A 132,227-nucleotide genomic window follows, 5' to 3' on the forward strand; every position below is an offset into this window, starting at 1 on the left:
ATGTTATGGTTCGAACACTGTGTCAGCTTATTCTTGAACCTCTCCCAAGTTTCATGTAAAGCCTCATTCGGGAATTGTCTAAAATAGTTGATCTCATCCCTCAACTGTACCTTCTTGGACGACAGAAAGAACCTTTCTAGGAAAGCTTCTCTCAACTTCCTCCAGTTTGTTATAGAGTCAGGCGTCAACTCATTTTGCCATAATGTTGCCTCTCCATATAGAGACAACAGGAATAACCTCAACTATATAGAGCTCTGTCTTACCCCCGAGATATCAAAGGATTTGTAAATGGTAACAAAATTTATCAGATACAGGTTGGGGTCATCCCCAGGAAGGTCTCCAAACAACCCCTTCATATTATGAAGTTGGATCATAGTACTTGTAATATCGAACTTTTCTCCAGGTGCCAATGGAGGGGGAATGATCGCACCCATCTCACCTGCTCCATCCACATCATCATCATCATCAACCTCATACTGTAGCGGTTGTTCTGCCATTCTGCTTATGCGGTTGGGTTTTGGATTGAGTATTGCTTGGATTAACCTATAAAGATCCTACAATAAACAAAAACAACAACCAAACATAAATCTGGAAAACTTAACTTTCAGAAAATTTTTGCACACAAACTTTTATTCCACAATCATATCCCCCGGTAATGGTGCCATTTTTCATAATGCTCAGACTACACTCTTGAATGGGTGTAAACGATCATTATCAATATAAAACCCAACTAAGTTGGGGTCGAACCCACAGAGAATAGGGTGTGAACTTTAATTTGTTTACAAAATACTTTACTGGTAGTTTACTATTTTCAAAAATAGAGATTTAAGTTTCACAGAGAGTCAATTGTCACTTTCAATATTTTAGTATTTGTAACCAAGATAAATGGGAGACCAGAGTTATGTCACCGTGGGTTTTGGGAATTGACAGATACTAGGTAATGCTTAAGACTCTTGAAGTAAGTAGAAACAGTAGAATATCCCTGACGATCATACTATCTGACTTATCTCTCGACCTCAATAGACAATTTATTATCTAATTCTCTCGAAATTATATAAATTATCTATTTCCAATAGGATTTTATCTCAGGTAGATTAATCCAGTTACGGCATCAATCATGAAACAGAAGATTGGTAGCTTCCGAGTCCCTGTTGATAATTCACATCCTCTAGTTTATTTCCCTGTTAAAAACAAATAAGCCTAAGGCATAACCTATTGTTTGTAACCAACCAATAGATTCAAGTTAAAGCAACAGAATTTCAAGATGTGCTACTACTCTTTGAATCCTTTAAATACCTAGCATCATATCAAACCTTAATCCATGGATACCATAACTTGGGCTAATAGAATTCGTTATTCATGATTTGATGAATGAAATAACAAGTTGAATTCATGGTAATATGGATAAACTTACTGATGGATGAAACCCAATAAGTATTTCTTCAATTTAATCACATGATGGAAGCCCACAATAGTTGGTAAGTGTTTGGAAAGAAAATAAGAAAACTATCTAATGAAAAAGATGAAGCAATTTTGCGTGCCACCCTCCGAGTTAATTGTTTGATCCCCCTACAGATCTTTAATTATTCAACCCTAAATAAGGAAATAAAATTAAAATTTTGATTTTCTTCAGAATAGGTAACGGCATTCTTGATGGCGCGTCATACGTATGACGGCGTGTGCAGGATGTCGTTAAAGTTTCCAGTGAATTACTATATTCTGATTTTTCTGTCGGCAAATCTAAAGGCATGTCAAATATATGACAGCTCATGAAAATGTCATCACTTCCTTATTGGAAATCAGTATAATCTGCCTCAGTTTGACGGCCACTTTGACCGCCTGTCCCATGTTTGACGGCATTGGCGAAACGTCATCATATTTCATCTCAACTCCTCAAGTTCTGTCTAAGATTGACGACTACTTTAACAACCTGTCATATGTCTGACGGCGCTTCAGAAATGGCACCAGCTATAATTTAGCTTATTTGCACTAGATTTCTTATAATTTATTTTTATTTTCTTTGGGTTCCACCCCGATCATTAGTATCTGCATTAAAAAAATAAAAACAATCAAAAAATCAACAAAAATTACTTAAGACTTCGCAATTATTCTAGGTTAAAGGACTTAAATGTGTTCGCAATTACGCACACATCTGGTTCCATTTAATACTGGTTTTAGTGTTTTAGGGTAAGGAGCTGACTGAAGGAAAAGACTAAGAAAATTATTAGTAAAATACTTCTGACGGTCAAAATGATGGACCATCAATTTTGCAATGGACCACCAACTCAATCGTCAGATAGAGGCAGAACTCATGAATTCTAAGACCCAGCGACGGACCATATGGTGGACCGTCAGTTTTACGATGGACCATCACTTGGGCAGTCATCACTCAATAGAACCAAGCATCTTGAAATTCTCAGTGATGGCCAACATGGTGGACCATCGATCTTGTGATGGATCACCACTCCAGCCATCAGGATTATCTAGAACCTAACTCTCCAGCACCATCAGCGATGGTCAAGATGGTGGACTGTTAGTCTTACGATGGACCACCATGTGGACCATCAGTCTTATCCAGAAATTGACCCTTCAGGATCAGCAGTGACGAACCAAATAGTGGACTGTCAGACTTGCAACGGACCACCACTTTGGCCATCATTTTGGATGCGGATTTTGTGTTATTTGAATTTTAACTTCTTTTTACCTGGGAACATATAAATACGTAGTTTTAGGTTTTATTAAGGATATTTTATCCATCTTTTATTTTTACTAGGTTTTCCATACTAAAAATACATTGTTACATAGTTTTTCTCTAAGATTCATTGGAGATTGGTGGATGTAGATTCCTTTATCATATTTTTTTATTAAAGATTGAAGAACAACAATTGTGAATTTTCTAAGTAAACTTTGAATTAATTTATGATTAATACAACGGTTTCATCTCTTTCTTGGGTGGAAATATTTGGCTAAGCTCCCATAACTAGGGTTATGGGAGCCTTGATGTGAATAGTTGATTGGGAGTTGTGAATCTATTAGATTTCTATGATTAATTGATATTGCATAAACCCTTGTTCACTTTAATGACTTTTATTAGTTGCAAACTTGAAAAGTGAGCCCAAGAACAACACTTGTTTGAATAGAAAGTGTTTGTTGGGAAAAGAAAGGATTACATAAATCTAAAGTCCTTAACCTTTGGATAGAGGGTAGATGCCTTAATCGGATCAACACATGTGTGAATATAGTTGAATTAATAATATGTTCCTAAAGTTTGAAAGAATTAAGGGATAAGCTACTCATTTAGGTTGAGAAACTAATGGGTAAACCATAGAATTCAATTAATCTTGCAATTAGAATTGTTCATTGGGAATTCAAAATAGTTCACAACCCTAGTTGCTTAAGCATCTTGGTAACCATAACTCTAGTTTAACTTCTCTCATTGAATTACTATTAGAAATATAACCTATAGTTGGATTACTTTATGTGACTAACATTTGAATATAATTGATAAATTAAAATACCCCTTTATTCTGGAACCTCCAATAAACAGTCTAGTAATAACCACAATACTTACTGAGCACAGTATTCCCTGTGGGATTCTACACCCAACCCAGTTGGATTCTATATTTGAAAGCAAACACTTACACTCTCTAATGAGAGTATTAATTTGGGCATATCAAATTTTGGCACCGTTGATGGGGAATACGATTTTCAATTAAGTTTGTGTTTTTTAATTGACTTGTGGTCAAGTTTCCCAAATTTTATTTTTGTTTGTTGTTTTTGTTCTGTGCAAGGTAGTTATTGTGTATTCCAAGTACATGGAGATTAGGTACACCATTATTACTAGTACATCTGGAACCACATTTAATTAGCAGAATGGAAAACCCCCAAGAGGCTGAAAGATTAGTCTCTCTGGCTAGAGCTCAAATAAATCAGCAAAATGACGACTAGCAGGCACGTCATCCTAATCCTGATTATGATGATTTGGGAGATGATGATTTTTAATACCCTGTGAACCTAAGGCGTGAATAGAATGTGGATGTACAAGTGAATCAGAATATAAACAGAAATCGCCCCTTTAGGGAAAGGCAACAGTGCCAAAATTTGATACGCATAAATTACAACTCTCGTTAGTTAGTGTAAGTGGTCGCTATCAAATATAGAACCTAACTAGTTTGGGTGTCGAACCCCACAGGGAATACTTTGCTCACTAAGTATTGTGGTTGTTACTAGACTGTTGATCGAATGTTCCAAAATAGACGGATATTTTAATTTATCAATTATATTCAACTGTTTGTCATAGAAATTAATCCAACTGTAGGTTATATTGCTAATAGTAATTCAATAAGAGAAGTTAAACTAGAGTTATGTTTATCGAGATGCTTAAGCAGCTAGGGCTGTAAACTATTTTGAATTCCCAATGAACAATTCTAATTGTAAGATTAATTGAATTCTATGGTTTACCCATTAGTTTCTCAACCTAAATGAGTAGCTTACCCCTTAATTCTTTCAAACATAAGGAACATATTATTAATTCAACTATATTCTTACATGGGTTGACCTGGTTAAGGAATCTACCCTTTATCCAAAGGTTAAGGCCTTTAGATTTATGTAAACCCTTTTTTTCCCAGAAGACACTTTTCTATTCGAGCAAGTGTTGTTCTTGGGCTCACTTTTCAAGTTTGAAACCAATAAAAGTCATTAAAGTGAATAAAGGTTTATGCAATATCAATTAATCATGGGAATCTAATAGATTCACAACCCCCAATCAACTATTCACATCAAGGCTTCCATAACCTTAGTTATGGGAGCTTAGCCGCACATTTCCATCCAAGAAAGAGGAGAAACCATTGTGTTAATCATAAATTAATTCAAAGTTTACCTAGAAAAGTCACAATTGTTGTTCTTCAATCTTCAATAGAAAATATGATAAAGGAATCTTGATCTACCAATCTCCAATAAATCTTAGAGAAAAGCTTTGTAACAATATATTTTCAGTATGAAAAACCTAATAAAAATAAAAGATGGATAAAATATCCCTAATAAAACCTAAAACTGGGTATTTATATGTTCCCAGGTAAAAAGAAGTTAAAATTCAAATAACACAAAATCCGCGTCCAAAATAACGGCCAAAGCAGTGGTCTGTCGCAAGTCTGATGGTCCACTATTTGGTCCATCGCTGCTGATCCTATAGGGTCACTTTCTGGACGAGACTGATGGTCCACATGGTGGTCCATCATAAAACTGGCGGTCCACCAGCTTGACTATAACTGATGGTGCTGGAGAGTCAGGTTCTGGATAATCTTGATGGCTGGAGTGGTGATCCATCGCAAGATCTATGGTCCACCATATTTGCCGTTGCTGAGCATTTCAAGATGCCTGGTTCTGTTGAGCGCTGATGGATAATGTGGTGGGCTGTCGAAAAATTGACAGTCCATAATATGGTCCATCGTTGGGTTTTCAGAATTCATGAGTTTTGCCTCGATCTGATGGCTGAGTTGGTAGTCCGTCGCAAAACTGACGGTCTACCATTTTGACAGTCAGAAGTATTTTCTGCTAATTTTTAGATTTTTTTCCTTCGGTCAGCTCCTTACACAGAAACACTAAATACCAGTAGTAAATGCAACCTTGGTTTCTTGAAAAATGCAATTAACCATGAAATAGATGAAAAATGTTTTGTCAAAAGTTGGGACATCAGTCAACGCAACACGAATGGTGCCAAAATGGATACGAGTATAACCATGGTTTCTCCACTCTTGTGGGAAATTCTTTGGCATCTGAAGAGTGATAAAATTGTCATTTAGAGTCGTAAGGACATACTGGTCAAGGGTTGTGGAAGCAAAGTATTCCTTAACTCCTTCTGACATATTCTAATACAGGGAATCAATCTGCATCCATCAATTATAAGCTTTTCTGATAAAGATAGAGTAAGGGTTAGGTAGAGGAATATATGTGGAGTATATATCTTGTTCAGGCTGTCCAATCCCAGAAAAAAGGCCAGATCCAGGTACACCGACAAGAAAAATAGTGGCGACCAGATTTCACACCTCACTCTCGATGACGTCAAGATTTTAGCCTGGCCCCAATAGATCAAGGACTTATACACATGGATGGCAATGAAGAATTTGACCGAGCGGGAGAAATACATGATATTCTCAGAGTTCACATCCAGATTCTCTGGCATACTTAGAGATTGGTGGAATGCTCTTAGGATTTCCTTCAAAAACATTTATCTGATATCCCAGGACTTTTTCTTCAACATCCGCATCTTGTATAAGGCTTTTTTAGAGATGCAGTCTAGAAACAAGAGAAGCTCCAGTGATAGCTCTTCGAGATGAAGTGCCTATCATTCAACAAAAGTGTTATCGATATACACTTTCAGAGAATGGAAAAGATCTACTTTGATTTAGGCGGGGATCCTAGCCTAAAGCAAGCCTTCATATCATCACTGTCGACCATGCTAACAAACCATACGATGACAATTGTGGAGGAGAAGTTCAAGTCTATAACCACCCCATAGATAGGCTACATCAGGCAGGCCATTTTCTAGGCTCTGGACAATATATGTATCAGGAGGACTATACTGAAGCAGATCATCAAGAATAATCTAGCCCTCGATCGAGCCTGTAGAAAAGATGACCTCATCATCAAGTCCAAATGATCCTGCTCTTTCTGCAAGATAAGATCGAAGAGATAGCTATTGTTCAGGAGGTTTAATCTTTCAAGGCCTCTCAAAGATAGGAGCAGGGTTACCCGGCGAACCAGGTATTTCAAAAAAAGGAGCCCATCTAACTACAAGAAGAAGAATAATGGCTGCTTCATTTGTAGAAAGCTTGTCCAGTTTGCCAAAAATTATCCTCAAGCCAAGAAGTTGAAGGACTCCACTCACCACTTTAAGGAGATAGGTCTATCTCAACATGGAGCACGACCTTGAATAGGTCTTCTTACTAGAAGAAGAACCGATGGAGGAAACCCTTTTCTCTATTGATATATATGAAGATTCAGGCAATATCTATGCCAATGATCTCTACCTGATATCCAACAATGGAGAAGACAACCAACACCAGGCTAGTCAAATCCTCATGCTTAATACGGCAGGAATACTATCTTTCGGGCTAGCAGATTACCCTTCAGATCTGTTCAACCAACATCTGGATCCCTTTGATCCATTATCCTTTGAGAAAAAAGAACCTTCTATGATCTTCAAGTGTTTAAAAATTATGGTAGATCTATCTTGAAGCCATTCGGAGTACACCCGGAATATCCTTTCTACCATGTGTTAATCGCGCTGGCCAACGAATTCCCACAAAAACTCCTATGGATATTCTGATATTTATGCCACCAGCACTACATTCTCATAGAGTTCAAGTATGATTCCTTTAGGCAATTGATCAAATCCAACCTGCTCTAAAGAGATTCATGTTGTAGTTCAATCCACAAGAATACTCTATTTGATACTTTAAGGATTCCTATGATGCAATGGTCTTCATGTTGCATCGTTCTATAGGAATATCAATCCACGACGTCAAAGATCAACCAAAAATTTCACTCCTCTAGAAATTTCTTATGTCTATACTCTCTCTAGAAAATGAATACAATGAAGCTCAATGCTTTATTTTCCAAAAAAATAGATACATTCCAAAAGAAATCTGGCCAAAGGAATGTGGAAAATGGAACTACGCAGAAGATGGTCATCCCCACTGTGATGAAGTCTGATGAGCAACAAAAGAATATCAGCCATAGTATGAGATCACAAGAGATGAAGTCACAGGCTCCATCAAAGCATACGGCTGAAAGTTCCCCAATAGGAATGCGAAGATTCATCGCTCTGAAGGAGTTACTTCACCTGATCGATGAAGAGAAGCTTGGAAGCCCAAGAATGCCTTAGGCAGAAGCACAGAGTAGATTGGTGGATGGAAGAAGGATACGTAAGCTTATCGCCACCGGCACCATCCAATACTACCTAAAATATAATGTCAAATGATATGTGCAAGAAAGTTACCCTCTTCAGTGGGTTACCCTTCCCAGCGAGTTACCCTCTCTAGTGGGTTACCCTTTCTAGTGGGTTACTCTTCTCTCTAAGGAAACCCTGTCGATGGGTTACCCTTTCCAGTGGGTTACCCTCATATCCAAGGAAAACCTTCTCAGTGGGTTACCCTTTCAAATAGTTTTTTAAAGATACTGACTTAGCTACTTCGAACCCAAGGAGTTGATCCACCTTCTTAAAAGATGCCTATAAAGTTGATGATGCACCTGCTTGTAAACTGCTGACTCGACTACTTGCACATGTTTTCACATGCCAACAACATAGTTTTTTTTGTTTTTATTTGGCTCCCCACATGTTAGTTGGACCCGGTGTGAATAAAGATAAGGCTTATCTTGTCATAACAGATAAAGCTTATCCCTTCCAAAAGGATAACACTTATCCAGTCACAACAGATAATGCTTATCCCTTAGCTTAGCTGTTAGGATAGGATTGTATTATTTTATTTCATGTTTATCTGTAGTGTAGGCTTATCTTGTAAGCTTTATTCTACTATAAAATAAAGCCTAGGCCTTTAGGTTAGAGGTATCATTTTCTCTACCTAAAAACATCTTGTATAGTTTCTCTGTTTTCAATAAAGATGTTTGTTGTTTAAACTCTCTTGCTCTTTCTTTCTCTCTTCCAAAGGGATGGTTAATTTGATCCTTTTGGTTGAAGTAGGAGGTAGGGAAATACTACGGCGAAGTGCTTGTTATGACAACAACCATGGCACCCCAAAGTTACTTTCCATATTTATGAAATGATGTTGGCTTTGTCCACGCAAAGTGGAAGCCTAAGTATCTTTTCCATGTATATGAAATGAAATTGGCTTAGTCTATGCCATAGCTTTATGAATTGATTCCATATCTGAGAAAGAACACGCAGATCTGAGGTCTGCCTTAGTACACCTTTTGTTCCACTGCCATTAGAAGGAAACAGGTCAGGGAAAGCCACCGTAAAATCCATTTTTAGGCATATACGGAACAGTCTTGTACTAAGGAGACAAGGAATTTCATGTGTTCTAAGACTAGAAAAGTCACTCCATCCCATTTTTGGGTTGTAAAGGCTTTGTCGCCAAGGAAAACTATCCTTGATCTGTAGCTTGATGTTTCAAAATCAAGCTATCCCATATTTGGGCTGAGAAGTCTTTGTAGCTAAAAAGCAAACCGTTTATACGGATGCGTAGCTCAGTCGTAGAAAAGTTATGGTGTGTCGATTAAAAGCTTTGATTTTGTATGGCAAGCCGTTTATATGGTAATGAATCTCCTGTTATGTTGGAAAGGTTAGGCTTTATGTTTGTGGTGTTGACGGAAGCATTGATTTCGTATGGCGTGCTGCCTACATGGTCAGGGTCTATTTCCTAGCCATCTGGCTGCTCTCACCTCCAGTCATCTGTGCCTCTCTGCCTCCCCATCTATTTTGTATCATAGCCATCCCCACTCCCGGTAGTCAGGAGAAAGCAGGAGTTTGCATCCACCTTTGCTGATTGCAAACACGTGAGCCAGCTTTACATTTTTATTTTCTTTTGTTTCTACCTTTCTCTATCCTACCTATTACTCTTAGATCCGTCCTTACTTTTCACTTCTAAGTTTTATAATTCAAGTGTTGTACATATTAAAGTAATAGTTTTAATTTTAATTATCAGAGTCAGTGTTTTCAATTTTTCATATTCTGCATCTTGTACATAAGTGAGTCATAGTTTCTTTCCTTAGATTTTAGAACAAATATTAGTTGTGTCTTGTTCTTAGATCCTAACACAAATATATAGAGTCAGTCTACAAAATACAAAATGATTTTCATTTTATTGAGTCTTGTCCATAGAACCTTAGAAAAACTACATCGAGTCTTTCTAGTCCAAAAAATAAAAAATCTGTCTTCTTCTCAGTCTTCTTTTTTAAGTAGGTCCAGTTCCTATAAATCTCTAGCTTGGGGAAATATGTCTCCTACCAAAAAACTATCATGTAAATATGACTACCTATATATGGTAGATGTGCTCCCACCAAAATAGAAGATATCCTCAACACATCTACCTCTCCTAAACCCTTCCTCTACCTTTGCAAAGAAGACATGTAACCCATGGATACAAATCAGTTCTTTGGTGTGGCAAAGACCGAAAGGAATTAAAGAATATGTTGTTACCTCAAAAGTAGACCAGCATCCTATTCTTGCAACTCAGGAGGAATATTTCATCACTGTACAATGCTAGGATATTTTCCAATATAGTGGAGAAACCAAGGCTTCACTCATAATGAAAAAAAATAATTCGAGTCGGTCTTGAAACACTTCATTGCATTTTCACCTAGACTTCCTAGGTAAATCCATGAGCCACTAGACACTATGTATCTGCTGTACATATTTAATGCATATATACCTATGTTTATAATATATGTACATATAGATATTTTATCCACATAGAGAATAATTCCAGAATTAAATAAAAAATGCCCTTTTAACTCAGTGGTAGAGTACCGCCATGGTAAGGCGTAAGTCATCGGTTCAAATCCGATAAGGGGCTTTTTAAAACTCCAATCTAGTATTCATATTTAAGGGGAGAATTGTATTTTGATTTGTAATAAAAAAAGTAACTAACTGGATAATACATTATCATTATACTTAGTTATAAAGTTGAACATTTGTTTAGTCAATTTTCATTATTATAAATTTTTGAATAATGAAAAGTCACTTCTTGAATCACCCACCGAATATTTCTATTTTTCACTATACCAACCAACTCCATTCGAAAGGTTAGAAATCAACAAAACAAAAAGAAAGTGGACCTGACCCATTGAATCATGACTATATCCGCTATTCTGATATTGAAATTCGATAGAGATAAAATTGAAGCAATTGATTTTTTTATTTCATTTTTTTTGTTTTGGACTGCACAAGAATTTGTTGATATTTTTGATTAAATCTTCTTGTATATTTCATTAATTAGATTGTAGATTTTAATGTATATCTATCAGATCGTGGCTTCATGTAATATATATTTCAATATCATTGCATTCGGTATTTTTGTTTTGTCCCAACAATGTGATGAAGAATAGATCCGAGAAGAGACTTTCATTTCTAGTCTCCTAGTTATTTTATTTATTTTATTTATTTTATTGAATTTTAGATTTGATTGAATTTTATATTCGCTTAAAGGAAAAATAGTAGATTATCTCTTTTTTCTAACAGACAAGAGAATCTAAAAATAAATATTTTCTTGAACTTTCTTTTTTCTTTCTATCCGTGGAAATATACACTCTGGGGTTTTAGATTTATTTATATGAAGTATGAAGAAAAGGGACTGTTTGGTCCTTGAAGAGTTCTTTCAAAACAAGGGATTGATTGAATTGTGTTAATAAGATAATTCATGGTTCATATGCTTAGTAAGAAGTAATAATCCAATGTAGTTCATGGATTTACCTAGGTCAGTTTATAGGCTAATCAATAAAGTTTTTTTATCTTTGAAACCAATTGGAAAAGGTCGTGCAAGAGAAATCATACAAAAATGATCGAATCTTTGGACGCCCAGAAAAAGATATGAGTTGCTCGAAAATGGTTGAAGTATTTGAATAGGAGGATCGCTATGACTATAGCCATTGGTAGGTTTACCAAAGACAAAAGTGATTTATTTGATATTATGGATGACTGGTTACAGAGGGACCGTTTCATTTTTGTAAGCTGGTCCAGTCTATTGCTCTCCTTGTGCCTATTTCACTGTAGGGGGTTGGTTCATAGGTACAACCTTTGTAACTTCATGGTATACCCATGGATTAGCTAGTTCTTATTTGGAAGGCTGCAATTTCTTAACTGTCGTAGTTTCTACTCCTGCTAATAGTTTAGCACATTCGTTGTTGTTAATATGGGGTCCTGAAGCACAAGGAGATTTTACTTGTTGGTGTCAATTGGGGGGTCTGTGGACTTTTGTTTTTCTCCATGGAGCTTTTGTCCTAATAGGTTTTATGTTACGTCAATTCAAGCTTGCTCGATCTATTCAATTTAGAACTTATAATGCAATCGCATTCTCTGGTCCAATTGCTATTTTTGTTTCTACATTTTTGATTTATCCACTAGGTTAGTCTAGTTGGTTCATTGCACCCAGTTCTGGTGTAGCAGTTATATTTTAATTCATCTTATTTTTCCAAGGGTTTCATAATTGGACCTTGAACCCCTTTTATATAATGGGAGTTGTCGTTGTATTAGGCGCTGCTTTGCTATTCTCCATTCATGGTGCTACCATAGAAAATAATTTATTTGTAGACGGTGATGGTGCTAATACATTCCGTGCTTTTAACCTAACTCAAGCTAAAGAAACTTATTCAATGGTCAACGCTAACCACTTTTGGTCCCAAATCTTTGGGGTTGCTTTTTCCAATAAACGTTGGTTACATTTCTTTATGTTATTTGTACTAGTAACTAGTTTATGGATGAGTGCTCTTGGCGTAGTGGGTCTAGACCTAAACCTACGTGCCTATGACTTCGTTTCTCAGGAAATTCGCATAGCGGAAGTTCCTAAATTTGAGACTTTCTACACCAAAAATATTCTCTTAAATGAAGGTATTCACGCTTAGATGGCGGGTCAAGATCATCTTCATGAAAACCTCATATTTCCTGAGGAGGTTCTACCATGTGGAAAAACTCATTAATGGAACTTTAGCCTTAGTTTTTCGTGACCAAGAAACCACGATTTTTCTTGGCAAGCCGGGAATGCCCGACTTATCAATTTATTCGGTAAACTACTAAGGGCTCATGTAGCCCATGCTGGATTAATCGTATTCTAGGCCAGAGAAATAAACCTATTTAAAGTAGCCCATTTCGTACCCGAGAATCCTATGTATAAACAAGGATTGATTTTACTTCCCCACCTAGCTACTCTAGGTTAGGGGTAGGCCCTGGGGGCGAAGTTGTAGACACCTTTCCAAACTTTGTATCTGGAGTGCTTCATTTAATTTCTTATATAGTATTGGGCTTTGGCGGCATTTATCATGCACTTCTGGGACCTGAGACACTTAAAGAATCTTTTCCCTTCTTTGGTTATGTCTGGAAAGATCGAAATAAAATGACCATAATTTTAGGTATTCACTTCATCATGTTAGGTCTAGGTGTTTTTCTTCTAGTATTCAAGGCTCTTTATTTTGGGAGCGTATATGATACCTGGGCTTCGGGAGGGAGAGATGTAAGAAAAATTACCTACTTGACCCTTAGCCAGAGTATCATATTTGGTTATTTACTAAAATCCCCTTTTGGAGGGAGAAGATGGATTGTTAATGGATTATTAGTGTGGACGATTTAGAAGATATAATCGGAGGACATGTATGGTTAGGTTCCACTTGTAAACTTGGTGGAATCTGGTGCATGGGCTCGATGCGCACTTGTATGGTCTGGAGAGGCTTACTTATCTTATAGTTTAGGGGGTTTAGCCGTCCTTGATTTTATTGCTTGTAGTTTTGTCTGGTTCAATAATACCACTTATCCTAGTGAATTTTACGGACCTACTGGACTAGAAGCTTCTCAATCTCAAGCATTTACTTTTATTGTTAGAAACTAATGCCTTGGGGATAACATGGGATCCGCTCAAGGACCTACTGGTTTAGGTAAATATCTAATATGTTCCCCAACCGGAGAAGTCATTTTTGGAGGAACAGCACTCCGCAGAATATATGACTCATATACCATATGTTCCCCAGCGTGCTCCATGGTTAGAGCCTCTAAGGGGTCAAAATGGGTTAGACGTGAGTAGGTTGAAAAAAGACATACGACCTTGGCAGGAACAGCATTCCGCAGAATATATGACTCATGCTGGTAGAGGGATCAAATGGTATATAGTTCATTTGTTGGTAGCTTGGAGGATTAAAACCATGACTCTGACTTTCCAATTGGCTGTTTTTGCATTAATTTCTACTTCATTAATCTTATTGATTAGCGTAACCATTGTATTTTCTCCTTCTGATGGCTGGTCAAGTGACAAAAATGTTGTATTTTCTGGTATATCCTTATGGATTGGATTAGTCTTTCTGGTGGGTATCCTTAATTCTCTCATCTCTTGAACATATTCGTCCTAGACCCAAAATGCCCCCCTAATTTTTCTCGGTTGTGGGACACATTAAATTTGAATCTAAGTCACCAAAGAAAATGAAAATCAAATAAAGAAAACACAAAAATTAGAGGGGGGTCAAACTTCTTGAATAAAAAGAATACAATTAAAAAAATAATTGGAATCGTTCCAAAGAGAATATGTGTCTAGGCACTACAAAAATAAGATCTGGTTATATATCATATATGTGGGTACATATTGTGTATCAAGAAAAAAAATGCAGATATGAACGAATAGTAAAATTTCTCATTGCCAAGGAGAAGATGCGGGTTCGATTCTCGCTATCCGCCCAAGATCCAAGATAAAGTAATTTTTTTACTATTTATTATTTAATTTCATAAATAGCATTAAAGATTTCCTTAAATTTAGGATTTGGTGTAGTTGGTTGTGATAGTGTAGTGATTTTATCCCTCACATACATTCTTTTTTGCCTTCCACCCCCAAAAAGCGAAAGGCATGAATTAATTACTAGTTATCAGAGTCAACCCTAAAATAGTTTGAAAAAACAAGATGTTATGGTGACAGGATTTAAAACCGTGACCTCAAGGTTATGAGCCTTGCGAGCTACCAAACTGCTCTACCCCGCACTGAAGATAAGAACTGAAAACTAATAGATGAAAAAAGATAAAATGTGCCCCTCCACCCTATCTATACTATTAGAATAGCCCATTTATACAGAATGGTAAAGGGACTTCTATGATCATCGACCATAGAAATAGAAATGAAGCATTAATCTATTCCAACTTGATCTTGTTTCTCATGGCAACAAACATGAATGAACCATTTCATGAAGTATGTATCCATATAGTCCAAAATCTCGATAGTTAGCTCTCGGCCTTCCAGTCAAAAAACAACGTCGATGAAAGCGTGTAGATGCACTATTTCGTGGTAGGGATTGTAACTTTCCATAAATCTCCCATTTGTCACTCAACGATGGAACCTTGCTTATTTCTTTTTTTGAGGATCGACGAATCGAATGATATTTCTGTTTCAATTTTTTCCTCTTTTTCTCCCTCTGAATCAAACTTTTTTTTTCATAATGGTTGAATTCCTATTAGTATCCATGATAAAAGTCAAATCATAGATGTAGAAATAGAAGAAGTTGGACCTCTCTCCATTAAAAGAAATGAGATTATCTTGGATTCACACATTAATTAACCAATTTTTCACGACGTAGAGGCAACCAAGAAAGTTGAATAAGTGAATATATAACCTACAGAAAAGTGAGCTAATCCAACCAATTTTGTTGTTACAATGGAAAGGGCCACTGTTTTATTTCTCCAGCGATTCAAATTGGCCAAAGGTGTGCGTTCATGAGCCCATGCTAAAGTTTCAATCAATTCTTGCCAATATCCACACCAAGAAATTAAGAACATAAATCCAATAGCCCAAACAAGATGTCCAAATAAGAACATCTATGCCCAAACTAATAAACTATTCATACCAAAATGGTTATATCCATTGATAAGTTGTGAAGAGTTTAACCATAAATAATCCCTTAACCAGCCCATCAAATAAGTTGAAGATTCATTAAACTGTGAAACGTTACCCTGCCATAATGTGATGTGCTTCCAATGCCAATAAAAAGTAACCCATCCAATAGTATTTAACATCCAAAAAACTACCAAATAAAATGCATCCCATGCAAAAATATCACAAGTACCACCTTTTCATGGGCCATCACACGAAAAACTATAACCAAAATTCTTTTTATCTGGCATTAACTTGGAACCACGTGCATCTAAAACACCTTTTACTATGATCAATGTAGTTGTATGTAAACCAAGAGAAATAGCATGATGAACTAAAAAGTCTCCAGGACCTATTGTTAAGAATAATGAATTACTATTTTCATTAACAACATTTAACCAACCCGGCAACCAGATGTTTCGACCCACATTGAATGTTGGGCCACTCGTTGAGGATAAAAGTACATCAAACCCATATGATGTTTTACCATTAGTGGATTGTATCCATTGAGAAAATATAGATTCAATCAAGATTTGCTTCTCCGGAATACCAAAGGTAAGCATGACATCATTATGAACATAAAGTCCCGGGGTATGGAATTCCAGAAAGAGGCTGGCCCAACTTAAATGAGATATGATAGCTTCTTTATGATCTAATATTCTTGCCAATAAATTATCTTCATTTTGATCTGGATTGTAATCTCTAATGAAAAATATAGCTCCACGAGCAAAAGCTCTTGTCATGATAAATACTGCTATATATTAGTGGTGGGTCTATAATGTAGCTTGAGAAGTGAAGTCTTGTGCTATGAATGCATAAATAGGTAAAGAGTACATGTGTTGAGATACCAAAGAAGCGATAACCTCTAAAGAAGCTAGAGCAAGGCCTAATTGAAAATGAAGCGAATTTTTAATTGTGTCATAAAGACCCTTATGTCCATGCCCCAATCTCACCCCGGAGGAATATGTGCATCTAAAAGATCTTTCATACTGTGGCCAATCCCGAAATTGGTTCTATACATATGACCAACAACGAGAAAAATAAATGCAATAGCTAAATGGTGATGGGAAATATTAGTCAACCATAAAATTTGCATTTGTGGATAGAATCCCTCGAAAAGAGTTACAATGGCAGTTCCCGCCCCTTGGGTGGTACCAAATAAATGACTACTTTAATTGGGGTTTTGAGCATAAAGATTCCATTGACCAGTAAAAAATAGGCGTAACCCTTGGGGATGCAGTAATACATCTAAGAAATTATTCCACCGAACGTACTCCCCTCTGGATGTAGGAATAGAAACATGGACTAATTGTCCTATCCAAGCCAAGGAACTTAAGCCAAAAAGTCCTGACAAATGATGATTCAGATGAGATTCAGCATTTTTTAACCAAGAAACGTTTGGTTTCCATTTCAGTTATAGGTGTAACCAACCTGCTATTAAGGATATGGCAAAAAAAATAGAAAAAGAGCGTCAGTATAAAGATCTTGATTAGTGCATAAACCGATTGCATACCACCATTGATAAACACCAGAATAAGCGATATTCACTGGGCTAAGAGCACCCCCCCCCCCCCCCCCCGAGTAAAAGCTTCCACGGCCGATTGACCAAAATGAAGATCCCAAATTGCATGAGCAATATGTCTTACATGTAAAGGATCCTATACCCAGGACTCAAAATTTCCTTTCCAAGCTACATGAAACAGATTTCTGGAAGTCCACAGAAAAATTATTGCTAATTGACCGAAGTGAGAAGCAAAAATATTTTGATAAAGACATTCCTCAGTAATATCATCATGACTCTCGAAGTCATGTGAGGTAGTAATACCAAACGAAATACGACGAGTAGTCGGGTCCTGAGCTAAGCCTTGGATAAACCTTGGAAATCGTAATGACATAATGCTTTTCAAATCCTCCTAGTCATTATCCTACTACAACAATTCTTGCTAAGAAGAATGCCCATGTTGTGGTAATTCCACCCAGAAGGTAATGGGTTACTGCTACAACATGTCCTTGTATAATGCACAAGGCTCTCGGCTGAGTAGCAGAAGCAACTTTTAATTTATTATGAGCCTAAACGATGGATTCAATAAGTTCTTGCCAATAACCATGTTCGCTGAATAGAAACATTAAACTAAAAGCCCAGACAAAATGAGTTCCTAGGAAAAAAAGGCCATACACAGATAATGAAGAACCATAAGACTGAATTACCTGGGATGCCTGTGCCAATAAGAAATCACGGATCCACCTATTAATTGTAATAGAACTCTGCACAAAGTTTCCTCCCGTGATATGAGTTACTACCCCTTGATCACTTACACTACGCCAAATATCTGACTGCATTTTCCAACTAAAATGGAATATTACTATCAAAATTAAATTGTACATCCAGAATAGTCCTAAGAAGACATGATCCCAGGCCGATACTTAACATGTACCCCCTCTTTCAGGTTCATCACAAGGAAAATGAAAACCAAGATTTGCCTTATCCGGTATCAAACAAGAACTAAAAAATAAAACACCTTTTTAGAGTATCAATACAGTCACATGAATCATAAATACATGAATGTGATGTACCAAGATATTGGCAGTTCCTAATGAAATAGGCAACAAAGCCACCTTGCCACCCACTGCCACTAACTCACCATCCCCCCAAGTTAAACTGGTGCTTGCTGTTGCACCAGGTGCTAAAGCATGGGTGTTTTGTATCCATTGAGCAAAAATAAGTTGTAATTATATAGCGGTATCTAAAAATATATCTTGAGGGTGCCCTAAAGCGCTCATGGTATCATTATGAATATACAAACTAAAATTGTGAAATCCTAGAAATATACATGCCCAGTTGAGATGGGATATGATTTCATCACAATGCCTAAGGATGCGATCTAATAGATCATTGTACCGAGTAGTTGGATCATAATCTCTTACCATAAAAATAGTTGCATGCGCGGTAGCACCAACTATGAGAAATCCACCAATCCACATGTGATGTGTAAACAATGACAGTTGTGTACCATAGTCAGTAGCTAGATATGGATAAGGGGGCCTAGAATATATATGATGAGCTACAACAATAGTTAAAGAGCCTAACATAGCTAAGTTAAGATATAATTGAGCATGCCATGACGTTGTTAGGATCTATATAGGCGTTTCTGGGCCTGACCTATAAATGGACCTTTATGGGCTTCTAAAATATCTTTTAATCCATTACCAATACCCCAATTGGTCTTATACCTGTGACCCGCTATCAGGAAAAGAATTACAATAGCTAAATAGTGATGGGAAATATCAGTCTGCCACAGACCCCCAGTTACTGGATCTAATCCTCCATGAAAAGTAAGAAAGTCTGCATATTTTGACCAATTCAAGGTGAAAAATGGGGTTGCTCCATTAGAAAAACTGGATAATGTTGAGCCAAAAGATCTCGATTAGTAAAGATATGTGTGCTTGATGCCCCACCCTAGAGAGAGACCCAAGTCCTAGAGCCTTGCCAAATGGTGATTTAACATATATTCTACATCTTGAAACCAAGCCAATTTTGGCACCGCTTTATGATAATGAAACCAACCAGCAAAAAGCATTAACGCTGCAAAGACCAATGCCCCAATTGTTGTACAATAGAGTTGTAATTCACTAGTTATTCTAGATGCTCGCCAAATCTGAAGAAAAAAAAATAGAGGTTATTTGTATTCCTCGAAAACCCCCGCCTATGTCACCATTTAATATTTCTTGGCCCACTATTGGCCAAACCACCTAGGTAATAGGCCCAATGTGAGTTGGATTACTTAGCCATGCTTCATAATTAGAAAAATGATCATTATGAAAATACATGCCACTCAGCCAAAGAAAGATGATGGAGAGTTGACTGAAATGTGCACTAAATACTTTTCAAGAGATCTCCTCAAAATCACTGGCATGGCTATCAAAATTGTGAGCATCAACATATAGGTTCCAGATCCAAGTGGTAGTATCTGGCCATTTAGCTATTTCTCTTTAGAAATTATTCTGTCTGGCCCATTCCTCAGAAGAAGTTTTTACAGTATCCCTATATACCGAATTTTAACTTCTGGTTCTGGCGAACGAATAATCATTAAGTCCTCCTCTTTCTGGAAAACACATAGAAAGAGACCTGCCAATAGTCAAATAATTAGTGAACCTTAGAGATAGAGAGATATTTCTATAGAGAGATATTTCTATAATTAGTTCATTTCTCTTCTATTTTTCTATCTCCTATCTATCTATTTTCTTTAGTTATTTACTAGAGCAATTATGATCTAGAAGTCGATCCGACGTAAGTTTTTAGATCTATTATGACATAGTCTTAAGGCGCTCAACGGACCTTTTAACCTTTTAAAAGCCTTTTTGGGCTTTGGATAGATCCAAAAATGACTTTTTTTGTGCAACTAGTGTATATTCATAGAAGTTCTTAGATGGAGCTCTTTAATTTTTTACCTAGAAGATTGTAATTTCTCTATTCCAAATCACGCTAGTAGCCATTAGACATTAATAAGAGACATCCCCGGTATATATATATTTAGTGATTCAAGGGTTTCTTTTATTAGTTTTAATACTAATAACTAATAAGAATTTTGTTTAGTTCAATTTTTTTATTTTAATATTTAATATAAATAAATAGAATAAAAAAATTCTATTTTGTCCTCTATCTGTATTTTTTATTCCTAAAAAATAGTAGATAAATATAGAAGTAAAATAGAAGGCTTAGAAGGGAGATAATGAAATTATGTGATTGGGTTTTCCAAAAGCAAAGAAATGATCCGTTTTTAGTTAAATAAATTGATGGGTCCAACAAATAATTAATTATAACAAATATCTAAATTCTAAATAAAGGATAATAAATAAACGGGATCTTTTTTTATTTGAAACATCTCGTGATCTTCAACCAATTATGCGCTATAGCCTGCTTCTAATACTCAGCGGCTTGGTCGAACCAAGCCTCTGCAACTTTAGAATCTCCCTATTGAATGTCCTGTTCTCCCCAGCCAGAATAGGTAGTTCAATTCCTTCCGTTAGAACTGTACTTGAGAATATCTTACCTCATACGGCTCAATAGTAAATTCTTTTGGTGTCCCATTTTGATCTATACCATATCTATCTAATCAGATTTCTCATGGATCTATCCCAGTTTTAGGGTTAACCAAAAGAAAACTAGGTTAATTACATGAGTTTCAAACTAAAATTTGGATGAATAATTCGTTTATTTAGTTTTATATTTTTTCCCACCTTCAGAAGAATAAAGCATAGACATTTCTACTACTGTTAGAATCTTCTGAAAGGTAACTATCTCGGTTTCATAGATAAATTTATATAGAATCTTTGAAAAAGACTTTCTTTCATAAGAAAGAAAATACTTAATATCTTTAGGATCTGATCCTACACCGCTGCTCAAGACTTTAGTGGATCGACTCTATTACATAAGTTAATTCCTAATTCTTATCTCACATTATGAGATAAGTACGCTGTTATTATAGTATCATCCCAAAACCTTACTAATTGATCTTTATGGTGCCTCCTCTCTCTCTATCAATTAAAGCCTTAAATCCATAGAAAAAGTTGCTAGCCATTTTTATTTTTTCCTATTTTGACCTCTATGAAGTTTCTTTCCTTACTACAGCTGATAAAAATCATTGTTTTAGATGATGCATATGTAGAAAGCCTATTTGGTTCTAGTAGTTACTTTACTAGATTTTTATTTTTTATCTTTATATAGTGGAGATAGTCGCACATAATAACAGATCGCTGCCATATTATTAAAAGCTTGTGGTCAGAATGGGTTTCGTTCTGGTGCTCGAAAATAATATTCCAAAGGTTTCATATGTTCTCCATTACTTGTGTGGATAAGCCCTATATTATAGAGTATATAACTTCGATCATAGGGATCAATTTCTAGTTGTATATCTTCATAATAATTCTACAAAGCTTTCGCATAATTTCCTTTGGATTGAGCTGACATCCGTTACGGTCGTCATTCAATTGAAAGAATCTCCGTTCCAGAATTATACATGAGAATTTCTCCTCATATGACTCCTCCATTATGTGCATAATGAGAATAATACATAGAATCAAAATAAAGATTTAATGATGACAATATTCTCATTATAAACTCAGCAGGGCTAGTATTTTTACAAGAAATCTCTAGCCAACCTTCCTATGAGAGATTCTTCATTAACATCAAGCTTATTGGGACTAGATAGAAATGATAAGATAACTTTAACAATTTCTTTATTTTTAACACCTCCTAATTTACAGGAATTAGTCACTTAAATAGCCTTCGATGGTTAAACGGGTATCCAAAGGATGAACGAGATGGATGTTTGTTGTCCCAATCATTCTTTTAGTCCCAAGCCCGCTAAGGGAAGGTCTAACTTAGAATAAAGTTTTCGTGTTGTTGATTCCTAGGTGTAGCACTTCTTCCACTATGTTGACGATTAGCGCTAGTAGAGTAGGATTGACCCATAATACAAAACCTCTAGGTGTAACCTTTCACTTAATACTAGAATCGAGAATTGAAACATAGCATCTGAAGTTGTATTAATAGAGGATACTCGACAAAAGGAATTGTTTGATTTCCAAACTTCACCATCAAAAAGAGTAGATCTTTTTTTTCAAAAATTTTCTTGAATCATGTGTTTTTCTCCTCGTAAGACTGAGAGAAATGAATAAATATGAAATTAAAAAAAAAGAATCAAATCGCACCATCTCTGTATTAGGTAAATGCCTCTTTTTCTCCTGAAGTTGTTTGAATTACTCGTAATAAGATATTGGCTACAATTAAAAAGGTCTTATCTATAAAATTTCCATTTATACGTAATCTAGGCATAGGTAGCAATCCATTCTAGAATTCTTCTCATTACCTCTCGTGGGAAAAATATCCCACAAGAAAAGAATTGTATAGTATGAAATAACATAAAACCTTTTTTTTTAAGAAAAACAAAATATATGAATCTTCTATTCCAATTGTTCATTTTTGATAGGAGTCGCTAAGAAATAAGAAATATTTCAACGTAATTCGATTTCATACTAATGTAGTAGTATAGTAACTATTCCAATTTCGGTGAGGTTACAAATTAGAAGAGCTCGAGAAATAACAAAGAAGAAAAGAGATCGAATAATCATTCTATGATGAAAATAGAATAACTGACAATTTTTTGTACATAACGGATATACACTATTCAATCAAATCTCAATTTTTTTATGAATTTATATTCTAATAGAGGGGTCGGTATTTGATGTTGAGAACTCCAAAATTGAAAAGGAATTTGAAAAAAAAAATTGGTATGGAATCATAGTCTATATATATATAATTAGAATTATAATTTAAGAGTAGCCATTAACTATAGTCTAAAAGATATAGACCATCAATCAGTTGATTCATTCTAATTCATTGAATTAATCCGTTATAAAAATATCAGAAAAAGAAAGGAACGTTGTTTTGCAAACATGAATTGAATTTTTTTAACAATTTTTACGAAAAATTGTATCTTTATCCCGGAGCCTCGAAGGAAAGAAAAATCATTCTTTGCTTTGACTTTGATTAAAAATTTTTAGTTAAAGTTAAAATTGATTGGTCGTACCTAGTCCAATAATGGAATATGGGTTATGACTGACTCGCTATTCATTCGGTTTTGGGTTTATAATCATTATGTAGGAGAGATGGCCGAGTGGTTCAAGGCGTAGTATTGGAACTGCTATGTAGGCTTTTGTTTACCGAGGGTTCGAATCCCTCTCTTTTCGTAACTTCATTTAATTCACCAATTTTACTAACAATAAGGGCTCAAATAGCAATGGATATCATTATTCCAATACTTAGACCCTTCTTTGATCAAAAGATATAGATTCCCTATTCCTAATTGCTTTGACGCATAAAATAGAATACTAAAAAATAATCATAATCAAAATACTGGAAAGAAAAGAGTAGATAAGGAATGAAAATAGATCCTTGGTCTATGATACAAAAATGGGGGAAATCTAGATCAAACTAGGATTTATCTTACTTAATCTCTGGTTAATTTACCTTGCCTAAAGGAAAGAAAAATTTACGAACCCTTGGTTTTAGTCTGAGGCTTAAATCTGACGAGAATAATATTCTATGACTAGCAATTCATTTATTTTCAAACCGACCTATTTACTATCTATTGGTTGATTGACTAATCCTTTATATTGGAATGGGTGAAGGGTCAAATGATTTGGTAATTCCTCATGAGGAGATGAATCTAGAGAAAATTTGAATCAGAGCTCTGGATTTTTGTTCATCCTTTGCCATAATACTCTCTTAGAGTTTGTAGCGATAACTCGGTATATCTACTATATGACCATTAACTAAAATATGTCGATGGTTAACTAATTGACGGGCTGCGGGAATAGTTGAAGCCATACCCAATCGAAAAAGGATGTTATACAAGCGCATTTCAAGTAATTGTAGTAAAACTTGACCTGTTGACCCCTTGGCTTTTCTAGAGATACGAATGTATTTAAGTAATTGTCGTTCTGTAAGACCATAATAAAAATGAAATTTTTGTTTTTCTTCTAGGCGAATATGATATTGAGATTTTTTTTCGGAACACGATTGGTTTCTAAGATCATTTTCGGTCCTAGGCTTTTTATTAGTTAGTCCTGATAAACCCCCAGGCGTCGTATTTTTTTGAAACGAGGTCCTCGGTAATGCGACATAAAGACTCCTTATTCTTATTTCTTATTTAGTATTTCGAATTAATTCTTATTTTTATTTATTTTTTATTGAATTTTATTTTACAGAATAAACCTAAACTAAAACTAAACTGAACTAAATGAAGCAAAGTTTACTGGAATAGTAAACTTGTACTATTACTATTTAATATAAATACTATAAAGAAAAGAAGAATGGGGTGAATTGGATAAATATACAAAACCCCTTCTATTATATATAATCCTTTCTTGATATAATTGGAAGTTCCTATAATAAATTTATAGCTTTTGGAAAAGGAGGAAGGCGTTATTTCCCTATTCTTTGAGTTCAAAGAAACATTATCAATCATCTAAAAAATAGAAATAAAAGAATAGGGAAAATCCAGCTATCGAAATCAAATTGATGACCATCGCATTACAAATGCGATGCTCTAACCTTTGAGCTAAGCGGGCCCACATGACAGAAATCTTATATGCATAGTAATTGCCTAAACTACTGGAATTGGAATTATTAACTATTCAATATTATATTGAATATTCTAGATTCTAGAGCATAAGGATTACTATAGCAATCTAGAATTTCGATTTATCACAATTCTAATATTAATATCATTAAATAGTGATTGCAAATATTGTTAATATTCTTTTTATTTTCATTTTCAATTTAAATGGTAAATATTCTTTTTCATTTCTTTTTTTGGCATTTGAAATCTTTTTATTACAGTTCTATATTTGATTCTATATCATATATATCTCTCATTCTATATTTATTTCAAAATTATTTAATGAAATGGTTAGTTATAATTAATGAGACATTACTCCACTTTCAGGAAAAAGTAAAGATAAAAAACAAGAATCAATCGTTCAAGTATTCCAAATTGAATGGCAAAATGATAGGAAGGGAGACATATAGATGGTGTATAGATCCATCTATATTGAATTGCGGATTCCGAAATGATAAAATCATTTTTGATTGGATTAAAAAAGGTCGCCTATAGAAGATAGTTAAGAAAATCAAAGAGGATAAAACACGTTTTTGAGATAGGAATCGGTATCTAATGAATTCAATGCTTCCAGTATAAATTAAAGAAAAAGAAAAGGGAATGATATCACAAAAAGATCCTAATCTCAAAACAAAAAGAAAGGGGGATATGGCAAAATCGGTAGACGCTACGGACTTAATTGGATTGAGCCTTGGTATGGAAACTTACTAAGTGTTAACTTTCATTCAGAGAAACCCTAGAATGAACAAAAATGGGCAATCCTGAGCCAAATCCTATTTTCTGAAAACAAATAAAGGTTCAGAAAAAAAGGATAGGTGCAGAGACTCAATGGAAGCTATTCTAACAAATGGAGTTAAATGTGTTGGTAGAGGAATCTTTACATCGAAACTTCAGAAAGAAAAAGAATGAAGTGAAGGATAAACGTATATACATACGTATGGAATACTATATCAAATGATTAATGACGACCTGAATCCCTATTTTTTCTATAAAAAAATAGAAGAATTGGTTAAATCGATTCTACATTGAAGAAAGAATCGAATATTTATTGATCAAATCATTCACTCTATAGTCGGATAGATCTTTTGAAGAACTGATTAATCATACGATAATAAAGATAAAGTCTCGTTCTACATGTCAATACCGGCAACAATGAAATTTATAGTAAGAGGAAAATCCATCAACTTTTAAAATCATGAGGGTTCAAGTCCCTCTATCCCCAAAAAGACTATTTCAATCCCCAACTATTTCTCCAACCCCCTTTCCTTAGTCGTTTCAAATTACTTATCTTTCTCATTTGCTCTATTCTTTTAGAAATGGATTTTAGCGTAAATGGCTTTTTCTTAAGCCTTATGATAGATATGATACACATAGAACTGAACATCTTTTAGAAAGGAATCCCTAATTGAATGATTACAAATATCATTACTCAATACTGAAACTTACAAAGTCATCTTTTTGAAGATCGATGAAACTCCACGGCTTTGATAAATTTTTTTAATTGACTTTTTTCCTTTTAATTGACAAAGACCCGTTTATGTGTTAAGATCAAATTTGTCAAGATAAAATTAGAGTAACAAGCAGAGAACTGAGTAACAAGCAGAGAACTAAAAATCCTCATGTTAACGAACGGTTCCAATTGGGAACACCAGAGGACTCTAAATCCTACTGTTAACAGGGACAGAAAATTCTCATGTTCGAGGTTCCAATTGGGATTGGTAGACCAAAGGATTGTAAATCCTCATCCTACCAATTCCAATTAGGAATATCGGGGAACTCTAAATCCTTATGTTCAAGGTTCAAATTAGGATTAGTGTAGCCCTGAAAATCCTCGGGTTACCAATCCCAACCTTGATAAAAAATCTGGATTGAGAATAGCCAAGATAGCTTAATTGGTAGAACAGAAGACTGAAAATCGTTGTGTCACCAGTTCAAATCTGGTTCCTGGCACATGATTAATTTGTATAGGTCTCTCTTCACTAGAATTAATTGATATGAATCGACATACATATTATTTTAGAGTCTAGATTAAAATAATAGCGTTATCCAGTTTGGTGAGATATACCTCATCTATGTTCTAGATGGGTAGAGTTTCTTAGATAAAGTATCGAAAAGAATTGGATTCTATCTTCTCTTTTTTCTCCTCTCATTCAAACGAATTTGAATATGTAATACATATTCGAAAGGTAAAATTGGTTAATTGTTGAAAGGCTCAAAAGTCAAATCTAGGGGGGTTGAAATAGATAAGATTCAACTCAGATCCAAAGAACCAGAATTCGATATTCTATTATTTCTTTGTCTTTTCTTTTATATTTGATTTCTTCATTCCGGATTTCTCCATCCTTTCCTATATGCTCTTCTAGAACCTATCTAAGTAATGTGCGCAGTACAAAGTTCATGATGTAGAAATCATTTGGTTCATCCTATTGGTATGACTCATCCGAAATAAGTATTTTCTATATGAATGTGAGAATTACAATGAATCCCTAATTGTCTTTTTTTGTTAGCCTATTGATAATTCCCTAAATTAAACCTACTTAATCTAGAACAAAATGTGCAATGCTTGAATATCTTAAATTGTCTAAGTGGAAATAGCTTTCTTATCATTCAATGAGCATCTTGTATTTCATAAACATTGGGGGCAATATAATCCTTACGTAAGGGCCATCTTATCCAACTTTCAAGCATTAAGATACATTTCAAGCATGGATAATTACCATAAGAGATTCCCAACATATCATATGATTCTCGTTCTTGAAAATCCACACTTTTTCAAACCCAAAAAATAGACGGAATTCTAGGATTCCTCCTGGAGGCAAAGGCTTTTATGCATACCTCTTCTAGTTGATCCACACCATCCTATATTCTCGAAAGATGATACACACTACCTAATAGCCCTCCAGACGCTACATCATAGGCCTATGGAGAGTAGAGATAATTGTACCCATATACATAAAAAATGACAGCAATGGAATGCCAATCCTCAAGCTTTATTTGTAAAGTCTCTATTCCTTGGTAATCAAAGCCCAAAGATCTATGAATTAGCCCATGCTTGACTAGCCAAACAAACAAACAACCCTGAATCTTTTTTATCTCTACCATATTTTTATTTGTATAAGTATTTCATATTTACAATTAAATTTAAGAAAATTGACCCACCGCTTATTATTCTAGACAAAGAAATCGTGTCTAATTCACTAATTCGGGGGAAGATACTGAATTTTTGTATCTGGAAAAGATTTTCATAGGGATCTCTGAAGTAGATGGTGGTTAATAAAGAACTCTGTGATTATAATTCATCGTATAAATACTACATTGAATATGAAACTTGTAATTGGTAGTAAAACACCGATTCACTCGTTGAGACCTAATTTGATCTTCATAGAGTTCTCGAGATATTTTCTTACGAAGTTTTGTTATAGCATCAATAACCGCTTCCAGTTTAAGTGGGCAACCTGGCAAATATACATCTACAGGAATTAGCTTATCAACTCCACGAACAGTACTATAAGAATCGGTACTGAGCATCCCGCCTATAATTGTACAGGCTCCCATAGCAATAACATATTTTGGTTCAGGCATTTGCTCATATAATCTCACTAAAGAGGGGTCCATTTTCATTGTTACTGTTCCAGCCATTAAAATCAGATCCGCTTGTCTAGGACTCGATCTTGGTACTAGTCCATAATGATCAAAGTCGAAGTGTGAGCCTATTAGTGAAGCAAATTTAATGAAGCAACAACTAGTACCATAGACAAGCGGCAATAAACTAGAGAGTCTTGACTAATTTGAAAGATCATTTAATGTAGTTGAAATAACTGAATTTATGGATGTTCGATCAAGTAAAGGAAACTGAATGGAATTCATAATTGTCTCAATCTTATTTTTTCCGTTTTTCTTTTTATTGTCTGAATATTCAGGAGCTAAGAACATTCCAATGCCCCCTTTCTTCATGCATAAACTAAACCAATAATTAAGATAAGCACAAAAATCAAAGCTTTTATAAATACAGATACACCCAATACATCGAAACTCATTACCCATGGATAAAGAAAAACCATTTCAACATCAAAAACAACAAAAACTAGAGCAAACATATAATAACGAATTTGAAACTGTAACCAAGCATCACCCATTAGTTCTATACCCGAATCATGAGTAGAAAGTTTCTCCGGCCCTTTGCTAATCGGGGATAACACTCCGGAAATAAAAAATGCCTAAATAGGAACAAGGATGGATATTATTAGAAATGACCAAAAAAATCATAGTCGTAAAACAGAAACTGAAACACACTCCTATGAACATGGAAAATATACTGGATTCGATTGATCGATTCGAATTGGAATTTTCAAGTCATCCATACCTATATTAGTCAAAACAAGAATTTATTTTGGTCGAACCACCTAGTTTATCTTTGTTTATTGGTTTATTGTAGGGCATATCTCATTGCAAGATTCATCGACTGGAATCTAATTTTATTTCCATTATACTTATTTCCATTTTATTTAGTCAGTAGAACCTTCTAACTATGTATTACTCTTATACAAATTCTTCTCTTTCTCTTGTTTTTTTCTCTGAACTAAAGACGTGGAATTTTAAATTAATTAATTATCTTAGTTCTTCTTTAATTAGAAATTTTTTAAATATTTTTATTTTTTCTATAAATAGAATCAGGAGGTCTTTATTTTAATTTTTTTCTTAGTGATTTAGTGATCTATTATGGAACAAGTAATCAAATAGAAGAGAATGCATAGGAACTTCCATCTCAAGATATAGAAGATCTTGTGTTGATATATTCTTTTTATTATTTTATTATTATTTAATAATATTATTAGGATTCGAATCCAGGTGGAGGGGTTTTTCTTAGTTGAATACAGAAAAAGAAGACTACCTTTTTTATGTTGTGATTCCCTAGGTCGAGGTAAGTAAGGTATACGAATGAAAGCCTATTTGATAATGAAAGTGACCAAAGATTTTCAAAAACTTTAGCTTGTACACAACTACAACAGTCCCTTCCTAAATCCATGTGAATTCCTCTTTGTAGTTTTTCATTTCACCAGGCTCGTGAAATGATTTAACTTTCAAAATTCAATAAGATTGGGGATATCAAAAGAAAGGAGGTCTCACTAATTCTTTTATTGTGGATATGAATATGTAATTCGCCTCCAAAGATTAATGATGAAAAGTTGGTTTGTTTATCTTCAATTGAAAAAATAAATATCGATTGGATCCATTGATATGCTTTTTTTATTTCATCTGCTTATACTTAAACGATTGTTGTGAGCAAACTTATAGGAATAGTTGAATTTCACTTAGTTACAAGAAAGAAATAATAATGAAGAAATCAAAATTATACAAAAAAAATTTTATTTTTATTTTATAGGGCTATGCGGACTTGAACGGTAGACATTCTAGGTAAAAAAGATCAAACTTATTATAATTAAAATGATCTGAACTATTTCAAATACCCAATGTCACGACCCAAACTAGGGCCTGGCCGTGACAGACATCCCGAACCATGAAGGCCCGGGCGTCCGACTCTATCTGGTAATCATGCACAATATTCATATAATAAAGGAAGATGCGGAAATATAATCTAATATGGAAACATGGTCATACTCTATATTTAGTTTAACAATAAGGAATGAAATACAAAATCAACTAAACAACATCTAGAACAGTCTGTGAAATCTTTGCTACATAATAAAATAACAACTGTCTGAAACTGGGACAAGGCCCACAGTAGACCTAAATAAAAATAAATAATATAATCTGAAAGACATAGGCCTTCTGGAATAAAGAAGGTTCACCAACTGCACACATCACTACTATCTAAAAACTCTACGGCGTAGCAGGACCTCTGAACTGAGATTTAAACCTTGGGAAGAGGAGGGTCAATACAAATGTACTGGTACGCAAAGAAATCAAAAATAAAGCTTTTATATAAATAAAATAATGGAGAGAAATTTGTCCAAACATCATACATAAAATAGTTTTCAAAACACATGAGCATCGTTTTGATAATCATCAAAAACTTTCTGTCAATGCAATTTCTGAGCTTCGTATTACTTTTGAGTTAGGTGGTACACCCCTACAAGTCTAAAACCCTATGGGCTATATAGATTCCGTCATTGACTCGGCGGGGAAGCCCCCAACCCAAGTGTGCCGTAAAGGGTTGGAGTGTCAGAGTCTAATACGCCACAGGGCACTAGGCCAGTGTAATATAATATACCCAGATCAGCAAATCACAGTTTTGGGCAATGAGTTGTTTGAACTCGTTCCTTCTTCGGGGGACCACCTAACATCTTTTTATACCTAATTTTATCCATTTCTAAACATATATCATCCTAAAATCTTAAGTCATGAAAATCTGGTTTCTATGTTTGACTGAGTCTGTTATGGCTTTGTCTATTTTGTTATCGTTATACCAAGACTTGCAAGTCGTAATTCTGAGCCATAATTCATTATGCATAATTTTTTCATTAAAACTCAATTCAGACCACCTAACATTTGTAATAGTATGAGACAATTTCATGTTCTGAAACATAAGTCAAAACTATGCAAGAATTCTTCAAACATGTGGTGGTCATGTGCTTTTGGCAAAACCAAGCCCCCTTTCATTATATGTATATTCAACATTTATCAATATGTGCATACCCTGTCTTTTTATTTCAAAATCGTATTAAAGTCATAGTATAAATCAAGTCATTTCGTATCACGTCCTCAAGATGCATTTCAAAACAATCCATAGTATATCATGAGTAAAGAAAAATCATAACAAGAGAGGAATTTTTCATGAGTCATGCTCTCAATTCAATCATTAATCTTTAAAATGCGTGCTTACGTATATATACAATTTCTAATCAATTTTGGGGAAGGTCTAAAGACCAAAACAATAACATCAAAACTTCTAAAATATGATTATATTCATAAATCCAAAACCCCATTCTTAAAATCATGATTTCTATGACCATGAGATTTTAGGAAAACCCCGTGTACCTTAATTTATGACTCTTTAATGAACTCGTATTTTAGGGATGCTATTCGAACAATTTATGGATGCTTCTTTTAGTCCTCCCAATGAGGATTTCAAATCTCAATGAATTATTGAAAACTCACGGTGAAATCTTAGGATATTTGGGCTTTTAGTTTGAAACCCTAGAGAGAGTTTCTTGTAAATTTTTTAAAAAAATTTAAATAATGTGGTCACTTGGGAGAAAAATCCCATGTTTAAGCTGATAAGGGGGGTGGAAATTACCCAACATACCCTTAATGAGATAGAATAAAATATAACTAGGAGCCCGATTTTATGGTCCATCTTGATGCGCAACTATCGCAGTGGCTCACTGAAAAATAATGAATGGGATTCTTGGGGTCACCACTACGCGGAGCCATCACGTTGTCCCACTGGTTTGGACCTGGAACTTCAGTACGACTTGCCACGATCGCGCTAGGCTACTGGAATTTGACAATTGTTAAATAGACCACCTTCGCGACTCACCAAGCACCAAAATAACGGTGTTTTATGACTAGGACTTAAATTAACCATAACTTTTTGGCCGGGTATTGGATTTGGGTGAATCTTATATCGACGGAAAGCTCATTCAATTTTCCACTCTACAAAATTGATTAACATAGAAAATTTGCCTAGTATTTATAGTTTTTGGATCATCTACACATAGAAATGACGGTTTTCATTCTAGCCCAAAATATGAGGTGTTACATTATCTCCCCCTTGGGATCGTTCGTCCCTGAATGATGGGTAGGAACGTTGAATATTAAAGGTATGGAATAACGTGGACCTGATGTGCCTTCTAAGAAAGGATATAACTGATCTGAAACATTTAAACTTCCATCGTGAAACTGAATTCTGAGTTGACTTGACTTTAATTGCTTTAAAGAGTTAATTCATGCTGAGAGTTTATGATTCCTACCGAAATGTTTATGCTCAAATCACACACATTGGATTTGGAAGTGATAACTTATGTAGGTACGAATCATGAGGCAATAAGATTTAGATCGTACAAAGGTATTACACTGTCTCAGCTAAAATAACTGGAAAATTTTAAGATAATGTGTTGAACTCTTATGAACTTAGTCATGACTAAATAACTGAATCTGAAATATGATGCTTGGACTGAACTGAGTTCGCAACTTACTCGGATCAATACTAGAAAAAAGGAAAAAAATGACCAGTGTGGTCGATTTTTCCCAATAACCGACCAAAATCTGTGGTCGGAAAACCTGTGGTTGCTTTTTAAAAACCGACCACAAGTGGTCCGTTGTTTTAAAAAAAAAATTAAAATTCATTATTATTTTATTAAAATAGAAAAAAATTATTTTAAGAATTAAAAAATTCAAAATAAACCGACCACAAGTGGTTGGTTTTTAAAATAAAATTAAAAAATAAATAAAAGCAGACCACTTGTGGTCTGTTTTATAAATATTTTTTAATGAAATTTTTTAAAAAAAAGCTACCATATGTGGTTGGTTTTTTTGATAATTTTGTAAAAATAATATTGAAAATTTAAAAAAAAAAAAAAGCTACCACATGTGGTTGGTTTTTTTGATAATTTTGTAAAAAAAAAATATTGAAATTTTTTAAAATACAAAAATTAAAAATCAAATTATTTACAATATAGCCGACCACAATCATTTACAAACATTGATTATTATCTACAATACATCCCACCCATTATTTAATATACAATCAACCAATCACCATAAGAATACAAACATTATTTACAAAATTTATTGAGGTTCCAAATCCAAACTATAAAACATACAAAATACTAAAAACTACAACTCATTATCCGCAACTTCATTCTCAGCCTCATCCATTCTATTATCGATATTTTGTTGATATATCCAGCTATAATCAGATTTTATCTACACAATCAATCAAATTCAAGTGATTAGTTCAAGTCACAAAAGTTCACATTTCAAATACCTACACCTAAACAGTTTCAAGTAACTAATTCACTTCATAAGTTACTAAACTAAACTTAATTCAAAATGAAAAACGTACCTACACTTAAAAACATTTTGAAGTCACTAATTCACTTCTCAAGTGACCACACTTTACTAAAATCAAAATGCAAGTTCACATTTCAAGTACCTAAATTCAAAACAAAAGTCACTATTCCACCTTTCAAGTAACTACACTTAAACATTTACGACTCACTAATGCACTTCTCAAGTGATCACACTTAACTAAATTCAAAACACAAGTCCACATTTCAACTACCTACACTTAAAAATTTTCAAGTACTTATTCCCTTCTCAAGTGACCACACTTAACTAAATACAAAACACAAGTCTGCCTTTCAAGTAACTATACTTAAAACATTTCAACTCACTAATGCACTTCTCAAGTGACCACACTTAACTATATTCAAAACACAAGTCTACATTTCAAGTACCTACACTTAAACATGTTTAAGTCACTAACTCACTTCTCAAGTGACCACACTTAACTATATTCAAAACACAAGTTCATAATTCAAGTAACTACATATAAACATTCCAAGTGACTAATTCAATTCACAAAAGACCAAACTTAACTAAATTCAAAACACAAGTCCACCTTTCAAGTACCTACACTTATGCATTTTCAAGTCACCAACTAACTTTTCAAGTGACCACACTTAACTAAATTCAAAACACAAGTCCACATTTCAACAACCTACACTTAAATATTTTCAAGTACCTATTCACTTCTCAAGCCACACTTAACTAAATTCAAAACACAAGTCCACATTTCAACAACCTACGCTTAAATATTTTCAAGTACTTATTCACTTCTCAAGTGACCACACTTAACTAAATTCAAAATACAAGTCCACATTTCAAGTACCTTAAAACAAAATAAATTCCTTTAAAGTCCCTACACTTAACCATTTTCAAGTCATGTACTAGCATTTGAAGTCACTACACTTAACTATTTTCAATTAACTAATTCACATTTTCAAGTCACTATACTTAACCATTTTCAAGTCACTAGTACACATTTCAAGTCACTACACTAACTATTTTTAAATAGTTATTTCAGAACAGTTCCAATCAGATCCCCTAGATGGAATTGTTCTTGCTCAAGCTTTTCTAAATCCCCAATCATATCTCTGTTTCAATCAACTTAGAACCTGTCTTATTTTCAAAACTAGAAATTTCACATTTTAAAGAATTTTACCCATAAATATTCCGTGAATGACTTGATAGTCTTTTTTTTTTTCTTTTTTAAAGTAACAATATATAGAATTTAAAATAAAATTATAATAACATAACACATGGCTACAATTTTGTATAATCCTTGTCACTCAAAAAAGCTAATTTGAACGATTAGGCAAGTGGTTGAAAAAATAATAAAAGTTGTGTGTTGCTTTGTGCCCTAAACTGGTGGTCCAGGAACCAATTAACTAAAATCAACTAATAACACCAAAAAAATCAATTTGCAACTATTCATAATTATGTGTGTGGTTTTTAATTAGTCCCAGACTTCTTACCTACACCTCCTTTCTAGTTAGAATTTTGTTCTCCTTTCTAGTAATGTCGGTAAGTAGCAGACATAGTCAAATACCTTACTAGTTTAATTTTTCGATATGAACTACGTCAAAACATACGCACATATAACAATTTCAAAAATACAAAAAGAAATCCCCAATAATACAATAAAATTGGAGAATCCTCATGCATAACAGCATAGATAATTAATCAACCTAAAGCACACAAGATTTTATCAACATACTTAACCAAATTAACTTTTAATCACATAAACCTATCTCGTTAGGAGAGAAAAAATAAAATATGGAATCAAACCTAGGATGGGTTCTTGAGAAACCATCGTTTTATGGCAAAGCGATGGATATTTCGGCGGTGGAGGACGGCGCTAGTTCGCTGGTTTTATTGGAGAGGACAGTGCCGGAGGAGGGATGGTAAATAGGGAGAAGGAGGAGGCGAGGGGGACGACGCCAGTATTAGGCATTGATGGCGGCGGCTGGTTCCACCGGAGGGGCAAACTGAATGAGAAAGTGTTGCTGCCATCATTGGTGGCAGAGCGGCAACGGGGAGGGGGATCGGAGAGAGCTAGTGGCGGGAGAGGTTTTGAGAAAGAGAGAGAGAGGAGGTAGAGAGAGTGGTGGTGGAGGCTTATGAAATGAATTTAAGGTTAGGGTTTTGGTTATTTGGTTTTTTAAAAGGAATGAATGCTCCTTTTGATCTCAGTAGTTGGTTCATCTTTGATCAACGGTTGTGATTTAAAGGCTGAGATTTTGATTAAAAATTAAATAAAAAAATTCTGAATTGAGTCTCAATTTTGGCTACAATTGTAATAGACCAAGTGATTAGGTTAAAATTGACATGAGTGAATGTCAATTGGGAATATGTAATAGATTGAATAAAATAGGTTAAGATTGAAAGAAATTGAATAAAAGTGAATAAATTGGGTAAAGTAATTCTAATTGGTTGTCATTGAAATAACAATAGAGATAATATAATAAGGATAATAATAAAAAATTATAAATAATAATAATAAATAATAATTAATAATAATAATAATAATAAATAAATAAATAAATAGTACTAAATAATGAAAAACTAGGCAATGTAAAAAAACAATGGGAGTGTGCACAATTACGTGAAAAGGTAATTTAATTAATAAAATCATGTAAATGTCGTATTTGATTTTAAAAAAATATAAAAAATGATGCTAAAAGATAAAAATAATTTATGCATTATGAATGTGACACGTTAGAAATCTGTTTGATGCAAGAAAAATGTTCAAAAATACTAATATTTAAAAAATTAATAATTTTATTAAAATAACAACCCAAATATAGTATCGGGACGTCAAAATTGGGTGTCAACATGGAGGGTACAGTGTACGCAGACCTTCTCAAAAACCTATTCAAGCTTGAAGATTCTTTTGTATGTTTTGTAAAAATATTTTGTATGTTTTTTAAATCACGAATGTTACACGTCAATATCTTTTTGATACAAGAATAATGTGTCAAAAATATTAATAGTTGAAGTTAATAATTTTTACAAAACAACAACCTAAAAGGAGTATCTAGCGGTCAAAATTGATCAGATGAATTAATAATATACAACGTATTTCACATATAACCAGATGAATTATTGTTTGATTATCTTATGTCATTAATATACCTTCACTATATAATATGTATATACCTATAAATACACACACATATACACACCATCAACTATATCAAGTTCTAAATACGTATTATATATATCACATACATACACGAGTATATGATCCAATAATATAATACGACGTATTTCATATACATATTTTGATGAGTTATCGATTAATTTGATTGGAGTTATCGATTTATTTGATTAGCTTACATTAATATAATGTCAATGTACAGTATATATTATTACTTCTGTCGTTTCAAATCAAGGTGTTCAATATGTTTGGATAGATTCTAATAGTCTTTGACTACATCGTTCATCAATCGATCACTACATCATATATATAGAGAGAGAGAGAGATACTTATATATGAACTCTTGAATGCGTACTATATACATCGCATCCACAGGTATATTACTTTATAATAGAACGCGTTCATTATACTCTGATGAATTATCGGTTATATATATATATATATATATATATATACGAACTCTTGAATGCGTACTATATATATATATCACATCCACAAGTATATTACCTTATAATAGAACACGTTCATTATATTCTGATGAATTATCGTTTATATATTACAATATCAAATATGACTGGAATAGTAACATAATATCATTATCTCAATGGCATATATATATATATATATATATATATATATATACAAATATTTATTATACAAAGATTATGCATGTTTAACATCATTCACAGTATGTACAAAGGAAAATATTTATTTTATTTATTGAAACATAAGTAAAAGATAAAGATTATGTTTGACGTAATTTGTTTATTTTATTTGAATTATTTTTTAGTGTAATTTTGTCACAAAATTTAAGAATTATTGAATTTTATTATTATTATGCTGGTTATAGACTACGTGTGATCATTGTAATTTTAAAAAATTAGATATATATTACACTATGTGTATAATTATTTTTAATGAAAATAATATATATATTTGATTACAAATATATAATTAGGTGTTACTAAAAAATATTTACTTTTTTTAGTTCAAAAACCAACCACAAGTGGTTAGTTTTTTAAAAAATAAATTAAAAAAGAATTTTTAAAAATCGACCACAGGTGGTCGGTTTTTAAAATATTTTTTAATTAAATTTTAAAACAAAACCGACCACAAGTGGTCGGTTTTTGTAAAAATTAAATTTAAAAAGTATTTTTAGAAACCTACCAGAAGTGGTTGGTTTATTTAAATATTTTTTAATTAAATTTTTTAAAAAAAAAACAACCTCTTGTGGTCGGTTTTTTTAAAAATAAATTTAAAAAGTATTTTTTAAAAACCGACCACTTTTTATAAATATTTTTAATTATATTTTTAAAAAAAAAAAAAGACCACAAGTGGTCGGTATTATTCTCTTTTTTTTTTAATTTTTGTTTGTTAAATAAATAATTATAATTATTAAAATTATTTTGATTTTTTAAAATATAAAACCGACCACTTGTGTTTGGTTTTTTAAAAAAAATTAAATTTTTTTTTTTGAAAAATCGACCACACACCGACCACGTGTGGCAGTTTTTTCCGACCACAAATTGTTGTCGGTTTTATCAATTTTTTTAGTAGTGGATGGAATAGATTATCTTTTGGAATGGTAATACATATTGGATTTCGGATTGTAGGACTGGTTGAAAAGGTAGGAAACCGCAGTAACTTGTCTGCCTAACTGTTAAGCTGAATTGCTGGCTACACAGACTTAAAACTTATACTTAACTGAAGTATCTTTTCAACACTCTTTCTAAAGAAGTCCTAGTATCATTAAGGAGCAAATAATCTCTGACATGAGTTACACAAAACATCCAACTAAAGAATTACGACAATGGTAATACTTTATGGCGTGGAATATAGACATATAACTCGTAAACTAGGATAGAATTACCAAACTTTAGGCAATGCAACTTCTTACTTTCAAGATTAGCCACACTTTTAAAATATTCTCTCAACTATACTTTCTCCTTAAACACCATGCTCATTGATTCCACTTATTTTTTCTCACGTGGCCGCTGATATTTCCATCTACTAATGTCTAAACTGAGCTAAATCCCCTCATCATCTTCAAGTCTAACTCAAAATCATAAGACACACCACATAATACTGTAGTACTAGTCTGAATCATAAATTTAGTACACCCTGCATTTCATAACTCCTCATCTCATGCGTAATTCTTTTTACCACTCCAACACTCACCCTCAACTTCATATTAAACATTCACACACAGTCAAAGCATCCATCCGCATGTATACATACATGATATTCAATCCTATCTTTATACCCACATATACACTTCTAAAAAACAACTCATAAAGCATCATTCTCATAATCTCTAATACTTCCATCTATAACAACTTTCCTGCACTACTCAGATGATACATATAAAATATTCTCAACTAACCATGCCATACACGAAACTTCACCTCAAAATTCTTTCTACTTATGGACTTACATAAAACAAGCACACAACAATTTTTACCAAATATAACACATAAAACTTCAACTAACCCTAACATGTATCAAAGACTTGGCCACAATCTTACTCCATAATTACTACCTTAACTCAAATAAGCACACAACTATCTTTCATCAATAAGAAATGTTCACCCTTTCCCATTTAGACAACTATTCATTATCACTATCTCGACCTAAGGGAAAAGGTCACTGAAAAATTGGGATACCGAAATCCGAAACATGAGGAGAGTACTAAGCGTAACTTGATACCTTACTGAGGCGTAAGGAATAGAGCACTCAAGACATGGAATCTTTACAGAGATCTAATCTGAGGACGTACCTGATATAAATCTAAATTTTCACTGATCGTTAAGAGTATCTAATATGCACAAGATTCATGAACTGCATGACCGGAATTTTTGGAATTCATAACTTACGAAAAGTTATTCTGACTACTGAATAAACTGGGAACTCATCATACTAGGAACTAGGAGAGTACATGATTCCTTATCATATGCATGAACACGGACAATGATCATGAAGCTGAAACATAAAGCATGAGTATGTATCAGAATAACTGAAGTAAACTGTTGAAATAAGAATAGATTGAGCATTGTTCTTTCTCACGGCCAATTCCACCACTTACCGGTACATCTATTAGCATCTGAAAACTTGACTTGGTTACTTGTTTTATCATCTCCCCCTTAGATTTAAGCCATTACTCTAAGTCTGTGAACCACTATATACACTTTGGTATAAACTGAAATCACTTTACTCTAGAGTCGGGGATATAAAAATACACATAAAACTAAACTTACCCTGTAAGACGGTATCTGTATGTATAGTAACCAATGCTAATACCTCATTCTAAGATTCAACGCTTAGGTTTCTATAGCCCTAAAAGTCATCATATATTAGCTTAAACATTCACCAACTTAGATTCTCCTAACACTAAACATGGATATCTCCAAACCTTTGACGGACCATACCACTTCTGTCATAGGCTACCAGCATCATACCTGCAAACTTATATTTCTAAACCATGAGAATCAAGATTATATCAAAAGGCTCAACATCATCAATCAAAACTCCTTAACTTGGTTATTTAGAACACCATATACCATCTAACTAGTCTTTCTCCACCTAGCAACTGAATGACACCACTAGCCACACACAACATGTAATACCCTTAGAAAAACACCGCAACCTCATATCACCTTGGCGTACTTCTACTTCATACATACAACATCATACTTCATAACAAATCAAATAAACTTAAGCTCTTGCATGCGCTGTTCAAGCCTATTAGATCGTTTCCCTAAAACTAGTATCATTAACCAAGAAATAATCACATCCACCTTCATGACATCACTATTATGACTCAAAATCTACTACATACCTTCTCACAAGTAGTACTAGTTTACAACTACTAATGAAAAGAAGGTCAAGGGGGGTAAAGTCACATAATAGATATGGTCAACCTTAATCTTATATTATAACCCCATACAACTTTATCTACTTATACGGCTTTGTCACATCACACTTACTTACTTAAGTGTACATTTAGACTACCTTCAAATTCCACAAACAACCTTGTGTCTATAATTATAACTTACTGGCTAATCTAGCCATTTTCATACTTAGAGCAAACAAAAACTCGCCTTTGCTAATAACTCTTTCTCTACCTTCTACTAAACTAACACACAAGGACGTGCCACTTTAATACCAACTCAATCTCATGCCAAAAGATTCGGCTATACATACATTCAATAAATCGCCCTAATAAATTTTCTTACCATTACGCCTCTAAACCCCCAGTTCCAACCAACGTAAGAACCAACAAGATGGGCAATAAGTTGCTAGTGAATCTAAATAAGCCTAACACGGCTTCACTAGACTTTGAGTTTCAACAACACAATGATAACAAGATTACAAGAGACAGAAACTTGACACATAATAATCAATGATCTAAGAATACATATCTTACTCTGTATAAATGAAATAAAAAAAACTGAGTCCAACACTCCCCCCACAGAATACCATACAATCCACACATACCACTAGCTACCACATTAGTCTATCACTATAAAGGGGTAAATCATCCTCAAACATCGGTTATTCAAATAAAATATTTATTTACATAAAAATCACCCTCACTCTAACTTCTAACTTTGTGACTTCACATCACCACCGTCTTGGTCTAACATCACCACCAGTAGATTATGACACTGACACTTAAATCATACTACTACTCAGGTGGAAATACAGTTCCAACATTCTGCTACACATCATTCCTCCTTAAACGTGACGTCTGTAACATAAATTCTGAAAAGGACTGAATACACTTAATATCGCAGGCTGAAAAGCACGATTTCATCAGAATAAAAGTTCACACTAGAATCAATACACTCTGAGGCACTAATGGACTCTTCACAAGTCCTTACATAATTCAAAATCTTATATGGCTCAATTAGAAAGAACCATATCATTTAGACTCTAAATTTCTATACTTGAATCACCCCAATAAAGAGACATGTCTGAGAACATCAGAGTAAGGAAAGAATTGGGATGACTGTTACTTTCGTATGGGCGACACCATAGCATAAATTAGAGTTTGAAAGAGGAACATTATGACTCTATTGCATGAACTAAAACATGAAGAAACAGAGACATTCCTAAATGCCTTGTAGCCTCCTGCTTATAAGTGTGGCACGCTACACACCCATAAACAAGACTCTACCCGACACAATTTCGTAGACACCTTGGGACTATGAACTGTTCTTTGATACCAAGTTTGTCACAACCCAAACTAGGGCCTGGCCATAATGGATATCCCAAACCATGAAGGCCCGAGCGTCCAACTCTATCTGGTAATCATGTACAATATTTATATAATAAAAGAAGATGCAGAAATATAATTTGATACAAAAAGATGGTCATACACTGGATTTAGTTTAACAATAAAGAATAAAATCCGAAATCAACTAAACAATATTTGGAATAGTCTGCAAAATCTCTACTACATAATCAAATGACAACTTTCTGAAACTGGGACAAGGCCCCCAATGGACCTAAATCAAAATAAATAATATAATCTAAAAGACATAGGCCTTCTGGAATAAAGAAGGCTCACCAACTACACACATCACTGCTATCTGAAAACTCTACGGCCTAGTAGAACCTCTGAACTAAGCTTTAGACCCTGGGAGGAAGGGGGTCAATACAAATGTACTGGTACGTAAAGAAATCCAAAATAAAGCTTTTATATAAATAAAATAATAGAGAGAAATTTGTCCAAACAACATTCATAAAATAGTTTTCAAAACACATGAGCATCATTTGATAATTATAAAAAACTTTCTGTCAATGCAATTTTTTATCTTCATATTACTTCTGAGTTAGGTGGTATGCCCATATAAGTCTAAAACCCCACAGGCTATATGGAGTCCGCCATTGACTCGGCGGGAAAGCCTTCAACCCAAGTGTGCCGTAAGGGTTGGAGTTTCAGAGTCTAATACGCCACAGGGCACTAGGCTAGCATAATATAATATACCCAGATCGGCAAATCATGGTTTTGGGTAATGAGTTTTCTGAGCTCGTACCTTCTTCGGGGGACCACCTAACATCTCTTTATGCCTAATTTTATCCATTTCTAAACATATATCATCCTGAAATCTTAAGTCATAAAAATTTGGTTTCTATGTTTGACTGAGTCTGTTATGGCATTGTATATTTTGTTATCATCATACCAAGACTTGCAAGTCGTAATTCTGAGCCATAATGCATTATGCATAATTCTTGCATTAAAACTCAATTCAGACCACCTAACATTTGCAATAGTATGAGATGATTTCATGTTCCGAAACATAAGTCAAAACTATGCAAGAATTCTTCAAACATGTGGTGGTCATGTCCTTTTGGCAAAACCAAGCACTCTTTCATTATATGTATATTCAACATTTATCAACATGCATACCCTGTCTTTTTATTTCAAAATCATACTAAAGTCATAGTATAAATCAAGTCAGTTAGTATCATGCTCCTCAAGATGCATTTCAAAATAATCCGTAGTATATCATGAGTAAAGGAAAATCATAACAAGAGAGGGATTTTTCATGAGTCATGCTGTCAATTCAATCATTAATCTTTAAAATATGTGCTTACATATATATACAATTTCCAATCAATTTAGGGGAAGGTCTAAAGACCAAAACAATACCGTAAAATTTCTAATACAAGATTATATTCATAAATCCAAAACCCCATTCTTAAAATCATGATTTCTATGCCCATGAGATTTTAGAAAAACCCCGCGTACCTTAATTTATGACTCTTGAATGAACTCGTGTTTTAGGGATGCTATTCGAACAATTGATGGGTGCTTCTTGTAGCCCTCCTAATAGGGATTCCAAATCTCAAAGAATTATTAAAAACTCACGGTGAAATCTTAGGATATTTGGGTTTTTAGTTTGAAACCCTAGAGAGAATTTCTTATAAATTTTTGAAGAAAATTTGAATAATGTGATCACTTGGGAGAAAAATTCCATGTTTAAGCTAATAAGGGGGGTGGAAATTACCCAACATACCCTTAGTGAGATGGAATAAAATATAACAGGGAGCCTAATTTTATGGGCCACCGCGATGCACCACTATCTCTATGGCTCACTGGAACATGACGAATGGGATTCTTGGGGTCACTGAGACGCAGAGCCATCACGTTGTACCACTAGTTGGGACCTGAAAATTCAGCACGACATGCCACAATCCTGCTAGGCTACTGGAATTTGACAATTGTTAAATAGACCACCTTCGTGACGTGCCAAGCACTAAAATGTCTGTGTTTTATGACTAGGACTTAAATTAGCCATAACTTCTTGCCTAGGTATTGGATTTTGGCGAATCTTATATCGATGAAAAGCTCATTCAATTTACCACACTAAAAAATTGATCAACATAGAAAATTTGCATAGGATTTATGGGTTTTAGATCATCTACGCATAGAAATGATGGTTTTTGTTCTAGCTTGAAATACGAGGTGTTACATCCAACATGCATTTTTTTTTGCATTGGAATCTTTCATTAACTAATATTTATAGCAGTTCGTCTGCCATTTTTTCTTGACAAAAAAAAAAGATAAGAAAATGGCTTCATGTGCTCTGATTCATTGTTTGGGAGCATTACCAAAGTGTTTCAAAGGTGGGATTATCTTGAAGTAGGTCTGTCTCTGGCCTAAATAAACCTAAGTTAAATGAAGTTCTATTGTTTCTAATTAAAAAATCAAATATGAAACTTCATACACCTTAAAGTTCATATGACGAAGCGGGATTTTTTGAGGTCCTTATACTCATTATGCCTAGCATTGAATAAACTGGGTATTCACCTTATCAAGATTTCAAATCAATGATAGGGTCTGTTTGGCACCTCTTAAATGGACATCCAAATTGGACCGAACCCTTTGTCAGGCTATGGTTCCCTCAAAGTTATGGAGTAAGACATCGATTTCTCAACAAGATTGATTTTTTTGATTGTATGATGAGCTCTCTTGAAAACATTGGCACGCATGTAAACGAGTTGCTCTACCAACTGAGCTTTTGCCCTTAGTGTTTGTGATACATAGTTTATCATGTAGATAAATTCTTTTCAAAATAAAAATTCCATGATCCAACATCAACAATCTTTGATCTCTTTGAGTGGTATTCCTTAGATTAGTATTGCTTATAAGTAATATGATATTTATAATCCATTGACAGGATGGGTTTTGTTTTGTTCTCTTTGGAATGATAAATGACCTACTTAACTCAGTGGTTAGAGTACTGCTTTCATACGGGGGGAGTCATTGGTTCAAATTTAATAGTAGGTAAAACTTATTAGATACCAGAGTCAATGGTATCTAATAAGGTTTACGACCCACTTTTAGTAATATTTATTTTTTGATTTTGTATCTTTTCTATTTCATTTTTAAATTTGAATTTTTGCATCAGAATTGGCTTCTATTTGATTGTATTTGATTGTATCACCCGAAAGAATATAAATAGGATTATAAAGAGAACATCTTTTTATTATTTGAATGTACTAACTAGTCATACAAACTAGTTATGAAATCGGATTGATATCCTCCACCCGTGTTCTAGCTCATCGGAGAGCTAGATTTGCCTTAATTTTTTGTCTCCTTCCTTCAGACTTTTTCACATTAGCTTTCGCTATTTCAAGAGTTTGCTGAGCTTCTTGCGGATTAATGTCACTACCCTTATCCGCATTATTTACTAAAATAGTGATCTCATTATTGCCTATTATAGCAAAACCACCCATCAGAACCATCGTTAACCATTAGTTGTTAAGGCGTATTCAAAAAATCCCTACATCTACAGCTGTGGCAATAGGGGCGTGATTTGGTAATATGCCAATTTGACCACTATTAGTAGATAACACGATTTCTTCCATTTCTGAATCCCAAATAATTCAATCAGGAGTCAGTACACTAAGATTTAAGGTCATCTTCAAATTGCTCTCCATTTATAAGTTCATAGCCTTCGCGGTAGCTTCATCGATATTACCTACAAAATAAAAGGCCTGTCTAGGAAGACCATCTAATTTTCTGGAAAGGATCAATTGAAATCCTCAAATTGTTTCTGCTAGACCAACATATTTTCCTGGAGAACCGGTAAATACTTCTACTACGAAAAATGGTTGGGATAAGAAACACTTAATTTTTTGTGTTCTTGCTACGATTAAATGATCCTCTTCGGATAATTCATCTAATCAAAGGATAGCTATAATGTCCTGAAGTTCTTTGTAACGTTGTAAAGTTTACTTAACTCATTGGGCAGTTTCGTAATGTTCCTCACCAACGATCCGAGGTTGAAGCATAGTTGACGTTGAATCTAAAGAATGTACTGCTGGATAAATACCTTTGGTAGCCAATCCTCTTGATAGTATGGTAGTAGCATTTAAATGTGGAAATGTCGTAGCAGGGTCGGTCAAATCATCTGCGAGTACATAAACTGCTTAAATAGAGGTTATGGACCCTTCTTTAGTAGAAGAAATTCTTTCTTGTAAAGAACCCATTTCAGTACTTAGGATCGGTTGATAACCTACAGCGGAAGGCATTCTACCCAATAAGGCCAATACTTCGGATACTGCTTGGATGAAATGAAAGATATTGTCAATAAATAGATATACGTCTTGCTCATTAACATCTCAGAAATATTCTGCCATAGTTAGGGCAGTCAAACCAACTCTCATATGAGCTCGTGGTGGTTCATTCTTCTAACCGTAAACTAGGGCCACTTTTGATTCTGTAATATTTTCTTCATTAATCACTCCAGATTCTTTCATTTCCATGTTAAGATCATTTCCTTCCCGAGTACGTTCACCCACTCTGCCACATACGGATACGCCCCCGTGAGCTTTAGCAATATTATTAATCAGTTCCATAATGAGTACTATTTTACCCACTCCAGCTCTCCTGAATAGTCCGATTTTTACTCCACGACAATAAGGGGCTAAAAGATCTACTACTTTAATTCCTGTTTCAAAAATAGATAATTTTGTATCCAACTGTATAAAGGCGGGCACAGATCTATGAATAGGAGATGTTGTACTAGTATCTACAGGCCCTAAATTATCAATAGGCTCTTCGAGAACGTTAAAAATTCATCCCAGTGTTTCTCTCCTGACCGAAACAATTATAGGAGCTCCTGTGTCAATCACTTCCATTCCTCTCATTAAATTGTCTGTAGCACTCATAGCTACAGCTCTAACTCGATTATTTCCTAATAATTGTTGTACCTAACAAGCCACATTAATTGGTTGACCAACACTATCTCGACCTTGAACTATGAGAGTGTTATAAATATTCGGCATCTTGCCCGGGGGAAAGGCTACACTAGTAACGGAATGATGATTTAGACGACACGCCCCAGGTTTTTTTTAAGCATGGAAACCCGAGAACCAGAAGTAGTAGAATTGATTCTCATAATAATAAAATAAATAAATATGTCAAAATATTTTTTAAAAAATTATCGAATTCAAAGTAAATATCCGCTAGCACGTCGATCGGTTAATTCAATAAAATGAGAATTAGCACTCGATTTCGTTGGAACCATGCAATTGAACCAATTTAATTGTTTACTTATTCAATGAGATTGAGTTAATTTGCAAGCTCACCCAACATATTTTAATTTAAAAATCTCAAGTGGATGAATCAGAATCTTAAGAAAGTCTTTCATTTGTCTATCATTATAGACAATCCCATCCATATTATCTATTCTATGGAATTTGAACCTGAACTTTATTTTATATTTCTATTACGATTCACTGTTTGGATCTAATGGGCTCCTCTTCTTATTTTTCTTTTTTATTTTTTAGTTAAATTTGAGTATATTGATTTATGCCTAGCCTATTCTTTTCTTTGTGTTTTTCTTTCTTTTTTATACCTTTCATAGTGGAATTCCATATATTTTCACATTAGGATTTACATATACAACATATACCACTGTCAAGGGGAAAGTTCTAATTATTTAGGTTAGTTAGGTATTTCCATTTAAAAAAAAGGTAAAAAATAAAAATTGGGTTGTGCTATATATATGAAAGAGTATACAATAATGATGTATTTGGCAAATCAAATACCATGGTCTAATAATCAACCATTCTGATTAATTGATAATATTAGTATTAGTTGGAAATTTTCTGAAAGATTCCTGTAAAAAGTTTCATTATCGCGGAATTCGTGTCGAGTAGACCTTGTTGTTGTGAGAATTCTTAATTCATGAGTTGTAGGGAGGGATTTATGTTACCACAAACAGAGACTAAAGAAAGTGTTGGATTCAAAGTTGGTGTTAAAGAGTACAAATTGACTTATTATACTCCTGAGTACCAAACCAAGGATACTGATAGATTCGCAGCATTCTGAGTAACTCCTAAACCTAGAGTTCCATCTGAAGAAGCAGGGGTCGCGGTAGCTACCGAATCTTCTAATGGTACATGGACAACTGTATGGACTGATGGACTTACCAGTCTTGATCGTTACAAAGGGCGATGCTACCTCATCGAGTGTGTTGTTTGAGAAAAAAATCAATATATTGCTTATATAGCTTACCCTTTAGACCTTTTTGAAGAAGGTTCTGTTACCAACATGTTTACTTCCAATGTAGGTAATGTATTGGGGTTCAAATCCCCACGCTCTCTACGTTTATAAGATTTGTGAGCCCCTCCTACTTATATTAAAACTTTCCAAGGTCCGCCTTATGGGATCCAAGTTAAAAGAGATAAATTGAACAAGTATAGCCGTCCCCTGTTAGGATGTACTGTTAAACCTAAATTGGGGTTATTTATTAAAAAATATGGTAGAGCTGTTTATGAATTTCTTCATGGAGGACTTGGTTTTACCAAAGATGATGAGAACAAGAACTCACAACTATTTATGCATTGGAGAGATCATTTCTTATTTTGTGCCGAAGCACTTTATAAAGCATAGACTGAAATAGCTGAAATCAAAGGGCATTACTTGAATGCTACTGTAGGTAAATGCAAAAAAATGATCAAAAGAGCTATATTTGCTAGAGAATTGGGCGTTCTGATCGTAATGCATGACTACTTAGTAGGGGGATTCACCGCAAATACTAGTTTGGCTCCTTATTGTCGAGATAATGGTCTACTTCTTCATATCTACTGTGCAATATATGCAGTTATTAATAGATAGAAGAATCATGGTATGCATTTCCAGGTATTAGCAAAAACGTTACGTATGTCTGGTGGAGATCATATTCACTCTGGTACCATAGTAGGTAAACTTGAAGGTGAAATAGACATAACTTTGAGCTTTGTTGATTTATTGTGTGATAATTTTGTTGAACAAGATCGAAGTTACGATAGTTATTTCACCCAAGATTGGATCTCCTTACGTGGTGTTCTACCTGTGGCTTCGGGAGGTATTCATGTTTGGCATATGCCTACTCTGACCGAGAGCTTTGGGGATGATTTTGTACTACAGTTTGGTGGAGGAACTTTAGGACATCCATGGGGCAATACGCCTGGTTCCATAGCTAATCGAGTAGCTCTAGAAGCATATGTAAAAGCTCGTAATGAAGGACATGATCTTTCTCGGGAAGGTAATGATATTATTCGCGAGGCTTCTAAATGGAGCCTCGAACTAGCTGCTGATTGTGATGTATGGAAAGAGATCGTATTTAATTTTGTAGTAATGGACGTTTTGGATAAGTAAAAATAGTAGACATTAGCAGATAAATTAGCAAGAAATAACGAAGGATAAGGAGAAAGAACTCAAGTAATTATCCTTTTTTCTCTTAATTGAATTGTAATTAAACTCGGCCTAATCTTTTACCAAAAGGATTGAGCCGAATACAAAAAAAATTCTATTGCATATATTTTGACTAAGTATATACTTACCTAGATATACAAGATTAGAAATACAAAATCTAGAAAACTAAATAAAAATCTAAGACTCAAATCTTTCTATTGTTGTCTTGGATCAACAATAAATCCTTCGGATTTTTAAGATTGGTATATTTTTTTCTATCCTGTAGTTTGTAGTTTCCCTGAATCAAGCCAAGTAGCATAACTCTTTCTACCCATCCTGTATATTGTCCCCTTTGTTCTGTTCCCTGTTGAAATGGAATCTTAATTTATTACTTATTATTTTATTAGATTTTAGATTAGTTAGTGATTAGATATTAGTATTAGACAAGATTTTAAGAAAATTTTTTGATTTCTTTATAGGAGTATAGGAGAGGAAAAATCTCTTTTTTTAATGCAAATTTGACACGGCATAGGAGAAGCCGCCCTTTATCAAAAATAATATTATTATATTTATATTATTTTTAATAATAAAAGGGGGTTTCGACATATTAATATACAGTGAAGTGTTCCCCTAGATTCAGAACTTTTTTTCAATAATCACTAATAATCCTAGTGATTGGATTTCTATGATTAGTCTGATAGGAAATAAGATATTCAAATAAATAACTTTTTAGTCAATGACTATTCATCTATTGTATTTTCATGCAAATAGGGGGCAAGAAAACTCTATGGAAATATGGTGGTTTAATTCGATGTTGTTTTAGAAGGAGTTTGAACGCGGATGTGGGCTAAATAAATCAATGGTCAGTCTTGGTCCTATTGAAAATACCAGTGAAGATCCAAATCGAAAAGTGAAAAACATTCCTAGTTGCAGTAATGTTGATTATTTATTCGGCCTTAAAGACATTTGGAATTTCATCTCTGATGACACTTTTGTAGTTAGTGATAGGAATAGAGACAGTTATTCTATCTATTTTGATATTGAAAATCAGATTTTTGAGATTGACAACGATCATTCTTTTCTGAGTGAAAAAGTTATTTTTATAGTTATCGAAACTCGAGTTATCTGAATAATGGATTTAGGGGCGAAGATCCCTACTATAATTCTTACATTTATGATACTTAATATAGTTGGAATAATCACATTAATAGTTGCATTGATAATTATCTTCAGTCTCAAATCTGTATAGATACTTCCATTATAAGTGGTAGTGACAATTACAGTGACAGTTACATTTATAGGGCCGTTTGTGGTGGTGAAAGTAAAAATAGTAGTGAAAACGAGGGTTCCAGTATACAAACTCACACAAAGGGCAGTGATTTAACTATAAGAGAAAGTTCTAAGGGCAGTGATTTAACTATAATAGAAAGTTCTAAGGACAGTGATTTAACTATAAGAGAAAGTTCTAATGATCTCGAGGTAACTCAAAAATACAGGCATTTGTGGGTTCAATATGAGAATTATTATGGATTAAATTATAAGGAATTTTTAAAATCAAAAATGAATATTTGTGAACAATGTGGATATCATTTGAAAATGAGTAGTTCGGATAGAATTGAACTTTTGATTGATCCGGGTACTTGGGATCCTATGGATGAAGACATGGTCTCTCTGGATCCCATTGAATTTCATTCGGAAGAGGAGCCTTATAAAGATCGTATTGATTCTTATCAAAGAAAGACAGGATTAACCTAGGCTGTTCAAACGGGCATAGGCCAACTAAATGGCATTCCCGTAGCAATTGGGGTTATGGATTTTCAGATTATGGGGGTAGTATGGGATCCGTAGTTCGAGAGAAAATTACCCATTTGATTGAACACACTGCCAATCAAATTTTATCTCTTATTATAGTGTGTTCTTCTGGGGGGCACGCATGCAGGAAGGAAGTTTGAGCTTGATACAAATGGATAAAATATCGTCTGCTTTATATGATTATCAATTAAATAAAAATTATTTTATGTATCAGTCCTTACATCTCCAGCAACTGGTGGAGTGACAGCTAGTTTTGGTATGTTGGGGGATATCATTATTGCCAAACCCACTGCCTATATTGCATTTGTAGGTAAAAGAGTAATTGAACAAACATTGAATAAAACAGTACCCGAAGTTTCGCAAGCAGCTGAATACTTATTCTAGAAGGGTTTTTTCGACCTAATTGTACCACATAATCTTTTAAAAAGAATTCTGAGTGAGTTTTTCAAGCTCCATGCCTTTTTTTCCTTTGAATCAAAAATCAAGCAAAATCAAGTAGAGAACTAAGGCCATTATTTTATTTTATTTGTGTTTGTAGCAAAAAAGTAGTTAGTTTATCGGAATCAAAGTAAATAAGATAATAGTAACTAAGATAATAATGGCCCTTTCTTAGGTGATAGAAGATCTAATTGTAGAAAGAATCAAAACAAGAGTTGAGGATAACTCTTTTTTGACCTATATTCCTGATTACGAATCAAGAAGCCTTTATCACCAAGAGTGAGTTCTTCCTTTCATGAAATTAGAAAAATAAAATGAATTTCTTCTTGTATTAGGTATATAATTTGAAATTAAAACATAGATAATAGAGTTTTGTATCTTTCTCTATCTCCCAAAAAACATTTTAGCTAGAAATTCATGTTGGGTCAGATTCGAACAAATCTTTCGATAATCTCATTATCTATTTTTAGAAAATTAGAAGACAACAATAAAAGACAAAGAAATGAAGACAAATAATAAAGTTTATTATGATACATATCTTTCTCATGTAAGAGATGAATAATTCCATTTATTTTGTTCTACATTCTTTGCACTTATTCATATTCTACGTACTCAGTTAAATTTAGATATATACATACTTAGATCTATACTAAGAATTTCAAATTCTTCAAATTCTATTAATAATAAATATTATCTAATTAGAATTCAAATTCTTAATTTAATTATAATTATTTAATTATTACAAGATATGTTTATTTATATAATAACATAATAACAAATTCAATATAGTAAATTGAGGTACCCCTTCTATGACAAATTTGGACCTTCCATCTATTCTTGGGCCGTTAGAAGGCCTAGTATTTCCAGCAATTGTTATGGATTCTTTATTTATTCATATTCAAAAAAACAAGATTATTTAGATCCTCTAGGACCCAATCTCATCCATTTTTCTTTTGAAAACGTGTACTTGTATAATAACACGGATATCTATTTATTGGAATAGAGTATAACATGTGATTTCTACCGAACATAAAGGGAAAAACTCCTATGCGTACAGAAACATGATAGATAGATATATCCATTCTAGTAATTTTCAAATAGATCATGATCATTGGATGGCTGAAATGTAGTCGGTTAATCTCTATTATATGTAATACCCCGAGAACTCTAACCAATAGTGCCACCATAACTCAAGCTCATGAGAAATAAATTATAGTGCTTTGGTTGTTTTCTGATCAAAGGTGATGGGTATTAAGACCTCAAAGATTTCCTAGCAATTAGGTGAATCAAAACATCCCTTACCGGTTGAATTCTTGAGAAAGCTTTTGGCATAGTCAACTTCAAATGAGTATATCTCTTGTTACACTAAGAAATTTTGAGCTCATGACCCATCAAAATATATATAATTGAATTAACTTTCCAACCGTACCAATTTCACACAAATCCTGTATTGGAGCAACAAGTTATGCCTATTTTACTCCAGTGTGTCAGCCTAGAAACTGTGTGACGACATTTTGTGATGACTTGTCACAAGTCTGACGGCTTGTCACAAAATGTCGTCACCTTAAGTAGAAACTCATTGTAAATCCCCGAAAAACGGGTCCCGGAACATCACACGGTGCTTGAGGCTATGTGTAGCCCCAAGCTATTGAGACATTTTCATTCAGTTCAACATAAATCAACGGGGTTTCCATAAATAATCCTCAAATATCAACAGAGTAATCATCATCCAAGAATAAAAGAATTTCAGAAAGATAACAAAATACAACTTATTAGTCAACTCCCAACATCTATACTAGTCTGACAAGTCTCTAAGAAAATCAAAAAAACCAACGAGCCATTGAGACATGCCCCAACTGACTCATACTCAGTTATCAAATGCAAACAATTCTGTGAAACCAACATCAGACATCACGTCCTCAGAACATGATGACTCACCACAACAGAGGATATAGAAAAGCATGCCCTAAGAATCATAGTCGAAGCTGGAACTGAGAACCTGAACCTACATTTTGAGAAAATGCAGCCCACATTCGAAGATGTGGGTTAGTACCATAGAAAGGAACTGAGTATATGGGGGTGTATGCAGTTGTATAAACATTATCATCATAAATATTTATAAGAAATATGCAGAATGTATGAAAGACTCAAATAGCCTGAAGAAAATTATCATAATCATGAGAGGATGAAATAAGTACTATAACACATGTGAGTCATCATATAATTTGTCAATCACTTTCAGTTCATCAAGAATATCAATTCTCATAATGTAAATATCATTTAAATCTTTCAAAAGAATAACTTTCACAATTCCACTTTCAAATCACTTCACTATTCACCATAGACACAAGGAAACACACACACACTGGGAGATCCTATAACCGACATAAATCATGTGAGCCACATGGAGTCCAACGTACAGCCCACGTTAGGGAGAGCCGTCCTATCCTTTCCATCAGAGTAGGACTATCGATATTAAATCCATACAAACTAGTGATCATTATATAAATTAGCCTCGGGCTCACTCCTATGGGGGCACGTAGTTCTAGGGAAGTAAGGTCGCTTTATACCTCCCACTCGGTGCTAAAGATTTCTCTCAGACTTAGCTCAGATCATTTCAAAGACAATCCACAACAAAACAATTTCAGTAATATATAAATCTACATCGGGAGCCATCATGATTCCCATCTATCAAAATCAACCACGTTGTGGATTTCTTTCACACTCGAGTTCAAAACAACTCTATTAAGACCAAAAGGTTAAATCATTCAAAATATCTCAAATATTCAACATCAACGTACTTATAACACATACTTTCTCAAAAAAAAATTCCAATGGGGATTCATGACCCAAATATCAAAATCATGATAAATATCGTTCAAGATTCATGTTTTATATATCCACACATGTAAATACATCTTTCAAAATCATAAACATCAAGATTTCATAATAATCATCATAATATATGCGTTCATACTTCAAATTCATAAAAATCAAATAAAAATCATGCCTTTGTAAAGAAAATTACTTTTGGGTACAAGAACGAAAGAGAGTTCTTATTGAAAAACCCCACATAGCTTGAATGATGAACTTTAGATCAATACTCATTTTTGAGATGTTAATCGTGCCTTTGAATGATGGTTCTTGGAGTTCTTAAACTAGGAAATTGGAATCTTAAATAAATTTGAAGAATTAATGGTGAACTTTGGAGGTTCTTGAAGTTGGATGTAGGAGCTTAGGGTTTTCTTTTTGAGGGAATTTGATGAAGTATAACATATAATACTTCTAATAGGCTTTAATGTAGGGTTTGGATGGATTTTGGGTGAGGAGAAATGACCAAAACGCCCCTAAAAATCAAATAATTCTCGAATCTATCCTTTGGTGGACTGTTTTGATAGTCTAAAGTAGATCAACCATAACGTTTTACTCCTATATCCAAATTGGATGAACCAATTTCATTAGAAAGAGGATTCTCATATATTTTTGTTAATATATAGTAGCTCACCCAGATCATTGTGTACGAGGAGTTATGATCGTTTGAAGTTGACCAAAAAATTTGCTTTTGATAAGCTGAAGTAGATCGACCATAACTTTTTTCTCCGATAGAAAAATTGGATGAAACTAATTTCATTGGAAAGAGGACTCGCAAAGCTTTCCGTTGATATATATTAGATCACCCAGATCATTATGTACAAACAGTTATGATCATTTAAAGTTGGAGCAAAAATAAGTCAGGCCTCAGTACTTTTTCCTGCACGTTTTACTGTTCACGACTATTCACGGTTCGATCGGAATGTTCATAACTCGTCGCTCGGGTGTCCTTTTTGGATGATCCACATATTGTTGGAAAGCTTATTCAATACTCTACGCAATGGTGGGTCATAATCTAAGATATTCCGCACAGAAAATTTATAATTCATTCTAGAAGATAGAACTCAACACGTTTACGTATAAAATTTCAACGAAAAATTTTCCGGGGTATTACAGTCATAAATTCCACCTTTTTGTGATGAAATTTTGTGAAGACTTATCACAAATGTCGTCAGCTATTTTTTTCAGCAATTAAAGGACATTTTTTCAAGGGTATTTTGGTATTTTCCCATCTTTTGGAGGCCCCTATATATATGAGAATCCCCATCCAAACCCTAATTTCTTCATTTTCTCCTCCAATTCTCTTAAGAAAATATATCTATACTTTCATTCAAGAACATTAATCTTCAAAAAATCATCCATAAATCTTCAAGATTTCTACAAGAACCAAGTTCCTCATAGTGTGGGCTTCGAGAATCATTTATTACAAGTGCGGATAGAGTCTCAAGCACTAGAATTCATCCAATTTTAAAGATTAAGGGATATGGGGTTTTGAACAAGAGCAATCCTTTCGTTCTTATGCCCAAAGTTTTGATTTCTATTATGGATTTATATGCTTTTGAAAGTGGGTTTGTACCCAAATTACTTCATCATGAGACAATGAGAATATAAATTGTTTAAGCTTTGTTATACATGATTATTTTACTATTCCCAAGTTATGACTTGATATTCAATATTATAAATTTTGTATTTCTACCATGAGTTGATATTTCAAGTTCCTTCAAGATATGTGTCAAGCTTTAAGCTTCCTTATGACAAATTAGATTATTGAGTGTATTGACTCATGAGATTGAGTTGTTACAATGAGTCTTAATATTTCCTCAAAGTTATTGATGTTGCCATGATTTAATGAATTGATACATTTTGATATTGAGAAAGAGTTATTTGATTTGAGTCGAGTTAGGAATCCACAAATTGATTATGATATGATAAATGAGAAAGATATTTGATTTGATCTTCATGATAGACCCTTGTGATGTTTGCAGTAGATTTCCTAATGAATTATGAGCTTGTGTCTGGGAGTAGTATTTAATACTGAGCGGGAAATACAGTATTACCCCTGAAACTACTTGCCACTGTAGGATTGGTATTGATATTTATGGGCCAGAGGCCGAGTATGAGATTATGATCACTAAATTGAGGTTGTACTCCCTCGCAAGAGTACGATGCTCCTGCCAATGTGGGGTTCTCTCCTTAGGAGGGCAAAATGTTAGACTTCATATAGCTCACATGGTTTATGTCGGTTATAAGAACCTCCCATGTCCATAAGAGTTAAGTTTCTTGAATTACCGAGTCACTCCGAGTCTTGAGTTGAAAAGTATAGTTATTTATGATGATTTATGAGGTTTTTATCATATGATTTATTTACTATGATATCATAAAAAGTATATTTCAGTCTAACTCAAGCCAAGTAAGCCATCATTGTACATATGCATATTTTCATGAAATTGATAATGATATTTATATTGTTGCATATACCCCCACATACTCAGTACATTCCAAAGTACTAACCCACATATTTTCCTATGGGCTACATTTTCTCATAATGTAGGTTCAGGTACTCAGCCATAGCCACGTTAGAGATATTCAGGTGCCTCACTACGTTTTCTCACTGGTGAGTCCTCATGGTTCGAGAACTGTGCCTATATTTTTATAATACCATTTTATTGTTATGGATTTCAGTACTGTTGAGTCAATTGGGGGTTTGTCCCAAAGGCTCTTTGATTTTGATGTATAGAGGTTTTGCCAGACTAGAAGGATGGTATGTACAGACATTCAATATATATTTTGGTTGTATAGTTTAGTATTCTCCAGTATCTCTCTTCAACCTGATGTGATGTATCTCTTTATTATGTATGACTATTGTTGAATTGAGTTCCTTGAGGTAGTTTCTGGCTCTGAGTTCTTGGGGCTAAGTGTAGCCCTAAGAATCGTGTGATGTCTCGGGATGGAAATTTTGGGGTGTTACAAAGCTTGGTATCAGAGCCTAAGGTTTAACGAGTCCTAGGTCCTAGGGAGTTTGACAAGCCATTTTACATAGAGTCTTGATCATCGGTGTGTAGCGCGCCGCTTCTATGAGCAAGAGGCTATGGGATATTTTAAGAAAAGTTATTTTTTTCTTTCTAAAGTTTATCGTACCTACAACTATCTCTTTATCTGTGATTAACTCGTGCTCTCTTATAATAGAAAATGCCTCCTTATCAAGCTTGTAGAAACAATGAGCAACCTCAACACGTTGATCCCTTGAACAAGCATGTGTCTTATGCGGAATTTTGGGAAGCTTTTCAGGCGCTAGACTAGGTAGTTACCGCCAATGCTCAAGCTAATGCCTAGGATACTGTTCCACCTTTACAAGAGAATAATTCTACTACATCTCAAGTTTGTGACTTTATACGGATTAATCCACCTAAGTTTTATGGGTCGAAGGTAGGTGAAGACCCATAGATGTACTTGGATGAAGTGAGAAAGATCACCCAGATTATGCACGTGAATGAGAAGGAGAGTGTTGAATTGGATGCCTATCGAATGAAAAATATTGCATATGATTGGGTAGAGATGTGGAGAGAGAGAGTATAGGGAAGGATGTCGCTCCTATGACTTGGCAGTTATTCCAGGATGCATTCTTGGACAAATTCTTTTCTCTTGAGATGAGGGAAGCAAAGATAGAGGAATTCATGAATTGGGGACAAGGCTTCATGACTGTTAAGGAGTATTGTCTTAGATTAAATCAGTTATCTAAATATGCTCCTAGTATGATGGCTGACTCCAAGACAATCATGCGTAAAGTTCGTGACTGGCATATCGAGTTACGTTGTGAAAGAGTGTAGATCTGGTATGCTTAATAGGGATATGGACCTTTCTCGATTGATGATACATGCCCAATAGATTAAAGATAATAATGTGAAAGAGAGGGGGAGAGTAAGAGGGAATAAAACATCTAGATCAGAGCAGCAGGGATTCGGTCAGTCCAGATTCCATGGAAAGTACCGCCCTCAATTCCAGAGACATCTGTTTATGCCTGCACCTTCCTCAATTAGTGCTCCCGCACCTAGAAGTAGGCAGGAGTAGGGGAACAGGCCTATCCCACCCAAGTCTTAGGAAAGTGTAAGTAACAGATCTCATCCTCCTTTATGTGCCAAGTGTGGTAGATATTATTTTGGTGAGTTTTTTATTGATAAGAGGGATTGTTTTGGTTGTGGCAAGTTAGGTCACCAACTTAGAGATTATCCGTATACTAGACAGGGGAGTCGAGATGATCGTCCCCAGAGTTAGGCTACCAGTACCCCCGCTCCCGTAGTCTGCCCAGTTCCTCCTTAGGGCGTCTCTTCTAGTACTACTGGCAGTTCGCGCCAGAATCTCTTCTATGCTATACCACCTCACTAGGAGAAGTATGACTCTCTAGATATTGTCACTGGTATGCTCCGTATATTTCATTATGATGTGTATGTATTGATTGACCCCGTTTTTTGAGTTTCTCTTATGTGACACCTCTGGTTGCTGTAAATTTTAAGATGGACCCTAAATGGATTCCTGCGCCTATTATCGTTTCTACACCAATAGGAGAATCTATTATTACAAAGAGAGTGTATAAGAAGTGTCCTATCACTGCCCTTCATCGGGTCATATATGCCTATTTGATTGAGCTAGATATGGTTGATTTGATGTCATTCTGGGTGCAGATTGGATTCACTTATGCTATGCATCTATAGATTTTCGTCCTAAGTGGTGAAGTTTTAGTTTCCTGACTAGACCATTTTTGAGTGGTCCAGGAGTTCTGTAACTCTGAAGAGCCATTTCATATCCTACCTCAAAGCTAGGAAGTTGATTTCCAAGGGTTTCATCTATCACCTAGTTCGATTTAAAGACCTCAAGTCTGATACTTCGACTATTCAGTTAGTTAGCATTGTTAATGAGTTTCCCGATGTTTTCCCGAAAGATCTCCCAAGGGTCCCACCTGATAGAGAAATAGAATTCGGGATTGATATCCTTCCCAGTACTCAGCCTATTTCCATTCCTCCATACCGTATGGCTCCTGCAGAACTTAAAGAGTTGAAGGAGAAACTCAAAGATCTATTAGACAAAGGCTTTATCAGACCCAAGGTTTCCCCGTGGGGTGCACCTATTTTATTCGTACGTAAGAAAGATGGTTGCATATGTGCATTGACTACCGTCAACTCAACAAGGTAAATATCAAGAACAAGTACCCTCTTCCTAGAATCGATGATTTATTTGATCATCTACAGGATGCGAGTTATTTCTCAAAGATAGACCTTAGATCTGGCTATCATCAGCTTAAAATGAGAGAGTGTGATATTTCAAAGACATCCTTCTGAACCCATTATGGTCACTTTGAGTTTCTTGTCATGTCCTTTGGGTTAACCAATGCTCCAGCAGCCTTCATGGACCTCATGAATCAAGTTTTCGAGAAATATCTTGATATGTTTGTCATTATATTCATAGACGATATTCTTGTGTATTCCCAAAGAGAGGATGATCATGCCGACCATCTTAGAATTGTCTTGCAAACACTTAAAGATCATCAATTATTTGCTAAATTTAGCAAGTGTTAATTTTGGATAAGGTCAATTGCTTTTTTGGGTCACATTGTTTCCGCCGAAGATATTAGAGTCGATCCCCAAAAGACAAAAGTTGTAAAGATTTGGCCTAGACCTACCTCCCCATCTGACATTAAGAGTTTCTTGGGTCTAGCTGGTTATTATAGTTGTTTTGTTGAGGGATTCTCTTCCATTGCATCTCCCATGACCCGGTTGACCCAAAAAGAAAGTTAAGTTCTAGTGGATAGATACCTGTGAAAAGAGTTTTTAGGAGTTAAAGACTTGGCTCACTTCAGCCCCAGTATTAGCTTAACCCAATGGTACTGATAGTTTAGTGGTGTATTGTGATGCTTCTAGAGTTAGTTTGGGTTGTGTGTTGATGCAGAGGGGTAAAGTTATAGCTTATGCCTCTAGACAGTTGAAGCCTCATGAAAAGAATTACCCAACCCATGATCTTGAATTAGCAGTTGTAGTTTTTGCTTTGAAAATCTGGAGACATTATTTGTATGTTGTTCATGTTGATGTGTTTACTGATCACAAAAGCCTGCAGTATATTTTTACTCAGAGAGAGTTGAATCTTAGGCAAAGAAGATAGTTAGAGTTTCTAAAATACTATGATATGAGTGTAGTGTATCACTTGGGCAAGGCCAATGTTGTGAAAGATGCTCTTAGCAGGTTGTTTATGGGTAGTGTAGCTCATATAGAGAATGATAAAATAAAATTGGCTCGTGATGTCCATCGTTTGGCCAGGTTGGGTGCTAGATTGCTTGATTTCACTGAAGGGAGTATGTTAGTTCAGAGTAGTTCTGAGTCCTCTTTGATCTCGGAGGTAAAGGAGAAGCAAGATAGGGATCCTAGTTTGGCCAGACTGAAGGAGTCAGTTAAGGACCAAAAGGTAGAGGTTTTCTCCTAAAGGGGAGATGGTGTGTTAATATTACAGGGTATATTATATTTTCCCAATTTTAATGATCTAAGAAAGAGAATTATGGCTGAAGCGCATGGTGCACGATATTCTATTCATCCCAATGCTACCAAGATGTATCGCGATTTGCGGGAAATCTATTAGTGGAACGGTATAAAGAAAGACATAGCATTATGTGTGGCAAAGTGTTCTACTTGTTAATAGATTAAGGTAGAGCACCAAAGGCCCAGTGGTGTAATGCAAGAGTTTAGCATTCCTACTTAGAAGTGGGAAAAAGTGACTATGGATTTCGTAATTAGTTTGCTATCTTCTCGTCATCATCACGATTTAATTTGGGTTGTTGTAGACTGGTTGACTAAATCAACTCATTTCTTTCTAGTACATTCATCTTATACAGTTGAGGATTATGCTAGATTGTATATTCGTGAGTTAGTAAGATTGCATAGATTTTCTTTGTTTATCATTTCAGATAAGGGTACTCAGTTTACTTCACAGTTTTAGAGAGCCTTTCAGAAGGGTCTTAGTACCCAAGTTCATTTGAGTTCCACTTTTCATCCACAGACTGATGGTCAGGCTGAGAGGACTATTCAGACTTTAGAGGACATGTTGAGGGCATGTGCGCTTGATTTCAAATATAGTTGGGATGAACACTTGCCATTGATCGAATTTACGTATAATAATAGTTTCCATACTAGTATTAAGATGGCCCCATTTGAAGCTTTGTATGGGAGAAGATGTAGATCGCCTATAGGTTGGTTTAAAGTAGGAGAAGCAGTTGTGATTGGGCCTGATGTTGTGTTTGAGTCTATGGAAAAAGTTAAGTTGATTTGAGAAAGATTGAAGACCTCTCAAAGTCGTCAAAAGTTGTACGCCAATGTGAGAAAAAAAGATATTAAGTTTAATGTTAATGATTTAGTTTACCTGAAGGTTTCACCCATGAAAGGGGTGAAGAGATTTGGGAAAAAGGGAAAGCTTAGTGCCCGTTATATTGTCCATACAGGATTTAGAGCCATGGTGAGAAAGTAGCATATGAAGTGGAGTTACCTGGGGAGTTATCTAGCATTCATCCGGTATTCCATGTTTCTATGCTTAAGAAGTGCATTGGTGATTCTGTCATGGTTGATTCTTCCGAAAGCTTAGATTTTCAGGATAGCCATTCATTCGAGGAGACTCCGGTTGAGATTTTGGATTTTCAGATCTGTAGGCTAAGGAACAAAGAAGTTCCTTTAGTTTAAGTGCTTTGATGAAATCAATCTGTAGAGGGTGCTACTTGGGAAGACGAAGCTGATATGCGAGCCAAGTACGCTTACCTCTTTTTTGTGAGTTCGTAGCGAGCAGAAGGTACCATTCTTTCTTAATTCTTCCCCCTTCTTATTAAAGATTCAGCTGTGTGTCTACTTCCATCACAAATTCATGCATTTTGTATAGTATCCGAAGGTATAGAGTGAATTAAGTCCTTTGAGTGAGTCGTTCCATCTATACGTCCTCATTTATTTTCTTATTCTTCGCCTATCTGGCAACATTCCGGGACGAATGTTTCCAAGGGGGAGATATTGTAATACCCCGAGAACTCTAACCAATAGTGCCACCATGACTCAAGCTCATGAGAAGTAAATTATAGTTCTTTAGTTGTTTTCTGATCAAGGATGATGTGTATTAAGGCCTCAAAGATGTCCTAGTGATTAGGTGAATCAAAACATCTCTTACCGATTGAATTCTTGAGAAGGATTTTGGCATAGTCAACTTCAACTGATCATATCTCTTGTTACACTAATAAATTTTAATCTCATGACCCACCAATAGATAGATAATTGAATTAGCTTTCCAATGGTACTAATTTCACCCAAATCCAATATTGGAGCAAAAAGTTGTGTCTAATTTACTCCAGTATGTCAGCCTGGAAACTGTGTGACTACATTTTGTGTCGACTTATCACAAGTCTGACGGCTTGTCACAAAATGTCGTCACCTTAATCAGAAAGTGATAAATTCCATCCTTTTGTGACGACATTTCGTGATGACTTGTCACAAGTCTGACGACTTGTCACAAATGTCATCAGCTATTTTTTTTCATCAATTAAAGGGCATTTTTGCAAGGGTATTTTGGTATTTTCCCATCTTTTGGAGGCCCCTATATATATGAGAATCCCCATCCAAACCCTAATTTCTTCATTTTATCTTCCAATTCCTTAAGAAAATATATCTAGGGTTTCATTCAAAAACATTAATTTTCCAAAAATCATCTATAAATCTTCAAGAACCAAGTTTCTCATAGTGTGGGCTTCGAGAATCATTTATTACAAGTTCGGTTAGAGTCTCAAGCACTAGAATTCATCCAATTTCAAAGAGTAAGGTATGTGAGGTTTTGATCAAGAGCAATCCTTTCGTTCTTGTGCCCAAAGCTTTGGTTTTTATTATGGATTTATATGATTTTGAAAGTGAGTTTATACCCAAATTACTTCATCATAAGACTATGAGAATATACATTTTTCAAGCATTGTTATACATGATTATTTTACTATTCCTAAGTTATGACTTGATATTTAATATTGTGAATTTCATATTTCTACCATGAGTTGATATTTCAACTGTCTTCAAGATATGTGTCAAGCTTTAAGCTTCCTTAAGACAAATTGTATTATTGAGTATATTGATTCATGAGATTGAGTTGTTACAATGAGTCTTGATATTTTCTCAAAGTTATTGATGCTGCCATGATTTAATGAATTGATACATTTTGATATTGAGAAACATTGATTCGATTTGAGTCAAGTTAGGAATCCACAAATTGATTATGATTTGATAAATGAGAAAGAGATTTGATTTGATCTTCATGATAGACCCTTGTGATGTTTGTGGTGGATTTCCTAACGCGTTCTGAGCTTGAGTCTGGGAGTAGTATTTAGCACCAAGCAAGAAATGTGGTATTTCCTGCGAAACTACGTGCCACCGTAGGATTGGTATTGATATTTGTGGGCTAGAGGCCGAGTATGAGATTGTGATCACAAAATTGAGGTTGTAATCCCTGGAAAGAGTACGACTCTCCCGCCAATGTGGGGTTCTCTCCTTAGAGGGGCAAAATATTGGATTCCATGTAGCTCACATGGTTTATGATGGTTATAAGAACCTCCCATGTCCATAAGAGTTGAGTTTCTCTAATTACCGAGTCACTCCGCGTCTTGAGTTGAAGAGTTGAGTTGTTTATGATGATTTATGAGGTTTTTATCATATGATTTATTTACTATGAGATAATGAAAAGTATGTTTCAATCTAACTCAAGACAAGTGAGCCATCATTATACATATGCATATTTTCATGAAATTGAAGATGATATTTACATTGTTGCATGCACCCTCACATACTCAGTACATTCCAAAGTGCTGACCCATATATTTTCCTATGGGCTACATTTTCTCATAATGTAGGTTCAGGTACTCAACCGCAGCCGTGTTAGCGATATTCGGGTGCCTCACTACGTTTCCTCAGTGGTGAGTCCTCATGGTTCGAGGGTCGTGCCTATATTTTTTTTATGTCGTTTTGTTGTTATGGCTTTCAGTATTGTTGAGTCAGTTGGGTGTTTGTCCCAAAGGCTCTTTGATTTTGATGTATAGGGGTTTTGCCAGACTAGAGGGATGGTATGTACAGATATTCAATATATATTTTGATTGTACAGTTTAGTATTCTCCAGTATCTCTCTTGAACCCGATGTGATATATCTCTTTATTATGCATGACTATTGTTGAATTGAGTTCGTTGAGGTAGTGTCTAGCTCCGAGGGTTATCTTGGGGCTACGTGTATTCCTAAGCACCGTGTGACATCTCGGGATAGAAATTTTGGGGTGTTACAGTATATCAATATGTATATTGGGATCGTATTAAATAAAGAGTATGTTATTATTTTAGATTTAACCAATTTGATGAATTACTCCTAAAGGTTTACATCAAACTAGTGCTAGTTGACCTCAAACTAGTGCTAGTTGATGAGAGTTACTCCGGAAACAAAAAAGTAAAGTAAAATTTCTATGGGGTATTATCTCAATTTCAATAAAATGCAATCGGGTAAAGTATGACTTGACGATCAGAACATATATGGATAGAACTTATAATGGGGTCTCAAAAAATAAGTAATTTCTACTGGGCCTTTATCCTTTTTTTGAGTTCATTAGGCTTCTTATTAGTTGGAACTTCCAGCTATCTTGGTAGAAATTTGATATCTTTTTCTCCGCCTCAGCAAATCATTTTTTTCACAAGGAATCGTGATGTCTTTCTATGGAATTGCGGGTCTCTTTATTAGCTCTTATTTATGGTGCACAATTTTTTGTAATGTAGGTAGTGGTTATGATCGATTCTATATAAAGGAAGGAATAGTCTGTATTTTTCATTGGGGGTTTCTGAAAAAATTCGTCGCATATTCCTCCGATTCCTTATAAAAGATATTCAGTCCGTTAGAATAGAAGTTAAAGAGGGTATTTATGCTCATCGTGTTCTTTATATGGACATCTGAGGCCAGGGGTCCATTCCCTTAACCTGTACTAATAAGAATTTGACTCCACGAGAAATTGAACAAAAGGCTCTTGAATTAGTCTATTTCTTGCGTGTACCAGTTATAGTATTTTGAGAAATTGAGAATCAGAACGTTCATTCAATTAAAGAAAATGTATATGAAAGAACCATAAAATGAAACTCTTTTTATGGTCTTTATGCGTATGTAAACCCACGCAATTCAATAATAAATAACAAATCAAAATAATAGATTCATCTCAGATGGCAAACCATTTCGAAATCAAGAAATTTCATTAGTTCAATAGTTGTTGGAATTGACACTTTAGATCCAGATAGATCGTATCTTGTAAATTGGAAATTCTTTCTTTTGTATTATTTAATGACCACCAATTAGATTTCTTAATTAAATAATGAGAACTAGCCAATTTATCTTTTGTCAGTTATTTTTTTTATCATCGTAATATTTGTCCCTCAATTATTCTATTCCAGATTATGGGTAATTAGTGAATTTTTTTTTGAAATATTGGATATTTTGATTGCAACGGAGTTCTTTCTTCTAAAAATCTGAACAATATTCACTACTTAAAGTTTTTCTTTCGATCATTCATCGAAAAGAGACACTTGATTTTGATTTTGAGCAATTGAGATATCAGGAAACAATATTCTCAATTTCTTCATTCGAAGTAAATTCTTAGCCTATTTCTGTATTCTTTCTATATTCAATGACTAACCACAAAATCACAAAGAAAATAAATTCATAAGTTCGATACCTTTTATAAAACACATATGTGTAAGAAATATTCGATAGCATAGAGAGTACGGATGGGTTGATTAACAATTCACAGATGAAAATGGCATAAAAGAAAGAATTCACCCCTCTTTTCTATCTTGCATCTATAGTATTTTTGCCCTAGTGGATTTCTTTCTCATTTAATAAATGTTTGGAATCTTGGGATACTAATTGGTGGAATACTCGGCAATCCAAAATTTTCTTGAATACTTTTCAAGAAAAAAGTCTTCTAGAAAAATTCATAGAATTAGAGAAACTCCTCTTCTTGGATGAAATGATCAAGGAATACTCGAAAACACATCTCGAAGAGTTTGGGATAGGAATCCATAAAGAAACGATCCAATTAATCAAGATGCAAAATGAGAATCGTATCCATACAATTTTGCACGTCTCAACAAATATCATCTATTGCATTATTCTAAGCGGGTATTCAATTTTGGGTAGTTAAAAACTTGTTATTCTTAACTCTTGGGCTCAGGAATTCCTCTATAACGTAAATGACACAATAAAAGTTTTTTCTATTCTTTTATTAAATGATTTAGGTATCGGATTCCATTCACCCCGCGGTTGGAAATTAATTATTAGCTCTATCTATAAAGATTTTGGGTTTGTTCATAATGATTAAATTATATTTGGTCTTGTTTCGACCTTCCTGGTCATTCTCGATACAATTTTTAAATATTGGTTTTTCCGTTATTTAAATCATATGTCTCCGGCACTTGTAGTTATTTATCATTCAATGAATGACTGATAAAGGATCCATTGATATTAATCTAATCCAATTAGAATGCTTGGTACTTTGTAGTTGTACATAAGCTAAGTATTGAAAATTGTATTTTATCTTTCTATTTCTAACCATCTAGAAGATTCATCCTATATTATTTCTAGACTATTTCATACTAGCGCCTACCCAATTTATTGTAGAAATTTTTATGATCAATGATTGGACCATACAAACTAGAAATGCTTTTTCTTGGCTAAAGAAACAGATTACTCGATCTATTTCCATATCGCTCATGATATATATCTTAACTCGAACATCTATTTCAAGTGCATATCCCATTTTTGCACTGCAGGGTTATGACAATCCATGAGAAGCGACTGGCCGTATTGTATGTGTCAATAGCCATTTAGCTAATAAGCCCGTGGAGATTGAGGTTCCACAAGCGGTACTTCCTGATACTGTATTTGAAGCAGTTGTTCAAATTCCTTATGATATGCAACTGAAACAGGTTCTTGCTAATGGTAAAAGGGGGGGGTTGAATGTGGGGGCTATTCTTATTTTACCAGAGGGGTTTGAATTAGCTCCTCCCGATCGTATTTCTCTTAAGATAAAAGAAAAGATTGGCAATTTATCTTTTCAGAGCTATTTCCCCAATAAAAAAAAATATTCTTATGGTAGGCCCTGTCCCTGGTAAAAAATATAATAAAATAACCTTGTCTATTCTTTCCCAGGACCCTGGTAAAAAATATAGTGAAATAACCTTGTCTACTCTTTCCCCGAACCCTGCTACTACAAAAGATGTTCACTTCTTAAAATATCCTATATACGTAGGTGGGAAAAGGGGAAGGGGTCAGATTTATCCTGACGGCAGCAAGAGTAACAATACGGTTTATAATGCTACAACAGCAGGTATAGTAAGCAAAATCATACGAAAAGAAAAAAGGGGATATGAGATAACCATAACAAATGCGTCGGAGGGACGTCAAGTGGTTGACATAATCCCTCCTAGACTAGAACTTCTTGTTTTTTAGGGCGAATCTATCAAATTTGATCAACCATTAACGAGTAATCCTAATGTAGGTGGATTTGGTCATGGAAATGCAGAAACAGTACTTCAGGATCCCTTACGTGTCCAAGAACTTTTATTCTTCTTGGCATCTATTATTTTGGCACAAATCTTTTTGGTTCTTACAAAGAAACAGTTCGAGAAGGTTCAATTAGCCGAAATGAAATTCTAGATTTGCAGCTTTATCGATTTCAAGTTCGTAAAAAGAACCAAATTCTTGTTGGCGATTATTTATGGTCAAAAAAATAAAATAAAAATTTTGAAAACTCCTTTGTATTGTTTATACTCTTCTTCAAAAGCTACATACTATGTGGTACAAGGAATTCCTAGCATCTCGTAGAAAAAGAGTATGTAATGTAGAATTTAAATAAGAGTATTTGACTTTCATTATTTTGATTTAGTTTTTTTTTTATTGGAGTAGTAGGACTATGTTACTATTGATAGATTTCACTGTCATAAGACATAAGACATATCAATAGTTTTCTATTCTAAATAGAAAGAAAATAAAATTTATCTAGATACTAGACATAAGGAAGCGGGGGATAAATGCGTGGAAGAAAAAATTCTAGAAGGGATTATTTGTCTTCCCAGTCTTCGACACAAGAAAGAGGTGTATAAAAATCCTTTTTTCTTGTGTAGAAACGAAAGAGTAATGATTCTTGATCCTGTTTGTTAAAAATTCCTAGTCTTGGTTCGATTTTTTCAGATATATCAGAAACCTGTTATCCTACGCCCCCTTTACGTATAATATATGGAGTGGTGGACAAACAAAACAAAAAAATAGAGGAAATTTTATTAATTAAATAAAACTTCTTCAATCAACTTATCTTATACAAATAGATACTATCATATAAAAAGAAGAGGTGGTCTGAATAAATCAATGAAGTAAATTTTTAAAAAACATGATCAGAAAAAAGAGAAAAATGGAGTTTTTGAAAATAAAAAGAAATCTATTTTATTTAATTCATTTTATCATTTAGACGAAACAAATAGTATGATTCTTAAGAACTCAACGGACCCTTCCCCTTAGATTCAAACAAATAAGGAAGGAATCCTGTTGAGTTCTTATGCTTTCATGTTGATAACTTAATTGATTCGATTACTACAGGGATGAACCCAATCCGAAATATGAACCATAAAATAAAATACCTATTAAATCGATTACAATAATACTAGCTACAGTACCTATTATCCAAAGAGGAATCCTTCCAGTAGTATTAGCCATTTACCCCACTTCCCTCCAAATTTCATCAAGTGGTCATGCTAGAGACATAAACAGTCATGGATAATTAAATTGTGAGATCCTTCCAAATGAGCTAAGAGAATCTTATTTATTCTCTTTCTTTTTCTTAATTGAAGAAATAATTGGAAAATAAAACAGCAAGTACAAAAATGAGTAATAACCCCCAGTAGAGACTGGTACGATTCAATTCAACATTTTATTCGCTCGGGTTTGATTGTGTCGTAGATCTATAGTTTGGATTAAGTTTATCGTTGGATGAACTGCATTTCTAATATTGATCCCAAAAAAAAGACGGTAGGTACAGATAGGCCGTGAACAGCCAACCATCGTACTGTAAAAATTGGATAGATTTGATCTATAATCATTAGGGCCTCCTAAAATGATCTACTAAATTCATCAAGTTGTTCCAAAGGGTCAAAATGGCCAGTTATTAATGGAATTCCTTGTCGTCTCTCTGTAAAATACTCATTTGACCGAGGGATTCCAAACACATCGTAAGCTAAACCGGTGCTAACAAATAACCAACCCGCAATGAATAGGGAAGGTATAGTAATGCTATGAATGACCCATTATCGAATAATGGTAATAATATCAGTAAACGAATGTTCTCCTATTCTTCCAAACATGTTGAGCTCCACGTATTCTTGTACAGTCAAAGAAGATCGATTCCGTAAAAGATGAGATCAGTAAATGACAATTCACTAAAATTTAATCTTTGTAAGATCATCAATATTGTACCGAGGGTGTCTTTAGAGTATACCGAATCAGTATAGCTATCCTTCTTCTAAAACAGCAACGCAATTTGAATTAGTATCAAAAGTAAGTACTAAAATAATTTCTTTTTTCCTTTACTTGTTGATGTAAAACCATCTTCCATTCAATAGAAAATTCTTTCAATTCAACGAAAGAGATTCTCATATTCCCACAATTTAAGTAGATGTGAGATATACTAATTCTCTTTTCATAGTTGTGGAAGCCGTTTTGTTGTTGGAATCCTTTTTTAAAGAAGAAGTTAATGGTCGAGTAAGAAATAAGAGTAGTAGACCATATTCGATGAAAGAAAAAATAGAATAATTGGAATTCATAGTTGTGATGCATTGTTGTGGATCTCGATCCAAAGGTTCTTTCTTGATCTAGCTACAAGGACGGGGCAGTATGGAAGGATAAAATGTGTAGCCTAATAGAAATTACTAGTTTTAGAATCTAGTTGGCCAAAAAAAAAAAGATTTTATCAAGCGATTGTGTGATAACTTTTTCTTCTTCTCCATCATTCAAGATATTATGTGAATTAATATATTACTGAATCTAATGAGTTAAAATTAAATTAAAGCAAAAAAAAAAAGCTTTATAAGGTAACTGTTCGCTTTAAAATCGAAAATGGATTCGATATAATTCAACAGAATCTAAGAAATGATCAAATTCTAAAATCATTTCTATTTTGATTCTATAAAAATTCAAGTTTCATTTTTGAATGAAGTTAGACTATATAGCTTTTATTAGTTTAATAATTCACCCAAGAGTTACTCAAAGAATTTGTTGATTGGAATTGCGGGATGGCTAGATATTACAGATGATGAATCAATTTCTTTTATATGGCTGGCACTTTATCTTTGTTAGTGTTGTCTTCCTATAATGATAGATGAATCAACAACTTTTCATTCAACTTATTCTTCCAATTTCAATTGAGATTTTTGTCTGCCCTCCTATTTTATTTTTATTTTGCAAAATTTAAACTTAGGTAAGTGTTTTTTAAACATATGTATAAAAAGAACATATTTCATTAAATTTAGCCCCTTCATGCTTACTATAACTAGTTATTTCAGTTTTCTATTAGCGGCTTTAACTATAACCTCAGCTCTATTTATTGGTCTTAGCAAGATACGACTTATTTAAATTAAATATTTAAAATGAACAATTCATAAAAGGAAATCCTTCTGTGGGATTATGTGTATTCTAGATTTACTTACGTTACCAATTGTCAATTATTGTTCATTGTCATTGAGATTCAGGTCAATTTGGATTAATATTTAGGTATCGATATTACCTCTTTTTTGTCTCCTTTCAAACAAATAAAAATGATTGAAGTTTTTTTGGAATCGTGTTAGGTCTAATTCTTATTACTTTGGCTGGATTATTCGTAACTGCATATTTACAATATAAGCGTGGTAATCAGTTGGACCTTTGATTAATTAACATCTCTTTTTGATTGACCTCCTCATTTCTTTAATTCACGGGCACAAGAGGTCAAATTCTGATTGTTGTGAAAGTTACTGAATGAATCTATTTTATTCTAATTCGATCTAAGAAGAAAAAATCACGTTCTGTAGGATTTAAACCTACGACATTGGATTTTGGAGACCCACGTTCTACGGAACTGAACTAAGAGCGCTTTCTTATTAGAATAGATAAGACTGTAAACAAAAGAATTCTTTTTATGACCCCAATACATTTTGTATGTATATACTAGAATAGAATGATAAAAATAAAAGATTATGTCCAATTTGAAGCGATCTCAATTAATCCCTCATTACTGCTCAAAGGAGCAGTAATATGTAGGAATGACAGAATTTGAACCCGTGACATTTTTTACCCAAAACAAACGCGCTAACAAGCTGCGCCACATCCCTTTAATTGTTCCACAGTGTAATTGTAGAGAATTCCTGTATTATTTTCCTCATGGTTTTTTCCTCCATTGATATATACAAATTTTTTGCTCATTTCGTCTTTTTGGTCTCACTTAACATATAATAGTAAAGGGAAAAGACTTCTCTTATAGATTATATAGAAAATACTTATATACAATTATATACAAAATAAATATATAAATACAGAACCCATCGTAAAAATAAATTAGTATTCTTCAGAATTTCTCAGTAAGAAAGAAGGGGATGTATTTTTTTCTGTTTTAAGAAAAGGAAAATCTTATTTCCAAAATCATTGTACATTTCAATTTGAATTAGGAATTTTGTGTCCAACTCTAAGCAACCCTTAACTACATATGCATCTGATCATATATGTATTATCTATTCTAACAAATAATACAAAATAAGGAGGTTTTTCAATGCGAGATCCAAAAACATATCTCTTTGTGGCACTAGTACTAAGTACGCTATGGTCGGGGCTTTAGCAGGTCTGTTGATAGAGATTAATCATTTTTCCCCGGATGCATTGACATTCCCCTTTTTTTTATTCTAGTTATTGTCATGGGAAAGAATAAAGAAAATTAGAGATCCAATCAAATATTGGTGATGAATCCCTCTCCCCCTCTTTTCTCTTTTTTTCCTTTTTAGAATAAGGGAGGAAAGAGAAAGAATAAAAATGTGGATTCAACATTCGGGCTCAAGTTCGAATTAACTGAATATTAGTCATAAAGGAATGGGGGTAGAATAGAAAATGGGGGTGTAGGGCAAGAGTATTATACAAGATACTTAAATGATTACTTAAATTTGCAATATACTTTAGAAAAATCGTTGTATTTTACTATGAATTTGCTTTGCTATTACTTTATTTTCTTGATTTTAATCTTTTACTTTTAGAATTGGATTTCAAGTTAGTAACTTCTATTTTATCCTTTCTTCGTTTTGAAACGAAAATAGAAGAGTTAAGCAAATCAAAAATCCAAAGGAGTTTCATGGCCAAGGGGAAAGATGTCCGAGTAACGGTGATTTTGGAATGTACTAGTTGTGTCCGAAACAGTGTTGATATGGTATCAAGAGGTATTTCCAGATATAGTACTCAAAAGAACCAGCACAATACGCCTAATCGATTAGAATTGAAAAAATTCTATCCCTATTGTTACAAACATACGATTCATGTGGAGATTAAAAAAAAAAAATAGAGCGAACCAAGTACCTGTGCCTTACCCTTTCAAGGAAGGGGGAAAATGCCATTATATATAACATATTTAAATAGAAACTAAACAAATTCTATTTTTCAAAAATCTTATTTAATTTTGGGTGGATTTAAAATGAATTAGAATTAATAAACTATGGATAAATCCAAGCAACCTTTTCTTAAATTCAAGCGATCTTTTCGTAGGCGTTTGCCCCCAATTCAATCGGGGGATCGAATTGATTATAGAAACATGAGTTTAATTAGTCGATTTATTAGTGAACAAGGAAAAATATTATCAAGACGCATGAATAGATTGACCTTGAAACAACAACGATTAATTACTCTTGCTATAAAAGAAGCTCGTATTTTATCTTTGTTACCTTTTCTCAATAATGAGAAACAATTTGAAAGAACCGAGTCAACCGCTAGAACTACTGGTTTTAAAAACCGAAATAAATAGGCTTTCTTTTTCTTTACTTAAATCATAATTACTCAAATCTAGATTTGAGTATCGTGTCGTAAGAAACAAATGAATCGGAAAAAAAGAAATTTGTTTTTATTAAATTGAACATGTTCTTTCATTTTGACTACTTTAGCATATTTTCTCATACTAATTTCTAACTCATCCGATAGAATAAACCTCCATTTATTCTCAGGAGAGATTGGGGAGTTTTTAAAGACTTCGGTAAAGACTCCGAGTTGATTTTGTTCAAAATCATATAAAGACTATGGTGACGGTTGTAATACCTTCTTCATAGCCCCCAAAATCATTCCAATAGCTCTTTCACGACGATTTAGGGAGTCGTTGCTACTGAAGGCGTTACCAAAGGTCAAATGCGACGGTTCAAAAAACCGTGGCTACATCCATGTCTTTAGTGACGGTTGTGTACATGACCATATGACGACGGTTTGACGTGGTGTTGGGACGTTTACAACCGTTCCTATTTGTAAACTATGGCAACGGTTATAAAGTTGACACGGCGACGGTTATTTGGCTATAGCGACGAATTTAAAACCGTCCATATAGAATCTCTTGCGACGGTACTTAATCTATTGCAACGGTTATATAACCGTCCATATAAAAGTTATTGCGACGGTTTTTAGCTAGTGGGACGGTTTTAAACAGTCTATAAATCGTATTGCGACGCTTTTTAGGATATTGCAACGGTTGTAAAACCGTCCCTATACCGTTGTTGCGATGATTTTTAAGCTATTGGGATGATTGTAAAATCATCCCTATGACCTTATTGTGACGATTGTTTAGGCTATTGTGACGGTTGTAAAACCATCCCTATAGCGTTATTGCGACAGTTTTAAGCTATTGGAACGATTGTAAAATCGTCCCTATGACCTTATTGCGACGGTTGTTTAGGCTATTACGACAGTTGTAAAACCGTCCCTATAGCGTTATTGCGACGGTTTTTAAGCTGTTGGAACGATTTAATTTATGTTGGAAATGCTACTTATTGTGGCTTATATAAATCGTCCTAAAAAGTTTTTTAGGACGGTTATTTTGTAAGCTATTGTGACACTTAAACATGAACTATAGCAAGGGTTAATTTTGCCAACCAACAAGAAACCAAATATTTTTTGACCGTTCAAAAAAATCAAAACATACACAAGTTTTCAATGTTCAAAAATAAAAAAAATGTTTGAAACTACTCGGTCAAATAATGTGATAGATCCCAATCAAAACATACATAAGTTTTTCCAACAGCTACTGTGACATGAAGCCAATGTGCTCGATATCTAAGTCAGGTCTAGTTCATCAATTTCATTTCCGCCGCCATCTTCTATGTCATGATCACCTACAACAATAAGAATAACAAAATTAAAGTCGAGCAACAAACTACACAACAATAACAAGAACAAAAGTTGAAAAATATCAAACAAAACTTGGATCAAAGAGTTGGAGAAGGGACATTAAAAATGCAAATGAGCATATTAATAGATATGACTTATATAAACTTGTCAACATACATATTTTATTACCTAGTTGGCTAAGATTTATGTTTTACAGAAGTGACATGTAACCGGCAATTTTATTTTCTAATAGGGTGGAACCACACTTGTACTTCTCATTATATACAACTGTTCTAGTCAAGTTTTGAGCAACATGGAAGAAAACAAACGAAGTCAAGGGAACGTCCAGCAATAAGTGCAGGGGAAAATGTACAGGCATGCGAGAAATGAAAATCTGCTAACGCGATTACTCACAAGCATGCAACTGGTTTACAATCTCAATTGTTAAGGACATTCTCCTGGAAAAAATATGTAAGTCAACAGGACCCGCAAAAGGTTCCTGGTTCATTTGATTCCTCTATGGCAAAGTTACCAAGAACTTAAGTATCAAACATAGTTCACAAAATTCCACCTCTGATATAGCAAGCAGCAAATACCAAACCCAACATGAACCCGCTACACGCAGTTGTAATATCGAAAGCCAATGGATTGCTTTTGTAGCCAAATACAAAATAACACGTTATCACATGATCAACAGATGCAACCATCACATCAACAAATGCAACCATTTAAAAAAAAAGACGAGAAGAACAACACGTTATCACTACAAAACAACAGAAAGCAAAAGAAATATTTTCGGAACAGAATTTATACTTGTAATGACCTCCTGAAGTTTAATACCAACCCCAAAATATCTCGTATTACAGAAGCTGTACACGTGAGATTTAATAAAGGCATTGGTTCAATAGATAAAATTAAATTTACACATTCGTCAGTTTATATGAAGACAAAGATGTTCAGGCTAGGTGCACTAGCTGTTGACACTTCAATCTACTATTGTTTGATCTAACCAACTAATGTAAATTCATGAAAAGTTTTTGTGGTCAATCTAGCTGGCAACACATTAGTGTTAAACAAACTTCGACCTACTTGTAGACACTGGCCTGAAGTTTGAAATGCAAGGTTCATTGAGGTACTAACTAATGTAAACTCATGTCAGATTTCCTTGAGGTACTACATTACTCCATTTTACAGATTATGTCAAGCACCACATCAATACTGAACATCCCACATAATCATCAAACATAACTCGTGATACAAAGATAAGTGTGTATCAAGAGATTCAAGCCAGCCAACATAAGAAGCAACAATAAGAACAACAAAGTACTAGTAAATCAAAAAAGGCCCCACATGACTTCACTAGGCTTTAAGACTTGTTTTGACAAGAAAAATAAGTTTACAACAAGAACAACAAATGACAAATTTGCTAGAGAATCGAAAAAGGCCCCACACAGCTTCACTAGGCTTCAAACTTGTTTTGACAAGAAAAATGAGTTTACAACAAAAACAACAAATGACAAATTTGCTAGTGAATCGAAAGAGCCCCACACGACTTCACTAGACTTTTAGATTCAACAACAATAAACCATATCAGCCACCAAATGAACTGGAGTATAATTTAGAATTTCAAACACTAACATTGACTGTTTCTCCCTGTAGCAGCTTGTGCAGAAATCAATTCAGTTGGTGAAGGAATGAACAATGCCGCCAGTATCTTAGGATCAATTATTCCTGCATTCTGAAGCTGAGCAATTACATCTGCAACAACTTGTCGAATGGTTCTCTTCTGCTCCTCGATCTGATCCTCCATTTTTAGCATCCTTTCTTGCATTTGTTGCACAACATCATTTGTGTCATTTAAAGATTGTTCAAATCCATTATTTAATCTTTTCAAAGAAGTCTTTGTAACCCCCCTCCAAGCAGTCTTACACGTCCCGAATGTTCAACATCCATTACGACTGAAAATGCATCAAGAGGTGGTTCATTTGAACCCTGTTGTGTTTCAATTTCCTCCATTTGAGCCTAATAATCATATTCAAAAGAACATTTAAGTAATTAAAAATTAAAAACTGGTCATTCATGTCATTATAAACTTGAAAAAGAAAAGTTTCATACAATTTTACTAATGGTGTCTTCATTAGACGTCTTATATGTACGATTAGATTTTCTTGCTCTTGTCACCCCAAACATTTCCTTTAGAGACAAAGTTCTCCCCTTCTCATTTCCCTATTCATATGATATTTAGTGAATATCAAAAACTCTTCTAAAGCAAAACTCTTCTTCCCAGTAGTGTGTGGATTCATTAACTTCTTTCAATTCTCAATATTGGTTTTGGACATTTTCTGAAAGATGAATCAGTAACGTTAACAATAGTAATAAAGGCTTCATCTGTAGCACCAACAATAATATGATCATACATGGTGAAATACGTTTTACTTGAAATTTTTCGAACTTCCAATACACGAGGTGCTCTCTAAATTCTCCAAGATTCTCGAATTCTTTCCAAAACCCATGGTTTTGCAACATCAGGAATTTCATATTTGGCCTACAAGTTGGTTCCGTTCAGTTAGAACAACAAAAAAAAATGCACTTTTAATTAAGGAAATGAAAAAGGTTGAAGTTTCAATAATGATATGTAAATTGATATTTAGAGCACAAACCTTGGTATAATCCCATAAGTTTTGTTTAGTATCCATTTGCCGCCAATCAAATATATCAAATGGGCAAAGGGTGGCTTTCCTCGCCAATATACCTAGGAAGCTGCTCAACTCACTTACAGCTTCATCTGTAGGACCAACAGGCTGGTTGTTCTGGTTTAATGTGATCAATTGTTTCTCATTCCGGCCATGTACCTTGTGCATTTGTGTTTTGCCTCTTCTTTTTATAGTTGAAGGCCCTTCTGGTATAGAAAAAGATAGAAGAAATTATAAGTCATGAATGAATTTAATAAGTTTCTAAGGTATATATTACCATGTGCTTCAGAATGTTCAGCAGTTGTAGGAGTGGCTGAATCTGTCGCTTTGACCTGATCTCGTACAAGTTGATCATCCACTGCATTTTGCTCCTCTACAACATGGTGCTCTGCTACAGATTGTTCAATTACTCTAGATGGTGGTGCTAGTGGTGCTACTGGTGGCCGCTCTTGTTCAATTAACTTTAGAAGATTTTCTTTCTCCGATTGTATAGCTTGAATAGTTTCATTTGTTGTCAGCATACGTCGTTTTCTACTTGCCATGGCTGATAATGATCCAGCTTTAATAAATGTCCTGTTCCTTGCACTTTTGTTATTCTTTGTAGGCTGTTGTTGGTTCATTTTTGTACAAATCTGTATAAATTTAAGAAGGAACAAGTTAAATTTCAGAATGTTGAAATTAAAAAAATGCACATCAAAACAGTCAAAGTCACTTAAAACTTATTAGTTAATAAATGCTGTAGTAATCACTTACAAAGTAACTAGTATATGCACCCGCGCAATGCGCGGATTATATCAAAAGAAAATAGATTAGTAAAGAAGCTATTAGTTCAAATCATATGTACCTGACTTTTTCAAACTGAAAACAAACACAAGCACAGTACATCCCAGCATTGTAACTCGACCGAAAGAATCGTCACAAGCATGCCAGAAAGAACAAGCATGTCAGAAAGACCAATGTATAATAATGACCTCACAGTTCCTTCTTCAACTTTATTGCTATAATGCTTACTAGGGCACAAATTTCTCCCTTATGTCTCTTTAACGTTATGGGAATATGCAACTAATCTTGAAAAATGAATCAATTTTCCATTAAATTTTTAGTGAATGTAAAACAGGAAACTTTTTGTAAGAATATATGAAATCCAAGCACATATACATACGCAGGACATCAGCAAACTATCAAAAAATAATATTAAAAACAAGCAATTTCACCTCATGATTCAGTCAGACAGAAACTATTGAAAATTTTGGTATCGAATGGTGCTCCAGTTGCAGTTGGATCAGTTGCTGAGGGACCTGAAATGCTGACTATAATATCTACTATCTGTATTTCCAATATGCCAACTAATTTTGAGTACTGCTGGTTCATTGGTTCTTCTAACCACAACACTTAAAACTACCATGTACAACATAAAGCAACACTAAAAATGCTGGTCTAGTTGCAGTTGGATCAGTTGCTGAACATTTTGAAACAATTTTCAGAATTTCTGTGTGATCTAGCTGAAACAGCCATGTAATCTGTAACAGCCAGCGAACCAACAGAAAACAGAAACAGAGAAGGAGAGATATTGAGTATTTAATCAGAGTAATCTAGCACTTACAACAAGCACAAGTTATCAAGTATTTAATCCGAGAGATTGAGATGGAGAAGGAGAGAGATTAGAATCTTTCCTTTTCTTGGGAAATTTGAAGTTATAGTTTACTCAGAGACAATGTAGAAAGATGAATGCTGAAATTGAAGAAGAAATAAAATGACTTAGCAACACAATTAATCCCAAAAGAAGAGTGAAAAAGTTACATCCAGTAAAGCTATATAATACATAAGTCTTCAACTCACTATCCTGCATGGAATGTGATAGAATAATAGTCAGCTATATAATACTCTTGCATTGAAATAATAGTCAGGGATCTTGGATGTTCAATTCACATTCCTATAATCCTTCTTTTGGTCTTAAAGCAGGCAGAGCCTAGTAAGCCTTTACATTCTTTAGCATTTTAGCTAAGAAAGCAGATTTTCTTCCACTTGTGCAGTAGGCTTAGAAAGCAAGATGTGAAGATTTTCTTCCACTTGTGCAGTAGGCTTAGAAAGCAAGATGTCAAGGCAGATCAGACTTATGCAGATGGTACAGGAAAAATTTAAAGTAGTGAAGCAACGCTTCAAAAAGCTAATAAAAAAGAGTTTAATGTGATCACTCAAAAAGTTGACATTATCGGGGAAGAGTTGGAATAAATATGGTCACTAAATGGGAGGAAGTACAACAAGACGTCACTGGTATTTATACCAAGTTGTTAGGCACTACAGCTGAGACACTTCCCACTATTGATCCTACTGTTGTGAAGAATGAAATGTACTTAATAAGCATCAGCAGTCAGAGATTATCAAACATGTAACAAGATAAGAGGTTCAGTTAGCTTTATAGAGCATGGATGGAAATAAAGCACCAGCAGAAAATGGCATGAATGCATGCTACTTTCAGAAGGCTTGGAATATGATAGATTAAGAAGTTACAAATGCAGTGCAGGAGTATTTTACTGATGGCAATATGTACAAGACAGTTAATTGTACTAGTGTGACTAATTCCTAAAGTGAATAACCATGAAACAGTAAAGGAGTTTAGACTCATGTCATGTTGTACCACTCTGTATAAACTCATTGATAAGGTTTTTACACAGAGGATGAAGATCTTAATAGCTCAATGTCAACCTCTTAAGACTTATCTAGACAAAAATCTGATAATTAAGTGGAGAAGGATAGAGGGACGAACTCAATATCCAGAGTTACCCCGTGTCAATACATTGTACAGACCTGACATGTACATCTTAATTCCAACGCATTTGAACAAACTAAGGATCTGTTAATGTTCCCTACTATCCATATATTACGAATGCCAAGATCTTACGAGAACAAAAGAATCCAGTGAGCTAGATCGAGGCCATGGTTACAAAACCAAAACTTACCTAAACACCAAGATACATCTTTGGAAACATTAGCGTGTCATTGAACAACAACTAGAAAGCTATGAACTGAAATACCTGCAAAGAAAACAGACACACAGGTTGTGGACCAAACAAAAAGCTTATTTATTGGAAGGATGTTGATTAGATAGATAATTTTCTTACTTATTAATGACTATTTGCATTGAATCATCAAGTGACCTCCATTTTTTTAAACTGCGCATAAATAAGAATACAAGACACTTAAAGCATACCTGTATCTTTGATCTTTGCCTCCTTCAGTATTTTCCCCACAAGACAAATGTCTTCTATTAATGCCACTTTCCTGACTCCCTCGGAATTACAGCGATCAAAAGTTGTCAAATGTAAAAGAATCCGGAAAAGAAAGAAAACATCTCAGCCACTATCTTATAAATTCAGAATAGGAAGTGAAAGAGTGAGGTGTTTTCCCTGACATGTTTGTTACATGAATTATACAATGCTTCCATTCAATTTATTATTCTATCAATATAAATAGAGTACCTCAAATTCTAAATCTTTTGATGCGGAGAGAGGTTTAAGACAAAGAGATCCAATCTCCTCTTTTCTGGTTCTCTCTACTCTTTCAGTTTCACTCCTACGACGACTATAATAATAGTTTAACATTAAAATTTAAACAAAACAGGTCACGTACTTCATCTAAATTAAACTAACAGCCAAAAATTCTACGAAATCACAGAGCCAATGGTAAAATCAAACAATCATAACAGAAACTTAAATCCCATTTTTTTTACAACTCTTAATCCCAGCATAATCCCAAAATTTCTACGAAATTACAGAAACAATAGTTCAAGGAATTACCCACGTCAAGTATAAACCCAGTAATGAACTTAGCGAAATTCGTATCAACGAAAACGATGAGAAAATGAGGCAATTAGAAGAAAGCAAAAGAGAAATGCTAGAACATTTTGCTGACCTTGACAAAGAGACTGTTGTAGGGAACGATTCAAACCGAATTGAATGGAGAAGAAGATGAGTAGAACAAGAGCGGTTGAATTGATACAAACCAAACTGAAGTGTCTTTCACTTGAACCCCGATTGAAGATGTATCAAACTATTTTCAACTGATTCAACCGAATGAAGATGTATCCAACAACCAATTAAAGATTTATACAACGAAAAGAAGATGTATCCAACTATCTTGATACTGAAGAACTCACGAAGAGAAGGATAAATCCAGCTATGGAAGTCGGATGTTGAAGAAATGATGAAGATGAAGATGAAGATGAGTCAAATCTGAAGTTCGTATATAGCGATTTGGGGATTTCTAAACCCTAGCTAAAGCTGCAATACTGTTTTTATTTTTTAAGTACTGTGTAAATATGTATATAATTGAAAGAAGCGGGTAAAGAAAATAATGGAGGGAAAATTCCCGGGAAATATTAGTGTTTGTCAAAAAAAATAACCGTGGTAAAAATTATCTATAGCAATCGTTACCACAAACTACCCTATTGCGACGGTGGTAAGCCTATTGTGATAGTTATAAATATTTTCTGTGCTAATAGCCTAGACAACTTTATGCGACGGTTTTAACCGTCACAATATGGTATTTATAGTAATGGTTCAAGAACTGTCGCTAAATAAGTGTTCCCATAGCCCTCATTTCTAGTAGCGAACCGTCTATTGTATAGATTGTGTATTAATTTACTATAACTATGGGAGACTCCCCTTTTACGATTTGCTGCGTTTATCCGAGTGATCCACAAACGCTGAAAATCTCTCTTTTTCCTACCCCTATCCCGATGATCAGAAACTAAAGCTCTTATTTTATGTTGAGTAATAGTTCTAGTAAACCTTGAATAAGACCCTTGAAAGCTTGATGCAAATAACGAATTTTTGTTCTACGTCTCCGAGTTATATATCCCCGTTTAATTCTGGTCATTGAATAAATTAAACTTTGACGAATAACTAATTGATTACCTTTCTTTTAGTTATTCTTTTCCCCCCTTCCTAGTCTATTAAAACAAAATGAATTTTTCCAATGCATAAAATAAAAATTCCAATGTCTTTGGCTACTCTAACCTTCCCAACCACGATTTTGTTATTCTTTTTTTATGTATTTCACTACGAAATAAGAAATTATATTTTCCTAGGTATCAAAAATATAGTAAATAAAATAAATTAAAAAAAAAAAAAGAAATAGTGGGTTCCTTCGTTTCTATGGTTACTTCTTAAACGGTGAGGTCTTCTCTATACACCGGAGCCTTTACTTTATACTTTAATTTAATATATATTTAATCAACTAATTGATGTTATTGGAAACATATATAGTTCACACGCTTTGTCTCTACCCATGAATTATCCAGTAATAGGTCTTTCACAATCAGATCTACCAATACAGTAACGATATTTAATTATGAAAGTTTGTTGGGTAGCAGACCCTCTTAGTCCGTTCTTGCCAGATTGGGAGCCTAACTAATCTTTATGTTTTATGATTTTAAAATAAGATTTCCTCCGCTTAATGAATAACCATTTGTTAGCAATGGAGAATTTCTTATTATCTTAAATTCAGATGAATGAATTTACACCAACGGAAACCATAAACTTCATACACAATAGAGGGATATGATAAGATTTTTTTTTTAATAATGAATGGAGTTCCTTTTTCCATCCTGTCCCATTCAACGATACTGATCATTGATACTGTAAAAAGTGTTTTCTTTCTTTTGTGCCAGCTCATAATCTAAACAAGTCGCACATACACCCTAGTACATGTTCCTGACGCTGAGGACACCCCCGAAGAGCGGGGGATTTTGTGACATTTCTGATTGGCTGTCTTATATTTCTAATAAGTTGTTTAATAGTTGGCATGTTGAATCATATACATAATATGATTGGATGGTTTAGATTGATCCTAACCAAATGATGATGAATTGCTTTTATTTAATAGAATATTCAATTCAAAAATAAAATCGAAAATCTGTGATTTGCATGAAATCCATGTTATTTTCATTGAATCGCTACAAGATCAACAATTCCATAAGCTTGGGCTTCTGTTGCTGACATAAAAACATCTCTTTCCATATCTTCGGATACAACCCAGAAGGGTTTGCCCGTTCGTTGTAAATAAACCCTTGTAAGGGTTTCATGCAGTTTCAGCAGTTCTTTCGCTTCCACGATTCATTCGGTTACTTGTACCTTATAAAAATCACTAGCAGGTTGATGCATCATTACCCTGATTATATAACAAAATAAAAGTTTCTCCTATCTCGCATGGTAAAGCAAAGAGAAAAGAAAGATAAAGAATAGAAAAAAGATAGAATTGAACAACCGTATAGGCATCTTTTGTGCATACTACTCTAAAAGAAAATTAACCCCTCTCCTTTCTATTAAAGAAACAGAAAAATAGAATCTATCAAACTTTAATGGGTAAATAATCAAATTGTCATCCTTCCTTTCGAAAGAGTTAAAAAATACTATGATGGCTCTGTTGCTTTATATGTTTCCTTTTTCTTCTTTTTGTCTGTGATTCAGCAATCCCAAAGTTTCTTTTTAATTCGATCAAATCAGGAAAAAAAAATTCATACTCTTTCATAACATAAATATTGCTAAGAACTCTACGATATGAAAATAAAAAAAGTTTGTGATGCTGAACCGAACTACCCATAGATAAGAGAAAATTGGAAATACCCCTTATCTCATACTACTCTCTCGATACAGAATCTAATGTTTTGAAAAAAAACAATACAAAAATTTCTCATATCGAATTCAAAGTGCCATGCTATTATTACTTAGTATTCATATGGCGAAGGCATAGTCTTCTTTTTTCTCTCAAATAAAATCATCATTGGCACCAAGCGTGAGGGAATATTAGACGTTTGGTAATTTCTCCTCCGACCAGGATAAAGATCCTATTGAAGCGGCTAATCTCATGCATACTGTATGGACATCTGGTCGCACAAATTGCATAGTATCATAAATAGCCACCCCAGGTATTACTTAGCCCCCAGGAGAGTTTATAAACAAATACATCTCTTTGTTCTCATCCTCGATACTGAGATATACCATAAAACCAATAAGTTGATTCGAAATCTCGCTAGTAAGAACCGTACATGCACCTTTTAATGCATACGGTTCAAAAAAATTGTGAATCAATGTATAGATTTCAGTTCTCTTTCTTTTTTCAAGAAAGGTTCTTTCTAGCTTCTAACGAAAGGGCGTTTCTTCGATTTTTCAATAAAGAGGAGTTTTGACTCCTTTTTTATATTTCTATTTTCAATTTTCCAATATAAATTTAAAAGTTATAAAAAAGGGTCATTAAACTTATCGAATTAACTTCTCATTGATGTATTATTTCATCGAGATTTAATCTAAACCACAATGGTATTTTCTTGTTCCTGAATGGGTTCGTTTCATCTTTCTAGGTTTATTCTCTACTCCGGGTAAAGATCCGCCCGATTTGGATTTGTACATATAGGACAAATGTTCCCATTACCTTTTTTTTGTATTTTTTTTTCAATTCACTTTATACAAGTATTTATTAGAGTTGAGATAACTTTGCTTGACAATTAGGATCTCTTTACAAAGAAAAAATATGAATAGCAATCATAGATATCTTACCAATCCAATTAGTTTTTTTCTAAACGGAGCCTGGATTCTTCATTTTTTTAGTCCAACCAAGCCAACCATAAATTATTCTAATTGAAAGTAGTAATATGAATCCCCTCAAAAATGGATCTAATTGCCCTTCACTCTCCAAATTTTTGATAATTCAATTTATTGTTTTATCATTCTTGGGAGAAACGGGGGATATCTTGATCGGGGTAGAGAACGGAAAAATACCATATGACCCAATATATCTGGCAAGTCGCACTATACGTCAACCCAAAAGAGATTTGCCTCTCCAGGATCTCGGAAGGGAACTTTTGGAACAACAACAGACATTAAATGAAAGAAAGAACTAAATACTAAATTTGACGTGAAGGTGGAAACGTAACAATTTTTTTATTGTCTTTAGAATATTCATACTGGTTCTTATTGTATTTATTTTATCCATAGATTCTAAAAATTCATAAATAAAGAAAGAATGAATAAACTCAAATTATTACGAATAGGTCTTTCTAATGATAAATAAGTATGGAATCATTCGCTCATAGAAAATGAGATCAACTCACCCATTGCGTATTGGTACTTATCGAGCATAGAATAAATTTGATTCTCTTTATTTCTACGAATAGAATTATTCCATTATTACCACCAGAATAGAACAAAATAGAACACCCTTGATTCGGAAATAATCAACTGAACAAGAGTGTGGTCCATAGGATAGTCATATTATAGTCTTTTACAATACAATAAAGTTGTATAGTGTCTATTTATTTTTGATATAAGGGGTATTTCTATGATTTTACCTTGGTATCGTATTCATATCATTGTATTGAATGGTCCCGGTCGGTTGCTTTCTATTTATATAATGCATATAGCTCTGGTTGCTGGTTTGGCCGGTTCGATGGCTCTGTATGAATTAGCGGTTTTTTATCCTTCTTATCCTGTTCTTGATCCAATGTGGAGATAGGGTATGTTCGTTATACCCTTCATGACTCGTTTAAGAATAACCAATTCATGGTGCGGTTGGAGTATCACAGGGGGGACTGTAATGAATCCGGGTATTTGGAGTTATGAAGGTGTAGCGGGAGAACATATTGTGTTTTCTGGCTTATGCTTTTGGGCAGCTATCTGGCATTGGGTGTATTGGGATCTAGAAATATTTTGTGATGAACATACAGGAAAACCTTCTTTGGATTTGCCAAAGATCTTTGGAATTTATTTATTTCTCTCAAGGGTAGCTTGCTTTGGTTTTGGTGCATTCCATGTAACAGGCTTGTATGGTCCCGAAATATGGGTGTCCGATCCTTATGGACTAACGGGAAAAGTACAATCTGTAAATCCAGCATAGGGCATGGAAGGTTTTGATCCTTTTGTTCCAGGAGAAATAGCCTCTCATCATATTGCAGCAAGAACATTGGGAATATTAGCGGGCCTATTCTATCTTAGCGTCCGTCCACCACAACCTCTATACAAAGGATTGTGTATTGGAAATATGGAAACCATCCTTTCCATTAGTATTGCTGCTATTTTTTTTGCAGCTTTTGTTGTTACCGGAACTATGTGGTATGGTTTGACAACTACCCCTATTGAATATTTGGGACCACTCGTTATCAATGGGATTAGGGGTACTTCCAGCAAGAAATATATCAAAGAGTTAGTGCTGCGCTAGCAGAAAATCAAATTTTATCAGAAGCCTGGTCTAAAATTTCTGAAAAATTAGCTTTTTATGATTACTTCGGCAATAATCTGGCAAAAAAAGGATTATTCAGAGTAGGTTCAATGGATAACGGGGATGGAATAGTTGTTGTTGGATGGTTAGGACACCCTATCTTTAGCGATAAAGAAGAGCGTAAACTTTTTGTACATCATATGCCTACTTTTTTTGAAATATTTTCGGTCGTTTTAGTAGACGGCGATGGAATTGGTAGACCCAATGTTCCTTTTAGAAGGGCAAAATCGAAGTATAGTGTTGAAAAAGTAGGTGTAACTATTGAGTTATATGGCAGTGAACTCAACGGCGTCAGTTATAGTGATCCTACTACTATGAAAAAAATATGCTAGACGTGCTCAATTGGGTGAAATTTTTAAATTAGATCGTGCTACTTTGAAATCCGATGGTGTTTTTCGTAGCAGTCCAAGAGGTTGGTTTACTTTTGGGCATGCTTTGTTTGCTTTGTTTTTCTTCTTCGGACAAATTTGGCATGGTGCTAGAACCTTATTTAGAGATGTTTTTGTTGGTATTGACTCAGATTTAGATGCTCAAGTCGAATTTGGGTCATTCCAAAAACTTGGACATCCAACTACAGAAAGACAGGCAGCCTGATACAACATTGCTTTGGTATCTTTCTTTTTCCCTTATTTTCTTTCTTTTACTTTTATTGACATAGGGTACCAGAGAAATCTTTATTTGAATCAACTTCATTTTACTCTTGTTCGTTCTTTATCTGAAAGATGATAAAAAAAAGAAAATAAAAACAAACAAATAGGTATGAAAGCTATAATTGTAAACTACGATCGAATCTATGGAAGCATTGGTTTATACATTTCTCTTAGTCTCGACTCTAGGGATAATTTTTTTCGCTATCTTTTTTTGAGAACCGCCTAAAGTTCCAACTAAAAAGAACTAAAAAGGTGAAATAATTTTTTATTATTTCAGTTGAAGTACTAAGCCTCCCGATATCAGGAGGCTCAGTACTTCAACTAGTCTCTATGTTCCTCGAATGGATCTCTTAGTTGTTGAGAAGGTTTCCCAAAAGCGGTATATAAGGTGTACCAAGTAAAACTTACAAGTAAACCAGATATAAAGATGGCGACTAGGGTTGTTGTTTCCATTCTTATCATATTTATATAATTTCAAGACCCCAATGGATCTATGATAGGATCGTTTATTTACAACGGAATGGTATACAAAGTCAACATATCTCAATAAATACAATAGGATTTATGGCTACACAAACTGTTTAGAACTGTTCTAAATTTGGTCCAAGAAGAACTGTAGTAGGAGATTTATTAAAACCATTGAATTCGGAATATAGTAAAGTAGCTCCTGGGTGGGGAACTACTCCTTTGATGGATGTCGCAATGGCCTTATTCGCGGTATTTCTATCAATAATTTTGTTGATTTATAATTCCTCCATTTCATTGGATGGAATTTCAATGAATTAGATCTATAAGAACCATGAAGTCCTTTCTTTTGAGTCCAAAATGAATCATTTAGAGCTTCGATTTATAGTACATTCTATTTTGTTTTGGTAGTTCGATCATGGAATTTGTTGTTTTTTCTATATTTCTGGAGTATGAGTGTGTGACTTGTTATAATTGATCCTATTGATAGTACAGAGAATGAGTTTGTCATCTTGATAGAGATGATTCTACTTTGTCAGATATTTATTCTAATATTTGGAACACGAAATAGATTAAGAAATATTTGAACTATGATTCATACTTAATATTCAGACCCCGTGTCCGAGCTTCAAAAAATTTTCAAACAAAGAATTCAAATTTCTAAATCTAAAGATTCTTTTCTTTCAACCCCTATTTATATTTTGACAAAAAGCAAAACCTTTCTTTAAATTTTTAGTCATTCTATTTATTCAGGGAATAAGTGATGATTCGAGGATTCTTACTCAGAGAATCCTTGATTTGATTTAGGTTAGGTTTTTTTATTGAATCATCGTGGTTCTAGTATGAATTGAGGTTTTAATCGATTCATAGGGTCTTAACAAAAGAATTCCTATCAATAATAAAGAAAACAAAGAATAAAAGTCATATTCCACAAAAAATAAATTCTAGAAAGAGATAGGGAAAAAGAGAATTCAAGAGGCCCATACGTATCAAAATAAAGATAAAGACAACTGCGCCAACTTGATATTTTGGTATTATCACCACAAAGAAGAGCTTTCGGATTTTCCAGAGAAGATGAGATCAAAACTTAATAACTTTAAAACTTTCTATTCCATATCCGTTACAACTAGTATTTCAGTGTTTTTGCTTGAGCTGTACGATATGAAAGTCTCATATACGGTTCTCAGGGGGGAGTTCCGCCTATCTCAATAAAGTATATGATTGGTTTGAAGAGCGCCTCGAGATTCAAGCAATTGCGGATGATATAACTAGTAAATACGTTCCTCTCCACGTCACTATATTTTATTATTTAGGGGGGAGTTATGCTTACTTATTTTTTAGTATAAGTAGCTACTGGGTTTGCTATGACTTTTTACTACCTGCCGACTGTTATTGAGGCTTTTGCTTCTTTTTAATACATAATGACTGAAGCCAACTTTGGTTGGTTAATCCGATCAGTTCATCGATGGTCAGCAAATATTATGGTCCTAATGATAATCCTGCATATATTTTGTGTGTATCTCACCAGCAAATTTAAAAAACCTCGCGAATTAAAGGTGTGTTTCTAGCTGTATTAACCGCATCTTTTGGCGTAACTGGTTATTCCTTACCTCGGGACCAAATTGGTTATTGGGCGGTGAAAATAATAACAGGTGTCCCTGACGCTATTCTTGTTATAGGATCACCTTTGGTCGAATTATTGCATAGAAGGGCTAGTGTGGGACAATCTACTTTGACTCATTTTTATAGTTTACACACTTTTGTATTGCCACTTCTTACAGCCGTATTTATGTTAATGCAATTTCCAATGATACGTAAACAGGGTATTTCTGGGCCTTTAAAGATAGAGCACAAAAAAATATATCCTAAATATTTGTAATCAATCATTTATCACTTGGTGGAGGAATATATAGTATTTTATTGCTACAAGTATGGATTATTGAAAATAATAAGACATGGATTTGGATATTTTCCTTTAACTATTCATGTCAACTAAAAGGGGGGATTGAAGGGAATTTTGTGAAGGGATAATAGATTACGGGAGTGTGTGACTTGAATTATTGATTGGTCTGTGTAGATATATGCCGGCCACATGAGAATTTATAACCAAATATGTCTTTGTTCCAATCGTCGTGTAAGTCCTATACAGAGGATAGGCTGGTTCGCTTAAAGGAAATCTTTTCTATGATCAGGTCTGAATCATGTTGTACATGAACAGGCTCCGTAAGGTCCAGTATAAGTGAACTAGATAAAACGGAATCAAGATTCTATTTTATCTAGCTCACTCATAAGATTTAATAGTATGTAAATGTATTTATTTCCTCTGCATTGACATGATCAATACTACTATCGAAGTGAAATAAGGGATCTAAAGAAGAAGATAGGCTAGACTATATTTGTAACAAGCAAACCTTGTATGTGTATCTCCAAGCATTTTGGAGATAAATAATAATTAGAAGGTCAGAGATGACCCAGAAAGCACTTGATCATATCATGATCTGATTTGTAAGCCTACTCGGGTCTTGAGTATTTACTTGTAAGAACAGAATTCTTTGTTTTGTAATGGATAGTTGCAATTTCATAAAAAAGAATTCAATAAAAATTTTTCTTACATTGAACCATTCCTCTATCATACATGTGTATTTGTAAAGACAGGTACCACACACACACACACATATATATATAGAGAGAGATATGGATTCATTTGATTCTTTTTATTCTTGCTTGAGCTGGATGATTAAAAATTATCATGTCCAGTTCCCTCAGGTGATGGATCTATAAGAATTCACTATCCCAATAACCAAAAAACCTTACTTGAATGATCCTGTATTAAGAGCTAAATTGGATAAAGGCATGGGTCATAATTATTATGGAGAGCCCGCAGGGCCCAATGATCTTTTATATATTTTTCCAGTAGTAATTTTAGGTACTATTGCATGTAATGTAGGCTCAGCCATTTTAGAACCATCAATGATTGGTGAACCGGTAGATCTATTTGTAACCCTTTTGGAAATCTTACCTAAATGGTATTTCTTTCCTGTATTTTAAATACTTCGTACAGTGCCCAATAAATTGTTGGGGGTTCTTTTAATGGTTTAAGTACCTGCGAGATTATTAACAGTACCTTTTTTAAAGAATGTTAATAAATTTCAAATTTCATTTCGCCGCCAGTAGCGACGACTATCTTTTTGATTGGTACCGCAGTCGCCCTTTGGTTGGGCATTGGTGCAACATTACCTATTGATAAATCCCTAACTTTAGGTCTTTTTTAAATTTTTTATTTTTAATTGATTCAATTGTGAAATAACACGACATGTGTATCTAGGGAATAGTTTCTTCAAAGCGAATTCTCCCTAGATACATCTAGTCAATTTAATTCTTAATTTATTTCTAATATATGATATATTAATTGTGCTAAAGATTTCAATCTATTTTGACTAAATAAGTCCAAGACATTTAAAACTTATTTTTTGCTAAATCAAATATGAAATATTTTTCTAAAGTGCCCAATAGCTATTTTATATCTTCGCTACGAAAAAGTTCAATTTTCATAAGTCTTCTTGGTTGTTATTCAAAAAGTCCAATAATGTATATATATTGGACATTTTGAGGCAATTATAGATCCTGGAAGACAATTCTGATTGGTCAATAAAAATCGATTTCAATGCTATTATTTTTTGTTTTTTATGAGTTTAGCCAATTTATCATTAAAGGTAAAAGGGGATAAAGGAACCGTGTGTTGATTGTCCTGTAAATATAAATTATCTTCCTTCATATGTAAAAAGGGAATAAATAAATCAATTAAATTTTGGGATGCTTCATGAAGTGCTTCTTTCGGAGTTAAACTTTCGTTTGTTCATATTTCGATAAAAAGTATCTCTTGTTTTTCATTTCCATTCACGTAAGAATGAATACTATGATTCGCATTTCAAACAGGCATAATACAACATCTATAGGATAACTTCCATCTTGAAAGTTATGCGGCATTTTTATAAGATATCCATGATTTCTCTCTATTTGTAATCCAATACAAAAATCAATTGGTTCTGTTAAACTAGCTATATATTGTGTATTATCAACGGTTTCTACATAACGCGGCAAGATGATATTTTGAGAAGTTACATATCCAGGACCCTTGACATAAATAGACGCGTCAGAAGTTCCATATAGATTACTTCTCAATAAAATTTCTTTCAAATTCATTAAAATTTCATGTACCAATTCTTGAATGACCGTTATGGTAGAATATTCATGTGGGACTTTCTCAGATTTTACACGTGTGATACATGTTCCTTCTATTTCTCCAAGTAAAACTCTTAGCATCGGAATGCTTATTATGTCGGCTTGGCCTTTCATAAGTGGAGACAAAATAAAACGTCCATAATAAAGGCTTTTACTGTTTATTCTTGATTCAACACACTTTCTCTGTAGTGTCCGAGAAGATACTGTTACTTTCTCTCGAACCATAGTACAATAATTTGATTAGATCATTGAATCTTTTATTTCTCTTGAAATTTCTTCAATGTTCAATTCTACACACATCTTTTTCGGAGGTCTACAACCATTATGTGGCATAGGAGTTACATCCCGTATGAAAGTTAATAGTATACCACTTCGACGAATAGCTCGTAATTTTGCATCTCTTCTGAGATCGGGACCTTTTATCATGACTTCTCCTCGTTGCATACCTTGATCCACTATGGTAAGGATAGCATTTGCTGCTGCGGTTTGAGCAACAAATGGTGTTCCTCTTCTCATACCTTTGAATCCAGAAGTACCAGCGGAGGACCAAGAAACTACTCGACCCCGTACATATGTAACAGTGACAATGGTATTATTGAAACTTGCTTGAACATGAGTAACTCCATTTGGTGTGCTACGTGAACCAATACGTCCATTCCTATGCGAACTAATTTTCTGTATAACTTTTTCCATATTTTATCATCTCGTAAATACGAGTCAGAGATATATGGATATATCCATTTCATGTCAAAACAGATTCTTTATTTATACATCGGCTCTTCTGACAAGTCTGATTATCCCTGTCTTTGTTTATGTCTCGGGTTGGAACAAATTACTATAATTCGTCCCCGCTTACGGATTAGTCGACATTTTTCACAAATTTTATGAACGGAAGCTCTTATTTTCATATTTTTCACTCCTTACCTTAATCCTTAATTTATTTCATAGAAGAAAATAAGTTTCTTGAAAATTTTCATCTCTAATTGTATTCCCCCGAAAGAAATGGTGAAGTTTAAAATCTAATTCTTTAAATCCTTGTTGTGTAGTAGATAAATTATACGCCCTTTGATTGAATCATAAGGACTTACTTCATTTTTTACTCTATCTCCTAACAGTATCTGTATAAAACTATGTCGTATCTTTCCTGAAACAGAATTGAAAATCAGATCTAAACAAATTGAGAATAGATCGTTGGGAAGCGATTCAGTAATTAAAGCTCTATGACTCCATTTTGGTTCTTAAAATTCCCTTGAGGTATCAACTAATGAGAAAGATATTAGACAACCCCCCCTTTTTTCACAAATTTAACAAATAGGAAGTTTCGAATCCAATTTTGATATTATAAAGGATTACCAGATATAACATAAAATTTCTCCAGCTATTCCTTCTAGCGATCCTCTCAGTCTGTCATTATACCTCGAGAAGTTGAAAGAATTACAATCCCCATTACACCTAAAATTCTCGGAATTCGTTGATAATTAGAATAGATTCGTAGACCAGGTCGACTTATTCATTTTAAATTTAAAATATTTCTATAGGGTCCTTTCCTATTCCTTCTATGTCGCAAGGTTAAAACCAAAAAATATTTGTTGTTTTCTTGATATTTTCTCACGTTTTTGATAAAACCATCTCGTAAAAGTATTTGAATAATATTTTCAATAATATTTGTAGATTCTATCCGAACCACCTTTTTTCGATCCATATCAGCATTTCGTATAGAAGTTATTATTTCAGCAATAGTGTCCCTGTCCAAGATGAACTAAAATTATTGGGTTCTCCAAATTTGATATAATCAACGTGTTTTTTACTTATTTATTTTTGAATATTATATGAATTATTAAAGATATATGCGTGAGACACAATCTAATAATTAATCTATTTATTTCAAATACCCTACTAGAAAAAGATCACAATTTCATTTTATAATACCTCGGGAGCTAATAAAACCATTTTAGTAAAATTTAATTCTCTCAATTCCCGGGAGATTACACCAAAAATTCGAGTTCCTTTTGGATTTCCTTCTGGATCAATAACAACCGCAGCATTGTCATTATATCGTATTATTATCTCGTTGTCACGTTTGAGTTCCTTACAGGTACGCATAATTACAGCTCTAACTACTTCTGATCTTTCTAGGGGCATATTTGGTACTGCTTCTTTGATCACAACAACAATAACATCACCAATATGAGTATATCGACGATTGCTAACTCCTATGTTTTGAATACACATTAATTCTTGAGCCCCGCTATTATCTTCTATATTTAAATGGGTTTAAGGTTGAATCATTTTTTTAATCCATTCTTTGAATGGAAAGGGCGTAGAAAAAAAATATTTTGTCCACAAAAAAAGAAACATGTGGTTTTGTTTCATATCTAAGAGCCCTTTCTACATTTTTGTCTATTACATTACAAAATAATGAATTGAGTTCGTATAGGCATTTTGGATGCTGCTAGTGAAATAGACCTTCTTGCTATATTTTCTGTTACTCCACCCATTTCATAAAGTATTCACTCTGGTTTAACAACAACTACCCAATATTCAGGGGATCATTTTCCTGAACCCTTACGTGTTTCTGCGAGTCTTAGAGGAACTAGTTTATCTAAAAATATATGTACCCATATTTTCCCACCACGACGTGCATTTCGTGTCATTGCTCATCGGCCTGCTTCTATTTGTCGAGATGTAATCCAAGCAAGTTCAAGTGCCTAAAGAGCATATTTATCGAAAGAAATATGATTACCTCAATAAGATATTCCCTTCATTCTTCCTTTATGTTGTTTACGGAATCTGGTTCTTTTGGGGTTATAGATGATGGTTGTTTCTGAATTCCATCCCTACTACAGAATCGTACGTGAGAGTTTCTTCTTATCCATCTCCTCGTGAATAAAAGGATTCCAAAAAATTCAATTTGAAGTAAGCTAGAAGAGTCAATCTTAAGTTAAGATATATATATGTATTTACTGAGTAATACCCTGAACGTAGGCTTCTTTGAGATTTCATTAAATCTGTTAGTAATTTTTATATCTTGTTTGAATAGATAACTAAACCTTTTAGTTTTATAAATAAAAATATAAAAAATTGTATTATTATACCAAATCCTTATTTTGTCCTTTATTGTATTGTCCTACTTTTACAATTAAAAAAATTTTCATGGGCGAATATTTACTCTTTCAATCCCTATTTCATTTGTAGGGTTAACTCATGATTTCTCAGATCTCAGAATACATGAATTAATCTCTGCTTCGTTCCGCTATCCCGACCAGTGAATCATTAAGATTCCTTGTTCAATAGAATCTTTTGCATTCATAAGTTCCTTCGTTCCCATCACTTCTGACTTAATGGTTAGGTCTGAATTCTCCAATGGAGCTCAGAATGAAATTGGTTCTTCAGTCAATCTTCTCAGTCTTTATTGGCTCGAAGCTTTTGATATTTTGTTCTATTTCTATATTTCTATAAAGAAGATTCTTTTTATCATGGTATGAATGCATATTGATGCTTTATTACACTGCCTTTCATGAGATTACTAATAGACCTTACATATTGGAATTTTATATCATTGCTATTCTTTTTCACTCTTTCTCTCATCCTTCCATTTATCCACATCTTTTTCTTTATTTTGCTTTACAACTTAGAATCAGATTTTGTTTTTTTGTTTATGCAAAAGATTTCAGTTGCTATAAAGATATGACCTATATATATCATATCTTGACTATTTTTTTAGATCCAGATAATGCGAAGTGATGGGTTGGTAATTAGTTCTATAGTTTTTAGTTCATACTATGTGGGCTGATCTTTTTAATGCTAACCCTAAAAAAACCAATGAGTCACACACTAAGCATAGTAATTATATCAAATGGTCAATCGAATTTTTATTCAACATTATAGAATTCAGAATTAGAAATGTTCCCCTTGATTGATTAGAAAAAGAATGAATTGGTCTTTTTTTGTTCAATTATTAGATAGAAGGGATAGAAAAGTAGTAAAATTATTCCTCGTCTAGAAATATCCAAATTTTGATGCCCAATACTCCATAGATAGTTCGAACTGTATAAGAGCAATAATCAATTTTAGCTCGAATCGTTTGTAGGGGAACCCTACCATCTCTAATCCATTCGACACGTGCAATTTCTTTTCCGTCGATATGCCCTGCAATTTGTATTTGAATTCCATTTGTATCTGCTTGTTCTGTTAATTCAATTGCCTTCTTCATTGCTTTTCAAAATGAAACTCTATTCTTTAATTGTCCAGCTATAAATTTTGCAAGAATATTAGGGTTTCTATATGGTTTTGCAAGTCTTGTCACAGTAATGTTCAGTTTTCAATTTACACAATTAAATTCTTTTTGTAAGGTCATTTTTAATTCTTCGATTCCGTGCGGTTGAATTTCTATTAATGATTTTGAGAATCCCATAAAGATTATGACCTGGATCAAATCGATTCTTTTTTGAATCTCTATACGTGCAATTCCTTCGACACTAGAGGACGTTCTCATATTCTTTTGTACATAATTCTTGATACAATATCTTATTTTTTTATCTTCTTGTAAATCTTCAGAATAATTTTTTGGTTTTGAAAACCAAAGAGAATGATGACCTTGGGATGTACCTAGTCTGAAACCAAGTGGATTTATTTTTTGTTCCATAATCCCCTACTATTATACATATCATGATACGTCATAGCTGTAGAAATTTTTTTCTCATCTCATTTTTTTTAATGAATATATCTCGACATATTCATTATCTAAAGATATATCTTTCATTATAATAGTTATATGGCAGGTTGATCTTTTTATCGGAAAACTACGTCCTCTAGCTCGAGGTTTCAATTTCTTCACTGTAGTACCTCCATTGACTTCGGCTTTACTAATGAATAAATTAGTTTCGTTGGAACCCATATTGTAACTAGCATTTGCTGCTGCAAAATAAACCAATTTAAAAATGGGATAACATGCTTGATAGGGCATGAATTCTAGCATCATAAGCGTTTCCTCTTAGGAACGTCTGCGGATTTGATCAATTACTCTCCGTGCTTTGTCAACAGACGTAGATATATTTTGACCTAAAGCATATACTTCCATTTTTTCTACTTTAGCATACGTTTTGTCTCCTACTACTAAATCATAAGCATCTAGATTTTTTTATTAATATTAACGTTAACGCCGAGATCTATTTTTGCTTATTGCATGTCCTCTAAAAAATAATGTAGGTGGAAATTCTTCCAATTTGTGGCCTACCATACTATCTGTTATATAAAATGGAAAATGCTCTTTTCGATTATGGATATGACCAATCATTGTGGGTATAATGGTAGATGCCCGGGACCATTTGTGCAATCTACTTAATGAAATCTACAATCTCCTTAATATAGATATATAATCTAGATAGAAATTAATCTTTGATCTAGAATCAAAGAAAGATAATAAATGGATCTTATGTTGTGACTTGGAAGAAAGAATTATCTGTAGAGGAAAGGAATAACAATTTATTCCTATAATTTTTCCTCTAGAAAATCTAGTAACAAGAAGATTTAATCGGAAATATCGACAAATTCTTGTGTAGTCCTACACAAAAAAATGAAATAAAAAAAATCAACTGCTCCAATTTCATCTCTATCAAATTTTAATATTAGAATAATGGATATAGTCATGATTCAATAGGTCAGGTCCACTTCCTTTTTATTTTGTTGATTTCTAACCTTTCGAATGGATTTCGTTGGTATAATGGAAAATAGGAATATTCGGTGGGTAATTCAAGAAGTGACTTTTTATTATTCTGAAATTCATAATAATAAAAATTGACTAAACAAATGTTCAACTTTATAACTAAGTATAATGATAATGTATTATCCAGTTAGTTACTTTTTTTTTATTACAAATCAAAATAGAATTCTCCCCTTAAATATGAATACTACATTGGAGTTTTACAAAGCCCCTTAACGGATTTGAACCGATGACTTACGCCTTACCATGGCGTTACTCTACCACTGAGTTAAAAGGGAATTTTTTATTTCATTCTAGAATTATTCACTATGTGGATGAAATATCTATATGTACATATATTATAAACATAAGTATATATGCATTAAATACGTACAGTAGATACATAGTGTCTAACTTTTGTGCTGTTAGGGTTGCATTGTCATATCACGGAAGAAAAGGCCAGACCGTAGTGGTGCGTCATTCCCTATTTGATACCAGGTACAACGAATACCAACATGCCAACTTGGGAACCTCAAAAGTCACACTGAATATTGTGACAGTCTTTGTCGCTATATTCCCCAACTTCAACATGTCCCTCTCCGATCCATATCTGACGAAGGCGTTGAAGATTCACGTCTAGATTCTCGAAGATCCACAGGTCAGAGATGCCATCCAGGAAACTCTCCACTTCCAGGTGGCTTGGCGAGTTTAGAATCATGCTATGGATCTATCCCTTCCAGGTGGCGATGATGCTTTGCTCTTGAACATAGATGCCACCAATGGAACTACTCAGTGTATTTAGATCCCAAGGCTGATCCCCAGAGATGAACATTTGAAAGTAATCCCAGACTCATGGGTCACAAACTATGAAAATTTGAGAGACCATCCTCAACTTCTCCAGTCTACGGAGCCAACCTTTGCTAGAAGGAGTGATAATACCGTCACAATCAGTTTCAACTACTCATACCTAAAAAATCCATCCAAAACCATGTAATCCCGAAGCAATAAAATTCTATGCCAACATGGCATGTTAATATAGACCATGATTTTGATGCGTTGTTAATCCCAAAGCCATAAAATCCTATGCCAATAGGGCATGTTAATTATCGTATAGCATGTGAAATCTACACAAGCTTGAATTTAGACCATAGAGGTCCCTAAACTCAAGGACGAGTTGAAACTATTTTGATCGACTAAGTTTTAGTGGACGTTGTAAAGTGTGTTAGTTTTCTTTGACCATAACTCTCTGTATATGTCAAATTAGGGAACCTACTATGTGTCAAATGATAGGTATTCGAGTTATCTTTCCAATGATATCAAGTTGGCTAAAATCCGACACCCGAGTAAGAAGTTATGGCTTTTCAAAGTGATAAGAGACGCCTAATCAATCGTCCATGGCCACTAGAAAGCATAGGCAATAGCCTAGGCGACACATATGTGAACATAGGTGATAGCCTAGGTGGCGCCTATGTGAACATAGGCGATAGCCTAGGCGGCGCCTATGTGAAGATAGGTGATGGGATGGGCAGCGTCTATGTAAGGAATTCTAGTGATTTAAACACTCCGTGTTGAGGACAAAGTAGTCCTTTTCCACCCTTACTTAGCCCTAAAACACGAGATTTAGTTCCAAGGACCCCAAAATACATATTCTTTCATCAAAAGTGCTCAAGATTCTCCTTAGGGTTTCAAAATAAAAATCCAAGCTACTCAAGATTCAACCGTGGGTTTTAAAAACTAATTGCATATTTGGAATACTCTCAACGTAGGCTTCAAGAAGTACCTAATATTCATAGTAATCGAGGTACGTGGGGTTATCCAAAAATCTCATGGGTGTAGTTTTATGAACATGCATGCTTTTAAATAGGGGTTTTCAATCAAATGCTAATATCTTGCTTTCAATATGCTTTTAAATAGGGGTTTTCAATCAAATGCTAATATCTTGCTTTCAATATGATTTATAAGTCATTTTCTTTATGTCATGGGAATTGTTTGCCTATATACTTTAATGGTTGAAACCATGCATATGTGATTCGAGATTTTCCATAGAAGTTGATAAATATGAATGATAAATTGTTGTCAACTTCCCATGATAAGGTTTCGATACTCCATATTATATTGTGATCAACAAAAGAGAGCATGACTTTGAAATAAATATTGTTCACCACGTGTAAATGACGAAACACCTTGGTTTTTACATGATTATGCATATGTGGATGTGATATTGATGACTTGCAAGTCGGGTGTGATGATACTCTACAGAATACGATATGTGATTAAATAAGATAAAATTTGAATGCATTGATTTTACATGAGAAAGGTGGATGCCCAAATAAGGCATTTGAGACACAAGCGACTCATCGCTGGAAGAACGTGTTTGCCGACACGGAATATCGGTACCATGCTTTATGGTCTTGCGTGCTTGATATTATATTATCCTAAATTGGGATGATGGTTAGGAGCCATGCTTTGTGGTCTTGTGCACTACCATATTTGATTTGGGTCGAGACACTATGCTTTGTGGTCTTGTGTGTCTCTCCCTCACTTATACTCTAAGTAATCGAGGTTTAACAGTTGGTGTAAATTATGTAGGGTATTCCACCTAGCTCAATTGCATTTCATTATTGTTGAGAAAAACTATTGCATTACACCCATGTGCTTTCAAATGATTTGATACAAAATTGCTTTATAATGGCTCTCAATTATACTTTGTAAAAATATTATGTTTTTTTTTATATCTCTGCGTGCCAGTACTTTTGTGCTGACCCTCTCTCCTCTCTAAACTCTCAGCTTTAGAGGACCAGTCTAGGGGTCAAGAGAATCAGTAGAACTTTCAGACAGAGCTGTAGAGACAAGTGGTGAGCCTTCTATGTTTTGGAAGGTCTTAAGTCCTGTAGTCTTTTTATCTTATATTCAGTTTTTGGGTCCACTGGGGGCCTTGTCCCAGTTTTCAGATAGTTACTTGTTTCAGTCATATAGTAGAGATTTCGTAGACTATTTCCAAAATATTGGTTGAGATTGAGGGACATTATTCCCCTTTATTGTTTTCATATGATTCTTGACCATGTTTCTGTTATACTGTGTTTCTTCTGCATTACTTAGATCATATGAATTAGGTGCATGATTACCAGACAGATAGGGGTGTTTCGAGCCTTAAAGGTTTGAAATGCTCGTCACGGCCAGGCTCTGGTTCAGGTCATGACAAACTTGGTATCAAAGCACGGTTTATAGTCCCAGGGTATGTGCAAAATCGTGTTGGGTAGAGTCTTATTTATGTGTGTGTAGCGTGCCACACTTATAAGCAGGAGGCTACTAGGTGTTTAGGAAATGTTTTCCTTCTTTGTGATTTAGTTCGTGCTTCAGAGTCTGAACTGTCCCCTAATCAATGATCACTTGTGTTTCAGAAAAACATAGTTATTCCTCCATATCGTATTGTCGATCAGAATGCTTAGGCAGATGAGGTCCGTCCTACCCATGGAATGCGGACCCGTAACAGGGCTCATACTACAGAATTTGTCCCCACTCTGGGAGACCCTCAAGTCCCGATCAGTCCACCTCGGGCACCACAGACTAATGTCAACCGACACCCAACTACTCAGGGAGATATTTCAAATATAGAATTCAGACGGTCTATTCATATGCTGACGTAGTTGGTAGCCAACCAAGCTCAACGATCAAAAGATGTTGGTTCTACATCTGTTACATCTGAGGCTACTAGAGTCGGACATTTCATGAAGATGAACCCACCTAATTTCACTGGCACCGAGGTGGAGGAAGATTCACAAGAGTTCATAGATGAGATGGAAAAAATCTTTAAGGTGATGCACGTGGATGAGGTTGAAGGGGTGGAGTTAGCGACTTATCAGCTCAAGGACATTGTGAGTCAGTGGTATGCTGACTGGGAAGATGAAAAAGGTGAAAGTGCTGAGCCCACAGTTTGGGGCAAATTTATGGAAGCCTTCCTTGATCGATTCTTTCCTCTGGAGTTGATGGAAGCCAAAGCAAAAGAGTTTATGAATCTGAAGCAGGGCAGTATGAGTGTCCAGGAGTACACTTTGAAGTTTAATAAACTAGCCCGCTATGCACCAGAGTTGACTAGTAATATGAGGGCCCGAATGAGAAAATTTGCATCTGGCCTTGCTGATGACCTGGTACTTGAGTTCTAGGGGGCTATGTTGAATAAGGAGTTATACTTTTCTCGACTGACCATTCATATGCATCAAGTGGAAGAGAAGAAGAAAAAGATTGCTGAATCTAAAGAGAAAGACAGACAGGCGAAGAGAGCTAGATCTGCGGACCAGTACTAGAGTCAACCGCAGAGTGGTAACTAGGGTAATAAGTGATTGAAGAAAAAGAAGTTTTGGAATAATGCACAGTCAGTAGCCAGCGCCCCAGCAACCAGACCACCGACCGACAGACAAACTCAGAGTTTTCAGACTCCTCATGGGTCCAAAGCTCTAGTTACACAGTCTCAGGAAAGTGTGGCCCAGCAGCATCGTACTCGTCCTCGATGTGAGGTTTGCGGAAGGAATCATCTAGGGAAGTGCTGGTTTGAGGGGAAAAACTGTTATACTTGTGGAAAAATGGGTCACCTTCAGGGAGATTGTCCTTCTGCTGGAGTAAATATGGGGGGGGGGGGGTGGCTAAGTCCTAAGACGCCTTCACAGCTTCTTTTCCTAAGGGTGCCCCTTCAAATGCCGGAAGTGGTAGAACTGGTTATATTCTTTGACTAACCGCCAGGAGGTGGAAGCTTCAGCAGTTGTTGTCACCGGTATGTTACGAATCTTTTCTCATGATGTTTATGTATTAATTGATCCCGGGTCCACTTTATCTTATGTGACCCTTTATGTGGCTGTTGGTTTCAGGTTTGAGCCCGAAGTTATTGTAGAACCCTTCTCTATTTCTACTCCTATAGGTGATTCTGTTGTTGCTAAAAGGGTATATAGAAATTGTGTCATGTCTATTCATGGTAGAAAACTATGGCAGACCTTATAGAACTGGATATGATAGACTTTGATGCCATCCTTGGGATGGAATGGCTCCATTCGTGTTATGCCACCTTGATTGCAGAACCCGAAAGGTCACTTTTTCTTTCTCGAATGAGACACCAGTTGTTTGGGTAGGGAGTTCTATGGAACCTATAGGTCACTTTATCTTTTATCTTAGAGCCCGAAAGCTTATCTCCAAAGGTTATATGTATCATCTAATCTGAGTAAAAGATTCAAAAGTTGGAAACCTTCCTTTGCAGTCAGTCCTGTAGTGAATGAATTCCCAGAAGTTTTTCCCGAAGATCTCCCAAGGATGCCCCCTGATAGGGAGATAAATTTTGGTATTGATGTATTGCCAGACACTCATCCTATTTCTTTTTTGCCATATAGAATGGCTCCCACGGAACTAAAAGATTTAAAGGAACAACTTGCAGACCTCCTAGACAAAGGTTTTATTCGTCCTAGTGTTTCCCCATGGGGTTCACCTGTGCTCTTCGTGCGAAAGAAGGATGGGTCCATTCGGATGTGCATAGACTACCGTTAACTGAATAAGGTCATGATTAAAGATAAATATCCTTTTCCTAGGATTGACGACCTTTTTGAACAGCTTCAGGGTGCCAAGTACTTTTCAAAAATAGACCTTTGTTCGGGTTATCATCAGTTGAAAGTGAGGGAGTCAGGCATACCCAAGACAGCCTTCCAAACCCGATATAGTCACTACGAATTTCTAGTCATGTCCTTCAGGTTGACTAAAGCCTTTGCAGCCTTCATGTATCTCATGAATAGAGTGTTCCATCAGTTTCTTGACTTGTTCGTCATTGTATTTATTGATGATATTCTGATCTATTCTAAGAGTAAAGAGGATCACTCTAATCACCTCTGAATTATCCTTCAGACCCTTAAGGATCATCAGCTGTATGCCAAATTTTCTAAGTGTGAATTCTGGTTAGACGCTTTTGCCTTCCTGGGGCATATTGTGTCCAGTGACGGGATAAGAGTGGATCCCCATAAAGTTGAAGCAGTGAGAAAATGGCCCAGGCCCACAACTTCAACCGATATTCGAAGCTTCTTAGGTTTGGTGGGGTATTACAAAAGGTTCATAGAGAATGTTTCTTCCATAGCTGCTCCGCTTACTAAACTGACTCAGAAAAAGATGAAGTTTGTGTGGTCTGACTTGTGTGAAAACAGTTTTGAGAAATTGAAGAACAAGCTGACTACTGCTCTGGTTTTGACCCTTCCCGAGGGTGTAGATGATTTTGTGGTTTATTGTGATGCATCCCGTGTGGGACTTGGTTATGTATTGATGCAGCGTGGTAAGGTGATAGCTTATGCATCAAGGCAGCTAAAGCTGCATGAGCGCAATTACCCTACTCATGACTTGGAGTTAGCAGCCGTGGTGTTTGCACTTAGAATTTGGAGGCACTATCTCTATGGAGTGCATGTTGATATTTATACTGACCATAAGGTTTAGAGTATGTCTTCTCATAGAAAGAATTGAACCTCAGGCAGAGATGTTGGATGGAGCTTTTGAAAGACTATGATATAAGTTTGCATTACCATCCGATCAAGGCAAATGTTGTAGCCGACACCCTCAGTAGGTTGTCTATGGGCAGCCTTCTCATGTAAAAGAAAGAAAGAAAGAGATGGTAAAGGATATTTACCGCCATGCAAATCTGGGAGTGCGACTCTTAGATTTCGAAGATGGAGGGGTGATTGTTCATGAGTTAGCTAAGTCATCTCTTTGTACTGAATTTAAGGAGAAGCAGGTTGAAGATCCTATCTTGATGCAAATCAAGAAAGATGTGGGTCAACAAAAGGTTATGACGTTTGAAATTATTGGCGATGGTATTCTGAGATTTCAGGGTAGGTTGTGCGTTCCGAATGTCGATAGGCTACGAGAAAGAATCCTTAATAGGCACACACTTCGAGGTATGTCTTTCACCCAGGCTCTACTAAGATGTACCATGATCTGAAAACCTTGTATTGGTGGAATAACATGAAACGTGATGTAGCTGATTTTGTGTCCATATGTTTGAATTGTCAACAAGTGAAGGTAGAACACATGAGGCCAGGTGGTACTTCCCAAGAGATAGCCCTGCCTTTATGAAAGTGGGAGATGATAAACATGGACTTTATTATAGGACTTCCGAGATCCCGAAACCAGTATGATTCTATATAGGTGATTGTAGATCGGTTGACCAAGTCAGCACACTTTTTGCCTGTGAGGAATAATTATTCGGGAGAGGTTTATGCTAAGATTTACATTGAGGAGATAGTTCGATTGCATGGGGCACCAGTGTCCATTATATCCGATAGAGGTACGCAGTTTTCATCTCAGTTTTGGAGATCTTTTCAGAAGGGTTTAGGTACACAAGTGAATTTGAGCACAACTTTCCACCCCCAGATGGATGGGCAAGCTGAGTGTACCATTTAGACCCTCGAAGATATGTTGAGGACATGTACCATTGATTTTAAAGGCAGTTGGGTAGATCACCTACCACTGGTTAAATTTGCTTACAATAATAATTACCATGCCAGCATCAAGATGGCCCCTTTTGAGGCTTTTTATGGGAGGAGATGTAGGTCTCCGATAGGATGGTATAAAGTGGGTGAGACTCAGTTGTATGGGCCTGATTTTGTTCATCAGGCGATGGAGAAAGTGAAGATCATTAGAGAATGACTCAAGAATGCTCAGAGTCATCAGAAGTCTTATTCGGATAAGAGAACTAGATTTTGAAATTGGTGATTTGGTGTTTCTCAAGGTTTCTCCTATGAAAGGAGTTATGCGGTTTGGAAAAAGGGGTAAATTGAGCCCTCGTTATGTAGGGCCATATAAGATTTTGAAAAGGATTGGTACAGTTGCGTATAGGTTAAAATTGCCTGCAAGTTTGGGTTCCATTCATCCGGTATTCCATGTATCTATATTGAAGAAATGCATTGAAGATCATTCTATGGCACTGTCAGTAGAGGGTATCAAAGTGACAGACTCCTTGTCTTACGAAGAAGAGCCTGTTAAAATTTTAGATCGCCAAGTTCGAAAGCTGAGAAGCAAAGAGATAGCCCAGTAAAAGTACTATAGAGGAATCAGAAAGTCGAAGAAGAAACTTGGGATTCAGAAGATGCCATGAGAATTAGATATCCCAATTTATTTGCTTCGATGGAGGAGGAGACAGAAGGTACAATTCTTATCTTATCTTTCCTAGTCCTTTATTATGCTTAAAATTGTGTCTGTCTGTGTCCCGCATCATCATTCGAGGACAAATGATCCTAAGGGGGGATAATGTAACGCCCCATAATTCGGGCTATAATATAGACCATGATTTTGATGTGTTGTTAATCCCTAAGCCATAAAATCCTATGCCAACACGGCATGTTAATTATTGTGTAGCATGTGAAATCCACTCAAGCTTTAATTTAGACCATAGAGGTCCCTCAACTCAAGGACGAGTTGAAACTATTTTGATCGACTAAGTGTTAGTGGATGTTGTAAAGTGTGTTAGTTTCCTTCGACCATAACTCTATATATGTCGAATTAGGGAACCTACTCTGTGTCAAATAATAGGTATTCGAGTTAGCTTTTTAACGATACCAAGTTTGCTAAAATCCAACACCCGAGCAAGAAGTTATGGCCTTTCAAAGTGATAAGCGACGCCTATCAATCGCCCATGGCCACTGGAAAGCATAGGCAATAGCCTAGGCGGCGTCTATGTGAACATAGACAATAGCCTAGGTGGCGCCTATGTGAAGATAGGCGATGGGATGGGCGGCGCCTATGTAAGGAATTCTAGTGATTTAAACACTCCGTGTTGAGGAAAAAGTGGTCCTTTTCCACCCTTACTTAGCCCTAAAACACAAGATTTAGTTCCAAGGACCCCAAAATACATATTCTTTCATCAAAAGTTCTCAAGATTCTCCGTAGGGTTTCAAAATAAAAATCCAAGCTACTCAATATTCAATCGTGGGTTATAAAAACTAATTGCATATTTGGAATCCTCTCAACGTAGGCTTCAAGAAGCACCTAATATTTATAGTAATCGAGGTACGTGGGGTTATCCAAAAATCTCATGGGTGTAGTTTTATGAACTTGCATGCTTTTAAATGGGGGGTTTTCAATCAAATGCTAATATCTTGCTTTCAATATGATTTATAAGTCATTTTCTTTATGTCATGGGAATTGTTTGCCTATATAATTCAATGGTTGAAACCTTGCATATGTGATTTGAGATTTTCCATGGAAGTTGATAAATATGAATGATAAATTATTTTTAAATTCCCATGATAATGTTTCGATACTCCATATTATATTGTGATCAACAAAAGAGAGCATGAATTTGAAATAAATATTGTTCACCACTTGTAAATGATGAAGCACCTTGGTTTTTACATGATTATGCATATGTGGATGTAATATTGATGACTTGCAAGTCAGGTATGACGATACCCTATAGAATATGATATGCGATTGAATAAGATGAAATTTGAATGCATTGATTTTGCATGAGAAAGGTGGATGCCCGAAGAAGGCGTTTGAGACACAAGCGGTTCATTGCTGGAAGAACGTGTTTACCAACACGAAATATCAGTACCATGCTTTATGGTCTTCCGTACCTGATATTATATTATCCCAAATTGGGATTATAGTTAGGATCCATGATTTGTGGTCTTGTGCACTACCATAGTTGATTTGGGTCGAGACACCATGCTTTGTGGTCTTGTGTGTCTCTCCCTCACTTATACTCTAATCTCGGCGGCAACCGAGGTTTGACAATTGGTGTAAATTATGTACGGTATTCCACCTAGCTCAGTTGAATTTCATTATTGTTGAGAAAAACTATTGCATTACACCCATGTGCTTTCAAATGATTTGACACAAAATTGCTTTATAATGGCTCTCGATTATACTTTGTAAAAATATTATGGTTTGTTTTGATATCTCTACGTGCCAGTACTTTTGTGCTGACCCCCTCCCCTCTCTAACCTCTCAGCTTCAGAGGCCCAGTCTAGGGGTCAAGAGAATCAGTAGAACTTTCAGACAGAGCTGTAGATACAAGTGGTGAGCCTTCTATGTTTAGGAAGGTCTTAAGTCCTGCAGTCCTTCTTATATTCAGTTTTTGGGTCTACTGGGGGCCTTGTCCCAGTTTTCAGATAGTTACTTGTTTCAGTCATGTAGTAGAGATTTCGCAGACGATTTTTGAAATGTTGATTGAGATTGTGGGACATTATTCCCCATTATTGTTTTCATATGATTCTTGACCATGTTTCCGTTATACTGTGTTTCTTCTGCGTTACTCTGATCATATGAATTAGGTGCATAATTAACAGACATATAGGGGTGTTTCGGGCCTCAAAGGTTCGAAATGCTCGTCACGGCCAGGCCCTGGTTCGGGTCGTGAAAAACCACCTTCTCAATACATAAGTACCAACCTTACGATGACCTTCCATTGTTAGATGACCAAAAGTTGATTGACGACCCAAAGTTGATGCGCTGGTTCTTAGACAGTTGTATGGAAGAGCATGATTGGATACACTACTTCAGTCATGATTGCCGATATACCGTGTGGCGGAAATGTCCTTTCTCCGGACACTATCCGTGGAAGTTAAATTGTAGATGCCACTTATGCCAAAGATCTACCTCACCTCTCCACCACCAGCTAAAAAGAGACAACAACAGCTGAATTGTCCATATACTTCTTCAATAAGGCCACATGGAACTCTAGGTAAAGTGATGACAAGCCTACAGGTAGCTCAAGTTCATACACTATCTTTCCTACACGACTCAATATCTTGTAAGGACCCACATATCGGGGACTAAGCTTCCTCTTTTTTGCTAAATCTCTTCACCCCTTCATGGGTGAGATTTTTAAATACACATAATCATCTACTTCAAATTCAAGATCTCTCCTCCTTACGCCTGCATAAGATTTCTGATAACTCTGATCTACTTTCAATCTCGCTCAAATCAACTGAACTTTCTCTATGGCTTCAAATACCATATTTGGCCCAATCAATGCGGCCTCACCTACTTCGAACCAACCAATGGGTGATCTATATCTCGTCCCATACAGAGCCTTAACTGGGGCCATCTGAATACTAGAATGGTTAGTGTTATTGTAGGCAAACTTGATCAACTACAAGTGGTCATCCCAACTACTTTTAAAATCAAGAATACATTCTCTCAACATATTCTCTAAGGTTTGAATGGTCCTATATGTCTGACCATCTGTCTGCAGGTGGAAAGGTGAACTGAGATGAACTTAGGTACTAAGATCCATCTGAAAGGCTTTCCAAAACGGAGAGGTAACTGAGTACCCCTACCTGATATGATGAACAAGGGAACTCCGTGTAATATAACCAACTCTATGATATACAACTTAACATAGTCTTAAGCTATGTAGGACATGTAAACTGGCCAGAAATGGGTTGATTTGGTCAATCTGTATACAGTAACCCAAATCGAATCATGCTGACGACGCGAATGGGGTAACCCTATCACAAAGTCTATGTTCACCTCTTCCCACTTCTAAGTGGGAATACCAAATTCTTGCAATATGCCATTGGGTCTTTGGTGTTCTATCTTAACCCATTGATAAGTTGCACACTTGGCTACAAATCCTACGATATATCTCTTTATACCATGCCACCAATAGACTTCCCGCAAATGGTGGTAAATCTTCATGGCTCCTAGATGAATGGAGTAACACGCACCATGCGCTTCGGCCCTAATCTGCTGCCTCAAATCATCAACACATGGCACACACAGTCTACTCTGGTATCTCAACACACTATCCCCCACTTTGGAGTAAACCTCTACCTTTTGGTCTTTAACTGACCCCTTCAGTTTGACCAAACTAGAATCGTTATCCTACTTCTCTTTTACTTCAGAAACTAGAGAAGATTATGAACTACTCTAAAACCAAATATTACCTTCAGCTGAGTCAACCAACCTTACATCCAATCTTGCTAACTGGTAAACTTCTCAAACTAATTCTCTCTTATCATTCTCTATATGAGCAACATTGCCCATAGACACTCTACTAAGGGTGTCTGCCACTATATTGGCCTTGCCCAAATGATATAACACATATATCATAATGCTTCAACAATTCTAACCACCTTCTCTGATAAAGATTCAACTCTCTCTAAGTGAACACATATTTCAAGATTTTGTGATCCGTAAATACATCGACATGCACCCCATAAAGATAGTGCCTCCAGATTTTCAAAGCAAACACAACAGTATCAAATTCAAGATCGTGAGTAGGGTAGTTCTTTTCGTGAGGCTTAAGCTGTCTAAAGGCACAAGCTATAACCTTACCTCTTTGCATTAAAAAACAACCCAGACCAATTCTAGAAGCATCATAATAGATAATGAATCCATCTGTGCCATCGGGTAGCGCTAAAACTAGGTCTGAAGTGAGCCGAGTATTCAATTCCTAAAAACTATTCTCATAAGAATCTGACCACTGAAACTTAACTTTCTTCTAAGATAATCTAGACATATGGGATGAAATAGATGAAAAACCCACTACAAAATATCTGTAATAGCCAACTAAACCCAAGAAAATTCTGATGTCTGATGGAGAGATAGGTCAAGGCTAGTTTACACTAGCTTTTGGTTTTTGGGGGTCAACTCTAATGCTCTCACTGGAAACAATATGACTGAGGAATGCTACTGACCTTAGCCAAAATTCACATTTGATGAATTTGAAAAACAACTAGTGATCTCTAAGAGTTTGCAACAGAATTTTAAGATGGTCTGCATGGTCATCCTCACTATGAGAGTAGACAAGAATATCATCAATAAAGACTATGACAAACATGTCCAAATAATATTTGAACACTCGATTCATCAAGTCTATGAAAGTTTTTACGGTATTTTCAACCCGAAGGACATGACTAGAAACTTGAAATGACCATAACGAGTTTTGAAAGTTGTCTTTGGAATATCACATTCCCTTACTCTAAGCTGGATGACAGCTGGATCTAAGGTCTATCTTGGAAAAGTAACTTGTATCTTGGAGTTGGTTGAATAAGTCATCAATCCTAGGAAGATGATATTTGTTTTTTATTGTGACTTTATTCAGCTGACGAAAGTCAGTGCACATTTGCAAAGAATTATCTTTCTTTTGCATGAATAGGATGGGATTGTCGAATGAAGAGACACTGATCCTTATGCAACCTTTATCTAAGAGATCTTTAAGCTACTCTTTTAACTCCTTAAGCTTGAATGGAGCCATACGATAAAGAGAAATAGAGATGGGCTGAGTATCTGGAAGGAGGTAAATATCAAATTCAATTTTCCTATCGGGAGGTACCCTTGAAAAATATTTGAGAAAAACTTTTGGAAACTCATTGACTATACGGACTAACTAAACTTTTGGAGCTCCAGACTTAATGTCTTCGACTCGAACTGGATGATAGATACACCCCTTTGATATCAAATTTCTGGCTTTAATATAAGATATAAAATAACTCTTAGGAGACACTGAATTACCTTCCCACTCAGAGACTGGCTCATCTAGAAATTGGAACTTCACCACCCGGGTGTGACAATCTATAGATTCATAGTAGGAATGGAGCCAATCCATGCCCAGAATAAGGTCAAAGTCTACCATGTCTAACTCTATTAGGTCTTCTAATATGATCTTATGAAGGACAATAATAGAACACTTTCTATAGATCTGTTTGGCAATAACTGACTTATCCACTGGGGTAGAAACTAAGAAGGGCTTAAGGAGATTTTCAGGACCTACTTCAAAACTTACTGCAACTAATGAGGTCATATATGAGAGATTTGACCCAGGGTCTAATAACACATAAACATCAAGATGAAAGACAAGAAGCATACCAGTAACAACATCTGGTGAACTCTCTTGCTCCTAATGGTATAGTAAAGCATAAAATTGATTCTAGCATTGAATGCCACCAGTATTAGATAATGCGCCCTAAGGAGAGACTGGGTGACCTAGAGGAGCTGGGGCGCTAATAGCCTGAGTCTGGGGACGAATATCCCTGTTTCCCTGCTTAGTATTAGGATATTCTTTGATTACATGATCCAACTTACCATAACCATAACAACCTTTTTATCCCAAAAAACACTCACCAAGATAATTCTTACCACACGTACCATATAGAGGATAACTATGTTTTCCACTCATACTATTCTGAGATCTGTACATAGAAGTCTTACCCCACTGCTCCTACCTAGATCTGGGGCTGGGAGCACTGGCTGAAGATGGCACTGGTATAGATGAGGGAATATGAAACTATGAATGATTTTCCCCTCCAAACTTTGTCTGGCAATCATCAAACTACCTAGTTCTAGCCTTAGACAACTAGTTGAACTTAAGGCAATACTCTTTCACTGTCATGGAGCCCTGCCTCAAGTTCACAAGCCCCTCTACCTTAGCTTCTCTCATTTCTTGCGGAAAGAAAATATCTAGAAACACATCCTGAAATACCTACCAACTCATAGGAGTTGCATCTTACCTCTACCATTCTTCCACATAACCACCCAATCATACGCTATACCCTTCAGCCTATAAGATGCCAAATCTACACTCTCTTTCTCAGTAACACACATAATCTGGATGATCTTTCCCACCTCTTCTAAGTAAAGCTGTGGGTCCTCACCTTATTTTGACCTAAATAACTCAGGAGGATTCATTCTCATAAAGTCATGAATTCTGGATGCTGTTAAATCCCCATTCTTTGAAGTAGGACTGTCACCTAATGGTTACCCTAAATATTAGCAATCACAGCTTGGGCTAACACATGAAAGGTAGCCTAAAATTTAGCATGTGATACATTCTTATTCAGAGGGTCAACAGACTGGGGTAGCTGGTTATCATTTCTGCATGCATTAGCTCGGTGAGGAGGCATATTCAACCGTCACATAAGTGCACAAGTTAAAAGTAGATAAAGACACTGTAAGAATGATATATCATAAAAGAAAGGGATAATTTCTTAAAATGTCCCATAGCCTCTTGCTCATAAATGTGGTATACTTTAAAACCATGGTCAAGACTCTACGAAACGTTGCTTGTCGATGCCCTAGGAATCTTATAAACTTAGGCTCTAATACCAAGTTTGTAACATTCCAAAAATGGGTCCTAAGACATCATACGATGCTTAAGACTACGAGTAGACTCGAGCTAACCCTGTAAGCCTTCTACTAAATCTGAAACTCATAATGGAGAAATATAAACTTAAAATTAATGCAGAAGTTTGTCTGATCTAAGATGAAATTATCTGAATATAATATCTGATATTATTATACTCAAAATTTTGGAAACCCAATAATCTGAATTATGTCTAGCAGTCTAATAAGCCTCTACTACTAACAACTAGAGGGCCACTGGGACAAGCCCTCTGCTGACTCGAACTTACTGAATCAACTACTCTAATAAGCTAAAAAATGAATAACTGGGTCCCCAAACTATGAGGAATCACCAACTATCGGGATGTAGATAGAGATGCCCAAAATCCCTCATGCTGCTTAAACTTAGCACCTGAACCTACATTATTAAACAATGTAGCCATAAACATATATGTGGACAATTACTTTTGGAATTTATTGATCATATGGGGGTGAATGCATAAGTAAAACAATATCTCAACATTATTATTAATTTGTTAAAGAATGCATGCTAAGTGTAGATGACTCACATTAGCTTGAATAACTGAAAATTAAGAATCATAATCATGAGTAGTAAAGCTTGTTGTATAAATCTAGTAAGTCATAACACTTAGTTCTAAAAGCTGTACTTGTGTTCTATCTTTAAATTATGCAGCCTAAGTGTAGAAAGGACTTACTTTTATATTTGTAAACTGAAAGCTAAAATCTAGTAGCTAATGTCTTATGTAAATAAATATCTGAATAAAGCTGTGAGCCTTTATTCTTAGTTACTAAAATCTTTTTGGTTATGATTACTCTTTTCTGTAGGGAGGTTCTTCTAACTAACATACACTATGTGAGCTATCATAGTGTCCAACGTCTAGTTCCCTTATGGGATGACACCTCTCCCCAATATGAGGTTTTCCCATAAGAGAACTAGACGTTGGACACTATGATAGCTCACATAGTATATGTTGTTTAGAAGAACCTCCCTACATAAAAGGGTAATCATAACATAAAAGCTTTTAGAAACTAAGTGTAAAGGATCACAACTTTATTCAGATATTGCTTTGCATAAGACATTAGCTACTAGATTTCAGCTTTCAGTTTATAGATATAAAAGTGAGTCCTTTCTACACTTAGGCCACATGATTTAAAGATAGAATACAAGTATAGATTTTAGAACTAAGTGTTATGACTCTCTAGATTTATACAACAAGCTTTACAACTCATGATTATGATTCTCAGTTTTTAGTTATTAAAGGTAATTTGAGTCATCTACACTTAGCATGAATTCTTTTACAAATTTATAATAATATTGAAATATTGTTTTACTTATGTATTTAACCCTTTATTCTTAGTACATTTCATAAGTACTAATCCACATATATGTCTATGTGCTACATTATATAATAATGTAGGTTCAGGTGCTCAGTTTCAACAATGTGAGTGGCTTCGAGCATCTCCATCTACATCCCGATAGTTGGTGAGTCCTCATAGTTTGGGGACCCAATTATTAAATTTTTCAGCTTATTAGAGTAGTTCATTCAGTATTTTCTGTCAGTTCGAGTCAGCGAGGGGCTTGTCCCAGTTGCTCTCTAGTTGTTAGTAGTAGAGGCTTGTTAGATTACTAGACATAATTCAAATTTCCAATATTGATTTTCTAGAATTTTGAGTCTAATAATTTTAGATATTATATTTAGATACCTTCAGCTTAGATCAGACAGAGTTCTGCATTAATTTTATGTTTTTATTTCTCTATTATGAGTTTCAAATTTAGTAGAAGACTTAAAGGGTTAGCTTGAGGCTAATCGTAGTCTTGAGAACCGTGTGATATCTAGGGACCCATTTTAGGGTGTTATAGGATCATACACCATTTTTGAGTTTAGTCTACTTTTAGTCTAAATGATCTTTCATGTGTAAAGTATATCCCTTGATCTCTATTTTAAGCCTTGTAGCCTATTTTTCTTGTTTTCACCATTCAACTTCCCATTGATTTTATAGTTTACCTATTTTGGCCTAGGTTTTCCTTACATATTATGCACCTCAACATAGACAAAATGCCTAAGTTGAGGGCGGCTATTATAGGGGTTTGTAGTGTAAACTAGGTATGAAGAAGGGTAAAATAAGAGAAAGAATTAGTAGGGATGGGTGTGGTAGAAAAAGAAAATGAAAAAGAAAAGTAAAAATTTTGAAAAATAAAGAATAAATAAACCACACCCAACTTGAATGTGCATAAAATAATAAAACGGAGAAATAAGGGTGGAATAAAAAAGAAATTGGCTAGTAAGTGAGACCCCAAAGTTAGTGTAGGGCCAAGGAGTCTTAGTCACTTTATATTTCTATATGTATCATACCAGCCCCTAAGGCTACATTACATGCCAAGAAAAGTCCTATAGTGATCCTACCTTGACTATCTGAATGTTAAGGTAAAGAAAATAAGGGTAAGCCTATGGTATTTGACATGCATTGACTGAAACTTCTTTGTCGAGTGTGTGTCTCATGAATGTCCCTACATTGAAATGCATGATTTCATATAGGTGAGTGGGACATCTTGGTTGTGAGAGCACTTGAGTCATATTGCTAGCTATTTTTTTGTTCGGGCAGTGTAATTTGTATATATGAGTGGTTGTCTATTGCTAATGTAATTGTCATATCTTAATCCCTTTGTGTCATATTGTTATGCTTCATATTCATACATAGTTAGTTTTGAAAAGCAAGATTGGATGGGATGATGTGATTGAACTTAATATGATGACTGACTGCCTTGAATAACTTAGTTTCTCCTAGTTAAGCGTAATTTTATTTTTGTTGTGTTTTGTTGCCTGAGGACATGCAAATATTCTAAGTTGAGGGTGTTGACATGCTATATAAATATAGCACTTTCGATGCTTAAATGAGGAAAATATGCAAGTTTCTGAGGCCTTTTTGTTAGATATGATTTGTTTTGAGTATGTTTTGCAGAAAATCATATTTTGGATGCTAAGTTCGTGAAAAAGGTGAAAAGTGGTATTTTGGACACTTTTTGGAGCAATTATGGATATTCAAAATATTTTCCATCTTGTTCATGATCAAACCATGTTCGAAAAGTGAAAAAGAACTAAAAAGATGACTCTCAACACCTACCAAGGCAACCTACATAATATATGTAGGATCTACGGACTACAGATGGACAAAGAAGGTGCAAGAGGTCGAAATCCCATGAGTCAAGCTACAGGAATTATACTTGTACTCTGAACTGTGCCTTGGGCTAGATCGCAGGTACTACTTGCTCCTATTCCAGACCACAGGTATAGAGAGCAGGTGGCCACCGACCCAGCTTTCTCCTAGTTCATTTGGGCTTTACTTTTAGGGTCTCCTCTCATACTATAAATACTCTTTATGTACTTTTTCATCAAATTTACACACTTTTGATACTCAAAAATATATTTTGATTCCAAGATCCATCTTTGTTCTTGGGATTATCTTGTATTGAATTGATTGATTATTCAGTTACGATTGTAGTTTTTTATTCATCTTATCATTATGATTTCATCTATTCTTTCAAATATGAATGTTATTGATTTCTTTGCAATCATGAACGGCTAAAAACCATAGCTAGGGTTGTGCAAACCTTGGTGAATTGATGAAGTAAGGGAAGTGTGATTGTTTATCTAAGCCAATACCCATGGAATGCATTACTTTATATTCATTATGATTGATTTCTTAATGGGTGCACAAATTAGGATCCCTCCTAGATATTGGTACTTACTCCAAAAGAGGAGTACTGACTAGGAAGAGATAAAGACAGTCGTAATTTGGAGTTTAACTAGAGATCCATGCTTCAAGGTTCTATCTACGTAAGATAGTTAGGTTTCATCTAATAACTTGAGATGCAAAAGGTAATAGTTAATTGGAATCAAGATAAGGGTTAGTAGTACGACACCCTGAAACTTAAAAAGTAAACGGTGAAATCCTTCTACTCATTTGAAAGACTGTAGAAGGTACATAACTTATCAATTCTGCATACAAGGTATTGAGTTAGTTCAACAACATATGATAAGTCTACGAATTTGAGAAACCTAGGGGAATGAAATACCTAGTGTTCTCCTATACTGATTACAACCAAGTTAATACAGTCTTTTTTCTCTCGATTACTGCAAACAAATCCCCTATTTACTTTTTCTTTTTTTCCCATTGACTACAATTGCTGACATCTGCAAAACCAAGTAGTTGGGTTACTATATTTTGACAACAACCATATCATCATAAAAAAAGGAGGTGTTGCTTGGACGTAATCATGGGTATACAGAAATTATCCAGTCACGGTGTCTCAAAAAGTTACTTTAGTTATCTTTGTATGACTGATTTTAATGTCATTCTCAGCATAGATCGTCTCCACTCGTGCTATGCCTCAGTTGATTATAGAAATAGACTTGTTCAGTTCCAGTTTTCTAATAAGCTCATTATTGAATGGAGAGGTAGTACTTCAGTTCCTAAAAGTCAGTTTGTTTCCTATCTTAAGGAAAGAAGGATGATATCCAACAGATGTATTTACTATCTCTTCCAAGTTAAGGACTCAAATTCTAAAACTCCAAGTCTTAAGTCAGTTCTAGTAGTGAATGAGTTTATAGGAGCGTTCCCTGAAAATCTTCCCAGAGTTTCTCCCAAAAGAGAAATTGGAATATATCTCATTCCAGATATCCAGCCTATCTCAATTCCACCTTACAGAATGTCTCTAGCTGAGCCTAAGAATTAAAGGTGTAGTTGAAAGATCTTTTAGATAAGGGTTTCATAAGGCCTAGCATTTCTCCATGGGGCGCTCCATTTCTATTCGTGCATAATAAATATGGTTCCCTCATTATGTGTATTGACTACCATCAATTGAACAAAGTCTCTATCAAGAATAAGTATCCTCTCCCCTGGATTGATGACTTTTTCAACCAACTTCAGGTTGCAAGTTATTTATCTAAGATAGACCCCAGATCTGGCTATCATCATCTCAAAGTTAAATAATGTGAAATTCTAAAGACAACTTTAAGAACTTGGTATGGTCACTTTGAATTTCTAGTTATGTATTTTGGACTAATGAAACCGCTACAACTTTTATGGACTTAATGAATAGGGTGTTCAGGTAGTACTTGGGCATATTTATTATAGTTTTCATAGATGACATCCTCGTCTATTCCCATAGTGAAAATGATCATCCAGACCATTTGAGGATTGTAGTGCAGACCCTTAAGGATAACAAGTTATTCGCTAAGTTCAGTAAGTGTGAATTCTTTTTGAGATCAGTATCTTTCCTTATTCACATTATTTCTGATGATAGCATTTGAGTTGATCCTCAAAAGATCAAAGTAGAGAGAAACCGACCTAGACCTATCTCCCCCTCAGATATTAAGAGTTTCTTGGGTTTAGTTGGTTACTATAGATGGTTTGTAGAAGGGTTTTCTTCTATTGCTTTTACCACATCTAGGTTGATGCAGAAGAAAGTCAAATTTAAGTGGTCAAATTCCTGCAAAAAGAGTTATCAGGAGTTAAAGACTCGACTTACTTTCGCTCCAGCATTAACATAGCCAGATGGCACAGATGGGTTTGTAGTTTATTGTAATGCTTTAAGAGTTGGTATTGGTTGTGTGTTGATGTAGAGAGGTAGGGCCATAGCCTATGCCTCTAGATAGCTTAAACCCCATGATAAAAATTACCTGACCCATGACCTTGAGTTAGCAGTAGTTGCTTTTACCTTAAAGATTTAGAGGAATTACCTGTATGGGGTTGATGTTGATGGGTTCATAGATCATAAGAGTCTACTGTATGTGTTAATGTAGAAAGATCTAACTCTTCGTCAGAGAAGGTGTCCTGAATTATTGAAGGACTATGATATGAGTGTGTTGTATCACCAAGGTAACGCCAATGTAGTGGTTTATTCCTTTAGTATATTGTCTATATAAAGTGTTGCATATGTTGAGGGTGATAAAAAGAAGTTAGTCGGTGAGGTTCATCATTTTGCTAGGGTAGGTGTTTGGTTGGTTGATTTGACTGAAGGTAGTATATGGGTTCAGAATAGTTCAGAATCTTCATTAGTTGCCAAAGTAAAGGAAAAGAAAGACATGGACCTTATTTTGGTCAAGTTAAAGTAGAGATTCAGGTATCAGAAGTTTGAGGTTTACTCATAAGAGGGAGATTGTGTGCTTCGTTGTCAAGGCAGGTTATGTGTTCTGAGTATGGATAGTCTGAGGCAACATATATTAGTAGAGGTGCATGGTACGCAATACTATATTCACCCAGGAGCCTCTAAGATGTACCAAAAATTTTGAGAAATCTATTGGTGGAGTGGTATAAAGAAAGATATTGTATAATTTATGGCTAAATTTTTAAATTGTCACAAGGTTAAGGTTGAGCACCAAAGGCCTAGTGGTACACTTCTGGAGTTCAGCATCCATACTTGGAAGTGGGTAGTGGTGAATATGAATTTTGTGATAGGGTTACCTCATACGTGTCTGATTTGATTTGGGTCATTCTAGATAGAATAACTAATTTAACCCATTTCTTGCTAGTTCATACTTGATATTTAGAGGATTATTTACTAGACTCTATTTCATGGAGTTGGTAAAGTTGCATGGGTTTCCATTGACCATTATTTTTGATAGAGGTACCCAGTTTACCTCTCATTTTTGGAAGACTTTTCAGAAGGGTCTTGGTACTCAAGTCCATCTCAGTATAGATTTTTATCCTCAGATAGATGGTCACGTAAGGTAGACTATTTAGACTTTAAAAGATATGTTGAGGACATTTTTTATCAACTTTAAGGGTAGTTGGGATGACTACTTACGTTTGATTGAGTTTGCTTACAACAACAGCTATCACTTCAGTATTCAGATGGCTCTGTTTGAGGCTCCTATGGGAGGAGGTGTAGATCCCCTATTGGTTGGTTTGAAGTAGGTAAGGCTACTGTGATATGGCTATATTTGTATTTGAGGCAATTGAGAAGTTCAGTTGATTCAAGAAAGGTTAAAGATAGCCCAATATCGTTAGAAGTCCTATGTAGATATGAGGAGAAGAGATCTAGAGTTTTATATTGGTGACTTAGTTTATTTGAAGATTTCTACCATGAAAGGGGTGAAGAGATTTGGCAAGAAAGGGAAGTCCCCTCTATGTTGGCCCATATAGAATTTTGAGTTATTTTAGAAAGATAGCTTATAAGTTGGCGTTGCCTGCAAATTTAGCATCAGTGCATCCAGTGTTTCATGTTTCTTTGCAAAAGAAATTTATTGGTGACTCGGCTTCTTTTGTTCCTTTAGAGAGTGTGGATGTGAAAGATAGTCTATCATATGAAGAGGTCCCAGTTGAGATCCTTGACCGTCATATTCGTAGGTTGAGGAATAAAGAAGTTCCTTTGGTTAAGGTTTTATGGTGAAATTAGTCCATTGAGAGGGCTATTTAGGAAGAAGAAACAGATATGCCAACCAAGTATCCTCATCCTTTCTCCATAAATTCAGATTAAGTTTGAGGTAATGGTTCTCCCTTAAGTGATTCTCTTATTTTTATCTAAGCTATATAACCATCCTCATGTCATTGCATGTATTCATTAATTCAGTTTAGTCCATATATCATGTTTTAGACTTAGTTATTTAATCATAATTCAGCTCATAAGTGTTTAGTATACGATCTCAAATTTCTTGGTATCTCAACTTAATTAGTTTTATTTGGGGACGAATAATCCCAAGAGATATTGTAATGCCCGCAAGATTCTAGACATGTTATAGCTCTTAGTTACATGTTAAAAGTGGTACAAGTCATTATTTTACACCAAGTATAATAGACTTAACAATTTTAAAGACCCCAAGAATTTTGGATTTCATTATCAGCCTTCCCAAGTCCAAATCATCGATTTATGGGTTGAAATATGTTTAGGTATGTTAAAAGGGTTATTCGGGAGAATTTTGGAATTTTTGGAAGAGTTTCAGAGTGATTTTAACCCTCAGAGGCAGTAAGCCTCTGCGATATTAGCGTGCCACAAAGGTTAGCCTCCATGATAACCTCTATGACACTAAGGCTGGACCTCCACGATAAACTCCGTGAGATATAGGTTAGTTTTCGCGATAACCTCTGTGACATGGAGGTTGTATTTCCTGCTTTCTTAATTAAAAATCCAAGGGGAATTTCAATCTTTCCCCCTCACCCTAAACATCCAAATGACGAATTAAAACTCTAAAAAGGGCATCAATTGCCCATTACCCATCAGTTTTCAGTCGTAGAAACCCTTCCCCTTTCTCAAAAGCAAAAATTCAAGTTTCTTCTCAAGGATTCAAGCATACAAAATTCCAATTCCAAGCTTCTTCTCCAAAAATTCAAGTAATTAAGGTATGTAGGATATTCATCAATGGATTCCTTCCATCCATTGAGTCCCAAAAAACCTTGTTTTAAGTATAAACTCTTTTCCCTCTTTTCATGAAATTGCTATGTTAAAGTATGAATTTACTTAATTTTCTCATAGTAGTTTACAATTCTAGCCATGTCAATATTGTTACCTATACAAATTATGTTCTTATATGCTTTAAATTTCAGTCGCTCATGTCATGTTCAGTTAACCCTATGTTAAATTATCAGATTATGAATTTAACCATGAAAGCATGTTGTCCTTACGAGTTTAATATATTCCTATACTTATAATCGTGGTTTCAACAGCTAGTGATTTATTCTATGCTTTGGATCTCTGAATTATGAACTCCCTTACAGTGTTTTTAAATGATATCATTGTGTTTAAAGTGTCATTTAGTACTGGTGGGTTATGAACATCCGATACCTATATGTCTATATATGTGTCAATTTGACAAGTTCCAGTCAGTCATATCATGGTTTTATCATTATATTCAGATGATCATATCCATGTTGAGAAATTATTAGTTACGAGTTCAGTTATCTCAAAACTAGTATCAGTGTCAATTTAGTTGGGGGTAGAATTTTTCACTAAGTGAACCCAAGGATGGGGGATCACCTACCAGTTGAGGGTGTGACCTTTAGTAGCTATCCTTGAGTTCCATAAATACTCAATAAACATAGGTTTTTAGAGTTTTTCCTACTCCTGAGGGTTGACACTCTTTTAGGGGCACCTTTAAGTATAGGGTGACACCTGATCTGAGGTGATTTTATGCACTTTGGCCTAATTATTTTAGCTTATTTCGCCTTGTTTTGAGAGAAATTCATGTGCTTAATGTGTTGATATTGATATAAATAAGTATTTAAGTATCCAAGTATGTGATTACAATGTCCAACATATTTTTCAAACAAGTTTGTATTTAATTAAGTAATTTAGAGTTCAACCCGGAAAACTAGTTTTACTAGTTTGAGCTAGGCATGTGTCTAGTTGATTTTGGTGGATTCTAATATATTTAATTTGTTCCAAATATTTTAACTGTGCAATTATGAGTGGAATAACTTGTTTGTAACGTGAAAAGTTTAATTTAATTAAGTCAAGAGTCGGAATAATAAATGAAAGATCATTGCGAATTTGCCTTATCTTAGCTCTAGCTTTGATTTTTCGTTGAGAATATTGTGTTTTTTTAATCTTTAATATGTGGTGTATGATATTGTAGGAGGCTTGGTGAACTAAATACGGTGATATATTGATGATAAAAAAGGTCGAAATTCATTGAAAATACACTACAAAAAGTATAGGAAAAGGATAGGACGTTCTATACTTGACCAAATTTTTCAATGATAATTCCAATACACCGATGCGGACTCGATGCATCGCATCGATGTGTTCACACATTGAAAATTAAAGTGCGCTGATACAGCACCTTGTCTCATTTTAAATATAATTGGCGTACCAATTTAAGCCGATTGATGGGCCTTGATCCATGTGCAAGATTAAATTACTCTCATATCAATTAGGAGTCAAATATTATATATATATGGATTGGACACCTGCCAGGGGATACAACATTATTAATTTTTGTCACAATTGTTGGAGAAGAACATTATTGCTGGGACACGTTAGTGTGGACGAAATTAATTTAGTGGACACGGTTTGAAGAAAATTGAGGAGTCTGCTACACGATTTATTCAGTTTTTAATTTTTAATTAGCTTTTAATTTTTCATATCCTATATTTAATTAATTAGATCATGATTATGAATATTATTAGCTAAAAATCCTCTTTTCGTGGTTAAAGTCAAGAACATGAGTACTATTATTTTGGATTAATTTTGATTAATTTTTCTTATCATATTTGGTTGTTTGTTTATTCTTGTTTTAATTATTTTATGAATTGATCACTCATAAAATACATATATTGACGACCTTTTGATTTCGGGAGAGGGAATAGGGATATAGAACATGGGAATAAACAAAGTTTGGGTTTTTATTCTTTTATAAAATAAAGAATTTAACTTAGTGTCAAGGACAGAGATGTACTTAGATGCCTTGCTTGATTCATACATAGGATGATAGCTTTAATTCACTTAATTGGATTATTACATCCCAGCTCAAGGATGTAGTTGTAATGTCCATATTAGGTAAAATATTAGAGGTTGGGAAACCATGATCATGCAATTAACCCTACAAATCATTAACTAAGATAAGCAAGATAACGAAGGAAATTCAATAACATAGTATAATTGTTCGAAGTGCTTTAACCTGGGCTTTAGTCCACTGATTGTCCCAAGACTTTTATTTTTACGCATTATTTCTTTTATTTTATTTTTAATTTACAAAATTACAAAATCTCTTTTTATTTACTTTTTCTCAATTGTTAAGCTAGAATTGGATAGTTGGCAAACGCAAGTCCCTGAGAGATCGATACTTGGGCTTTTTTGAAGCCACATTACTACTTGGTGGACCACGTACACTTGCATGTGCCCTTGGACCCTGTCAAGTTTTTGGCGCCATTGCCAGGGACTTTTAACTAGGCAACTATCTTAGTTTTTGTTTTTCTACATTGAGTTATAAATAGTTTTTATTTTACTTTATTTTCCTTTATTTTTATTTTTCTTACACTCTTATTGAGATGTCAGCCTAGGATACATGGTTTTCGAGTGATGACGATTCTATATGGTGTATGGTTTGTAGCCATAGTGGTCATTCTGAAGTTATGTGTGCTGTCAATCCTGATTCGGTAATGTTTGTGGGTTATACTGAAAGGAAAAATTATATAAACAACTACAATCAAAATGTGTAGAATCAACCACAATCATGGAATAACCACCAGCTGCATTTTCAACAAGCCCAACCAAATCAGTCAACTATCAATATGGAAGAGATGCTGAAACAAATTTTAGCATCTCAAGTACAGTTGTTGGAAGACATGAAGAACTATCGGGAGGCTGCAGAGAAATTGGATAATAAGCTGAAAGTAGATGCAGAGTTGACTCCCCAACTAGTTGTAGACAAAGTTGTTGATAATTCGAGAAAGTGAGCACTCGAAAACTAAAGTTATTGAACAAGTTGAGGAGTTACCACTACCACCATATCTACCATGGCTAAGAAAAGAAAAGTGTAAGGAGGACATTAGCCAATTTGTGGAGAAAACACAAGAATCGCAGTCACCCGATTGTCATCTTTATCTTGAGATTAAAATCGAGAAGGTGAATGAGAGTGAGTGTGTAGTAGATTGTGTAAATTTTGAAGTGGGATTGGTTGGGCCTCATTCCAAGCACTTTTCTAAATTATGTTTAAATGATATCTTGTCTGTGGAATCATTTGAAATAGTGAAAGAGTGTGAAGAGGAGGAACAAGAATCCTATATTTTTTATTTTACACCGAATAAACAACATAAAAACACACCTCACTTGAAGGCCGAGTGATTTACGATGTATATTCCATTACTCGGTTCCTTAATTTTTTGCACCACCACCCTATGAGCGAGGCAAAAAGATGGATGCAAAGTTGGGGGTGAAATTTATATCCTCAACGTGGAGGAAAAATTTGATATGGGTCGTGCCACGATACTAAATTAGGCACTGCTTGGGAGGCAACCTAAGTTAATTAGGTATGTTTTCTTTTCAGTTTTTTAGTTTTTATTTCACGTAGTTTTTGTTTTTGGTTGAGTCACAGGTTAATTGGAAGTCTGAGTGCCGTAAACTTGAGCTTGAAGCATGGCAAAAAATGAGTGTGGGGTCCCATGGATCTCCTTTATGTGTAAAGATGCTACTAGCTAGTCCTAGAGGCCTTAGGGAGTATTTCTATTTCTTACTTTTAATTCACTTTGGGGACAAAGTAGATTTTTAAGTGTGGGGTGGGAGAATTCCCAAATTTTGGTTCAATTTAAAACTTTGGCTCAATTCAAAATTTTTAGGTTAGGAATAATTAAGATATTCTTGTTGGTGCTATTTTTTATTACATGATGCAAGTGGGTTTGTTTGTAAAAGCATGTTGATTAATGTGAATTGCTATTTTTTGATACTCTTAGGCTCAAGTTTATTACTCTTGTTCATGGTTGCTTAATTTTGAATTTATGCTATTGTTTGGTTAGGAGTCTATAATGATTCTATTGAGTTGAGAATGTGCCATGTATGTGTGAGGTATTTTGTATATTTCTTGTTGCATGTGATGTCTAAAAATTGTCCGGTGTGTGTGTGAAGCAAAGTAAAGAATGTGGATTTAGGAGATGATATAGGCATTTCTTTAATAGCCTTGTTTACACCTTCTTTTTACCTACCCTTATGCATAATCCTGTTAAACCCTATTAAGCCTTTAGCTTTTTCTTTGGAAACCTCATAAGTAGCCTAATCCCTTCTTTGATAGACCATAATTTAATCCAAAAAAGCTTCCACATGATTTAATGAAAAATTGAATTAGTAAGGAGTTTGAGAAATAAAAGGGAAAAGGTGAAATTGATACCCTAAGACAATAGTTATTGGTGTTTATATTTGATTTGTGGTGGATGGATGTGATTTAATTAATATTAGAAATATTCTCATGGTTGTAAAGAATGAGAAAATTTGAATCTTGAAGGAATAAACTATGCATCCACCAAGTGTTTGTGAAAATACTTAAAAGAGACGGGGTAAAAAAATAAAAGGTATGGGTGGATGAAAAAGTGTAATTTGGTTGTTGGAGATTGGTTTTAAATGTTTAATGTAGTGTATTAAAGCGTTTAGAGAGGTTAGCAACTATTCCCAAATAGTTTCTACCCATCTCTTAGCCTATATTACAACCCGAAAAAGTCCTAATTGATCCTAAGATTTACATTCGACTATTAGTGGAACATTACACTAAGGGAAAGCCTATGGTTCATGGTGTGTAACTTGTGAATTCTTTTTGAGAGTGAGAGAAATTTGATTCTTGTACCCATTATGTTATAAATTGCATTATTGTGAGTGATTATGGGTAACTCCCTTGTTGTGAGGGGAACTTGTTTAATGAATGTGGGTGATTTGTAGGATATCTTTGATTGATAAATATGCATGAGTTTGCCACTTGTGGAGTCAATTCTTGAGGTTAAGATGTTTTGGAGTAGAATTTTTGAGTTTTCAATTGTGTAAATAACGTGTTTTGTGTAGAAACTTGCATTCTGTGTAGTCGTTGTAGTACTAGCTTGAGTGTCTTGCATTTAATAGAAGTGTAGCATCACCTCAGATTTTTATGCTTAGAGTAAAGAGTTGTTCAAGGACAAACAAGGATTTAAGTGTGGGGTGATGATCTGAGGTGATTTTATGTACTTTGATATCATTATTCTAGCATATTTCTCCTTGTTTTGAGAGTAATTCGTGTGCTTAACGTGTTGATATTGATATAAATAAGCATTTAAGTGTCCAAGTATGTGATTATAATGTCCAACGTATTTTTCAAACAAGTTTGTATTTAATTGAGTAAATTAGAGTTCAACCCCAAAAACTAGTTTTACTAGCTTGAGCTAGGTGTGTGTCTAGCTGATTTCGATGGATTCTAATGTGTTTAATTTATTGAAAATGTTTTAAATATGTAATTATGAGTGAAATAACTTGTTTGTAATGCGCAAAGTTTAATTTGTTTAAGTGAAGAGTCGAAATAATAAATGGAAGATCATTGCGAATTTGTCTTATCTTAGCTCTTGTTTTGATTTATCGTTCAGAGTATTATGTTATATTAATCTTTAATATGTGGTGTATGATATTTTAAGAGGCTTGTTTAAATAAATACGGTGATATATTGATGATAAAAAGGCTTGAAATTCCTTGGAAATACACTATAAAAGGAATGGGCAAAGGATAGGGCGTTCTACACTTAACCACATTTTTCAATGCTAATTTCAGTACACCGATGCGGACTTGACACATCGTGTCGATATGTTCACTCATTGAAAAATAAAGTGCAAAGACACAACATGACCTTGTCCATTTTAAATATAATTGGCACTCCAATTTAAGGTGGCTGGTGGGCCTTGATCCACGTGCAAACTTACATTACTCCCATATCAATTAGAAGTAAAATATTTTATATGTATATATATATATATGATGGATTGGACACCTGCCATGGGGAGACAACATTATTAATTGTTGGTCACAATTCTTGGACAAGAACATTATTGCTGGGACACGTTACTGTGGATGAAATTAATTTGGTGGACACGGTTTGGAGAAAAACAGAAAAGGCTACTACAAGGTTTATTAGATTTTCAATTTTTAATTAGCTTTTAATTTTTCATATCATGTATTCAGTTAATTGGATCATGATTATGAATATTATTGGCTAAAACCCTCTTTTTGGGATTAAAGCCAAGAACATGAGTACTATTGTTTTGGATTAATTTCAATTAATTTTGCTTATCATAGTTGGTTGTTTGTTTATTCTTGTTTTAATTATTTTATGGATTGATCACCCATAAAATACATATATTGTTGACCTTTTGATCTAGGAAGAGGGAATAGGGAGATAGAACATGGAAACAAACAAAGTTTGAGTTTTTATTCTTTTATAAAATAAAGAATTTAACTTAGTGTCGAGGACAGAGATGTACTTAGATGCCTTGCTTGATTTATACGTAGGATGATAGCTTTAATCACTTAATTGGATTATTACATCCCCACTCAACGATGTAGTTGTAATGTCCATATTAGGTAAAAGATTAGAGGTTGGTAAACCATGTTCATGCAATTAACCCTACGAATCAACAACCAAGATAAGCAAGTTAACGAAGGAAATTCAATAACATAGTATGATTGTTCAAAGTGCTTTAACCCTGGGCTTTACTCTACTGATTGTCCCAAGACTTTTAGTTTTATGCATTATTTCTTTTATTTTATTTTTAATTTACAAAATTACAAACTCTCTTTTTGTTTACTTTTCCTCAATTGTTAAACTAGAATTGGATAGTCGGTGAACGCAAGTCCTTGAGAGATCGATACTTGGACTTTCTTGAAGCCACTTTACTAATTGGTAGACCACGTACACTTGCATGTGCGCTTAGGAACTGTCAACGCGCTAGTCCTTCGGTACCTTAGATAGTCAGATTAGTGTATCCACACAGCCAGTGTTAGTACCCATGGCAAAGTACTGACACCCTTCCAACTTCATTACCACGGGTACTAACACTGGCACTCGTGGCTGTGCGATTGGCCATTCCCCAAGGTGGGTGACGCATGGCCAATCGCACACCCTTTTTAGTGGCCCTTTGTAGTACCATGTGACGCACGACCTTTGTATGGCCATAAATTTTCGCTCGGGTATTGGATTAAGGAAAAATTGTATCTTTCGAAATATAATTCAATTATCTACAATTTGGTGGGTCTTAGGCTAAAAAATTCCACCTATGTAAGAAGTTATACACGTTCAAAGCTGACCCTTATGGAATCAAACACCAAAAATTGGCCGAATCAAAGAATCTTAGCTCACTTTGCTCTAAGTGATTCTTATGAACATTTTTCCACCTCATAAGCTCTATTCACTCTAGGCTAATGATCATGAATCATGAATTCAAATATGAATCACAGGATTAGAGTTTACACACGTAGGAATAATGGTTCAATTTCTAGCTTAGAAATAGGCGGGGTGTTATATTATCTCCCCCTTGGAATCATTAATCCTCGAATGATGGATAGGAACTTATTGAAGTCTTATAAGTAAAGAATGTTGTAAATATGATATGTTTGGTAATGAAGCATGTGCCTTAGCTGAAACTTTAAATCTTCTATCATGAAACTGATTTCTGAGTTGATTTGACTTTATTAACTATAAGGGGTTGATTCATGCTGAGAGATTAGAACACACTTGAATTGTTCATGATACAATCACATATAGAACTACAAAGTGATAAATGATGCAATGTAAACACGAATCACGAGATAACGAGACCAAGGTCATACAAGGGATAATACACTTTCTGAGCTGGAATACTTGGAAAACTGAGATCATGCGCAGAAAACTTGTGAACTGAATCATCACTAAATATCTGAATTGTAGACGTGATGCATGGACTAAACTAAATTTCACAATTTACATAGATGTGACTAAATTTCCTCATGGAATATCCATACTCATGAAACTTTGGATAGTAAGACTAGATGGAAAGAAGGAGAACCATAGGAACTTGTCTTTCTGACTGTTGAACTGTATTGCTGGCTATACGAACTGAATTATACTTAAAGCTTATACTCAACTGGTGTATTTCTTCAACACTCTTTACAAGAAGTTCTAATAACATTAGGGAGAAAAGAATTCTTGGGCATAATCTAAATAAGAAATCTGAGTAAGGAATCTTAACATAGCTGTAACTCTGAAACATGGAACATAGGCCTATGAAACCTAAGCTAGAATTGTTATGCCTTAGACAATGCAACTGTTAACTTTCAAGCTTAGCCACACTTCTCAAATACTCCCCCAACTATACTTTTTCTCTTAAATACTGCACTTTACTTGAGGCTACTTATAATCTTCACATGGCATTGATAACTCTAATACTAAAGTCTGAGCTGAACTGAATTCTCTCACTATGTTCTAGCCTACTCAATTCTACAAAGTGCACACATAAGACTGCAATACTAGTCTGAACCATGAATTCAATGCCCCAAGCATTTTCATCACTTCTCATCTCAAGAATAATTCTTCTTACCACTTCAACAACTAAATTCAACCTCTTACTAAGAATTAACTAGCGCACAGCACATTCATCCACTTATAAACTAACATGACATTAAAGATAATCTTCATAACCACATATGAACTTCTAGGCAGACAACTATAAAAACATCTTTCTCATATTCTCTAAACCTCTATCATTAAAATCTTCCATGCACTATCCTAAGAAAACACGCACAAAATTTCAACTAACCATGACATATATGAAAAGCTTAACCTCAATATTCCTTCAACCTTATAGCCTTATATAAGACAAGCATACTATAATCTTTTCCAAACATAAAATATTTACTCTCTCCTATCTAAACAATTACTCATCATCACTATCATTTCATAAGGAGAGGTCACTAAAAGGTTAGAACATGAGATCCTGAAGCATGGAAGGATACTATACGTAACTTGAAACTTAATTGAGACATGAAAAATAGACTATCAACAACATTGATTCATTACAGAGATCTAAACTGAAGACATACATGGCCAAATCTGAATTTCATTAATCATTAAGAGTGTAACATGAGTTCCTGGAACTGAACATTTTGTAAAGCATGAGTACGTGAGCCAAGAGCTGCATGACCTGAGTTAGGAGTTCATGATTTCATGGAACATAATTCATAAAGCTGAGCAAACTGGAACTCCTTATACTAGGGACTGGGAACATGCATGATTTTCTATGAAGTGCATGAATATGAGCTATGATCATAGAGCTGACTTGTAAGGCATCAGTAGATATGGTGATGACTAAAGTACGAAATAATTTGCATTGAGATAAGAATGGGTCAGTGTAACGCCCCGAAAGTGGTCCCAAGATGTCACATGGTGCTTAGGACCACAAGTGATCCCAAGCTATCCCTTCTACTGGCATAACTCATAAGCAACTGAATAAAATACATACATCTGAACAAAATAAGCAGAAAATTACTCTTTTCTAAATCTGATCAATGGAAAACTAAATTGAAATGAGTACAATTCCTCTTTTACAAACAAAACTGGAATCAAATACCTTAACTCCACTGACTGTCTATGAAGCCTCTACTAGTATTGACTTTAGGTTGCCGGGACATGACCCCTAGCTATCCCAAATTAATACGACTAAATAAATAAAAATAAAATACTACCCAAACTATATGACTGACTCGAGCCCTTGAATCAAGAGGACTCATCGCCTGCTAACTGGAAGCTGTAAACTGTCTGAATATGGTATGAGTGCTACAACTAAACTGATACCTATATTATAAGACAATGTAGCACATATGCATATATGCAGATCAGTACTTTGAGGATGTACTAAGTATATGGGGGTGAGTGCATAAGTAAAATATAATATCAATCATTATAATTTGTAAAATGATGCATGCTAAATATAAATGACTAACATAAGATGGAATATCTGAAATACTGAAATATACAGCAATAGGAAGCAAAACATACTTTATAAATCTTGTGAGCCACAATACTTTGTTCTAAAGGATGAGCTTGTATTCTCTCTTTAAGTCATACTATCTAAGTGTAGAAAGGACTCACTCTAAAATTTGAATTCTAAAAGCTGAAATCTGAAGTTACTATCTTTCTTTAAAACACAATCTGAGTAAAACTTGTAAGCCTTTACACTTAGTTTTCTAAAAGCTTTTCTATTACTTTCTCTGTTCTAAGATCTATAGACTGAAAGGAAACTCTTTAAAAACCATTCTGAAAAAGGAAATACTTTATCTCAAGATTTTAAGAATCTTAAAATCATAGCTTTCAAAACATATGCTTTTATCTTAAGGCTTCAAGCTAAAGAACTATTTTAACAGTAGGGGACATCTTTTGGGAGGTTCTTCTAACCAACATAAACCATGTGAGCTAACATAGATTCCAACGTCTT

The 132,227-nt window shown here is 34.7% G+C and overlaps 2 protein-coding genes, 1 non-coding gene and 5 pseudogenes across 10 annotated transcripts; 4 read left to right on the forward strand and 4 right to left on the reverse strand.

The window, feature by feature from the left end:
• Window positions 1-23,234: 23,234 nt before the first annotated feature.
• Window positions 23,235-23,321, forward strand: TRNAS-GGA. The gene has a single exon. It is a non-coding gene; the product is annotated as a tRNA-Ser (tRNA).
• A 22,515-nt stretch (window positions 23,322-45,836) lies between these two features.
• LOC124893152 lies at window positions 45,837-77,005 on the reverse strand (annotated as a pseudogene).
• Window positions 47,605-49,599, forward strand: LOC124893149 (annotated as a pseudogene).
• Window positions 50,372-51,946, forward strand: LOC124893148 (annotated as a pseudogene).
• A 453-nt stretch (window positions 77,006-77,458) lies between the features above and the next one.
• Window positions 77,459-82,182, reverse strand: LOC124893150. 8 transcript variants are annotated; one of them, XR_007050575.1, is made up of 10 exons: window positions 81,801-82,182; window positions 81,368-81,461; window positions 81,100-81,170; window positions 80,849-80,923; window positions 79,560-79,619; window positions 78,733-78,749; window positions 78,166-78,520; window positions 77,856-78,094; window positions 77,613-77,740; window positions 77,459-77,537 (listed from the first exon to the last, which is right to left on the reverse strand). XR_007050575.1 is itself a non-coding variant. In XM_047404253.1 (10 exons), the coding sequence occupies exons 7-9, from the start codon at window positions 78,506-78,508 to the stop codon at window positions 77,669-77,671; spliced, it is 654 nt and encodes a 217-aa protein (XP_047260209.1). In that variant the 5' UTR covers window positions 78,509-78,520; window positions 78,733-78,749; window positions 79,560-79,619; window positions 80,849-80,923; window positions 81,100-81,170; window positions 81,368-81,461; window positions 81,801-82,182; the 3' UTR covers window positions 77,459-77,537; window positions 77,632-77,668. The 8 variants fall into 8 exon arrangements, 7 of the variants coding, with proteins under 7 accessions (XP_047260209.1, XP_047260208.1, XP_047260210.1 ...); XM_047404253.1 differs by having other exon boundaries at window positions 77,632-77,740; XM_047404252.1 differs by having other exon boundaries at window positions 77,625-77,740.
• Window positions 82,183-83,833: 1,651 nt separating this feature from the next.
• On the reverse strand, window positions 83,834-85,768 carry LOC124893151 (annotated as a pseudogene).
• Window positions 85,769-86,222: 454 nt separating this feature from the next.
• On the forward strand, window positions 86,223-87,898 carry LOC124893159 (annotated as a pseudogene).
• Window positions 87,899-92,758: 4,860 nt separating this feature from the next.
• LOC124893153 (30S ribosomal protein S11, chloroplastic-like) lies at window positions 92,759-93,211 on the reverse strand. Its single transcript, XM_047404255.1, has one exon. It carries the CDS (start codon window positions 93,209-93,211, stop codon window positions 92,759-92,761), a length of 453 nt encoding a protein of 150 aa, XP_047260211.1.
• Between the last annotated feature and the right edge of the window lie 39,016 nt (window positions 93,212-132,227).

This window comes from Capsicum annuum, unplaced genomic scaffold, assembly GCF_002878395.1.
Source record: "Capsicum annuum cultivar UCD-10X-F1 unplaced genomic scaffold, UCD10Xv1.1 ctg5471, whole genome shotgun sequence".
Classification (NCBI taxonomy): domain Eukaryota; kingdom Viridiplantae; phylum Streptophyta; class Magnoliopsida; order Solanales; family Solanaceae; genus Capsicum; species Capsicum annuum.

Coding starts and splice junctions, on each gene's coding strand:
- LOC124893153 (XM_047404255.1), bottom strand. CDS start 93,211: ATGGAAAAAGTTATACAGAAAATTAGTTCGCATAGGAATGGACGTATT.
- LOC124893150 (XM_047404250.1), bottom strand. CDS start 78,508: ATGAACCAACAACAGCCTACAAAGAATAACAAAAGTGCAAGGAACAGG. Junction 78,095..78,165: donor TGAACATTCTGAAGCACATG/GTAATATATACC, acceptor TTTCTATACCAG/AAGGGCCTTCAACTATAAAA. Junction 77,741..77,855: donor ACTTATGGGATTATACCAAG/GTTTGTGCTCTA, acceptor ACCAACTTGTAG/GCCAAATATGAAATTCCTGA.